Source organism: Peromyscus leucopus, chromosome 7 (assembly GCF_004664715.2).
Source record: "Peromyscus leucopus breed LL Stock chromosome 7, UCI_PerLeu_2.1, whole genome shotgun sequence".
Lineage (NCBI taxonomy): Eukaryota > Metazoa > Chordata > Mammalia > Rodentia > Cricetidae > Peromyscus > Peromyscus leucopus.
Window position 1 is genome coordinate 15,387,852 of NC_051069.1, and position 126,864 is coordinate 15,514,715.

At 50.8% G+C, this 126,864-nt stretch overlaps 8 protein-coding genes across 15 annotated transcripts; 4 read left to right on the plus strand and 4 right to left on the minus strand.

Annotated features, from left to right (window-relative positions):
- The first annotated feature begins 1,242 nt into the window (after positions 1-1,242).
- Positions 1,243-20,414, plus strand: Csk (C-terminal Src kinase). The gene is made up of 13 exons (XM_028865081.2): positions 1,243-1,905; positions 15,830-15,906; positions 16,247-16,360; positions 16,465-16,577; positions 16,877-17,096; positions 17,924-18,017; positions 18,156-18,221; positions 18,305-18,404; positions 18,499-18,589; positions 18,793-18,866; positions 18,964-19,159; positions 19,236-19,322; positions 19,547-20,414. The coding sequence occupies exons 2-13, from the start codon at positions 15,892-15,894 to the stop codon at positions 19,727-19,729; spliced, it is 1,353 nt and encodes a 450-aa protein (XP_028720914.1). The 5' UTR covers positions 1,243-1,905; positions 15,830-15,891; the 3' UTR covers positions 19,730-20,414.
- Positions 20,415-27,834: 7,420 nt separating this feature from the next.
- Positions 27,835-43,409, plus strand: Lman1l (lectin, mannose binding 1 like). The gene is made up of 13 exons (XM_037207477.1): positions 27,835-28,144; positions 32,320-32,474; positions 32,574-32,681; positions 32,782-32,840; positions 34,146-34,245; positions 37,262-37,382; positions 38,292-38,347; positions 39,002-39,134; positions 39,817-39,968; positions 40,972-41,039; positions 41,716-41,839; positions 42,061-42,188; positions 43,157-43,409. The coding sequence occupies exons 1-13, from the start codon at positions 27,970-27,972 to the stop codon at positions 43,284-43,286; spliced, it is 1,509 nt and encodes a 502-aa protein (XP_037063372.1). The 5' UTR covers positions 27,835-27,969; the 3' UTR covers positions 43,287-43,409.
- Positions 43,410-44,249: 840 nt separating this feature from the next.
- Cplx3 (complexin 3) lies at positions 44,250-49,520 on the plus strand. The gene is made up of 3 exons (XM_028865103.2): positions 44,250-44,435; positions 45,583-45,670; positions 47,967-49,520. The coding sequence occupies exons 1-3, from the start codon at positions 44,272-44,274 to the stop codon at positions 48,189-48,191; spliced, it is 477 nt and encodes a 158-aa protein (XP_028720936.1). The 5' UTR covers positions 44,250-44,271; the 3' UTR covers positions 48,192-49,520.
- A 4,735-nt stretch (positions 49,521-54,255) lies between these two features.
- Ulk3 (unc-51 like kinase 3) lies at positions 54,256-60,649 on the minus strand. 2 transcript variants are annotated; one of them, XM_028865080.2, is made up of 16 exons: positions 60,424-60,649; positions 59,692-59,832; positions 59,488-59,608; positions 58,898-59,002; positions 58,067-58,210; positions 57,782-57,864; positions 57,193-57,348; positions 56,913-57,018; positions 56,682-56,722; positions 56,375-56,477; positions 56,177-56,241; positions 56,013-56,091; positions 55,882-55,919; positions 55,516-55,563; positions 55,327-55,393; positions 54,256-55,233 (listed from the first exon to the last, which is right to left on the minus strand). In XM_028865080.2, exons 1-16 carry the CDS (start codon positions 60,523-60,525, stop codon positions 55,217-55,219), a joined length of 1,416 nt encoding a protein of 471 aa, XP_028720913.1. In that variant the 5' UTR covers positions 60,526-60,649; the 3' UTR covers positions 54,256-55,216. The 2 variants fall into 2 exon arrangements, with proteins under 2 accessions (XP_028720913.1, XP_028720912.1); XM_028865079.2 differs by having other exon boundaries at positions 55,882-55,922; positions 60,424-60,647.
- Positions 60,650-61,380: 731 nt separating this feature from the next.
- Scamp2 (secretory carrier membrane protein 2) lies at positions 61,381-89,957 on the minus strand. 2 transcript variants are annotated; one of them, XM_028865088.2, is made up of 10 exons: positions 89,774-89,957; positions 73,871-73,939; positions 73,340-73,438; positions 72,753-72,881; positions 71,539-71,656; positions 69,526-69,654; positions 68,759-68,918; positions 67,277-67,378; positions 62,971-63,091; positions 61,381-62,746 (listed from the first exon to the last, which is right to left on the minus strand). In XM_028865088.2, exons 1-10 carry the CDS (start codon positions 89,828-89,830, stop codon positions 62,612-62,614), a joined length of 1,119 nt encoding a protein of 372 aa, XP_028720921.1. In that variant the 5' UTR covers positions 89,831-89,957; the 3' UTR covers positions 61,381-62,611. The 2 variants fall into 2 exon arrangements, with proteins under 2 accessions (XP_028720921.1, XP_028720923.1); XM_028865090.2 differs by lacking the exon at positions 72,753-72,881.
- Positions 89,958-96,541: 6,584 nt separating this feature from the next.
- Mpi (mannose phosphate isomerase) lies at positions 96,542-105,799 on the plus strand. Its single transcript, XM_028865083.1, has 8 exons — positions 96,542-96,606; positions 97,047-97,174; positions 98,406-98,606; positions 100,061-100,202; positions 100,534-100,716; positions 102,761-102,934; positions 104,562-104,770; positions 105,029-105,799. Exons 1-8 carry the CDS (start codon positions 96,591-96,593, stop codon positions 105,245-105,247), a joined length of 1,272 nt encoding a protein of 423 aa, XP_028720916.1. The 5' UTR covers positions 96,542-96,590; the 3' UTR covers positions 105,248-105,799.
- Positions 105,800-107,333: 1,534 nt separating this feature from the next.
- Fam219b (family with sequence similarity 219 member B) lies at positions 107,334-113,733 on the minus strand. Of its 6 annotated transcripts, none has more exons than XM_028865100.2 (5): positions 112,972-113,733; positions 112,694-112,781; positions 111,922-111,999; positions 111,387-111,538; positions 107,334-109,724 (listed from the first exon to the last, which is right to left on the minus strand). In XM_028865100.2, exons 1-5 carry the CDS (start codon positions 113,183-113,185, stop codon positions 109,672-109,674), a joined length of 585 nt encoding a protein of 194 aa, XP_028720933.1. In that variant the 5' UTR covers positions 113,186-113,733; the 3' UTR covers positions 107,334-109,671. The 6 variants fall into 6 exon arrangements, with proteins under 6 accessions (XP_028720933.1, XP_028720930.1, XP_028720927.1 ...); XM_028865097.2 differs by having other exon boundaries at positions 111,490-111,538; positions 112,972-113,729; XM_028865094.2 differs by having other exon boundaries at positions 107,334-109,727; positions 111,490-111,538; positions 112,972-113,728.
- A 5,729-nt stretch (positions 113,734-119,462) lies between these two features.
- Ssr2 (signal sequence receptor subunit 2) lies at positions 119,463-120,420 on the minus strand. The gene is given in 4 exon segments (XM_028865102.2): positions 119,463-120,108; positions 120,111-120,296; positions 120,299-120,360; positions 120,362-120,420. Coding segments are annotated over 4 exon segments (492 nt in total). The 3' UTR covers positions 119,463-119,923.
- Positions 120,421-126,864: the final 6,444 nt, after the last annotated feature.

Genomic DNA, 126,864 nt, shown 5'->3' on the forward strand with positions numbered 1-126,864 from the left:
CAGCAACTCCATCCTTCACAGAACCCTTTACTGTCCTTCCTGACCCTTCAGTTCTGTTTTGTTTTGAGACAGGGTTTCTCTCTGTAGCCCTGGCTGTCCTGGAACTCACTCTGTAGACCAGGCTGGCCCTGAACTCAAAGAGATCCATCCACCTGCCTCTGCCTCCTGAGTGCTGGGATTAAAGGCGTGCGCCACCACCGCCCTGGCTGCCCCTTAGTTCTTAACAGTTCTGCTCCTTAGACACTGCTCTAACACCTAAAACCTCCAGCAGAGTTTCTGGGTTCTCTCTTGTCACCCTGCTTCTGTTCGGTGCCCCTCTCATGCCTGAGCACTCCTTGCTCTTGTAGCTAAGAGCAAACTGCTCAGGGAGGATCCTGACTCCTCATTAACAATGGTATATAATAACAGTCTGTGTTTAATTGAGGACTCACCACGTGCCACCTAGCACCAAGCACTTTAAACCTATTAACTCATTTCCTCTCCACAAAACCTTACAAAGTTGTTGGTATTACTTTTGCTCTTCTTTTCAAACAAAGATGCAACAGGGCAGGCAGACGGAGGTCAGGTAACTTGTCCAACGTTACACAGCCATTGACAACTTCCTTATTGCTTCCAAGCCAAAAACTAGTCCAAGGAAGTCCCAAGAGGCTCTTTGGATCTTTTGCCCCTCGTAGCTTTCAGGAACCCATCTCCCACCGCTCTCCTGAACCACAGTGTAAGTCGCAGCCTGCTGAGCTATTTATAGTCCCCAGAGGCCACCAAGCGCTCCCTGCCTTTGTGCATGCAGTTGTCAACGCGTGCACCCTTCTTTCCTGTTTCCTGTGGGCCTTGCACGCGACCTTTCCATTTTATCATCTGTTCTTTGCGAGAATCTATTTGCCCCAACCCCGACTGAGAAACTCCGCAGAAATAGAGGTCCTTATAAGAAGTGGACTCCAGAGCAGGGACCCTGGTCATTTCAGCCCCCAGGATATGTTTGTGAATGAATAAATGCATGTCTGCTGGCTGCCACAGTGGAGTCTAGCCCTAGCCTCTACCCTAACGGGGGAACTTCACCTAGGGAAGGTTGGGAGGTTGGCTCTAGTGAGCTGGTGTTCCTCCGGCAGGACCTTCGGGAGCCTTCGCGAAGGCCAGCAAGTGGGGGCAGGGCGTGAGCGCGGACACACCCCCCGCATTCCCTCCAAGGTCCAGCAGAGGGCGCCGACCCACGCCCCGCTGCGCGCCGGGCAGGCCCCCTCGCGCAGGCGCGCCGCAGCGGGCGGAGGATCCGGGCCGCGCTTCCTCTCGCCAGGCCTGCGAGCTTCCTCCCATCGGAGCCCGGGCGAGCTGAGGTTGGCCGCCGCCGCCGAGCCTGCCGCCTCCCTTGCGCTCCTGCGCCACCCCGCGCCCTGCCCCGGGGGGTCCCACCGGGGTGGGGTCCGAGCAGGGCCAACCCGGGCCGCGCCGCCGTCGGGGCCGTCCCCGGGCCAGCCGTCCCTCCCGCCCCGCCAGCCTCCGGCCGCCCAGCCTCCGGGGTGTGGGGCGCGGGCAAACCCCCGCGGCCGCGATCGAACGCCCGGGGCGGCCCCGGCGGCCGGCGCGACGTCCCCAAATCGAACCTCGCTGGCCGCGTTCGGAAGCGGAACTCTGCCCGGGCCGCGCCGGCTACATTGTTTCCTCCCCCCGGACTCCCTCCCGCCCCCTTCCCCCGCCTTTCTTCCCTCCCCGACCCGGGCTGCGCGGCCGTCCCCCCGCCTGTCTAGCCGTCCTTTCTCCCCCTATTTTCGCATCCATACACCTCTTTGTACCGCACCCCCTGGGGACCCCTGCGCCCCTCCCCTCCCCCTTGGCCTCATGGACTGTCCTGCAGGCCGCTAATGCCGCCCGCGGTGGTGAGGTGGCCTGGACCGCAGTGCCCGGAGAGAGGTGAGTGCTGGGCAGCCCCGGAGGAGGTGGGTGTCCGAGTGTCCCCTGGAAGGGAGGAGGTCGCTTGTCCCGCCTCTATGACCACCGCTGCCGCGTCCACACCCATCCCCCCCCCCCAACTGGGTTCGAATTCTCCCGGGAATCACTGTCAGAACACTTAGGAGGGAGCCACGAGGGAGGTACATAAGAGACTTGCTTAGGTCAGCTGAGGCTACCCCTCGAACCCGTGTGGGGCGCAGAGTGGGAAGTGGCTGGACCCCAGAGGAAGAGAATCAGTATAGACTGGGAAAATGGGCTGGACTCCGGGAGTTTGCCCTTTCCTGTTCAGGGCCTCCCTGAAGGTACCCTGACTTTCTTGGTTCTGACTGAGGTTTTGCTGGCTCCAAGCAGCCCAAGGCCGTACCACTTCCCTGGAGCCCTGCTGGAAGCCCGGGTCCTTGAGCTGAGCCTGTCACCCTTGGCCTGCCAGAGGACCAGGCTTAAAGCTAGGGACCTCTGGCCTTTGGGTGGAGAAACTGGGCAGAGCTTCCAGTCTGAGTGGAGGTGACACTGGACGTTAGTACTATGCCCCCACCTCCTGGCACTCTGGCCAGCCCATTTTCCCAGCTTCTCAGGACCTAGGCCAGTTGTTTGGAAGGGGTGTGTCCAGTCACTGGATCTTTGGAGCTTAAGTAGGAGCATTTTTTTTTTTAATCATTTTGCACACTAGGGAATGGAAGCCCAAGGGGCAGGTCATATTCCAGGCCTCTGGTGGAGGGAGACTAGCTGTCTTCATTCCTAGTCCTGCAGAGTGGATGGCTGTGGGTGGCGGGGAACCAGGCCCACTCCGCACCTCCCGGGGACACAGGCAGTCCCTGGCCTGGCCCAGGAGGGACCTTGTGGGGTGAGCACGTGTTCCCCTGCGCAGGGCTAAAGAAGGGGAGAGGGCTTCCGGCCCCAGGGTTGCCTCGTTAGGAGCTAAGACATCATGAGTACTGCTTGTGAGACTTCCCCTTGGTGCCTGGGACTGGGTCCTTCCTACTGGTGTGGGGACATGGTGAATGTGGGGTAGAGTGTAGGTCAGCCTGGGCAGAGTGGGAGACAGCCTTGGCGTGAATGTATGGGAGGAGGTGGACACTCTTGGGGGCTTGTTTCTGTCTCCTTGTACCCTGGACGTCATGGTGTCTTGGTATGGCCACGACAGGATGAGGCCAGAGGCAGAAGGGTAAGGTTGGCAGTGCAGCAGGATCCTCCAGATCCCTTCAGGATGCTGAGCGATGCCTAGGCCCCCTGGGAACCACAGGCAGTTTTGTCCTACTCAGACCCTTACCTTTGTTTAGGGTTTTTCCTCTTGCCCTAAGATGCACTGGGGAGGGGGGGATTACTCCCCGCCCGCCCGTGAAGCTATACTCACTTAGTCTCATGCCCAACCCGAACTTCCTGTCCAGCCTCAGGGGCTGTGGCTGGGCCTGACATGGCTGGGTGCTTCTTACTTAGCTGCAAGGGTGTGGCCAGGGTCCAGAGGCCTTTTAGAAGGCAGCTTAGCTTAGGCTAGCACACGTTCACAGCTGCAAGTTTCATTCGGTGATTTAGTTCCCCCCTCCCCCCCCATCAGAAGCAGCTATTCTTTCTATGTGGGGATGGGAACAAGGAAAGACCAGGGAAGCAAATGCCTCCCCCACTCCAGGAGCGCTGCCCCTCAGAGGCCAGCCCACATGGAGTGGTCCATAGCAGGCCTTGGTGAAGGGGTGGATGCCAGCTTCCTTCATACAGGAGGGGCTGGAAGCCATAGTGTAACTCAGCCTCTCCCGTAATCCTCCTGGATCCCCTCGAAGTGGTAGGACCGCCCACGTCCCTTTCTGGGGTTCATCTTTTGAAGGATTTCAAAGCTTTGACATGTAGCCCCCAAAGAACAGAGATGTTGTGTCTGGGAAGGAAGGTAGAGAAATCCTCTCGGGCCCGAGAGAGTGTCCCCGAGGGCAGTAGCTGCTCCATAGCTGAAAGGTCCTGAGAACCTGGGCCACAGCTGAAGGGCTGGTCGGACCTAGGAAAGCCGTTCTGAACTCCCATAAAAACTATATATGCATTGATTTTAGTATCTAGGAAGTAGTGCAGGCCATATGTGGTGGCAGGCACCTGTAATCCCCAGTACCAAGGAGGCTGAGGCAGGGGGATCCCAAGTTCAAGGCCAGCATGGGCTCCAGACTGAGATGCCATCTTTAAAGAAGAAGAAAGAGAGAAAACAAACTCGAGACATTTTAGAAAACAATACAAGATCACCCACTCAGCTGCTAGGCAGGGGCTGGCATGTCGGAGACCCGTTTTCCTGCTCTTCTTCCTCCGTGGCTGTCGCCATTCAAAGTGTGTGCCACAACCCTTTCCACTTACAACTGTGTCCCTGAGCGTGTCTTGAGCTACCTGTCATGGTGACTGCCTCCAAAAGGCTTCAGGGTGTTTTCAGGAGCTCTGCTCCAGCAGCGTCACTGAGCCCTCTCTCCGAGTGTGCATCGCTCCATCTGTCGCTGTCGTGGGCTGTTACTACATGCCCCACAAGCAGCTCGTAGAGAGCAGATAGCTTAGCAGCCACCCATGTGGATTCCAGGCCCAGCGCTACCATTGCCCCCTGAGCCGAGCTAACGGACAGAGGTCCTTATACCTCAGAGGACACTGAACTAACCGACCGACTGCCAAACTAGAAAGTGCCTGGGGCGGCAGTTCGTGTGGCTGCCCTAGCATGAGAGAAAGATCCCCGAGCCATGGGCCCCGGAATGGCTGGCCCCTCACCTGTCATTGCTGAGATGCCCCAGCCCCTCTGAAAGCCTCTGGCCCTGCGCTCGAGGCTGCCATGTCTATGCTCTGCTCCACTTCCTCCCCATCACCAAGTGATAGGCTGCCGCAGGGCCCTGGGCCGGCCTTGGGCAGATAAGCTGCCAGTTGCTGTCCAAGGCCTGACCCCACCCATTCCCCTCCATAGACTTGGAGTTGAGAGTAGCCACCTAGTACTGCAGCTTCCTAAAACACACACACACACACACACACACACACACACACACACACACACACACACACACACACTGGTTCTCACGTAGCCTTGAACTTGAGATCCTTCTGCTACAGTCCTGAGAACACAGGATCCTGAGATTACACGTGTGCGTACACCACCATACCCAGCCTGAAGAGTCCCCTAGATTGCCTCTGGATTCTCCTGGACTGTCCTAGGCTGCATGTTTCAGTGGAAAATAGAGGGTCCCCTAGGCTGAGCCAGAGCTAGTCAGGCCAGCCTCAGTTTTCTCCAGTGGCCAGGGAACGGGAAGGTTAGATTCTGGAGCCTTGCACCTGACAGAAAGTAGGCTTATGTGGCAGTGTCCTTCTCCTTAGCAAGTGTTCCTAAGCTGGAGGTGTACTCTGTGACATGCCTTGCTTTCCCTCGTTGTGACTGGAGTAACTGGAAGACCACACTATGGGCAGTCGGAAGAAACCAGTCTCTGCTTGGCACACCCTGAGCCCAAGAGACCGTGGCCTACAACTAACCTAGATGAGGAGTACCGATGTGGCCCTTTACATACAGAAGTCCCTCAGGCTTGTAGCTTGGTACCCTGGCTGTCAGACTTCCTCTCTCTCTCTGGTACTACTGGTGGTGTCAAAGTAGGCATTACTACTGCCCTCCTGTCCCATAGCTTCCGTGGGATGAGGTCACAGGGTTGGATCTTGCCCAAGATGCTGGACTGGCTGGGGTGAGCCCTTCGGGTGTTTCTCGGTTTCTCCCGCTCTTGGTTAGGGACAGGATGGGTGGAGGAGCAGGCTGCTCCCTAAACCCAGCAGGGAGCACAGCCTCCCTCCTCCCTTCTGGGTCCCTTCATCCTAGGGCTGGAAATAGAATCCGCTAAGTAATGATTAAAGTCAAATTCAGGCCTAAAAATAAAGAGCTGGAGAAGCAAGAGCCTGTGTGCTCCCTGCGTGGCTGAGGGAAGATTGTGAGCAGGGAGAGACTGTCTTTGGGTGGCTGAGCGCTAATTCCCAGCGTCAGGAGTGCTCCAGGAATCGGGGGATGCTCTCTTATTGGGCGTGATGCAGCGTGCAGCACCCATTGGTTGTAGACTAAACAAATGGGGTGCAGGATGAAAGAGAGAGAATCCCATTTTTCCCACGAGGAAACTGAGGCTCTCTGAGTGACGGACTTGCAGGGAGCTCCCCTGAGTCTAGGCCCCAGGGCTGGAGGGCCCCACGCAGCCCCGCCCACCCTGTTTTTGCTTGCTTTCTCTTCCTGGTTCTGTGAGAAGGGCAGCTTCTTCTAGCACACCCTCCAACCGCAGCTTCCCTCCGCCTCTCTTCCGTGGTCTGCAGTGAGCAGAAGAGAGCTGCTGGGCGCTCCCCTGGCTGCCCCGGGCTCTGCACGGTTCGAAGGCTTGTGGGCGGGTGAAACCTGGGTGTCATCCGACCCGTACATCCTGGCTGCTGCTTTTCAGCCCAGCCCAGCCTGGCACCTGGTCCTCACCCAGCCTCGGGCGCTGCAGCCTGTAATGTGCACACTACAGGGAAAGGGGCAGGAGGGTGAGCTCCTCTGAGAGGAGGCTGGGCTCAGGGAAGCCTGGCAGGACAAGCCTATGGTCCCACCTCCTGCAAGGCTGCTGGGATCTGCACGGGCTGGAGCAGCTTGGAGGACTTCCTGGAGGGAGAATAGGGCTTGTGAAAAGCACCTGAGGAGGAGACAGAGAGTCAGAGGTCCTTGTTCAGTGATTCTGTCCTCTCAAGGGCTGCTGCCTTCTCTGGGTGGCTGTGAGACTCTGCATGATGATCTGTCTGTGCAGAGGCGGGATAGGTAGCCAGCCGGGATAGGTAGCCAGCCGGGAGAGAGCTCCGATGGACCTCTGCTTGCCAGAGCAAGAGGGACATGGGAGTGGTTGCCCCTAGCGTTCCTGTTCTGTCCTTTCAGGATGTCATATGATCCTGCCAGGGAAAAGTTGGGGAGCAGGTCTGCTGGCCCAGGTTCCAGCATAACTAAGCCTAAGTTCCTGTTGTAGCCCTTGGAAGCTGGTGGCCCCTCGGTGGTGACCGTTGGCAATCTTGTTTCCTCCCCTGTCTAGCGGGGATCTCCCAGGGCTTGTCGCGGGGAGAGGGGAGGGGAGGGGAGGATTAGGTAGCTGGGGCAGACCCTCCAGCCTTGTTGGAGCAGCAGGCCGGCAGCCACACGCTTGCCCCATGCTCTCCCGTCACGTTGGCCTGCTGGGGTGGGGGTGTCGCTAGCCCCTTCGCCCGGGTCTGTCCCTGTCTCTGAGCCTCTGAGCTGTGTGGCTCTGCCTCTGCTTGTTCTCTTGCTCCCTTGGTTGCTTTTGTTTGTTTTTCTGAGGCAGGGTCTCACATAGACCATATGATGGCTTCAGATTCACCTGCCTCTGCCACAAGTGATGGAGACTGGGAATCCGCTACTGGATTTCTAGACCCTTGTCGTACTTCCCTGGACCTCAGTTTCCCCTCCTGTGACAAGGCTAGGAGACTGTGGAGGTGTGGAACAAAAGCCACTGGCTGACTTGAAAGGGTGGCTGGAGGTTAGTGAAGAGGCTGTATGTAGAAACGGGCAAAAGAGGATGCAGAGACCCGCAGCCTGCTCTGAGGGGCGGGGGGCAGAGGCCTGGGGTAGGACCCTGGGGAGACCTGAAGGCCTCGAGGCCCAGTACATGTGAGTAATTAGGCTCCTGAGTGGTAATTAGAAACCTTTCTGGGCCAGCAGTGGCAGCCTCAAGCCACAGTGTACCCTAGGGAGGAGGCTCCCCGTTAGCCTCCCCTTAACTCACCCTACCGCTCCTAAACTGCCAGACAGGATTTCCGGTCTCGCTGAGCCCCAGTGAGTTGCCATAAGTTGGTTCTTCAACATTTTTCAGTCATTAAACTCAGCCCTCCTCTTAGGTCAGAGGTGCTAAAGGCTGAGGGAGTCTGAGGGGGGAGGGGGGAGGGCAGCATGCCCAGAGCCCAAGCCAGGCATCTTTCTCGCCTCTCTTGCCCAGAGCTCTGAGCACCCCAAAGGTCTGTGCTTTCAGACCTCCTGGGGCTTCTGTGCAGTGGGGTGCTAAGGCCTGTCTGAACTCCTGGGAGCCCTCCAGCCCCTCTGCCTCGTGTGTGACTGTGACTGGGTGACAGGGCTGTCTGCCTGAGCCTCTGCAGCACCAGGGGTGGGGCTGGCCGTAGCTGCCAAACCAGCTCCGCTGCTGGCCGGCTGCCCTCCTCAGGTGCCCTGCCCACTGCAGGGGGTGTGCCCAAGTCTGCAACTTCACCTTTGCCCCCGCTGCCCTGTGACCTGTAGGAAACTTCCTCTGGCCAGCCTTAATTGAGTCCCTCAGGAATTCGATGTAGAGTCTTAACCCTGGCCTGTTCTAGGTACCCCTTTCCCGGTCCTTCCAGCTCCCCTCATCTTCTGGGTAACTCCGGCTCTCCTCAGTCTTTTTAAGGCACTGGGGGCGGAACCCATGGGGGTGGTGGGGGAACATGCTATGCACATGCTTGGCCACTAAGTTATACCCACAACCCTCGGTTTTTTGAGGCACAGGCACACCTGGCCGATTGAGGGGGACAGGAGCTTGGAGTGTATTTTGTTGGAATCCTCAGTACCCCAGCATAGACTCGGCACAGAGGAGAGACTGAGTTCTTAAACCTCCTCGGCCTCTCTTCACCTGCTCATCCTGACCACCAGGCATGGCATGAGGTACAACAGAAGAGTCCTGAAACCCCAGCGGAGTGAGAAGAGAAGGCAGAGGACCTCCCTGTTACCACCACTGGCTTTACCGCCCACCTACCCTGTGTGTGTGTGTGTGTGTGTGTGTGTGTGTGTGTGTGTGTGTGTGTGTGTGCGTGCGCGCCCAGACAGTCCAGCTGGGTCCTATAGCAGGACCAGAGTGTCTCTGTGGACCATAGCGCCAGTCCCCACAGGTCTCTGGTACACTTCCCTTTTCAGTGGGTATTTTTAGCTGCGTGTAAACAGTTTCTGAAGGCTCCCACGCCCCATTAAGCAGTGGAGTTTTGGTGAGGGGGCAGGGCTGGAATCTTTTGACCTCCCCTAACCCTCTGCACGTGCCTGGTTCTGGGGGTCTGCAGCTGCCTCTAGGGCGAAGAAAGGGCAGCCTGGGAGTGTCTGGGCTCCTGCTTTTCCCCCACCTCTTGCCCCCTCCTGGACAGCCTGGGCTCCCAAGAAAGGCCTGCCTGAGGCTGCAGCCACTGACCTCAGCGCTTGGGCACAATGCCCAGCCTGTTCCCGGGACCCCAGCACACGGGCTGCTGGGAGCAGGCTTTAGGGCAGGAAGTCAGAGAGAAGCATTGGCCCTGCCACAATCCCAAGCCCCTGTCCTCCAGCCTTGTGGGGGTGGGGGACAGCTGCTGACCCTTTGGGTTAAATATAGTCCTATTGGTTGCCGGACATAATGTGCTGTAGCTGGCCAGGCTTTTCCTTTTCTTTCTTTCTTTCATTCATTCAGTAGTCATTACTGAGCAACAGCTCTCAGCCCAGCCCATGCTGGGGATGCAGACGTGAGTCAGATCCTAGCTCCCCTTCCACCCTCAACCATAGGCTGCTGCTAGTGAGGTCCTTCACTGGAGCACTGTGGTATGAGAGACCCTGGAGGCAGGACCAGCCAGCACAGCTGGAGAACCAAAGGACTCCTGGTGGAAGTGGCCTTCAAAAGTGGTGTATTTGCCATTTTATTTTTAGGGGGAAAGTAATATAGATGTTTGTAGCTTTAAACAAACCCAGGGGCTGGGGATGTAGCTCAGTTGGTAGTGTTTGCCTGGCCTGCCTGAAGCCCTGGATAGATAGGAGGGTCAGAAATTGAAAGCCATCCTTGGCTACATAGTGAGTTAGAGGCTAACCTGGACTGCTTGAGTCTCAATGTATATCAAAAGAGGACAAAAATGGGAAACACAGAGTAAACAAGTTTTCCTTTAATTTGATCCCATCCCAGAAGCAACCTCTGTTATTCATCTGTTTGTCTCTCTTTCTCTTTAGATGTGTTTATTTATTTTATGTATGTAAGTGTTTTGCTTTCATGTATCTGTGTATATCATGAGCATGCCTGGTACCCATGGAGTTTAGAAGAGGGTGTCAGATTCCCTGGAAGTGGTGTTACAGACATTTAGGAGCTGTCATGTGGGTGCTGAGAACCGAACCCAGATCCCCTGCAAGAGCTGTGGTTGCTCTGAACTGCTGAGCCGTCTCTCCAGCCTTCTCTGTGTCTCTCGGAAACGTTTAGGTATCCCTAAGCTTAGGAATGTGTACTGTTTTCTATAAAACACAGCGTGTGAGGCAGGGAAATGGTTCTGGTAAAGATGCCTCTACCCAACGTGACCACCCAGGACCCACACAGTGGAAGGAGAGAACTAATTTCCACCAGTTACCCCTGACTTCCACATGTACGTGTGACACGTGCACCCGCATGCGTATAAAATAAATAAATAAAATGTAATAAAAAACTTAGAACACCACAGTTTATACCTGGGTGTGCTGGTGCGAGCCTGTGATCCTGTCCTGGAGACTGGGGCGAGAGGATCTCAGAATCTGACATCTGTCTGGACTACATAGCAAGAACCTATATCAGAAATCCAAGGGCAGCCGGGCGGTGGTGGCGCACGCCTTTAAACCAGCACTCGGGAGGCAGAGGCAGGAGAATCTCAGGAAGTTGAAGACCAGCCTGGTCTACATAGCAAATTGTAGGACAGCCAGGACGACATAGAAAGACCCTGTCTCAAAAAGCAAAAACCAACAAAAAATTTAAAAACAACAATAACAGCCGCAAAACAAAACAAAAACCCCGCCCACAACTTGTAGTACATTGTTGGTCATCTGTGTCTGCACTGCCTGATCTGGCTTCGAGTGTTTCGAAATCACCAAAAAGTGCAAATAATATATTGGATGCTCGTAGGTCCTTTGCCCATATTTACCTGTTCTTAACATTTTGCCACCTTTATGTTGCCTCTTTTGCATTTTTGTTTTAGTGTGTGTGTGTGTGTGTGTGTGTGTACATGTGTGTACATGTGTGTACATGAGTGCACACACAGCAAACATGCCACACTGTGTGTCCTGTGGGGGTCAGAGAACAACTGTGGGTTGGTTCTCTCCTGCCAGCCTGGAACTCAGGTTGGTAGGCTTGGCTGCGGGAGTCTACCCACTGAGCCATCCTTTGGCTTTACTATTGCATCGCGGGGAGATTGGAACCCAGGGCATCACGTGCGTCACAAGTTTGCTTTGCTAGCCTCTTATGTCTATAGATGGGTGCATAGAGGTTTTTGCTGGTTTACTAGGTGCAGGCATCATATCCCTTACTCCGGAGAGTTTGGTCTTTTAGTTTGTTTTCTTTTTTGTGTGTATATAGGGAGTTGTGTAAGTATGTGTGTATGTTCGTGTGTGAGTATACTTGTGTGCACATGCATGTGAAAGCCAGAGGTCAGCCTTGGGTTATTCCTCAGGAACTGTTCACCATGCTCTTGAGATAGGGTCTCTCACTGCTCCCTGGGACTCACTAGGTAGGTTAGAAGGACAAGCCAGTAAGTTCCTAGAATCCCTACCTCTGCCTTCTCAGCACTGGGATTACAAGCACATGCCACCAACACTCAGACTTAGTGGGTGCTTGGGACCAGACACGGTCTTCGCAGCAAGCATTTTCCCGCTGAGCTCTCTCTTTTAGTTCTTCTGTTTGGTTGGTTGGTTTTGGTTTGGTTTCATTTTGGTATTTTGAGACAGCGTTTCTCTGTGTAGCCCTGGCTGTCCTGGAACTCGCTCTGTTTGCCAGGCTGGCTTCAAACTCTGGGATCCGCCTGCCTCTACCTCCCGAGTGCTGGGAGTAAAAGTTGTTCTGTTTTTTTAAGACAGTCTCGCTGTGTAGCCCGGTCTGGCTTCCAATGTGTAATCTCTCCCTAGCTCTTGCCCCCACAAAGAGGGATTCCTGTTGTAGTTTGCTCTTTTGTTTGTACAGTAGTAGCAGCTCCCATTTGTACCTCAGGGCTGCACAAAAATCCCTGGGATGAAGCAAGAGAGAGGACAAGTAAGTGAGCAGAGTGCAGGTGTCTGGGAACAGACAAGGTGTTTAGAAGCCAGAAACTATGGAAACTTCTGTGACTTCCCAAAGGTCACACAGCAAGTCAGTTATAGGCCGGGGCCAGGACTCAGCATCCCGTACCCCCAGGGCACACTGGGGTCCCACACTGCCTTCCTAGAGCAACCTCGCCCTAAGTTCAAGTGACCCCACAAAGGACCATCTGCTGCGCCCACTCCCTGGCTCGTTGGAAGGGGGCTTGCAGTAAGCAGCCTCTTAACGCCATTCTGGCTGTCAAGCCCAGACCTTGCTGGAGAGGCCACAAGGCAAGGCCTAGCCAGGACACTGCAGCTGCTCAGCCATCCTGGCCTGGTGGCCGGCCTCTCCGTGACTGACAGGTTGGAGGATGTCTGGTAAGGCGTGCCGTGGTCCAGGTGCTGAGAGGATGGCAGTGCCAGATGTGACTGCATCCCTAGGAGCTGCTGGCTTCCTACCTAGCTGGTGTGTACACGGAGAAAGTCCCAAAAGGTGCTGCTCTGGACTTAGGGGTGGTGGCTGAGCAGCCTGCCTCTAGGCAGCGTCCCCTGACCACGGCTGCCTTGTCCCGTCCTCTTACCACATCCTTGCCTCTCATGGCTGCTCTTCACCGTATCTACCCCAGCTAGGGTAGTCCCAGATAGACAGCAGTTCCTAGGCGTATGGCGTGGCATGTGGGAGACGGGCTACCAGGACGGCAGGGAGTCCTGGACAAAGAGCTCAGGAGTCTGAATGGGAATCTTACTGGAGCTGTGACCTAAGGCAAGGTCTCTGGGCTTTCCTGGGGGCCTCATCTGTAAAATGGGGTTGGTAATGATAGCCCCTCTGCTTCTCAGTGTCATTAGGATGCGCTGTGAAGTGCCAAGGATATGGCCTGACACTGAGTAAGTGCTCAGAAAACAGGGCCTGTGATTATTTTTATTATTATCATCGAGGCGGCGGGGAGGCGGCGCGGCAGCTGCAGGCCAGGAAGGATTGTTTGCAAACTGGCAGCTGGAAGGATGACTAACCGAGCCCAGCCTCCGCTCCCTCCTGTGGTGGCAGCAGTGAGTTTTGAATCTGGGGAAGAAGGAGGAGGTGTGGAGAGCCGGGGAAGCTAATAGGAAGGGCCCTGAGGTTGGGAGTTCGGCCAACAGCAGTGAGACCCCAGCTCACGCTTAGGCTGTGTGGTCTTGGGCAACCTCTTGGACCTTAGTTTCCACTCCTGTGATACAGGGGAAGGAAGGCTCACAGATCCCCCCTAGTGTGTAGTCTACAAGGCCCCGGAGCTGGTTCTTACGCTTAGGCTGGCTCAGTCATGGAACTATGAGGTGTGAGGGGGTGGTTCCTAACACACTCTCCCTGGGCTTCAGGGCCAGTCTAGACATCAGGCTTGATGGGCTGGCCTCGCCTCTGGATGCAAGAAGGACTGTTTGTTCTGGAGGGGACAGGAAGCATGCCAGACACATCCAGTTCTGGGGTCTCATTCCATCCCTTCCACAGCCTCCTTGCAGGGCTTCACTATGCCCCCTTTCAGGATGAGGGGATATGAAGCTCAAAGGGTTGGTTCATTCTCTCCACGTTGGCATGTTGATAGAGCCAGATTGAAAGCCCAGGTCTGTCTAGCTTGGTAGTGCTGGTCAGTGTCCTCCGCACCCTCACCCTTGCTGCTGCTGCTGGACTCTGGGAGCTGTGCTCCCTAAGAAGTTCCCCAGGCTTAGCCCCCTCAGGGTCCAACCATAGTTCTTCACAGTGTCACGGGAAACTCCTCGCCTCCCTGCAAGGTTCACGCTGGGGCCTCTGGAACCCTTCTCATACAACAGACAGACAGGGTTCTCAGGATGGGCTCAGCAAGTTCAGGGTCACAGAGCCCCAAAGGGGCAGTCGGTTCTACTTGGCTTCACTAGCTTCCGCCTGGCAGTTCTTTTTAAATTTTATGTACATGTGTCTTCGAGAAGGATGTCAGATCCCCTGGAACTCTCAAGTTACAGTTTGAACTGTTCTTTGTTTCTGGGAGTTGAACCCAGGTCCTCTGGAAGAGCAACCAGTGCTCTTAACCACTGAGCCATCTCTCCAGCTCCCCAGGCCAGTTCCTGAGGCTCTGCCTACCTTCGGCTCCCAACACCTTGGCTAGGATTGGCTAATATACTAAGCTTTTCTGTGTTATTTTTTCTGACTTATCCTCTTTTAAAACAGGGTCATAAGCATGTATTTCAGGCTGACCTCCAACTAGCCATCCCTCTGCCTCACCCTCGGCCATCTCTTTTCTTTCTTTCTTTCTTTTTTTTTTTTTTTTTTGGTTTTTTGAGACAGGGTTTCTCTGTATAGCTTTGCGCCTTTCCTGGAACTCACTTGGTAGTTCAGGCTGGCCTCGAACTCACAGAGATCCACCTGCCTCTGCCTCCTGAGTGCTAGGATTAAAGGCGTGCACCACCACCGCCTGGCTTTTTTTTTTTTTTTTTTAAGATTTATTTATTATGTACACAGTGTCCTGCCTGCATGTACACCTGTGCACCAGAAGAGGACACCAGATCTCACTATAGATGGTTGTGAGCTACCCTGTGGTTGCTGGGAATAGAACTCAGGTCCTCTGGATGAGCAGCCAGTGAGTGCTCTTAACCTCTGAGCCATCTCTCCAGACCCACCATTGCCTTTCTAACAAATGTATTTTTTTTAATCCAATTTTATTCGCTTAATTGCTCATGAATTTGAAACATATACATACACACTTTGTGCTAGGGTTTTTTTGTTTTTTTGTTTTTGTTTTTGTTTTTTCAAGACAGCGTTTCTCTGCATAGCTTTTCTCCTTTTCCTGGAGCTCACTTGGTAGCCCAGGCTGGCCTCGAACTCACAGAGATCCACCTGGCTCTGCCTCCCAAGTGCTGGGATTAAAGGCGTGTGCCACCACCGCCCGGCTTGTGCTAGGGTTTAAACCCAGAGTCTTGAGCATTCAAAGCAACTACTGTCCTGCCCAGTAAGATCAGTCTCTAGCTCCCAGCCTGTACCTTTTGAAGTCTTCAGGGCTCAGTTCCCATGCTGGTGAATGCACACACACGTGTGCCAGCACTTGCACTGAAAGTCCTCTTCTAGTAGTGGTGTTCGTAGCCACAAATGCGTGGCTAGACCTCACCCCTCCCTCCCAAGCGAGTCTGTCGTCTGACCATGTGACCACAGAAGGGCCATTGGCTGCTTGCTCACCAGAAAGGGAGCAGGAGCCCACTCTCTGCATCCTTCTGGGGTTATCTGAGGCCTGGGACGGTGTTTGGACCGATAGTGGTGGTGACAGGCACGTGTGTGCAGACATGCTTGCTGCTCTGGGGGCATGTTCTGAGGAGTTACCTTCACAAAAGTGCGTCTGCCTCCGGAAGTGCCCCAGCTCCCAGGGTACAGCCCGCAAGTTACTATGGAGAGAACCCTGTCCTGCAAGGGGGCTCAGCAGTCCCCATAGCCAACACCTGGAAGTCCCTCACACCCTGGCCTGTTCTTCCCTCGGCAGAGATCCGTCCTGACAAGCCTGGGTTGGTTTGACCAGGTTTTGAACTTGATACAAAGGGAATCACAAAGCTTGTGCTTTTCTGTGCCTGGCTCCTTGGTTGAGAATCCGAGGCTGATGGGCAGCCAAAGTGTCAGTGTCTCTGGACTCCCTTTCCCTGAAAACCTGCAGGTCTCATTGGTCCTATCAGTCATTCTGTGGGACCTAGAAGGCCCTGAGGGACACAGGGTTGGTGGCCACCTCCCTGAGACTCTTGAGTCTGTGTGCTTCTGCCCGAGGCTAGATAGAACAGCCCTGGACCCTTGTCCTAATTCTCAGAAGCTTTGGCCCTGCGGCTTGCACTGCTTTGAAGGAGGTGATGATCGCCCTCAGTGGGTGGGGTCACCTCCTCTCAGCCTTCCTCAGCTTGACTCTTCTCCCGCAGCTCTAATGGTACCAAGTAACAGATCGGCCTTCCTGTAGCACGGGGACGCCAGATCGAAGAAGATGTCGGCAATACAGGTACTGGGGTACCACAGGTGGGGCGGATAAGGCAGTCCCACATCCCACCACCTCCAGTCTGGAGAGAGAGAGATGCTTAGACCAGCCTATCCCCCCATGTCCAACCCTCCATCCTAAACGAGACTTTGAAGTAACATTAATTCCAGCATACTCTATTGGGCACAGGGCCCCAGACCCGGCTACAGAGGAATCTGAGCCAAGGGACTCAGTATTCTCTGGAGAAGGGTACTTCCCCAGCTTCATGGAGGTCAACTAAGATGCTTTGGTCTCCAGGACATTTGGGCAGGTGGGTAGAGAAGGGCCCCAGGCTCCACCCACACACCTGTCCCTTACCCTGTAGGCCGCCTGGCCATCCGGTACAGAATGTATTGCCAAGTACAACTTCCACGGCACTGCCGAGCAAGACCTTCCCTTCTGCAAAGGAGACGTGCTCACCATTGTGGCAGTCACCAAGGTACGTGGGGACCTTAGATGCCTATCCCGTTCTTTCACCTCCTAGGTTTGGCTCCCCTGCAGAGGGAGTGGACCTGAGAGTGTGTCTGGTTGCCCTCTCTCCAGGACCCAAACTGGTACAAAGCCAAAAACAAGGTGGGCCGTGAGGGCATCATCCCAGCCAACTATGTCCAGAAGCGTGAAGGTGTAAAGGCAGGCACCAAACTCAGCCTTATGCCGTGAGTACCAGGAGGAGGGCTGGAGTCTCCTGGTTTGGGGAGAAGAGAGGAACTGGCTGTGGTCCTCCTGGAAAAGCATCAGAGGAGAACGGTCCTGAGTAAAGGCTGTTGTAGGAATGGGACCAGAGGTTGCACCTCACAGAGAGAGACTAGGAAGCCAGCAGAAGAAAAAAGGGGCGGTGGGGAGATGATGCCCTCAGATGCCTGGCTGATTGGGAGTTGTGGGAAGGTGTGTGTGTGAGGTTGACAGGGGACATCCGGGTCAGTACCATTGTGACCCCCAGCCTTGCCACCCCCAGCTGGTTCCATGGCAAAATCACACGGGAGCAGGCCGAGCGGCTTCTCTACCCACCAGAGACAGGCCTGTTCCTGGTGCGAGAGAGCACCAACTACCCTGGGGACTACACACTGTGTGTGAGCTGTGAAGGCAAGGTGGAACACTACCGCATCATGTACCATGCGAGCAAGCTGAGCATCGATGAGGAGGTGTACTTCGAGAACCTCATGCAGCTGGTGGAGGTGAGCGGGGAGCGTGCATGCCTGGGGTACTCCCCTTTCTTCCCCACAGTTAGACACACCTGAGTCCACCTGAGGACATTTGGCACACACCCAGTCCCAGCTCACCTGGCAGAGTGACCTGGACACACTGGCAGCTTCTGGGAGTCTTGAGTTCTGCACACCTCAGGGGAGCACCTGCTGTGTGTCAGGGCCCATAGTGTTCCGTCCCCATAGGGCCCCAAGAGGGGCCCCATTTTATAGATATGGACACAAAGCTTCAGATCAGTGAAGGTCTCCTCATCTGCGCGTTAGAGGGGCCACTAGACTTTGAGCCTACCTGATGCAGGACTCGCTGCCTCTACCACTCGGAACCTCATCTCTGGATGTGTACCTTGGCCATCAAGGTCCGTGAGGCCTCTCGATACCCACAGGCCTTTGCAGCTTCCAACACCAGCTCCGCCAGCTCTGACCAGGCCATACTTGGCATCAAAAACCTGTAGGTTCCCTCCGAGCTCACTCTCATCTGGTCTCTGGCTTGTGTTGGCTCTGAGCACACCTGGCTAGAGGCTGGTGTAGGGAGCGGGCCCGGCTTGGCTGTCTTAAGATGCTGGTGAGGCCCAAAGCAGTCGTGACAACCGGGAGTCTAGTAGCTGAGTGTGGGTGGGTGACACGGGAAATGGACAGGCCTTCCCACCCTTTTTAAAATGAGGAACCCTCTGCACACAAAGCCGCTGGAGGCTGTGTGAACTGGCCTCTGCTGCCCTCTGGTGGTCAGACCCGAGCAGTGGGAGCCCGTGACAGTGGGGCTCAGTGAGGGATCCGGCCTGCCTCCCTCCCTCCCTCTGCAGCACTACACCACCGATGCTGATGGACTCTGCACTCGCCTCATCAAACCAAAGGTCATGGAGGGCACAGTGGCGGCCCAAGATGAATTCTACCGCAGTGAGTGCACCCTACACGTCCCACTTGCTCCCTTCCCCCCACCCAAGGCCCTCTGCCCTACCCTGGCGGTTTGGAGACCTCGGACATCCCACATCTGTTCACCTCACTGACACACCGCCTCTCCGCCCCACCCCGCAGGTGGCTGGGCACTGAACATGAAGGAGCTGAAGCTGCTGCAGACGATCGGGAAGGGGGAATTTGGAGGTGAGTGGGGGGAGGAGCCCCGGGAGGGGCTGAGAAGCTTCCAGAGTCCGGGGAAACAGCACCCTCCCTCCTTCTTCCCCCAGATGTGATGCTGGGTGATTACCGGGGCAACAAAGTTGCAGTCAAGTGCATTAAGAACGATGCCACCGCCCAGGCCTTCCTGGCTGAAGCCTCAGTCATGACGTGAGTTGGGACGAGCATAGGGCAGGCTGCCCGGGGCCTGGGCGGAGCAGGGGAGACTGACTGAACTCTAACCACCCTGTCCTGCCTTGTCCAGGCAACTTCGGCACAGCAACCTAGTCCAGCTACTGGGTGTGATTGTGGAGGAGAAGGGCGGGCTCTATATTGTCACAGAGTACATGGCCAAGGTAGGTGCCCCTCAGCCTCACCCTGGCCCTCCTCCCAACCCCTCCACTCTGCCTCCACTGAGCTTTGAAGTTGCCAGTCCTGGCCAGTCACGTACTGACTAACTTTAAACAAGTTATGCCGCCTCTCCAAGCCACGGTATCCCAAGTGACTCTGGTCCTCCTCTGCCCCCCTCCCTCACGTCCCTCTCTGTCCTGCCCCTCAGGGGAGTTTGGTGGACTATCTTCGATCACGCGGTCGTTCGGTGCTAGGCGGAGACTGTCTCCTCAAATTCTCGCTGTGAGTGGTGCAGCCTGGGGAGGGGCTAAGAACTTGGAGACCCCTGCCCTGCTGTGACAGCCCCAGTCTGAGGGACATGTGGCTCTCCTGTCCACAGAGACGTCTGTGAGGCCATGGAATACCTGGAGGGTAACAATTTTGTGCACCGGGACTTGGCTGCCCGGAACGTGCTGGTGTCTGAGGACAACGTGGCCAAAGTCAGTGACTTTGGCCTCACCAAGGAAGCTTCCAGCACTCAGGACACAGGCAAACTGCCAGTCAAGTGGACAGCTCCTGAAGCCCTGAGAGAGAAGGTGAGCAAGGGCCCTGGAGTCAACCCCTCTCCCGAGCTTTCTAGGATCAGTGCTGATTTTCTTATCCACATGGCAGAAATTTTCCACCAAGTCCGATGTGTGGAGTTTCGGAATCCTTCTCTGGGAAATCTATTCCTTTGGGCGAGTGCCTTACCCAAGAATTGTGAGTATGGGTCTGGAAGCCAGGCATTGCTGAAGCTGTGGTGGGGTGGTGAGAACATCCCGTGGGACCTCCCTGTCTGGAGCCTAGGACCTCAGGTCTGTCCTGAGGAGCTCCCAGGCCATTCCCTGAGCTGGGCCCGAGGCAGGGCGGAAGGCCCTCTTTAGAGAGGGATTTGGGCTCCCTTCTGTTGTAAGGCACTGAACTCATATGCCACCTGCTCACAGCCCCTGAAGGACGTCGTCCCTCGGGTGGAAAAGGGCTACAAGATGGATGCCCCGGACGGCTGCCCGCCCGCAGTCTACGAGGTTATGAAGAACTGCTGGCATCTGGATGCTGCCACACGGCCCACCTTCCTGCAGCTTCGAGAGCAGCTAGAGCACATCAGAACCCATGAGCTGCACCTGTGACCTCTGCCTCCGCCTAGGCCACAGGCCTGCAGGGACAGGGCCTAGAAAAGATCACAGATCTGGTGCCCTGCTGCTCACTGGGCGTGAACTTGAACTGAGCCCCAGTGGGCTGGTAGGCCTCTTGCCTCTGCCCTGCCTGTCCCTTCTGGCCCCCCAGGGACCCCACCTAGGCCTGGCATCTTCTCTCATGGACCCACCTATAGGGCTTGGGGCGCCCACTGAAGGGGCTAAGAAGGGAGGAGGACGGGCGGGAGGCAGCGCCCCGCTGTGGTCGGCCTCCTCCTGGCCTCCATCCCTCGCCTTCTTAGAGTTTTATTCCTTTCCCTTTTTTTGAGATTTTTTCCGTGTGTTTATTTTTTATTATTTTTCAACATAAGGAGAAAGAAAGTACCCAGCAAATGGGCATTTTACAAGAAGTACGAATCTTATTTTTCCTGTCCTGCCCCTGGGGGTGGGGGAGGAGTCAGCCTCTCTCTAGGGACCGATCACCCCAGCCTGTTCCCCATCCCGTGTTCCATGTCCAGTGTTGCCTCGGTCGCCTATGTTTGCGCTTGACCATGTTGCACTGTTTGCATGTGCCCGAGGCAGGCGTCTGTCAGGGGCTTGGATTTCATGTGCTGTGGCCGCTCACCCACCGCCTTGTGAGATGGAATCGTAATAAACCACTCCCATGAGGACACCGCCACCCAGCCTCGGCGCTTTCTCCGCCGAGCCTGCCTGTCTGCCCAGTCGTCTTCCCATGCCATCTTGTCCATCCCCCTGTCTCTGTGAGTGGGGCTGAGAGGGAAGCATGGCCAGAAGATGTAGCCGCCTCTTTGTGTCAGCTGCACGAGCCCTGTCCTGTGTCTGCCCATAGGGAGCGTGTTCACCACCTGTCCATTCCTACCTGGGCTGCCTGGGGCTCTGGGACCAGTCCACGGGATGCTGCCTGGGGATTCTGGCTGCTTCTTCTGCCATGGTGCTCAGGCCTGAAGTACAAAGAATTGGAAGTCCAGGCCTGCCCTGATGGGATGTGGCCCTGGGTCAAGAGCCCAGATAAACAGGCCTCCGAAGATACTGACCTCAAGGGTGCTGGAAGGGAGACACTGTTCTCACATTTCATCTAACGTGACAGCTTTGCTTTTCCCCATCCCTACTGTGTGCCAAGCCCTGGCCTTCCTGGGCTTTGCATGGATTGAGGCACCTTCCTTCTGCCCCGACTGGGGTAGACAAATGGAGAATGAGGACCAGCCCTGGGCTTTTCTCCCCTCAGGTTGTCCAAGGGTGGTAGAGCCCCGGTGGGTAGGAGAGACTTGATTCATTTGACGTAAGTAGGGAGGTTCCCCTTGTCCCATCGTGGTCCTGGCCCTCCTCCTCCAGCCTACGGGATCTGAGACCCAGGAGTTTTGGCTCGAAGCGTGTCTTCCGTCTGCCCACTGTGTCCAGCCCCTCCCAGTCCAACAACTTTCCCCACCAAGCCGCCCTGTGCACACACTTCAGGCTGATTTTTGTGAAACAAGCAGACAGATCAGTCGTCCACCTGCAGATGTCCAAATACCTGCTGAGTGTAGACTACGCTGGCTGATTCCAGCAGGTAGCGGAGTGGACCCTGTGGAGTTCGTGGTTGTGAGGACAGTCACACACAGACTATGACAGACTCCTCTGGAAGGAGCACCCAGCACGAGGGTATCGTCCACAGATCAAGCAGCAGCGTCCGTGCTAAGTTCAGGAGGGTGTAGACGTGGGTGGGGTTCGCACCCCAGGGAGAGGAGACCCCAGGCAGGGAAGCTCGTCAGGGAGCTCTGAGAAGATGGCTGAAGACGATTCTTGGACAACCGACGGACAGCGCTGGGAGATGAGGAGGGTTGGGGAGTGAAGGATGGGGCCTGCGTGTGTTCCTTAGCAAGCCGAGAGTTGTTGGAATTCAGTGGCAGGTTTGGGGCGTCGGAGGGAGGCATGTCAAGTAATGCCATTTTAAAGTGGTCACCCCGGGACCCACTAGGGAAGTGGGAGACTAGAATAAGGACGATGTGGGGAGGCAGATGGAGTCAGGGAGATCTGAGAGGTCACATCAGTGAAACGGTGATGGGTGGGGTCAGCATTGCTCACAGAGAAGGGAAGGGAGAAGCCAGACGCCTCTGACTTCCCTGATGGCTGGGTTTGAGCAAAGTGGTAGCTAGGCACCTGCCGTTCAAGAGGACCAGAAGAGACCATGGCAGGTTCTGCTGAGGGCAATCTGAGTTGCATGCTTTGGAAACTGCCTAGAGGTAGGTGATGGATAAAATGCAGGCTGGAGAAGAAAGTTGAGAGTTGTCAGTGGGTGGGTTGGACCTGAAGGGTGAGGTCCATATGGTAGAAAAGGGCACAGGATGGAACCTGGGCGGGTCTGAGAGCAGGTCAGGAAAAGGCAGTTCATATGCCTGCAAACCTAGCACTCAAGGATAAGGCAGGGAGATTATGAGTTAGACAGAGGCCAGCCTGGGCTACTTACTGAGACCTGATCTTTAAAAGAATTAAAAATTGCTTATGCGCTGGGCGGTGGTGGCGCACACCTTTAATCCCAGCACTCGGGAGGCAGAGGCAGGCGGATCTCTGAGTTTGAGGCCAGCCTGGGCTACAGAGTGAGTTCCAGGATAGGCTCCAAAGCTACACAGAGAAACCCTGTCTCGAGAAAAAAAAAAAATGCCTATGCAAAGCAAAGAGGAGGACAGCTTGAGATTAGAAGGGGGGTGGTATCACAGGTCCAGGGGAGAGGCCCTCTATAGGGGGAGCCTCCCAGAAGGCGCAGAGATGGGTACTGACTGGGGCACTCACTGGGAAAGTAACTGGCCCAAGTAACATCTGTGTTTGGCCAGGCCCACACCAGGAGAATGTATCTGTGACTGGAAGGAGAGAGGATGGGCGCAGAGGAAGTTCAAAGGCTTGAGCGAATTTGACTGAGGGAAGAACATGGATGGGGTCATATCTAAGTTCTCAGGTGTGGTAGGTAGGGTTGGGGTAGAGCTTTCCTTGGAGTTGGTCTCTCTGAAACTGCAGAGGAGGCAGACTCACACACTGAGGTCCTGGTGAATGTTTAATGACCAAATTGGAACCAGATATACACAGCTGTAATCCCAGCACTTTCCGGTTGAGAGGGCAGGAGGATTAGGAGTTCAAAGCCACCTTGACTACATAGAGAGTTCTAGACCAGCCAGGTTACGAGGTGAGACCCTGTCTTTTAAAGGGGGAAAAAGAAAAAAGGAAGAGTAAAGTGGGTGAGAGCTGATTTGTAACATTCACTGATACCTAAATCATAAACACTGCAGCTGATTTCAGACCACCAGCTGGAGACTCCCAGCCATCTCCTGTGTAGAAACCAGCAGTAGAGCCTGGTGGAGGAGCAGGCCCAGCTCCCAGGACCCTGAGTCAAAGCAGGCACAGGTAGCTGAACCCTCCAGTCTCGATCACCTGAGGCTGTGGGTGTTCAGTTCCTCTCCTTATCCTGACCCTGCCTCTCGGCCTCCTCATTTCTTTCCCTTCCCCGTCTGTTTTGTGCTTTGGCAATGGTGGGATGGAGCTGCAGCCCACCAGCCCAGTTTTCCTTTTTTCCTTTTCATCCAGGGCTTCATGGAGCCCAGACTGGCCTCTAATGTGTATGTAGCTGATGGTGAACTCACATTACCGAGTCTCCTACCTCCATGGCCCAGGTGCTGGAGAAATCAGCCTGTGACTCCAGGCCCGGTGTGTGCAGTACTGGGAATCAAACCCGGGGCTCTGTGCTGCATGCTGGACAAGGCTCTGCCAGCTGAGCCCCAGCCCCAGCCCCAGCTTTGACTCTCTGTTTATGCTTGCATTCTCCTCTCCCCAGCCATCTGTGTGGCTGTTGGATTGCTGTCAATGAGCGTGACATAATTCCTAACCTAGAGGGTACCCCTAACATTGTGGACAGATGGGGGAACCCTCTCAGGGCTCAGCTTGCTACCCAGAAGTCCTTTGGGGTGTCACCTTCTGCCAGTAGCCAGCCAATAAGGCGGAGGCAGCAGGGGGTTCAGGCCACTTTCTGGGTTCTCAGTAAAGGGCAAGTATGGGGGGTGGGGGGGTTCCTTGTTAAAAAGGACACATGAGGAGCGGAGTTGGTGGGAGTCCTGAGGAGGACGAATTCAGAGCTGAGGAGTGGGGTTGGGGGCAAGGACAGCTGAGAAAGCAGGACCCAGACCTCACATGGCTCCACAGACCCAAAGCGAAGTCCAACTTGAAGCAGCCGTGACTAGTAGCTACCATTGGTCTGTGCAGGACAGAGGAGTGAGAGGGAGACCTGAAATTTAGAAAGGTGTTCTGGCCTGGGGTTCAGAAAGGGCACCAGGAGCTGTGGGAAGCTGCTGTCGACAGGGCGGGAGGTGACGGCTGTGACGGGTGGTACTTGAGCTGGGCAAGCAGAAGGAGCAGAGCCAAAGGTCAACCCAGGCGCTGTTTTGCTGGGCAGAGCACACTCAGTGTGTGCCAGGCCCTGGTCTAGGCACTTTACATACATTGTCATGTAACCCTCCAGACACCTCTTGGAGCTGTATACTATATATTTTATATACCATGTCACACGGTTATATGCAGTATCTATCTGTAGTACAGTACATTGCAGTTAAGAAAACCAAGGCCCAGGAAGACTGAGACCCAAGGTTACAAGAGCTTGTTAAAACTGACAAGAGCTCATTTCAAAGCTGGTGATGGCCAGGTGAAGGTGGTAGGGTATTTGGATACAAGGACACCCTCTGCCCCCCGGGGTGAGGAGCCCCCTGAAGGAGGCTGGGGAGGATGAGCTGGAGAAGAGAGATGCCATTTGAACAGGATGTCAGGAACTTGGGGACATGCAGTTAGAGGTGTTCTTTACAGAGATATCCATTCCTGTAGCTCCTGGGAGAGGCTGGGCTGGAAGAAGGGATTTGGGGATCACTTGTGGTGGAAACTAAGAGCAGAGATGAGCAATCCTAGGGGGAGGGACCCTGAGGACCCCAGCTTTGAGGCTGGGAAGGGACAACAGCTGACAGAGTAGGGAGCCATGTAGGGAGCAGAAGGGTAGGGGACAGAGGTGAGCACAGCAAAGGGAGATTCCAGTGAAGGCGAAGGGGGAGCAAGATCATGGGCAGTGCTTCATACCTTGTATGCTGTGAACAAATACCTGATTGATCCCAGTAGGAAACAGACCAAAGTCAGGATACTGCCATAGTCCAACTTGGTGAACCAATGAGTTTGCTGGGGTTCCTTGCAGGAGTATGGGTGAGGGGTCATTTACAGGGAGGAGGGAGAATGACTCAAAGGCAGCTGCATCAGTACGTGGATGGTGGCTCATGAAACTGGAGTCTCTGGAGCTTGATGCACAACCTGCAAGGAACTCCACAGGTCACAGTGTCTGCCAGGCAACTCCACCAGCCTGAACCTCCTCAGCAGTTCACCCATACACCTCTGGTCAGTTTCAGGGACTTCCTGAGAGTTCTGAATTGTGTATTTCTTGAGTCTTAATGAGCCTCCCTTTAGAACTTCTGGAGTCTAAAGGAACCTTCCCTCAGAATTTTCTGAGTCTTTAGAATTTACTAGATGTCGATGAACTTCCATCAGGGTGGTTTGTTAATAAACCTCCAAGGAAATGGCTACATAAAACCTAGCTTGGATAGAGGTGAGAGCCAGGAAGCAGGAGTGTAGGAGGGTCCATTTTCCCGAGCTTGGCTGGAAAGGTGGAGGTGGTGGAGCATGGTGCAGTGACTTCTGTTAGCATGTTCTAAATGTGTGTGTTCAGGGCCTGGGCCCCATCCACACAGCCCAGACACTGCAGCAATCAGAATTCTTAGATGGCTGCTCTGGAAAGCCAACCTTTATCTGGATGGAAAGATTTGGAAAATAGTGTTTCTTACCTTTCAAGAATATTTTCAGTCATATAAAGAGTAGGCTGAAGTGTAGCTCAGTGGTAGAGCTCCCTGGGTTGGATCTCCAGCATGGAAGAAAAGAAAGGAAGAATAGAAAGTAGGAGGCAGGCCTGAGGATATAGCTCAGGTGGTGGAGAGCTTGCTTGGAGTGAAGTCCTACGTTTGATCCCCCACACCACATAACACTGATGAAGAACCAGGCAAGAGAGACAGAAGGAAGAGATAGGTGGGGTCTCTGTGAGTTTGAGACCAGACTGGTCTAGATAGCACATTCTAGGCTAGCCAGGGCTGCAAAGTGAGATCTTGTCTCAGAACAACAAACAGACAAAAACCAATTGTAAGCTGGGCATAGTTTTAATTCCAGCACTCAGGAGGTAGAGTAGAGGCAGGTGGATCCCTGAATACAAAGCTAGCCTGGTCTATAGAGTGAGTTCCAGGATAGCCAGGGCTACACAAAAAAAAATGCTGTCTTAAATATAAAAATTAAGCCAGGAGGTGGTGTCACACGCCTTTAATCCCAGCATTCAGGAGACAGAGGCAGGTGGATCTCTTGAGTTTCAGGCCAGCCTGGTCTACAGAGTGAGTTCCAGGATAGCCAAGGCCACACACACACACACACACACACACATACACACACACACACACACACACACACACACACACACACACACACAAACTTGTTTTGTGAAAACCAAAATAAATAAACAATTTTTAAAAATTAAACAACAAAAACCCCAACTGTGATGACAGATGCTGTAACCTTAGCACTTGGGAATGCAAGCAGGAAGGAAAGACATTGAAGGTCATCTCCACCTACACAGCAAGTCCCAGGCCACCTTCAGTGACGTGAGCCCCATCTCAAACAAAACAAAACAAAACACCAGAATATAATGAACCCTCAAATCCCTACCATCCCAGGGCTGCCTTGCGTTGTCCATACCCCCTGGTTGTCCCAGGCTCTGGGATATTTGAGAGCAAATCCCAGACACATAAGTTCATCCATAAAGCTTTAGCATATTTCTCCTAGATATTGAAAAACATAACCCTGGTACCATATTACACCTAAAAATTTTCCTAAATACTGAAAAACCATAACCACCAATACCATATTATACCCCAAAATTTAATTGCAATTCTTTAATATCATTAAATATCCATTGTTCCAATTTCCCCAACTTTTATTACTTTTCCAGGGTACTGAGATCACTAGCATGAGCCACCACACCCAGCTCTACTTTGCATTTATTTGCTCTTTCTCTCTTTTTCTTTTTCTTTTTTTTTCTTTTTCTTTTCTCCTCCAAAGGCGGGGTCTCACTATGTGGCTGGCCTTAAACTCACAGTATAAATTAGGCTAGTCTTGAGCTAATAGAGACCCACCTGCTTCTGCTTTCTGAGGGCTAAAATTACAGGTGCCACTTCACCCAGCTTTGGTTTTGTTTTTTAAAGATTTATTTATTTATTGTGTACACAGTAGTCTGTCTGCATGTGTCCCTGCAGGCCAGAAAAGGGGACCAGATCTCATCACAGATGGTTGTGAGCCACCATGTGGTTGCTGGGAATTGAACTCAGGACCTCTGGAAGAGCAGTCGGCACTCTTAACCTCTGAGCCATCTCTCCAGACCCTCATTTTTGTTTTTAAGACAGAGTTGTACTATGTTGCCCTGGTACTTCCTATGTAACCCAAGCCAGTCTTCTCAAACTCACAGTGGTCCTCCTGCTTCAGCCTTCTGAGTGCTGAGATTACAGGCATGTGCTACCGCACCCAACTGCATGTCTTTTAAGACACACTTTTTTTATTCATGGAATTTATTTGTGGAGGACCCAGGGGCACTGGCAGAATGAGCTGTTGTGCATGCGGACCACAGAGGGTCACAGCTGAAAAGGTGGGTGACGGGATGCAGGACTCGGGGGAGAAGGGCCGGGTGGGTGGCCAGAGAGCAGGCTACGCATGTACTGTTAAAGGAGAGGATGCAAAGAACTGCCCCCCAGCAAGCAGGGAAGGCCGGGGCTGTGGAAGAGCAGGACCTGGCACTGAGCACCCCATCATCCTGTCACCAGCCACAGGAGCTGAGGGAGAACGGGAAGACAGCTTCAGCCAAAGAACAGGGGCAGAGCTCATGTTGGCAAGGAGCCCAGGGGACAGCCAGGGCTGCAGGGTGGAGGTGAGGGAGGGTGGGGCCTGAGATCAGACCTGCAAGAGAAACAGGATGTGTGTATAGGGGGTGGGGGGTGGGGAGGCCCCGCAGAGCCAAAAAACCAAGATCCTGGAAGGTCCGGGGATCTCCCTGCCTGACTGCGCATCCTGGATCCCGTCGTTGGCCTCACAGCCAGGATCAATTCTGGTGCCCAGGAACCCGCTCCTTTGCAATGCTGCGGGCCGGAGGTCCATCACCGTCCCTCTACCTTCTTTTCCCACTGCTGGCCCTGTACCGTGCTGAAAGGAGCCACCCTCCTCAACGCAGGTTTGAGTACAAGCTCAGCTTCAAGGGACCGAGGCTGGCAGTTCCCGGGGCTGGAATACCTTTCTGGAGCCACCACGGAGGTGAGGAAGAAAAGGGGACTGGCCACGCCCAGGGCCCTTCAGAGTGCCAGAGGGTCCTATAGCCAGATGGACAGTGAGTGTGAACAGCTCTCTGCAGGGAGAGGGGTAGCCCTGGGGTGACGGTGCCTGGCCAAGACCCCCTCAGACCTGTCTCCTGCTCCGCCATGCCCCATGACTTTGCCTTTCAAGACGTCCTTTCTTTGTTCATGGGACTTTTGTGCGGAGGACCCAGAGGCACTGGCAGGAAGAGCTATTGGGCATGCCGGACCACAGAGGGCCACAGCTAAAGAGGAGGTCGACGGGGTGCAGGGCTCGGGGGAGAGGGGCCGGGTGGGTGGCCAGAGAGCAGGCTGTGCACCACAGTTCCACCTCCCTACCAGCTTTGGTTTCTTCGGAGCTGCTCCTGTGCCCCAGGGCTTTTTGCCTTTTCTGTTTGCAGCCCCCACCCCACCCCTGTCCCCGTTCCTCTGCCTTCCGACTGTGAACACACAGGTGTGCACATGGACACTAATGCACACACCTGATATGCCTGATGCCCAGTAACAAGGCCTCTTGAACAGGGCTAAGCCTCCTCTCTGCTGTCCTCATCCTGCAGGGCTGGAGGTCTGCTGGAAGGGTGGCACTGAGTGTCCCGCCATTTTGTTACAGCGGCCACCAGGCCCTTCCCTGTGCGTAGGAGGTGGACGCAGACATGAGAGGATCTTAACCCACAGGTCTGTGCTCAGGGTCTTCCAAACCCAGACCTACAGTTTGTCTGATCTTGTTCATAAAAGGGTCTGTGATGATGTACTGAAAACTATACAATATGCAGGATCTTAAATTAAGAGTAAGAGAAAATTAAGAGTTGGAATAGGTCATGAAATAAGTCCAAGAACATGGCTCTAGGTCATGAAATAAGTCCGGGAACATAGCTCATTTCCAAAATATACCGTGAAGTTTGCCCAGCCATGAATTTCATCCAGAGCCTCCTAGCCGGCAAAGCAAAAAGAAAAAGAAGATTGGCTATGTATTTCTATCTGAGACACAAGTTCCGAACAATGGCATGATTCCTGACTAAGATGCTCCGAGATGGCAGGAACTTCAGTCCTCCTGCACAGGGGCCCGGGGGTAAATGAAGGATGGGCTCTTTCCAGCCAGGTGCTGCCTTAGGATAGGGTGGTAGAGCCGGTACAACACTCTCCGCTCAGAGCCTTGCCGTGTCTAAGGTGTCACAGAGCGTGTGGGGGAGTAGAGGTAGATCCTCCAAGATCACCAGGCAGTGTGATTATTATCTATCCATTCATCTCTCCTTTGATCAGAGCCCCACCCAGTGCTCCCTGGGCCCAGCATGGATACCCAGGACTGAGTCAGGCTCCGTCTGGGTGAGTCCCAGACACTCCACATAATGAGGAGTGTGTAATCTTACTCAGATAAGCCTTGCCTCCTGCAAGCCTCCCAGGACTGGGTGTGGTGGTAGAGGCCTGTAATTGCAGCACTCAGGAGGCTGAGGCAGGAGAATCAAGAGCTTGAGGCTAGCCTGGACTGCGTGGCAAAACCCTGTCTTTTTTATAAAAAGAGCTGAGAGAGCTCAGCTAGTAAAAGCATTTGCCATGCAAGCCAGACATCCTTCATTTGATTCCAGAGCCCACAGTGGAAGCAGTCTACCAGCTATTGAAAAACTATTGAAAGCTGTCCTCTGACCTCCATCTATGTCCCGGCTTGTGTGCTTACACACACACACACACACTCATGCACGCACGCACGCACGCACGCATGCACGCACATGTTTTAAAGTATGAAAACAGTGTTGGACTAGCAATGTTGCTCAGTTGCAGAGTGTTTGACACGCACAAGGCCCTGGGTTGAATCTAAGTCCCACACAAAACCAGGTAGGATGACAACCTGTTATCCCAGCACTCTGTGGAAATGGAGGCAGGAGGATCAGGAGTTTGGGGTCATCTTTGGCCATCTAGAGAGTTCTAGGCCAGCCTGGTCTATTTTATACAAACAAACGACAACAGCTCACTTCAGACAACAGTGGCTTCTGGGGACTCCGGGACTTCTGTTCTTCCCCACGTGCCACTGGCCTTTGCAGAGCAAACAGGCTGGATTAGCAACCTCCAGAACGTCTTGGCAGGGTCCGGGCCTTGGACCAGGTTCCAGGCTGGTAGATGAGAGGGTGGAGAACCAGCTGGAATGGAGCCTCTGATTCCTGCCTCCCTCCAGTTCCTGTCATGTCTGCCTCAGCTTCACACTGTCTTCTCCCACCACAGGGAGCTCCTTCTGACCTGCCCACAGCACCAGGGTCATTCATGCCCATGCTTTCCCAGCCTCACCCTTTTCTCAGCACCCTACAGAGCTTGCCTCAGTCCTTCTGCCATAAACCTTCCCTTTCTCGGGCCACCCTCGTCCCCTCCCCCAGGAGCCTCATCTAGTCACCCCAGGAGCCTCCCAATTTGTTTGTCCTCCTTGCTCTCCCATAGCTGTCTCTCAGGACTGGAAGCCTTAGTAGAAAGAGATGTGTTTGAACTTCTGTAAAATGGTACCTCCTTTCTTGGGGACAGAATCTGTGGTGATGATGTGTGTGTGTTCACGTGTGTGTGCATGCACACATGCACTAACTCATGCCTGCACATTTGGAGGCCAGAGTTGACATCAGGGCATATTCCTCAATTGCTTCTCTGCCTTTGCTGTTGTTGTATTTGGTTTTTTAAGACAGGGGTTCTCTGTGTAGCCCTGGCTGTCCTGGAACTGGCTGTCCTGATTGCTCCGTAGACCAGGCTGGCCTTGAACTCAGAGATCTGCCTGACTGCCTCCTTAGGGCTGGGTTTAAAGGCTGTGCCAACACTGCCTGACTGTTGTTATTTTTATTTTTATTTATTTATTGTTTTTTCCAGACGGGAATTGTTATTTTTTTTATGTGCTGCATGCATGTCTGTATGAGGGTGTTGGATCCCCTGGAACTGGAGTTACAGACCGTTGTGAGCTGCCATGTGGGTGCTGAGAATTGAACCTGGATCCTCTGAAAGAGTGACCAGTGCTCTAAACTGCTGAGCCAGCTCTCCAGCACCACCACCACCACCCTTTAAAAAAAAACAAAAACAAAAACCAAGATCTCTTACTTAACCCAGAACTCATAACTTCAGTTAGACTGGCTGGCCAGCAAGCCCTCCCCTGTCTCTGTCGCCCAGTACTGGGGTTACAAGCCAGGTTTGCATTGCAGTGCCCAGATTTTTTCCATTTTTTTTTTTTTTTTGGTTTTTTGAGACAGGGTTTCTCTGTGTAGCCCTGGCTGTCCTAGAACTCACCTTATAGACCAGGCTGGCCTCAAACTCACAGAGATCTGCCTGCCTCTGCCTCCCGAGTGCGGAGATCAAAGGTGTGCGCCACCACCACCCAGCTTATGCCCAGCTTTTACGAGGGTGTTGGGCATCAAAACTCAGATCCTCATTCTTCCGCAGCAAGTCCTTCACCCATTGAACCACCCACCCACCCACCCACCCCCACCCCTCCACCCACACCCACCCCCCACCCCACCCCGCCCACTCCTGCCACCCCCTCCCCCGGCCCCAGGACAGACTCTGATGTAGCCAAAGCTGGCCTCCAACTGACTACATAGCCAAGGACGACCTTGAATTGCTGATCCTCTTGCCTCCACCTCCTAAACGCTGGGATTACAGGTGTGTGCCACACTCCCAGTTTTATGGGGGTGCTGGAACTCGGAGCTTTGCGTTTACTATGCAAGTACTCTACCACCTGAGCTCCATCCCCAGCCCCATAAAATGGAATCTTGCATGCCAGTGGGTGGTGGTGCATGCCTTTAATCCCAGCACTTGGGAGGCATGAGACAGGTGGATCTCTGTGAGTTCGAGTCCAGCCTGGTCTACAGAGCGAGATCCAGGACAGACACCAAAACTACACAGAGAAACCCTGTCTTGAAACAACAAACAAACAAACAAACAAAAAATAGATGGCATGGATTTCCAGTGAGGCTGGAGTGGGACACAGCAAAGCTCTTGCAGCCTTGCCCGGGTAATGCCCACCTTTTCCCCAAAGGACTCTTGCCTCTCACCAGCCAGCCCCATATCAAATGACAAGATCTTGGTGTGAGCTCTTTCCCAGGGCTGGGCTTTCACCAATGAGACAGAGAGGTGGGAGAGGAGGGTCCAGTGGTCCCCAGCTGCCCTGCCCCACAGATGCCATCCCAGGCCTCGAGGAAGTGCGGCTGGCTCCATCTATGAAGAACCGGAGTGGTGCTGTGTGGAGCAAGATCTCTGTCTCCTTCCCTGCCTGGGAAGTGGAGATGCAGATGAGGGTGACTGGACCGGGGCGCCGGGGAGCCCTGGGTATGGTGAGTGGTCCTTACTCATCTCTGTTGGGGGGAGCAGGGGATAAGCCCCAGGCATCCGTGTCCTTCAGAGTCCCCAACCTGTGGGCTGGGAACTTGCAGGCCATGTGGTACATCCAGGACAAGGGTCAAGTCAGCTCTGTCCCAGAGGGGCTGGTCTCGTGGGATGGCATCAGAATCTTCTTTGATTCCTCCGCCAATGATGTCCAGGTGGGTAGCCATCTCCTGCCCATCCTCCCGTCTGTCTTAACTCTAACCCTCACCCTCCTGATGTGCCTGAGGCTCAGGCTGATTGTCACCTCCCATGCAGAACAGCCCTGCCATCCGAGTGCTGGCCAGTGATGGGCATGACCTCCAGGAGCAGTTTGGGTAAGGGCCCGAGGGAACTGACCCCCCACCCCGCCCCATCCCTGGCCTTAGCAACCACCTGTACTTCCTCCCCTAGAGAGCCTATCCCTCCTAGACCTGCCATCTTTGCCAAGCTCTCATAATGAGTCCTGCTGCCTCCTGGGACTCCTTCCCACTGGCCTGAGCTGTGCCTCAGGAGCCAGGGCCAGAGTGCGCTTGCTCTTCTGGGCAATAGCCCCATCTTTCTCCAGCCATTCAGCTTACGAGCCCCAGGTGAAGGGACCAAGGCTGAAACTACCACGAGGGTCTCACTCCAGACATCCTTACTAAGCGTGGGTTGCTAGGTGAGGACACTTAGGTCCAGAAAGGTTAATTGACCTGAGTGGTTAACACAGCAGTGGCCAGGGAGGATCTAGACACTAGCCGCACTGTTGTCTTTCTCCCAGATGAGGTGGCCTCCTGTCCTTCCCCTGCTGGCTGCCCTAAGTGGCTGGACTGGTTTGTCAGTGTGTCTCCGCAAACATCCCTTAGCCCATCACAATTAGGATAATTGCTGACATTTATGGAGTTGGGCTTTACTGTATACCAGGCACAGTGCCCAGACATTTGACATTGTCTTGTGAACCCTCATAACACTATTATGAGGTAGCTGCAATTATTACCCTCATTTTAAAGGCAACGATACTAGGCTCTGGGAGGGGGAAAGAACTTGCCCAAGGTTATACAGCCGGGCAATCACTGCCTTGAATCTGGCTTCTCCCTGCTGTCTGCTACCCAACTCATGGCTGAAGGTGATAGCATAGGTCCCACAGTGTGCACCCATGGGTCTGAGAAACTCAGGCTCAGCTCTCTGCTCCTAATTCCCTGGGCCTGCTGAGCCTCCCTTGGGGAAAGGTGAGCTAGCCATGGTGTCCTTGGCCTTTGGGACAGGTCCCTTAGTGTCTGCCTCAGTCTGAGCCTTGTCACTTGGGGAAAGGGACAGGCCTTGGAGCTTACGGGAAGTGAAGGGAGGGAGGGGCAGTGGGACTAGGGGATAGACATTGGAAATCCCATGGTTAGCCTGGCCTCTGTCCCTTTGCAGACACCCCAGCTCCTGCGAACTCTTCAGTTCCAGTCAACACTGCCACGCAGAGCTTTCTCTCTTCTTCCTCCTCCTCCTGCCAAGAAAGCAAACTATAGCAAGGGAGCCTCAAGCTAGACAACAGGGACTTGTCCCAGGCCAGGCCACCCCAAGGGGACAGTGACAGTTCAGGCTTGGACAGAGCTGCTCCTGGGACTGTCCCCTGTTGGTCTTGTGTGGTCTGGCTGCATTCCAAGTGTCCTTAGGGATGGCAGTGTCTGGGAACTGGGCTCCTGTCTCCGGGACTTCAGGAACTGGCCACACCCCTTCCGAGCCCGGGTCACCTACTGGAGGCAGAGGCTGCAAGTGAGTCACCCCTCCTGGTTCCGTGGGAGCCTCTGGTGGGATGTAGAGCTGTGGTTTTGGGGTGCCTAGCGTTCCAACAGCCACATGCATGTGACCGATGTATAACTCTCACACTCGTCTTCACACCCATGTGAGGGCTCTGGTATGCTCAGACCAATAAACACTCGTGGTCTTCCACTCAAACAAAGAATTTTTTTTTTAACAATATTACATTTTATTTGATTTTTATTTTGGGGGGGAGGGTGGGGTGGGGAAGGTGTTTTTTTTTTCTTTCTCTTTTTTTTTTAACATCCTGACTACAGTTTCCCCTCCTTCCTATCCTCTTAGTCCCCCCCCCCCCCCCCCCGCATTCACTCCTCCTCCATTTCTATTTAGAAAAGGGCAGGCCTCCATGGCTATCAACCAAACATGGCATCTCAAGTTGCAGTAAGACTAGGCACCTCCCCTCATAGTGAGGATCGCTGGATGAGGCAACCTAGTATGAGGGAAAGGGTGCCAGAAGCTGGCAAAGAGTCAGAGACATGCCCCTGCTCCCGCTGTTAGGAGTCCCACAAGAAGACCAAGCTACACAACTGTCACACATGTGCAGAGGGCCTAGGTCAGTCCCATGCAGGCTCTCTAACTGTCGGTTCAGTCTCTGTGAGCCCCTGTGAGCCCAGGTGAGTTGATTCTGTGGGGTTCTTGTGATGTCCTTGACCCTCTGGTTCCTACAGTCCTTCCTTCCCCTCTTCTGCAGGGTTCCCCAAGATCCACTTAATGTTTGGCTGTTTCCATCAGTTGCTAGATGAAGTCTCTCTGATGATGATTGGGCTAGGCACCGATCTATAAATGTAACAGAATATCATTAGGAATCATTTCACTTTTTTTTCCCTCCAGTCTTGTTTGGTTCTATCCTAGGTCTCTGGGCCGTCCAGCCTCTGGGTCCTGGTGCTCTAGGCAGTGTCAGGGGTGGGTTTCCTCTTGTGGCCTGGGTCTCAGGCTGGACCAGTCATTGATTGGCCACTCCCACAATCTCTGTGCCACCTTTACCCCAGCGTATCCTGTAGGCAGGACAGACTGTAGATCAACGGTTCTGTGGCTGGATTGGTGTCCCGATCCCTCCACTGGAAGTCCTGTCTGGTTACAGGAAATGGGCAGTTTAGGCTCTGCATCCCCGTTGTTAGGAGTCTTAGTTATGGTCACCCGCATAGAAGCCTTGGAATTTCCATTGCACTAGGTTTCTAGCTCATCACCAAGATGCCCCCCCCCACTCAATTCCAGTTGTCTCTCCCAGTACTCTCTCCCTCCATCCTCCCCTGCCCCGACCTGATCCCTCCTCTTCCTGTCTCCCCGACCACCACCTCCCTCCACCCTTGCTGTGTCTTCTATTTCCCCTTCCCGGGGTGGGGGGGGGGATCCATGCAGTCCCCCCTTGAGCCCTCCTCATAACTTAACTTTTCTGGGCCTGTGGATTGTAGCATGGTTATCCTTTACTTTATAGCTAATGTCCACTTATAAGTGAGTACACACCATGTTTGTCTTTCTGGATCTGGGTTACCTCACTCAGGGTGATTGTTTCTAGTTCTATCCATTTGCCTGAAAATTTCATGATGTCATTTTTTTTAATAGCCGATTAACACTCCATTGTATAAATATACTACAATTTCTTTATCCATTCTTTAGTTGAAGGACATCTAGGTTGTTTCTACTTTCTGGCTATTATGAATAAAGCTGCTATGAACATAGTCAAGCAAGTGTCCTGTGGTAGGATGGAGCATCCTTTGGGTATATTCCCAGGAGTGGTATAGCTGGGTATTGAGGTAGATTGATTGCCAATTTTCTGAGAAACTGCTATATTGATTTCCAAAGTGCAAGTTTGCACTCCCACCAGCAATGGAGGAGTGTTCCCTTGCTCCACATCCTTGCCAGCATGAGCTGTCACTTGTGTTTTTGATCTTAGCCATTCTGACAGGTGTAAGATGGAATCTCAAAGTAGTTTTGATTTGCATTTCCCTGATGGCTAAGGAGGTGAACGTAAGTGTTTCTCAGCCATTTGAGATTCCTCTGTTGAGAATTCTCTGTTTAAATCTGTACCTCCATTTTTTGATCGGATTATTTGGTTTTTTGATGTCTAGTTTCTTGAGTCCTTTATATATTTTGGAAATCAGCCCTCTGTCAGATATGGTGTTGGTGAAGATCTTTTCCCATTCCGTAGGCTGCTGTTTTGTCTTATTGGCAGTGTCCTTTGCCTTACAGAAGCTCCTCAGTTTCAGGAGGTCACACTTATTAATTACCTATCTTAGTGCCTGCACTATGGTGTTCTGTTCAGGAAGCTGTTTGCTGTACCAGTGCATTCAAGGATAACCCTTCCCCCCCCTCCCCGCCCTTCTCTGGATTTATGTTGAGGTCTTTGATCCATGTGGGCTTGAGTTTCATACAAAGAATCTTTTTTTCTCTTCTTTTTTTTTGTTTTTTGTTTTGTTTTGTTTTGTTTGTTTGTTTTGTTTTTTCGAGGCAAGGTTTCTCTGTGTAATTTTGGTGTCTGTCCTGGATCTCACTCTGTAGACCAGGCTGGCCTCAAACTCACAGAGATCCGCCTGGCTTTGCCTCCCAAGTGCTGGGGTTAAAGGCATGTGCCACCACTGCCCTGCTCATACAAAGAATCTTAACAGATCTTTACTTTTTAAATTTATTTTATGTGCATTGGTGTTTTGTCATGGGTGTTGGGTCTCCTGAAACTGGAGTTACAGACAGTTGTAAGCTGCCATGTGGGTGCTGGGAATTGAACCCAGGTCCTCTGGAAGAGCAGTCAGTACTCTTAACCGCTGACGCCCCTCATACAAAGAATCTCATCAGACCCAGAACATACAAGGATCACATGAAACCAGCCTCCCCGTCATTTTCATGCCATTCTGATCCCAGGCCATGTAGTTTCTATCTTACCGAAGGTCTGGGGAGCCAGTGAATCAGAGTAGGGGTCAGTCCCTTATCCTGGGACCAGGCAGAGGCAGGTGCTCACTCTCTCCATATCCCTCAGGTGTCCTTGAGTGGAGGCCTTATTCCCAATGATCCTGAAGAGGTCTGTGTCAGTGTGGAGCCCCTGCTTTTGGCCCCTGGAGGCTTCTTTGGGGTCTCGGCAGCCACCAGCATCCTAGCAGGTGAGGACCTTACCAGGTAGGTAAGAGCAGAGGGCTGTGTTTGATGATGAAAAGATCTTATTGCAGCTTCTAAAACACTTTTGTATGGGGTCAACTACTTCATCAGGCGGGCTGGGCTGGTCACACTCCCTCCCTGGCTTCTCAGTCAGGCGGTCACATTGGCCTTGAAGAGCTATTGAAAGTCTCAAATGGGACACTGGGAATGTCACTGTGTTGGTGAGTGCTCAAGCTAAATTCAGATCCCAGGTGTGGTGGTGCTTGCCTGCAATCACAACACTTGGGAGACAGAGGTGGGCAGATCAGTTCAAAGTTATCCTCTGCTACACAGCAAATTCAGAGGTCAACCTGGGCTACACGAAACCCTGTCTCAAGAAACAAAAAGGTCTCAAATGAGATAACACAAAGGAATTTGGTATTCTAGTATCAATATTCACAAACCCACTTTACTGGATACTGTAGGATGATAAAAAGGGGGACGGCACGAGCTACAGTATGGAACTGGAACAGCGGATGTCGTGCAGTGGAGAGCCTGTGGAGGGTCCTGCAGCTGAAAAGCAGGCTGCAGCCAGAGTATGGGAGTCTCGAATGCCAGGACTTTAGTCTTTCGACCCTGGGTACTGGGGAGCCATGGAAAGTTCCTAAGGAGAGAAGAGTGACCTGGTTACAGGCTGGGGAAGCAGCTCTCTGTGGTCTGCTGCATGGCTGTTGGGCCCCACTCTGGCTGTGTGTGGTGCAACCCACACATCCCACACACTTGTGTATTTGACCTCATACCTTCCCCATGAGACAAAGGTCAGAGTTGCCCAGAGTCACACAAGCCTCTTGTTTTCCTGGCAGATAGTAGAGTCTGGATGGATGGGCTGCTGGGTGAAAAGCTCCTTATCTCCCCTTCATCTGTCCCTCTTCCAGATGACCACGATGTCCTGTCCTTCTTGACCTTCAGTTTGAGGGAACCAGGTCCAGAGGTAATACCAGCTATTTGTGCCTGGGAGAGGTAGCTCTGAGATGTGGCTCTCCTCAGGTGACTCCACTCACAACAGGGCATCCTTAGACCTGCCATTCAAGTTCTCATCCCAGCTAGCTCTCTGAGCTCTGCTAGTCAGGCCTTGGGCTGGATAATGTAGGGGCCAGGGTTCATCCTCTAGGCTTCCTAGGTGGCATTCACCTTTAAGTCCAGCACTCAGGAGGCAGAGGTGGGTGGATTTCTGTAAGTGCCAGGCCAGGGATGGATGTACAGTTAGGACCTTGTCTCAACAACAACAAAACAAAACCACAAAAGCCCAGGGTGGGGGTTGGGAGGGGGAAGAGAAGGAACGCTAAAGAGGGGTCTGAGCCAGCAAGGAAGGGGGAGGATGCCTGGAGGAGATGAGCTTCATTCAATGAGCACCATACCTAAAGGCTTCAAATGTCCGAAGACCTGAGCTCACAGTGGGTCGAGAAGGATGTGAGGATGTGGTAGATATGGCTGCAGGGCTCTATGGGGGCCTGGTGGTTGAGCTGTGGGTTCCTCCTTGGTCCCAGTGAGTATGTGGTCAGGGAGGAAGACTGGGCTCCCAGGGGCCCTGCCCCCCACAGGACTCCCATGCATTTGGGTTTGACTTTTTATCTTTCTTTTCCAGGTGGCCCCCCAGACATTCATTGAGAAGGAGCAGTTCCGCCTGGCTAGGAAGCTGGAAGGGCTGCAGGCAAGGCTGGCCCTGGGCACCAGCCAGGACAGCATTCCACCACTGGACTCCGAAGTCCAGGAAGAAGGTAAGGACCCAGGGAGTAGGCAGGTGGGGCCATAGCACAGTGGAGGGCCACAGGAACCTTAGAACCCGAAGTCCATTAACCAGTGGAGAAGTGGAGGCCTAAGGAGGTTGTATCTAACCTGGGCCAAGTATTCTGACCTGTCCCCACAAGACCTGCCCCCAAGACACATTTTCTTTTCCAGTGTGTGTGTGTGTGTGTGTGTGTGTGTGTGTGTGTGTGTGTGTGTGTATGTATGTGTGTGTGTGTATGTGTGTATGTGTGCGTGTGTGTGTATGTGTGTGTGTGCATGTGTGTGCATGTGTGTGTATGTGTGTGTGTGTATGTGTGTGTATGTGTGCGTGTGTGCATGTGTGTGTATGTGTGTGTGTGTATGTGTGTGTGTGTGTGTGTTTGTGTGTGCGCGCGCGCACAGCATTTGTGTAGCAGTCAGAGGACACCTTTGTGAAAGCTATTCTCTCCTTCCACCTTTACATGGGTTCTGGGGGCCTGGAGATCAAACTTACATTGTCCGGTTTTCCTGGCAAACATTTTTCTGTTGCTCACCCTGCTTGCCAGCCCCCAGACCCATTTTCCAGGGGAGAGTCTTAAAAGCAGAATCTATACCCCCTCATGCACCACTCCAAAGCAGATCTACTGCCGCACCCCATTGGCCTTTCCATCTCGGCTCTGCCCCAATCTCCAGGGGAAAGGTTCCTTGACCTGGAGAAAACACTGGGCAGACAAAGCCAGATCCTGCAGGCTCTCCAGGCTCTCTCCAGGCAGTTGGACCAGGCTGAGAGGCAGTGGAAGCAGCAGCTGAGGTCTACAGTCCAAGTCAGGCCTGAGGGAGGCTGGGTGAGTGACCTTGGGGCATACTAGTTTCCACCCACAGCTTGAAAGAATAGGGGCTATCCAGAGCTAGCCTGTCAAAGCTTGGAGGGAAAGGAGAGCAGGTCACAGGATGCAACAGGGTGATAAGTGAGAGGACATTAACACATAGCAATTGTCCTGGAGCCACAGGGCTGGGCTGCAGAGAAGAGATGCCAGGTATTTGGAATCGGGTCTATAGACGAATGGCAGAAATAGACTAGGCGCTAATTTGCATATGGCTTCACGTGTGATTTGCATAAGACTTGCTTAAATGCTCAGTTGCACCAGAATCCTCATTTCATCTCTGCTGCCACCCTGGCTCCACCCCCAGGTGTCATTCCCTAGGACATACTCTGACTTGGGGAGCAAAAGCTAAACCCAGGCAAAGTGCTGGCTAGTGGACAGAGGGAGCCAGCCGCTCACACAGGCTTTGCTGGGCTCTGGCAGTCCAAGGCTTTAATCTTTTGTCCTCAGCCCAGAACAGTTTAGGCTAGGCTGCTGGAGTGACACAGAGGGAAGACCCACCCACATTCCAGGTATCTCTGAGCCTACCTTCATGTCCTGGACTCCACTTGCATGATTCCACTCATCCTCAGAAGTGTCAGCTGTCTTTCCAGGTCACTCTGCCAGACCTGGACCCATGTACTGGCCCTCAGTTTGGATCACAGCCTAAGAGAAAGACACAGAGAGGATTGGGTTGGGCTTCTGCCTCAGTAAGGGGGCAGGGACACTTTTTAAAAGGAGAAGGATTTGTGGAAAGCCTAGAGGGCCCTTTGGGGAGAAACACCACATCTTTGGTGTAGAAGGAGGGTCCTCCAGAAGCCCCAATGGGTAAGTTCTATGGGAGATTCAGTGTGCCTCAAGAGAGGAGAACCATGGCCATTTAGTAAGGCTTCAGGAAGAAGAGTGAAGTGTCCCTGGGGAAGATGGACTCTGAGGAGAGAGGCACTGTCCTCTGGACTCGACATAAGAGCTGGCCCTCCTGTAGGACACTGCCAAGGTCAGCACCCTGCTCTATGGACAGCGGACTCTGCTCCAGGCCCTGCAAGAGGCGAGGTAAGGGATAGAGTGAGGAGGGGGATTGAGGGAAGAAAGTCTCCTCTGTCAAATGCCGGCCCCCAGTGTGGGGCTACAACCCTAGCTGGCTTTTCCCCTGCCTGCTGGGACTGTGGACTCAGGACCTTACCCACTGACCCATCTCCTCAGTCCCTGAGGGCATATAGTTGGACAGAGGTTCTTGGAGGAAGCATAGCCAAGATGAGGCCCTCTGGAGGAAGTGATATGAGCTCATCTCGCCGCCGGTGTCCTAGAATCTCCCTCTGGCTCACCCTTGCCTGTGGAGCTGCCCATAGAGCTCTGGGGGTGGAGAGAGCCCTTGCACGTTATGGTTTCTGTGGCTGTATACCCTCCATCTAGATGCCTGGGGGTGGCAGAGGGCAAGAGCCGGAGAGGAGTTAGTTCCCCTGGGCTAGACGTGAAAAGCAGAGCCCAGAGAGCCTGTCCATAGCGACACTTTTAGAGAATTCTTTGCACATGCTAAAGTTGTCTCAGGATCTAGGGAGAAGTTTTTTAGAGTGAAAAGACCAGCCCCAAAGACAAGACTATCCATTGTATCTATGCTTTACCATGTGCTAGCCCTGGGGGATTATGGGAAAAGATTGGGTAATTTGGGTACAACCAAAGAGGGTAGTGGATCAGCTTTCTTGATTTCCATGCCCCACCACACCACCAGGAAAGCAGCTGCCCAGATGGCTTCAGGAGCCCAGGTCGTCTACCTGCCTGTGGGCACTAAGCATCACTTTTTTGAGCTGGACCAGATCCTCAGCCTCCTGCAGAAGGACCTCCGGGATCTGGTGGTAAGAAGTAGTGGATCGTACAAGGGCCTCATCCTTGAGGTCTGGTCTCTGCCACCCTTCTCCCAATGCTTCTACAGAGCATCTGTCCAGTACCCTAACGGTCATATCTGTATGTGCCTACACATAGACATGAAGGGACACAGATCTCATCTTTGTTCTCTCTCTCTCTCTCTCTCTCTCTCTCTCTCTCTCTCTCTCTCTCTCATACTCTCCTCTTTCAGAAAATGACAGCCAAGGCTCCCCGCCCATCTGGCTGGCTCTTAGGAACGTCGGCATGTCTTCGGACCAGCATCTTCCTGTTTTTCCTCCTCATCCAGACTGTAGGCTTCTTCTGCTACATGAACTTCAGGTGGGCCTTCCCATGGGCAGGACTTCCCATACCACCTATATATCTTGGTTCTGGTCTACAACCACTGAACTTGAAATAGGGGACCCCGAAGCTCAGACGGGAACTACCCAGTTCACCAGAGGGCTGGAAGCAGAATATAGACCAAGGACACCTCACTTACCAAGCACAGTCACCTACTCAGACCCCAGTCCCATCTGGTCCTGCCCCACAGCGCTCACTCTAGAGCGAACATCTGAAAACTAACTGGTAGCCAGACCTTATGTTGCCAGTGCTGTGATGACTGGAAGCTTGGAGACTTGGGAAAAGGCAACTGAATCATTTTGGGGGTGGGGTTTGTGGAGTGGGATCAGGGAATTGACCTGGAAAGAATATTTGATTTGGGTCATCAAAGTGACTAAGAGTTTTTCAATCTGACAAAATAGGTAAAGGCATTGATGCAGAGGGAACAGCATCAGAAAAAGCATGGAGGCATGAAAAAAGCATCTTTAGGGGAAAGAAAAAGGCAGCAATCTAATACTGTTGAAGTAAAGGGCAGGACCAATTTACTAGATTGGGCAAGGAATCTGGGTGTTCTGGGTTAGAAATGAATGCCTTTAATCTCAGCACTTGGAAGGCTGGGGCAGAGTGATGCTGAAATCTGGGCCAGCCTGGACTGCATAGTAAGCTCTTGTCAAAAGAAGAAGAAGAAGAAGAAGAAGAAGAAGAAGAAGAAGAAGAAGAAGAAGAAGAAGAAGAAGAAGAAGAAGAAGAAGAAGAAGAAGAAAATGTATGCATAAGAGTGCAATTTTGGCACTGAGCCACCCAGAAAGACTTCAAATGCCAGGGTGAAATGCGAACGTATTTGGCATGTCAAGGAAGCCATAGAAGGTCCCAGAATATGGGAGGCTGTGGTACATTGAGTATTGAGAGGCAAGTGTGAGTCTTGGTTTCAGAAGGGAGACTCAGTAACCTTTCCTTTCTGGCAGCAGACAGGAGCTGGACAAGAGGTTTCAGAAGTACCTGTCCACGGGAAGCCTTCCTCTAGAACCTGCATTGCCCACCCCTAGGACACTAGGGGCTCTGAGGAGACAGCCTGTCCCCCTGAGCATGCAAGCTTGACCCCTCAAAACCATGTCTTACGGGGAGACAAATAAGGGATGGAGGATTTGGCCAGTGTCCTTCCTGAGTGCCCACATCTTAGCTTTCGGCAAGTTCATCATATTAAAGGTGAAGTTCCTCTCACTGTGCTCATCCCCTCATTTACCTTCCAGACTCACATAATCTCTGCTAGCTTCCACCTACTCTGGGTAGGTAGCAAGAATAGGGTCCAAGCAGGCAAGAAGGCCAAGGGCAGATACCCCTCAGCCTTTTCCTCTGGACTACTGAAGCAAAGGGAGGCAACTGTGCAAAATTCTGTCCCTAAACTCACCAAGGACAAAGAGAGGTCCCTGGGTTCCCTCTGGCTCATCTTTTCAGTACCCCCAAACAACTCTCCCCTTGCCTACTCCCCGAGGCTCTAGGGACAGCAGGGCAGACACGTGACAGAGGAACTGAGTGCAAACTCACCGAACCTTATAACCGGGATTCCTGCTCACGCTCTTGAGGTCTCCTCACTTCTCAGCCCTGAGTGCTTTCAGGTAGCTGCTAGGGTCAGCAGATTGGAGGTAGGATGGAATGGGACCCAAGGCTGGGGGTGTTTGCCCTTGATGCTACCGGGCGCTCCAAGCTGAAGTCCTGGTTCTCGATGACCCAGGAGTAGAGGATGTTGCAGGGACCAAGGAACACACATCAGCGCAGCCCCTTCTCCCAGGGCAGCGACCCCACCACCGCAAACCCTGATCAGCTGTCAGCAGTAGCCAGCAGAGCTTGGCTGGCGCTAAAGGAGGCACGTGGGAAAGGCGGGAGTGAGGAGCGGGCACGTGGTCCAGGCTTCTCAGCCCCGTGCATGCCCCCCGCCACCCCTCCCCCCGTGAGGAGGGGTTTGGGAAGGTAGGGGCGGTGCGCAAAGCGTGGGGTGCGAGCGCGCAGCCGGAGCTGTCCCTGGACTTAGTGCTGAAGTAGGCGCTGACGAACCAGGCGCCTGGTGCGGTGGCCAGAGAAGACCATGGCGTTCATGGTGAAGTCCATGGTGGGTGGCCAGCTGAAGAACCTCACCGGGAGCCTGGGGGGCGGCGAGGACAAGGGGGACGGAGACAAGTCTGCAGCGGAAGCACAGGGCATGAGCCGAGAAGAGTATGAGGAGTATCAGAAGCAACTGGTGGAGGAGAAGTAAGTGGAATTCCTTCTTCGCTCCTCTGACCCACACACAAACACACGAAGGCTGCTCTGCCCACCCCTGGGTCAGAGCTCCCCTTTACATCCCCTAAACATAGTAAGAGGGCGGGAGGTGCCCTCTAGGCTACTTTCACAACCGTCCCATTTCAAAGCCAGGACCCTGTTCCAGCTTCATCCTCTGGCCCAGAGGGAGTTGGGGGAAGGGCGATGACTGCCTTGGGGGGAGGGTGCACGTGCATCTCTGATGAAATAGGTAATCCCTTAATCCGATCTGGTCTTAACCGCCTGTCTTCCAACTGGGGCTCCTCTGAGCCTGAGGCTGTAAGAAAAGTGCTTTTCATCTGGCAGGGCACAGAGTCATGGGGACAGATCCACCATGGGGATATTCATAGATACTGAGCCTACTGTGTGCCATAGTTCTAGGGCAGAGCAGAGGTAGAGTGAGCTAGGATCTGAACTTTGGGGTGAGGTTGCTCAGTTCAGAGCCTCGTTTTGCTTACTAGCTGAGTAACTTTAGGAAAGTCACTTAACATTTCCGTGACTCCTTTCCCCTTCTGGAAAACGGGAGTGGTGATCACAACAAGTGCTTTACATATCTGTGAGAGCTGAATGACTTCACTCATGTTAACCCTCCAGTACAGCGCCTGGCACATGGCACATCTTCATGAAATGCCCTTATTGCCATTTTATTTAGTCCTGGTTGTTTTGTGAATTGCCAAGTTTCATCCCCACTTTACAGAAGGAGAAGATAAATGATTTACTGAAGGGCATACCCAAAGGAGCAGTGGAGCCATGGGTCCAGAGTACACCCCCCCACACACACACCCTTGCACACATATTTTCACTGCTCCTTTCACACAGCTTGTCAGAAAAGGAACGACAGACCCCAGTCAGCGATTGCAAAGGACAACTCTCTCTTGGCAGGAATGGAGAGTACAGAGGAAGGACTCTGAGATGGTTTGGTGGCAGAAGCTGAGTCGGCCAGTCTGAGGTGACTGGGCACAGGCCAGCTGGGGATTGGAGAACCCATACGGCCTCCTCCCAGGGCTTCCAGACCATCTCAGTCCTTCCCTTGCAGACTGCCCACACCTTCCCTCAACCCCTGAGGGGACTTCACAACTGGTGTCCTTTTCCCACGCAGGATGGAGCGAGATGCACAGTTCACGCAGAGGAAGGCAGAACGGGCCACACTACGGAGTCACTTCAGAGACAAATACCGTCTGCCCAAGGTATCCAGGGTCTAAATTGTGAGGTGCTACTGGGAGCTGGACTTGGGAGCTGGGCTTCCTCGGGGTCCCTCAGCTCTCAGCCCATAAAGACTCACAAAGTGCTTGATTACGTTTTTTCCTTTTCTTATTCATTTACTCACTCACTCATTCATTCACATACTCAGAGCGGAGACGGACCCTGGGCCTTGGGAAGCTTACAGGTTTGTGTTTCTGGAGTCAGTCCTTCTTTTCTTCCCTTCCACCTCTCCAACCTGGGTCAAGCCTGGCCCATGACGTCACAGAGGAGTCAGAAAGAAGACCTTATAAGGGGGTGGGGGGAGCTCTTGTGAGGCTGTTGAATACGTGTGGAGAGCTGGCAGGAAGAGAGAACATGACTCTTCTTTCCTGTGCACCAGGCACTTAACCTTCATGTCCTCACCTGACCCTCTCCATAAAGCTGCTAGATAGTTGTCACTGCATGTATGAAAAGGGAACCTGAGCTCAGGGAGATGAAGGGACACCTTCGGTCATACAGCCAGTGGGTGAGAGTTCAAGCTGTGACCGTTGGGCTTCTGCTTAGTCCAGCCCTCAGGCTACTTTCCAGGATGAGGGAGTCTACCCACAAAGAACAAAACACCCCCTTAGCCTTTGTCTCAGAAGCCCCTCCCCCATGCTTCCCATGATGCTGCAGCACTACATTAGCATACAAATGTGCCACTCCCACGTGGGACAAGCCACTTCCCAGAATATCACCCTTGTGATATTGCCCAGAGCCTTGGCCTTGATTCTCTGCTGGAGTTCAGAGATGAAATATGTTGTATCACATTTCCTCATCCAACACGTGTTTACTGAGCCCCTGGCCGCTCTTGACTCCCCACAAGTCTCTCAAAGGCAAACTTTCTGGTTCAGAAAGTCTGCATTATTGAAAATCCAGGTAGCAATGGGGTCATGGCTCAAATGCTTACACTACACATGTAAGAGACCTTACTCTGCTATGCGGGAATTCTGAGTCTAGCAAAGAAGGCAAGACTTGGGTGTGACTGTGTAGGACACAGGAAAAGACACCAAACACACCTCCAGAGACCTCGGGGAGCGTGGCTGCTCTCAGGAGGTGCAAAAGGAGTCCAAATGTTGGAATAAGTGACATAGGTCTGAATCTAGCTTACCACTTCCTTTCCTAACTGTATGATCTTAGGCAAATTGTTTAAAATCTCTGAGCTCCTTTTTTTTTTTTTTTTTTTTTTTTTTTTTAATTTGTGAAGTAGAGTAGGTCCCATATTCCTGAGGATGGCTTTGAACTACTGAGCCTTCTGATTCTACTCCAGAGTACTGAGATCACAGCTGTGGCCACTTCTCATTTTTTTTAACTAGTTTTTGTTTGTTTGTTTTGAGACAGGTCCTATTATGTATCCCTGGCTGGCCTGGAACTTGTGGTAGCAGATCAGACTGGCTTTGAACTCACAGAGATCCGGACTCTGTCTCCCAAGTACTGGGATTAAAGGCGTGTGCCACCACTCTGGCTTTGCCTAGTTTTATTTTTGTTTGTTTGTTTTGTTTTTGAGACAGGGTTTCTTTGTGTAGCCCTGGATGCCCTGGAACTTGCTTTGTAGCTCTGTAGACCAGGTTGGCCTCAAATTCAGAGATCCACCTGCCTCTGCCTGCTGGGATTAAAGGTGTACGTCACCATGGCTGACATTTTCCTAGATATTTTTAGTTGCAAAAAAATAAAAGCATTCTTGGTGTTAGAGAGATGGCTCAGTGGTTAAAACCACTTGATGTTCTTGCAGAAGACTGGAGTTTAGTTCCCAGCATGTACATCAGAAGCTCACAATTGCCTGTAACTCCAGATCCAGGGGTCTAATGCCCTCTTCAGGCCTCCATGGGCACCCACACACGTGCACATACACATCAAAATAATAAAATAAATCTAAAAAAGAAACATTAAAAGCACCTAGATCATTGTCAATGATAGACTAGGTATTGATAAATGGTACTGTCTTTCTTGCCATTCAGTGTAGTTAGCCATGGTCAACACATGACTCAGCCTACTATGACAGAGTGACATTTTCCTTTTGATCTAGTCTCTCTGCTAGTCCTTCAGTATCTCAGGTGAGTTAGGCAGTGCAAAAGCTGCAAGGTTTGAAAGTGCAAAGTCTCCATGTCCACCCATGGAAGGCTGAACTCAGATGTGGGGGCGGATGCTCACCTCAAGGGAATACGGCCTCCATGAATCCAGGGCCCCAGAGCCCAGCCTAGACCTCCTAGGGTCTAGGGTCCTCCTAGACCTCCACCCTTGTCTCATCTCTCTTCCCTTCAGAACGAGACAGATGAAAGCCAGATCCAGCTGGCAGGTGGAGACGTGGAGCTGCCTCGGGAGCTAGCCAAGATGATCGAGGAGGACACGGAGGAAGAGGAGGATAAGGCCTCTGTGCTGGGGCAGCTGGCCAGCCTCCCTGGCTTGGACCTGGGCTCACTCAAGGACAAGGCCCAGACTACACTCGGGGACCTCAAGCAATCAGCTGAGAAGTGCCACATCATGTGACCACTTCCCCTGGGGTTGTCTCTGGGATGGCCAGAGGGCTGGTCCCACATGAGGGCTAAGAGAGTGTCTCAACTTCCAGATACCTCCACTCCATCTTGGGCTTTTTCCCCCCCTGCCCTGGCCTAGCCCCAGAGCCTTCTCATCCATGTCCAGCCTCTCCCTCTCTATTGCCAGCAGAGTTCCCATCCTTCCCTCTCTTTCTCCCTCTTCTGCCTGGAAAGTTTCCCAAGCTGGTAGGATTAGCCCAGCCCTCTCTGGGTACAGCCCCTTGTTCTTTCACACAAGAGCACTCACAGAAGGACACAGAAGCCCTGGCTCATTTGCCACAGATGCACCCTGGCACACATAGACACACTCCCCTTGGGCTCCCAGCCCCTCCAGGTACCAGCGCTTGGATGCTCAGAGGGACTCTGCGCACCCAGAAGGCCTGTTCCTACCCCCACCTTTGTCATCCTAGAAGCTGTTCCTTCCGGGTTTTATCTTGTCATCTGTGAAATGGGGCTGGACTGAGTGATTTCTAAAATTCCCTCCTGCTTGGCATCGCTGGCCACTCGGAGCAGAGCTCACATCCCTTCTTGGGCAGGGCAGCAGCTGCAGCCACAGCACCACACAGCTGCCACTGTGGGCTCTGGGAACGGAGCAAGGCTGTGTGAGGGGCTGAGTGCCAAGGAGGGAGCTGGCACTGAACAGTAGCTCAAGCAGCTCCAGACCTTCTCTGGGCCCGGGGCCCAGCCAAAATTTGTTCTGTTCCTGTAGAATTCTCTGGATTCCATAGTTGGAATTTCCTCTTCTCGTTCAGTGGAAATAAAAATTCCAAATGGCATGGCTATCTTCCTGCTGACTGGGAGTTCACAGGCCCCAATCCTGCCCTCGGAGGGGTATCCTCTACCTCTTCCCCTGCAGCTTCAGAGGGTCCTAGGAGAGGAATGGGAAAAGGGGGCTCCTGTGGGACTCTTCAGTGTCAGTCCCTTTAAGAATGCCCTCTCAGGGTCGACTGTGAGGGTAGGGGCTTCCCTGAGGGAGCAGATGCACTGTGGGGTGGATGAAGTAGGTCTAAGCACCAGGAGTCAGAGGAGGGGGTGGCAGCCAGCTGGATGGAGGGGAGCATGGGAAGGTGTTTCCTGAGGTTAGAGAGAGGGCTGTCTCTGACACCTGTCCTGTAGCGTCCCCTCACCTAAGAGATGGACAACGAAACAGCAAAAAGGGTCACCGTGTGCCAGCCTGGCTCTGCTGTGTGTCCTTAAGTAGGTCCTTTGCTCCTCTGAGCCTGTGCTGCCCTAGTAAAATGAAGAGTTCTCTTCCCCAAGCATAATAAATGTGTTTCAAAGAGTGGCCATTGGTTTTTCATTCTTTTCTTGGTGCTGCTGGGGGCCCAGGGCCTCATACACTGCATACTAAGGCAAGTGTGTTCTACCACTGAGCCCCACCCACGCCCTTAAGAATGCCCTCTATCAGTCATGGTAACAGTTTTTAGCAGAGGTGGAGGGACCAACAGCCACACTACACGGAGTGAGACCTGCTAGGGAGGGCAGCGTTAGTCCCTGGCACCTGGCGGGGAGGTGGCCTGAGACTGGAAGCTAGTGCCCTCAAAGAGCTTAGGCAGTGAATTATTGTTTCTGCTGGGTTTCTTCTTTCTCTCTCTCCCGCCCTCTCTCTGTGTTGGTTGGTTGGTATTAATGTTATTTTGTTTTGTTTGAGACAGAGTCTCACGTAGTTCAGACTGGCCTCAAACTTCTGTGTAGGCAGTGATGATCTTGGACCTCTGATCATCTTGCCTCTACTTCCCGAGTACCTTGATTACAGGAATGGGTCACCACACCCAGTTTAGGCTGTGCTTGGAATCTAACTGAGGGCTTTGTGCACGTTAGGCAAGCACTTTTACCAACTGGGCTGTATCCTCACCTTCTGTGTTCCATGTTTTTAAATTTATCATTTTATGTGTATGAATGTTTGTCTGAATGTATCTGTGCACCACGGGTGTGCCTGGTGACCAAGGAGGCCAGAAGAGGGCGTCAGATATCCCTGGAACTGGAGCTGTAGATGGTTTTGAGTTGCCATGGGGTGCTGGGAATTGAATCTGATCTGGCAGGGCAGCCAGTGCTCTTAACCACTGAGCCATCTCTCCAGGCCCTTTGTATTTGAGAGGAGATCTCACTATCTAGCCGAGGCTAGTCTGGAACTTTAATCCTCCTGATTTAGCCTCCCAAGTGCTAGGATTGCAGATGTGCAGCAACACTACGTAAGACTTTAGTGAAGAATCAAAAGAGAAAAATGTTTCTCTTAAAGGAAGACTCCAAATGTCATCACACTCTGGTGGCTGGCAGGCAGGGTGGGGATGGCGTTCTGGAAGTTCCAAATAGCTGCTCCAGTGGGTCATCCCAGGGGCTTGTCAGGCAGAAGGAAAGCGCTACAGGCACCTGGTACCTCCTGGCCTCTCCAGCTAAGTGCAGACCTGTGCGGAAGCCATCACTATTACAGACAGGAAAGACAGTTTGTTTTCAAAAGTTCCCATTGGGTCTCCTGTAAAATAAGCAAGAGTAGGTAATGTTGAGGTAGAAGAGCTGAGAGAAAGAGGCAGGAAAAATTAAGGGGGTGAGGACAGAAGGGATCTATGCCCCCAAAATAAGGGAGGGAAACACTGGGGACTGCTTGGGGCTATCACACCGGGCATCCTTTGAGCATCCTAAGGAGGCATCTGAGCCTCTGAGATGTTCCTGGTCCACTCCCTGGGGAAGTGCTTAGCAGCCACTGGACAAAACCCTCTCTGACCTTCCCAGAGGAGCCCCAAGCTGGGGGTGGGAGGGAGCATGGGCTGCCTGGGCAGCATCAACAGCAGGGTCCACGTCAGCCCTCCACCCTCAGGGGCCTTCTGCCTAATGGGATTGGACAGCCCTTCCCCCTCAGTGCTTTGCTGGCTGAGAAGGAGGCCAGCCTGGCAGGTCAGGTGGTAGGGATGCTTGGGGACACTCACTGAACCCTGTCAAAGCAGGGCTGTTTGGTGCCTGAGGTCAGGAAGTGGGAGGGGACTCTGCCTCCTCACTGATTCCCCACTCACATCCCAGGAACTCCGTGAGGCCCTGACCTGTCTGTCTGTTGTGTCCCGGGAATGGGGGGCTCTAGGCAAAAGAACCAGTCTGGAGCTCAGGCAAAGATGGGTAAGGGAGGAAGGCCGAGCCCCACCCCATCTCTGTCAGCTGAGCTACTGGATTTTTCTGTCCATCCATGTGCTCCTCTGCATCCCCCAATACCATCCTCATTCTTGGTTCCATGCCCTTCACAGGGAGCGGCTAATTCAGCCAAACTGGAGCTGTCTTCTGCACAGGCCCTAGAGGTAGGCACTCAAGCTCCAGCTCTCCCATTCTGTTTCCACTCTTATTTTATATATAATATATAATATATAATATAATATAATATAATATAATATAATATAATATAATATAATATAATATAAATATATTATATATAAATCACATGCTCCAGGACTGGCGCACCCATCTGATAGGAAACGAAGACCACAAAGGGAGCCATTTGCCTCCAACATTTCCCTTGTAACGGAGCCTAACCACCTCCTCTCCAAATAGGCCATCCTCCTGCTCCTTCTCCCTCTCTCCTTCCTTCCTTCCCTTGCAGGACATAGGAAATGCACAAAGGTGATGAAAAAGAGTTTTTCTGGCCCCAATTCTTCTTACTCCCTGACCCCACCCCGAGCAAGTGTAGATTTAAGGAAAAATGAGAAGAATCCCCAGAATTGAGGAGGGATTCTGAGGGAAGAATATCCCAGGACAGGGGAGATCAAAATACACAGCCTGTTCCTCCTGCCCCATAGCATACACATCAAGTTCTCTGGCTCTACAAGGCACAGGGTTCCAGAAAAATTAGTGGCACCTCTGGACCCCACCTCAGGAGCCTCCAGTCTGCTTTTCCTGCCTCCCACCCACCCAGGCAGCTCAGGCCCAGCTCCCAGTGGGAAGAGGAACGCAGAAATAACAAGTGGCTTTCTAAGGCCAGCTGTTTCCCAGGGCGGGGGTGGGGAGGGTGGCCAGGGTTTGGAATGTGCAGGATCTCCCTTTCTCCCAACAGCCAGATGGTCCCTCCTCAGACACTGGAAGCCCTAGGCAGGCCCTGGGGACATCTGGGGCATATTCACTTGTCCAGCTGAGCTCCTGACAGTGCCTATTGACCCAGCTGACGCTCAGCTCAGCACTGGGGGCGGGGGAGGGGGGGGAGCTTCTGTCCTCTGTCCCTCAGAGCTGAGGTTGCGACAGGGCTGGGGAGCTGGGGGGCCTACAGTCCTGCCTCTAATCCCGTGACTGCAAGGCATTGCTATTCCCAGAGTTTGTGTGAGGTGTGGGGAGGCCACTGGCCCGGGTCCAGGAGTGTAGCACTGCTGAGGCTGCCTCTGCCTCCCTCAGCAAGACCTGCGCCTGCATTTCTGGAACCATGGATGTAGGTCTGCATGTGAGCTCAGCCATAGCTTTGTTTCTGTCTCTGTGTGTTTGGCATTTCAAATGATAGCGAGGTACTATGAATTGATACTATGAATTCCTATGGAGAAAGGTGGCCATTGATGTGCCTCACCCTCCTGTCTCAGCTTCAGAGTGGGGGCCACATCCCTCTGAGAAGCCTGGGGCAGCAACTTGGCCTCTGGAGCTAGAGTCCTTCCAGATCTCCTTCATGAACTAAGACTGTATATCCTTTCCCATATATCCTGAGGCTTATACACTGCTCCAAGGGCCGGCCTTTGGGAAAATGGGAGGTCAGGTCCCAGGCGGTGTCCTTGGCTCAGTATGGTACTGGGTGAGTAGAGATGGGAGGACACGGACATAGAGCTCCAGGATAGACATTTTTGAATGCCCTGAAGGTACAAAGTGGCAGCAATTCTCTCTCTCTCAGATGAAAGTATTTGAAAAGCTGATCTTGAGCTTCCTTTAGGCCTGTGTCACTAGAAAAGCTCTCCGGAGCCCCATCCCCGCCTGCTCCAGCTCCCAGACTAGTCCGCTGCTTCACAGGCATCTTGGCAACAGGATGTCCTGGGGGACATCAATTCAACGCTTGGGAGAAGCCCTTCCCAGAGCCTCAGACTCCCATGCCCTTCCTGTACTGGGTGTCCCATGCGGGCCTACTCCTCAGACACCTGTGTAAGAATTTCAGGCCCCTGTTTCAGACAGCTGGCCAATATAGCTATCACAGTAAACTGTCTAAAGACATGATGCCCCCTTTCCTTGTCCTTTCCTAAGCTTCACCCATCCTGTCAGCCTGTCTTCTCCACTCATCCCTCCTCCTTTTCCTTAATTCTTCTTACTGAAACTTTTCATCTGCTCCATTTCCAGAGAAAATGATTTTCTCCCTACATTTGAAAACAACATTTTATTGTACTCAGGCTATATGTCAGGCCTATATACACTGCCTTATCACCAACAGACTAACTGTGCAGTCCAAGCACTGGGCCAAGGAACAGAACCATGGCTTCAGCAGTTCCCTCTGTCCTACAGGACACTGTTCCACACTGGCCCACAATGGCTAGGCCAAAGGCTTCAGAAAATTCATTCTTTCTGACTTGGCTCCTCCTGTATCAGACCCACGGTAATAGGCCCGAGAATCATTAAGGCAAGAGACTGCTGGAAATCACCTCAGTCTAGGGACCTTTGGGGGACTAGGTATGAGGAGAAGAAACCCTCAAAGATCCCCCTTTCCTGAAACCCAGCTTGCTGCTCAGTCACGGGCCAGAGTGAGAAGGAAGGAGAGGCTTGGGACACTGGATGGACATGGAGTGTGCAGTGTGGGATGGTGGAGAGGAGTGTTCTAAAGGGCTTGCCACTTGCCACTAAGCTGAGGTATGCAGAGCAAGAGCCTGGCTGGGCTCCCAGGTCTGTCCAGCCTTGCTCCTCCCCAACACACACTAGGGCGGGAATGGTGGCAGTCAGTGGGACTCTTGGATCCCCAGAGACTAAAGGCAGATGTACATCTGTCATCTCCCTCTGGGACTAACCTCCTCAGCTTCCCCAGCTTTTCCTGGGTTATGAGCAGGGCCACTTCACCTATTTTTCCAAGGCAAGAAGAGATGTATGAGTATGGAAAATAATTTAATAAAGAACAATGAACTGCATTCTTTATATACACCCAGCCTCCGGCAAGGTTCCACTTTGTCCTAAGGAGGCAGAATGATTAGAAATCACCAACATTCTCTGACTTTAGAAATAATGCCTGCCAGGCCGATCTCTGTGAGTTCGAGGCCAGCCTGGTCTACAAAGTGAGTTCCAGGAAAGGTGTAAAACTATACAGAGAAACCCATCTTGAAAAACAAAAAAACAAAAAACAAAAAAAAAAAAAAGAAAAGAAAAGAAAAGAAAAGAAAGAAAGAAAGAAAGAAAGAAAGAAAGAAAGAAAGAAAGAAAGAAAGAAAGAAAGAAAGAACGCCTGTGCAGGGTGGGGGGTCCTGGAATTCTCACATGTACCCCACCCCTACAAAGGATATGACATTCATGCATGAAGGATTGTCTTAAAGTACTGGAAAGGATGGCAGGTGTGCACTCCCAGAAGACTAGAGAATTCTGGAGGGCTGAGTGCATCCTGTAGGGTAGGTAGTCCCTGAGGGGTACTGGAGTGTCCCATTCCAGTGCAAGAAGGGAGTAGGTTGGAATAGAGGCTCCCAGGAAGGGTTGGCCAAGGTACAGCAGCTGCCTGGTAGCAGGGAAGGAACAGAGGTGCCCTGAAGAGGCGTGGTGTCCTCTTTGCAGAGCAATATACACACAGTGTGATGATGTCCTGAAGCCGACAGGCTTAGGCCAGCAGTCACCTCCTAACGAAGTCATAGTAAAGTAGTTCTCCCAGAGTTCAGTACACCTGGCACAGTACATGGGCCCCCAGAGCCTCCAGGGGTGGAGAACATTCAGAGGAACACTGGGAACTAGGATGTGGACATCTTGCGGGGTTCGTCCAGGAAGGCCCCAGGTGCACAGGTGTGAACCTGGGTTGGTACACAGCTTCTCTCTAGACTTGTGTTCTATCCACTAGGCCTTCTGCTGTCACTGTAGTGTGCAAGCTAGGAGAGATGAAAGGGAAAAGTCAGGCTTGGGTCTTCGGCAAGAGAGGCAGAACCCCGTTATGGGCTGTCAGACCCCAGGGCAGGACTCACAGCTCCGAACAGACTCCGACAGCCCCTCTTTGTCCAGAGTCTCTGCTTCCCAGTGAGATTCCCTTATCTGTGGGATGGAAAGGAGGCCAAGGGGTAAGGCAGACAGCTCGACTCGGAAGCCACAGTGCATCCACAACCACGAGGAGGAAGGACCCACAACTCTGCCCAGGGTGGTCCACGTATGCCCACCTTGATCTGCTCTTTCAGGTACTCAGCTCGAGCCATGAGGTTCTGAACCTGCCAAGAGAAGGCATGCCTAGCAGTGTGTGGGCTTCAAACCGAGTGCCCCCTCACCCCTGACGCTCAGAGAGCCCTCCGCCCTGTCTCTGACCCTCTGTTTGCTCCCCGGGCTGCAGGAGCCCAGCAGGCTTTTGGTGTATCCAGTGACCTGAAGTCCTGCCTCACTGACTTCACAATTCTGAGGCTGGCCTCTGGTCTTGGAATACCCAAGAGCAGGGGAACTCCATATGTAATCTAAAGAGGTCCCAGAGAAGAGACATGAACTGTGTAAAAGGAGCGGACCACACGCACTCTGACTCCCATCGCATTGAGTACCTCAGTGTGAAGGAGCTCCCGCCTTCGGCCTGGGGCTTCTGCTGTAGAGAGAGGGGAGTTGGTGAGGACAGGACAGCGGGGGGTGGGGGTGGGGTGGGGTGTGTGTGTTTGCAGGGGTGCTGCAGCCTTACCTGCCAACAGCAGTAGGAGCTCCCCGAGGCTGTGCTGGTACAGGTCCAGGGCATCCTGCTCCTTGCCAGCTTCCTCCTCCTACGGCCAGAGGGGCAACGCATTATTCCACGTTGTGCCTTGGTTCCCTTCCGGTCCCACCTGGCTCCTCCCAGTGAGCACAAACCTTGGCCATGGCAGCTGAGGCCACTTCCAGGGCAGCAAGGAGGCGAGGCTTGTCCCGGGCCATCTCTGATGGGAGAGGAAAGGCTCACAGTGAGGGGGGCAGCCTGTTGTTTTGTTCACCGAAAGCCCACCTCAGTCTCCCTGTCAAGACAAAGTGGGGTCACCAGGACTCGTACATGGACCAGGAACTGCAGCCTACCTCGCAGCAGGCCTTGGACAGATGTGTCCTGCCTTAGCAGGGCCTGATTGGAGGAGGAGACGATGGCTTTGAGCTCCTCCGCCCGGGACACATACTGCCCTACCTGTAAGGGAATAAGGGGCTGAGGGTTGTCCCGCTGGCCAGCACCCCCCCTCCAAGTTTGCCTCCGGTCCTCAGTGACTGCCTGGCACAAACCAGGTCAGACATTAAACAAGCCCTATGCTGTGAGAGAGGAGTTTCTACATCTGTCAGAGGCTTGTCCTCTCCCTCCATGTCCATCCACTTCCTCCTGGGGAGACCACCCTACCTTGGCCTTAATTGCCTCCTTCCGCTGGGCATCCACTTCGTCTGCGGGAGGGGAAGAGCTCCTATGAGGGGTCTGTATGGGAACCCCTGGCCCACAGTCAGCCCTCTGCACTCCTCAGACACGAGCCCCAGGTTTATCTTCTGCACTGTCTCCCCTAAGGTGCTGAATGGGGAGCACGACCCCATTCCTGCCCCTTCTGTACCCAGGTTAGAGGAAGGGTCTGGGCCTCACAGTGCAGGGCAGGTACAAAGAAGTCCAGAGCCTTGCAGTAGAGGGACAGGGCTGCAGCAGGGTCCCCCTCCTGGTCCTTCTTCACAGCCTCCACCACAAGGGCTGTCTGGGGGGACAGGAGGAGCAGCAGTCAGACCCAACTTCCTAATGCCACACCAACCAGCATCATCACTCAGAACTCCACCTGCCTCGTGGCCACCGGCTCAGCTCCCGTGGGCCGGCTCCCCACCAGCGCGGGCAAGTGAGACCCAGCTCACCCCATCCCCACTGGTCTGCTTACTGCTCTCGCCAGGCTTTCCCCACTGGGCATGTGCTCCAGATCCACCCAGGGGTGGGCGAAGAAGTCCTGGAAGGAGATCCGACGGCTGGGATCCCGTTCTAGGAGTCGCTGCAGCAGGTCACGGCAGTCTAGGGAGAGCTGGGGCCGAAGGGGGAGCTGCAGAGGAACAGAGCAGGGCCACATCCCACTGGGCTCCAGCATCTGAGTCCAAAGCCCGAGGCCCTTTAGGAACTCCCATAAGGGGCACACATTTGTCGGTGGGTTATCTGAGACCTGGGGAGCATGTGGCAGGTCCTGGTGATGAACAGGAAGACAGCCAAACATCCTGGGAATTTGCCTCCAGCCCTGGACTATGGGAAGACTGGGCCTGGCTCCATCATGGCCTTTTCCCCATAGGTCATTTATTGCCTGCATGGCTGATCTGGATCCCCAGGAACGGACCAGAGTCTAGGCTCCCACTGCAGAGCATGCCCCAGGACCATGAAAGGCCTGGAGCCTAGACTGCAGTCTGTAGTGGTGTAATAAAAACCTTAGGGCCTTGAACCCCTCATTCCCCAGTGGATGCCAAGACCCTCCCTGCGAGACGCACCTCAATAACTCGATTGCTGCGGATCTTTTCTTCCAGCTCTGAGAACGATCTGGAGGCAAAGGGGGGCTTCCCAAAGAGGGCTTCTGCAGGAGAAGGCGGGGGGAGAGGGGGGCTGGAAGGAAACAGGGTTAAGTCTTGCCTCGCCCACCCCTGGGACGGGAACCAAAATTCCTCAGAGTAGAGCCCTGGGTCCCTCAGTTCTCATTAGAACCCAGGAGGGGCCGGGAGAAGCCTTGCCCAAATGCAGAACAATCGGGGTGGAGAGCAAGGGGACAAAGGTCTCACCATACAGGATGACCCCCACGGACCAGAGGTCCACACGGGCGTCGTACTGCCGCCGGCACACCATCTCGGGAGCCATGTAGAGTGGGGAGCCCCGAAGCACGTGTTTCTCGTCCCACGGAGACATGTGCTGTGCAAAGCCAAAGTCTGCAGGCAAGAGGCCAGGCACAGGGTTCAAATCCCAGCTGCTACTGAGACTCCAGTCAGAGCTCCTCCCAACCCTAGGCTCCCCTGGATTGCTCCTGCCTCCTCCCCTGGGCCACTGGCCCACAGCACTCGGCCTCTATCACCCTCTGGGGTGGAAACCCCCTCGTGGCACACAGCCCCTCAAGCACCTTCTCCTAAGAAGCCTGTCTCAAAACACAATGTGCATTGCGAGCCCCCCTGCCTCTCCCCCCAGGATTAAGCTATGTCATGTGCTCTGGCCTCCAAACTCAACCCATTCTTTTTCAAATCTTATCAGAGGCCACAACCACCCTTCCACTGCCATATTCTCCTCAGCTGTCCAGACTGAGCCCCAATCCTAATGACAGATTAAGTTGGGTCCCTGCTCACAGACTGATGCTGGATGCTGGTCACATACTGGCATTATTTCCAGACTGAGCCCCAACTCTGACCCAGCGTGATCCCTAACTCCACCCACAACACTACAGGACTCAAGTGTGTGCAGCCTGAGAACGGGAGCTACCTTTTGGTGATGGGCTCAGCCCTGTATCCCCTGACCTGTCACCAATGACTTCACAGAGAGCCCCCTGGGGACTAGGGTGCTGAGGGAGCCCAGCAAGGAGCCCTTTACCCCTTCTGAACCATCGCCCTGCCGTCCCAGACCCAGACCTGCCAGTTTCAGATGGGGCTTCTCCAAAGAGCTTAGCAGAATGTTCTGTGGCTTCAGATCCAGATGAGAGATGTTTCGTTCATGCAGGAACTTCAGGGCACTAGCTGGGGAGCCCACCCCATGAAAATGAATCAGAGCCTAGTTCCCACCTGCCTCTGCCCGCCCCAGGCTCCCATCTACCCTCCCCCAGCTGCATTACTGCAGTTTTGTCCTGGCTGGTCTACAGAATACACAGAAGCACCAGACTCCTGTCACTTTTAAAGACACGTGCCACCACCACCACCACCTGGAACTCTGCCACTTCTGAGAGTTTCCCCAAATGCCTGCTCTTTGCACCCTTCCTAAGACCCCGCCCCCTTCCTTCCAGGAGCCTCCGGAAAAGCCCAAGCCCTTTAGGATTTTTGCATTCTTCCTCACGAAAGCACTTGGGTTCCACCTACTGGGCCCTGGAAGATTCTACAAGGTTCTTACATCATGCTCCACATGTGGAAGCCGAACTCCCCCACAGATGCTAGGGACACAAACACGGGAGACTGCAAAGCGTTAGGGTAGGGGAGAAAAGAACACGGGGTGTGCCGTTGGCTTTTACCCAGCTGCTGCAGGAAAACTCGAGCCACCTTCTCAGGCAGGATCCTGCGGGTGTGGATGAAGCGAGACAGGTCGCCCCCTGCGCAGAACTCCATGATGAGGTAGATATTGTCATTGTCCCACTGTGGTTGGAAGTAAAGAGGCAGCTGTAGGCAGCACCCCTTCTCCAGCCTCCTTTGGAGGGAGCCCCGCCCCAGGCTCACACCTGGAAGTCTTTCAGCTGCACAATATGGGGGTGCCGAATGCCCTTGAGGATCTCAATCTCAGTCAGGAGGTTTTCCACAGATGCCTTGTTGAGACTTTTCTTGGCCACGCATTTTATGGCTACCACCTCCCGAGTATCCTTCTGTGGGACAGGAAATTTGGGTCTCTATCTTGAGGGGACCTGCCCCATGGGCTCGAGGGGGCTCTGGATCCCTCTGCAACCTCCCCCCTGCCTGGGTCTATCCACTCTTCACAAGCCTCCAAGTCTCCCAGCTTCCCCTTATCAAATCAATGAGGCATCCGTATTCTGGAATCCTGGCTTCCCAACCCAGCAAGTGTTCTCTAAACCACAGCAGTACATTCTAGAGTGGCCAGAAAACGGCACGTCACTGGCCACTGTGCCTTCTAACTAACTGGTCCTGCCTCCTGGGAGTCTGGTCTCAGACTCCTCCCAGCCCCGAAGGCGACTTCCAAGGGGAGCCGGTTCTTCAGCCACTGACACCGAGGTTCCCTCAGGTCTTCGCCCACCCTTCCAGAGCAAACTGGCGTGTGTTTGTTTTTAAACCTAAGAGGGGCAGTCGGCTCCAGCCTCTTCCACCCGCCTGAGGCCAGGCGGCCGCCTCGCTCCTGCTCCGGCCGGCCTGTCACCCAGCCGGGCTTGCTGGGGGTTGGCTGGCACAGGAGCCGGGTGCCCGGCGCCAGGACACCTCGGGCACGGCCCGCCCACACCCACCTTGGCGTAGGCCTTGTACACCGTGGCGTACGTGCCACTGCCCAGGCGCTCGGTAAGGATGAAACCGTCCAGCCGAGGAAGCCCCCAGCCGGGCCCAGCCATCCCTCGCCCGCCGCCAGGTGCTTCCTGGATCGGGGCGCAGGTTCCGGCCAGAAGCGAAAGTGGGGGCGCTCGAGGGGCGGCGGGGCGGGACTTCGCACGGCCCGAGCGCCGCCCGCCGGAAGCGGAGCCCGACCCCGCCCCTCCGAAGCTCCTCCCCGCCTGCCGCGCGGGCATGGTGACACCTTCTGCCAAGGACTGCCAGGGCTGCTTTCAGACACCGAGGCTTCAGTGGGCGTAGCGGAAGTGGGTCGAGGACTGAGGACACTATCACATGGGGAACCCTCTCTCGGCACACCGCATCCTAGAGACCACCCACGTCGGGGGCGGGATGAAGAGCCTGGCGTTCTGCTAAGACCAGAAACAGTGGGATGGGGAGAGATCCCTGGGTCCCACTGGGTGAAGGAGAACCGACTCCGGCAAGTTGTTCTCTGATCACCACACACACTCTGGCACACACACAATAGGATATAAAAAAAAAAAATACTGGTTTTCGAGACAAGGGTTTCTCTGTGTAGCCCTGGCTGTCCTGGAACTCACTCTGTGGACCAGGTTGGCCGGGAACTCAGAGATCTGCCTGCCTTTGCCTCCGAGTGGCTGGAACTAAAGGTGCACCACCATGCCTGGCTAAGAATAATTTTTTAAAATGCCTATGGAAGAGCCAAGTTACCATTGGCAGAGTCCTCCCTTCTGCCTTTCTTGAAGAGGTTCCTCCTCGGAGCTGAGTGGCTTAACATTCTCTCACAGTCCAGCTGCCAAGGATCTTAATTGTCACCTCACCTATCTTAGTAGGCCCTCAGCCCAAACTTCAGTAGGCCACAGTCCTCCCAAGTCCACCAGAGACATCAGGACCAGCGCTGTCCGAAAATCTTATTTTTATTTAAGCACAAAAATCGAGACATGACATATACATTTGTACATGGAGGAAAATACCAGAAAGTTTACAAAACCCTGGTGGCTGTCATCACCATTCAGTGGCTCTAGGGATAAATGGGCTGACAGCATGAGGGTAGCCTCAGGAGGGCCCAGTTCCCGGAGGCAGGAGGCTGGCCATCTTGGTGATCTCCTGCAGCACTGGCACAACACTGGGTCCAGGTTTCAATAGTGACCCAAGTGCCACGGCAGTGACACACCTGTGGAGTCCCCAGGACAAGTGGGAAGGGCCTTGAGTCCACTGTGAGTGTGGGAGGAACCCTCCGGAAGATGGCTCAGCAGTCCTGCCTGCAGGACCCAGCTCTGGACTCACTTCCTCCAGCCACCCTAAGAGTTGTAAGAGGTGAGCATTGCTGAAGATGGGGCAGGAGAAAGGCTGAGGCAGAGGGGCAGAGTCAAAACAAACAGATCAAATGACACCTACCCTCTCAGAAGACTGCCAGAGGCTGGGCAGGACAAGGACTGTCTTCAGTCCCTGGCAATCCCCAAGTCCCAACCAGCCCCACTCAGAAGTCTGAAGAGAAGGGCTCATGAAGGCCCCCAGAGGGCACAGGGTGCTATTATACCGTGGGACAGAGCAGGCATGGAGGGTCATGACTACTGTGAGGAACACCCAGAGACCACGTGAAGGCAACGTGAGGAGCATCTGCACACCCACCAGAACACAGCTCACCCAAGTGGAGCCCTGGGAAGGCTTATGAAGCCTAAGCATGAAAGGTGAGCCCGTGGAGGCCCAGTACAGGTCGAGCCTGCAGAGGGAGGAGTGGAGTCCAGGATGCCTATGGAAAATTCCTGGTCCAGTGAGCCCAGGCCTGCCAAGGATCCTGAGTGGGGGACGTGAATCCACACGCACGTGAGTGCGTTTGTTTTCAAGGCAATCGGCCCCACTGCTTCCAGACAAAATCCTACCGTCAGAAAATCCACCGTCAGAAAAGAAAAGACAGCTTTGTTATTTTTCCTTTTCCCTTGTCCCTGTCCCTTCCTCCCTTCCCTTACGTGGAAGGGAAAGCTGACTACTGAGGAAGGAGCAGGGACAAGACAAAATCCCTGCCACGTCTGTGCTGGGCAGAACCACTGTGTAAGGCACCCACGGAAAGTGCAGCTCAGAAGGCAGGTGACAGAAGAGGCTGGGGTGAGGGAAGGAGAGTCGGGAAGACTAGTTCCCCTGGAAGGTTCCTCGGGCGGCGGACGAAGCAGCACTGCGGAAGGTCCTGTTGCTGAAGATGCCCTGGGAAAACTCTTCCTGAGCCTGCTGGAAGCTGGCTCCTGTTCGGCGGTAGAAGGCATGAACCTAGGGAACAAGGCCGGGGTGAGAAGAGCCCAGAGCAATCCGAGCCATCAGGGTATGCTCCCAAAAGGGCCCCCAAGAGTTGCAACCCTGCCTGGCTGCTCACCCGGAGCCTCAGACAAAGATGTTAGGCTACTGAGGACTTCAGGGACAAGGAATGTTTAGACATCCACTCAAGAGAGATGGACCTCTTCCTTGTGTTTGTTGTTGGTTCATGTCCTACTTACCCGCTGCAGGAGGAAGAGTGAGAGCCCAGCACAGAGGGTAAAGAAGCCAGCCACTACCATCATGATGATGGACACAGCTAAGGGCCCATCGTGCAGTGTAGACAGGGCTGCAAGCCAACCACTGCGAAGGGAGAAACCAGAGGTGAGAGTGAGACTCCGAAGTCATAAGGGCACTTTCCCAGATGGCTGTGTCCTGGCCACCACCTGGGCATCTCCCTGCAGCGCAGGCGCCTTGTGGTTTAATGACCTTCCTCTGAAAGACCAGGCTGTGAGCACGGATAGGCCCACACTGCTCCAGTGTGACCTCCCCTGAAGTCTCAGAGGTGGAGTCACATGGAAATCTGCTGGCCCAGTGAGGTCTAGAAAGGAGGTATGGCAGCTGCCTGGTCAGGGTCACCCGAAGGCTCGGTGTTTGTTGCTGATTGAGGGTGGGGACAGGAAAGACATTGGCTCTGCGGAGAGGACTCTGGGGAGAAGAGTACTGGCCAGCCTGCGGCCTTTACCTTGTCGCCTCAGCTTCCACCATCAGGCCCTCTGCCTTTAGTGATGATGTCATCCCCCCCGGCCTCAGTGTCCTTAGCTGCCTGACTTCAAAACTTACAACAAAGCTACAATCATCAAAAGCAGTGTGGGAACAGCATGAAGACAGTAACACCATAGGCTTCAGAGTCCAGATACACCGAATGGTTTATTTTTTTTCTGTGCATCATTGTGTCTATGTGAGGCTGTCAGATCCTCTGAAACTGGAGTTATAGACAGTTGTGAGCTGCCATGTGGCTGTTGGGAATTGAACCCGGGTCCTCTGGAAAAGCAGCCAGTGCTCTTAACCACTGAGCCATCTCAGCCCTAGTCTCCCCCCCCACCCTTTTTTTTTAATCATTGGACCTTCATACCATGTCCTGGCATATGTGTCCCCTAACCCAATAAATAAATAAATGGAACAAAAAAATTTTTAACACCCCAAAGGGGAACTGATAGTCTCTTTACAAATGGTACTGGGACAACTGGTCCTTACTTCAATCATATATTAAAATTCACTCAAAATAGGGCAAAGATTTAATTGTAAGAGCTGAGGCTATAAAACTCTTTAAAAAGCTGGGCACGGTGGCACACACTTTTAGTCCCAGTACTCAGGGGGCAGAGGCAGGAGAATATAAGTCCTACAACAGCCTGGTCTACATAGTGAGCTCCATGACAGCAAGGAACCATAGAGAGACCTTGTCTCAAAATAACAAAAACTCTTAGAAGAAAAACAGAAGTAACTTCATGACCTTGAATTCGCTGGTGGTTTAAGTGTGACGCTAAACGCACACACAACAAAAGAAAATCACAGCACCAGAGAAACCCGGCTCACCCAGGAAAGGGACTTGCCAGTAAGCCTGACAACCTGAGTTTGGTCCCCAGAACCCACATGGTGGAAGGAGAGAACCCACTCTCAAATGCGGGTCCCCACATACATATACATGCACACTAAATAAAGGAAAATTTTTGTGTATTAAGGCTGAGTGCTGGGGCTTATAGCTGTAATCTTATCAATTGGGAGGAAGAGGCAGGAAGATCAGCAGCCTTGTTTCCAAAAAAAAAAAGGGGGGGGGAGACTCAGTCTGTAAAGTACTTGCAGCACAAGCATGAGGACTTGAATTCAGAACCCCAGAACCCATATAAAAAGGCCTGTGCTGCTAATCCCGGCCAGCACCAGGAAGGCAGAGACAGGCAGACCCCTGACGTTTCCTGGTTTAGCTAGTCTTCTCAGCAAACTCCAGGCTAAGGAGAGATCCTGTATCAAAAAACAAAGTGGGGGGGGGGGGGGCAAAATGGCTCAGCAGGTACTTGCTGCCAAGTCTGATGACCCGAGTTCAGTTCATGGAACTCAAGTGGTAGATAAAGAACCAATTCCTGCAAGTTGTTCTCTGATCTCCATCTGGATGCATGCATGCAACACACACACACACAGTAGAAACAAGGTGGATAGTGCTTGAAGAATGACCCGCTGGCCTCCTCACAGAGGCGTACATACACACCTCCACATGAATAGTCATGCACACACGCACACAGACAAAGAGAAAACAAAATGGTCACAGAAGGTCTACGGGAAGGCAAGAACAGGCAGGAGCCAGCAGAGCTCACTGAGTGCAAGGCAGTGAGGGCAGGACCAGGACAGACATCAAATACCAAGGGTCCCAGTCCAGAGTACAAACAGCAGTTATTAATCATGGCACGCCCCACCCACCACCACTGTCTTTATTATTTATTTGAGATACCATCTCACTATGTAACCCTGGCTGGCCTAGATCTTGTTATGTAAATCAAGATGGCCTCAAACTCACAGATCCACTCGCCTCTGCCTCCTGAGTGCTGGGATTAAATGCATGTGCCACCAGGCCCAGCTCATTGTTTTTTTGAGACAGGGTTTTTCCACGTATTCCAGGCTGTCCAAGAATGCACTACATAGCTTAGGCTGACCTTAAACTTTCAATCTTGCTGCCTCAACTCCCAAGTGCTGGATTACAGACATGGGCCACCCACACTTGGCCGATCCAGCTTTCCTAGCAACATCTAGCTAAAAGTAATAAGCAACGAAGTAATAATTGGCCCATCCATCAAAAGGGTCCAATTAGAACAGGAGACCGAGACAGCAGGGTGGCTGGCGGGAGGTCAGTGCTCAGGCTCCGAATGCTAGTGCAGCCAGCCCTCTCCTCACACCCTGGACTTGCTAACTGCTGCAGGGAGGGGGCCAACATAGTGCCACCCTTCCAGGCCCATGCTCTCAGCCCCATGACAGCTTGACCTTTGTGCAGTGTCCCCTGTGCACTGGGGTAGATAGGAAAATGTCAGCCATCGGCTTTTCTTTTGGAAATTAATTCTGAGCTGAGACTGAGTTAACCAGGAAACTCGAGCCAGCTACATGCTCCAGAATGGCAAGACACCTCTCCAAGGAGGCAGGCCTCATCTCCCGAAGTCACAAGGCCCTGAGAGAAAAAGTAAGATGGAAGCTGGCAATGTAGCTCCATTGGTAGAATGCTTGGCTAGCATGTATGAGGCCCTGGATTCCATTCCAAGTGCTACATAAAAAAAAAGAAAGAAAGAAAAGAAAAAAGAGAAAAGGAAAAGGAGGGAGGGAGGGAGGGAGGGAGGGAGGGAGGGAGGGAGGAAGGAAGGAAGGAAGGAAGGAAGGACAGCCTGGAGGCAGAATGACAAGAGGTTCAAGGTCATTTTGGGCTAACAGCAGTTTGAGAGAGGTAGGTGTAACTCAGGGGCTTCAAAGGCCAGGGCATCCATCAGCCCGGGGGATTGCTGTAGGAGAAAAGCAAGAAGTTGCCATGCAGCGCCAGACACAGCCAGACATGGACTTAGGCCAAACTGGCATGGTGGCTCACTCCTGAAACCTCAGCTCTCTGGACGCAGGCAAGGGGATCGCCATGAATTTGAGGCCACCCTGGGCTATATAGTACAAGTCCCAGGCCAGAGTGAGACTCATCTACACACTATAGAACGTAGAGAACAAGGAAAGACGGGTAGCCACTATAAAATAATGGGAAGCTAGAGTGTGGCTCAGGAACAGAGCATTTCCTGAGTCTGGGTCTGACCCCTAGAACCACAAAAAAGAAAAAGATGACCAGGAAAGAGGTGTTGTATAGAATCTCCTCAGCGATTGAAACATTCTATCCTCTAGAAAGCTCAAGCAGGAAGGTAAACAATCCAAAATAGCTTTAGGAAGTCCCTGAAACTGACTAGATTCATTAAGCCCCTCCCTGCCAGAGTAAACAATAAAAGCGAAGAGACAGCCTTTGCTGAAGGAAGCTGAGCTGAAAAGAAGCCTCTGAGACCAGACCAGATGCCTGGAAGTGATTTAGACAGTCACCCGGAAAGGACACTCTCCACCCTGTGGAGCTGCCTGCAGGCTGTACAGGGTGCTCCAGTTTTCCAGTTTCCCATGCTGGGGTGGGCTTTGGTGATGTGGCTGTCTGTGAGTCATTTCTGCTCCTGTAAGTACCCCGCACCTATATCCTTGTAAGTAACCCTAATAAAACTTAACTGGTCCACCAAGGTAGGCTTTGGTGGTATCAGTACTTTGTTCTGCCATGGGTTCCCTATCTGGGGTGAGTAGTCAGTACTTTGTTCTGCCATGGGTTCCCTATCTGGGGTGAGTAGATGTGTGTGTCGCACCTTCCCTGGAGATGTTTCATCACACAACAGAGAACTAAGGCCGATCGTAGAGTACCCTCCACCCTTTCTCCACCATGGTTGGACTAGGAGCTAGGAAATGGCCAGGAAGTTGAGCCCTCTATGATACCTCGGGTCTTACCTGGTCCCCAGGTTAGGCAAGCCAATCAACTGGATGAAGTAGATCCCTATTTGACAAAAAAATACAAAGAAGAACACGAAGAAGCTGAAAGAGTTGTCAGACCTGTGGAGAGAGAGAGAAGTGAATCACAAGAGGGCTGGGGCCAGTGAGATGGCTCAGGGGGAACCATACTTGCTACCAAGCCTGACGCTCTGAGTTCAATCCTGGAGCCCAAAGGATGGATGGAAGGAGAGAACTGTCACAAGCTGTCCTTGACATACTTACGTGCACTGTGGCATGTCCGTATATGTGAATGTATACACACATACCAAAACCAAAACCAAAACCACACAACCACACAAACCTGGGCTGGAGAGATGGCTCAATAGTTTAGAGCACTGGTTGCTCTTCCAGAGGACCTGGGTTTGCTTCCCAGGATCCACATGGGAACTGTCTCTAACTCCAGTCTCAAGGGATCCAACACCCTCTTCTGGCTCTGAGGACACTGCACACACATGGTACACAGACATTCACACAGGCAATGCACTCATACAATCTTAAAGTCCATGAGTTCAATGCCCTAGACCACCTCCAACACACACACACACACACACACCCTGCGGACTTTGTTGGAAGAAAATCTATCTGTGGAGTAGCAAACTGGTTAAAACTCCTCAAGAATTAAGTACTTCCATCACTGTTATGTTTTGTTTTAGACACAGACAAGGATCTCCTGAAGCCCAGGCTGGTCTGGTCTCTTAATTCCTTCTGTAACCTTGAACTTCTGACCCTCTTTTCTACACCTCCCAAATGTTGGGAGTACAGGCCTGTGCCACTAAATCTAGTTTTATGTGGGGTTGTAATAGAAGCCAGGCTTTGCACACGCTAGGCAAGCACCCTATCAACTGGGCCATATCCCTGGTTTGACCACTGCATCCTTGAGAATCAGAATACTGTGGAAATGCAGGATGTGCCCTGCTGATACTCCCAGCTCTTCTTCCCGAGATCTGGAGGACTCCCAGCCCTAAAAGCATCAAGCATGAAGTATAATTCCAAATCCCCAGGGGGTCTTACAGATACATCCATTTATGCTCACGGGAGCTAGCTTACATATTGGCAACAGATGCCTAAGACCATAAAGATGAAACACAGACGGCATCTGACATCTAAAGGGCAGCAGCACCTCAAGCCTCAGAAAGGTACTCCCTCTTCACAGCAACTAAATCCCTGCCTGGCATCAAGTCTGTCCAGGAACAGTACAGCAGCGGAGGCTCCCAGTCCCCCTCATCCACCTATGTTCACTCATGGGCAGGCCTCTAGCAGACCTCACTAGGCTGAGGTAAACGGCTCTTAATCTCTCTGCTCTGACTCAGTGAGAAAAGGAACGCAATCTCCTCACCACGCTGTTCTGAGCTAGGGCTGTGACTGGGCCCCGGGCTTAGCTCTACCGGCTGCTCCTGGGATGCCAGCCACCCCCTCATCCCTTGTCCCAGCTCCACTCACCTGAAAGCCTTGTAGATTGGTCGGTACCAACAAAGGAAGGCACACGGGGTGAAGATCACAAACCAGAGGATGGAGAGGCCAAAGGCTGTCCCGTTCGCTGCGTTGCTTGTGAACCAGGCCAGGCAAGCCAGCAGGTTCAGAAACAGAGTCACTGAATGCACTGGGAAGGGACAAGGAGACAGAGGTGGCTTGACCCAAGGTGGCTGGAGGACTGGCTGCCCACAGAGCAAGCCACTCCCTAGGAAAGGCCGGGTGTGAGGGAGGCTGCGAAAATAGTGGGGGACTTCAGTCTATACTCAGGCAAGATTAGCTGCAGATCCTGGTTCTCTAGGACCTCACACCAGGGACCAAGCTTTCTTAGGAGGCGACAGGGAGACCTAGGTTTCAGGGATAGGCATGGTGAGGTGCAGACGCAGGGCTGATCCTTGGGGAATGAAATAACCCTTTCTCAAAGGCCCGCAATGGAGCTGCAGCCTTTTTCCTCACTGCTGGAACCTAGAGGCCTGTGGGAAGGGAGGCCTTCACCAAGTTGAGCCTTTCGGTACGGTGAGCGCTACAGAACACAGAAGTCTCTGGCTAGTCCACTCTCCCTTTCAAAGTGGTCTCGCTGGCCCTCTTGAGCAGGTTCCCAGACAGGACCTAAAGAACCTCCCCATGCCAGCCCAAATCCTGGGAAGGACAGTCTGTGAGAGGTCTTGACCCCAGGGAGCAAGGCCCGAAGTAAACATGGGGATCTCAAGACGCTGCCAGTGCCCCCTGGAACTCACACATCCAGAGATAGTAAAGCATCTTGCATATCCGCTGGTAGTCGGCAGGGATCTCTGTGGAGAAGTCCTGATAGAAGCAGGGCTTGACGGGGCACCACGCGGGGAGGGGCGGCCAGTTGTTGTCCCTCACTGTGGAAAAGGATGCAGCCTCGTCAGAGGCCTGGAGGAGAGCGCACACTGGCCCTCGTACAGGCAAAGCAGAGCTTGCAGAGGTGACCCCATAAGCGGGGTTCAGGAGTTCAGGGGGTTCCATGGAACATGAAGTGAGATCACAGAGGGACCCAGAGAGAGAGCCACAAGTTTACTCCAAGATAATTTAGAGAGACCTAAATGTCCTAAGTCAGTGCTTCTCAACCTTCCTAATGCTGCAACTCTTTAATACAGTTCCTCAGGTTGTGGTGACCCCCAACCATAAAATTATTGTATTTTATTTTTTATTTTATTTTATTTTTTTGTTTTGTTTTTTTTCGAGACAGGGTTTCTCTGTGTAGTTTTGATGCCTGTCCTGGATCTCGCTCTGTAGACCAGGCTTGCCTCGAATTCACAGAGATCCCGCCTGGCTCTGCCTCCCACGTGCTGGGATTAAAGGTGTGTGTCACCGCCGCCCAGCAAGGGTTTTTTTTTTTTTTTTTTTTTTTTTTTTAAGATTTATTTATTTATTATGTGTACAGCATGTTTGTCTGCAGGCCAGAAGAGGGCGCCAGATCTCATTACAGAGGGTTGTGAGCCACCATGTGGTTGCTGGGAATTGAACTCAGGACCTCTGGAAGAGCAGCCAGTGCTCTTAACCTCTGAGCCATCTCTCCAGCCCTTAATTTTTTTTTGTTTGTTTGTTTTTATAAAATTATTTTTTGTTGCTACTTTATAATTGTAATTTTGCTACTGTTATGAGTCATAATGTAAATATCTGTGTTTTCCGATGGTCTTAGGTGACCCCTGTTAAAGTCTTTTGACCCAAAGGGTCATGACCCACAGGTTTAGAACCACTGTCCTAAATGATGTGTTTGTTTCTTTTGAGACAGTGATGTAGCCTTGGCTGACCTCCAATGTAGACCAGGCTGGTCTCAAACTCACAGAGATCTGCCTGCTTTTACCTCTTGAATGCTGGGATTAGAAGCGTAAGCTAGCACACGCCTTTTAAACTACTCTTACTAGGTATTTTGTTTATTAAGCAGGACAGCCAGGGTCGTCGTCATAAGCATTATAGGGTGACTATCCTCCAAGTCAAGCAGCTCCATCTTGGGGCGTTCAGCTTCACCCTCCAGCAAAAGGATTGTCCCAGCTGGGCTTGTTGACCATTTACCTCCCCTCACGGAGAGCGGTGGCTCAGGAGACCCTCATCTGACGATCCAGACGCTACCATATGCTGTATGCAATTCTGCCTTCATTGCACATGGCCTCGGGGAGGGGCTAGAGTCTACAGGGAAGGGAGCTGCACCTACTCCCTACAGGGAAGTCTTCATCCCTGCTGGTAAGGCGTTCCAGGGACAGCCTGTTGGAGGACACCCACACTCCTGTAAGCAACCCCTCACCTAGGCTCTGTAAGGAAGCCCATAAACTCCTTGGTTCCACAGAGTGAACTTTGTCATTGGGACCTTGTTTATGTCTCCTGCTGGGAAAGAATTTTAGCAATAAAATGGAACTCTGGGCCTAGGGAATCAAAGAATTTCAGAACCGGGAAGGAGTGCAAAAATAGCCCACATCTGTCAGGCCTGTTCTGCTGCTCTCCTGACTTCTGCCTTATTGCTTTCTACCCCAGAACCAACACCCTCCCTTCCTTCCTTTTTTTGTGAATGCAGTCTTACTCTATTATAGCCTTGACTGGCCTGGAACTTGGAGTGATCCTCCTGCCTCTGCCTCCCTCATGCTAGGGTTACAGTTACTGCCACTATGCTGAGCTCCTCAAACCAATATGCTTCCAAAATCGAAAGCTCTGCAAGATCTCCCATGAAGACAGATCAGAGTACCGATTGTGCCAGGTAGAGCAGGCTAGACCCCAACAGTCTCCTTTACCATGTAAGTTCGCCGCGGTGTTCTGCAACTCGCGCTCCTTGCGTTCCAGCTCAGCCGCTTTCCTGTCTAGTTCCTCCTGCTGCCGAAGCAGGCCAGCCTGGGCTGCAGCTGCAACAGCCTAGAGAGAAGAGGAGCAGGGAACGGCCAGAAATGAGAAAGGAACGGTGTCAGCCCAGGTGGGCCAGCAGAGGCGCTTCACCCAGGCAGGAAGAGCTAGCAGGTGGTTGCAGAGGCAGTCCTGCCCAATAAAGTGTCTTGGGTACTGCGGAATACCATGCAAGTGCCTAGGTGACCCAGTACCCATATACCACCTTGGACTCCTCAGTCCTCTCCAAGACTCTCCACTTCCTCCCCCTCACCCACGGCTCGTCTAGTCCCCCATATGGAGTCCAGGCTAAACTGAACTGTACTGTCCTTTGGGTAATGGTAAAGGGGACAGACCCCACAAGAACTCAACCTGAAGCCAGAAACTGAGACCAGAAGCTGAAGGGAAGAACCCAAAGCTGGGTGCAAAGTGGACACAATGCTAAGCTGCCAGCAGAAGCTCAGAGGGAGGCTGGGAGGCTGGCCACGGGTACCAGAGCCTCAGGAACCCACACCGAAGCAGCTTCCCCCTACTCTGTCCAAGGAGCTGCCTCCCAGGCCCACCTGAACTACGTGTGGCCATGCTCTGGGGGCAGTCCATGATGTATGGCCCTTCTCGGCCTGACTTTCATGGCATGCAGGGGCCAAGCTTTATCCCCTCTGCAAGCAGAGCAGAGCCTTCTAATGAGGCAGCTCAGGGACTCTCGGCTGAGTAGAACTGGGCCCAGGGTCCGGCTCCTGCAGCTGCCACCACTGTCTGGCCCCAATCTCCTCCTGAAGAATGAGACTGTGGTCCTCTCTGAGGGAGCAGGCAGTACACTGGCCATCTCACAGGGTGACAACTAGGCATGCGTGTACGCACACCTTCGCTGAAGCAGTTCTCCAGAGGGCGAAGGCTGCCTCTGGGAGGTGGACTGCAGACATCTGGATGAGGTTGACCGTACAGTGTCATACTGAGGGTGCTAGGCTCATCTGCCTGCGCTGTCACCGCTGTCACTCCAACAGAGGCGGGGTCTCCGCACCCCATCACCCTGCACGCAGGGCTTGTCTCACTGCACAGGGTTCTAGGACCCAGCCTGCAGGCTCCAGGGGCCCAGCCCCCCCCTCCTGCTCATCTACACTAGGCCTACCTTCGGAAGCTTTCGAATGTAGCTGTCCCTGGGGATACTATCTCCTCCTAGTAGCATCTGCCTCTCTGAGGGCTCACCCGCTGCCAGGAATCGGGAAGGCAGAAACTTGCTGGCCTGCCTAAGCAGGAGCTGCAACACACAACTCCACTGTGGGCCATGCTCACCAGGGCAGTGAGAAGCCTGGGGTGGGGGTGGGGGCGGGGAGGTGACCGAGGTCAGCGTCAGGCACAAGCAGACAAGGTTTACCAGACTCAGTGAGAAGACAAAGGCAAACAGAAGGCAGGAATTGGTGAGGTTGAAAAAGAGAGGGGCCAGGGATGTAGCTTGGTGACAGAGCATTTGGAAGGCCCTGGTTTGATTCCCACTACCACAAACTAAAAAAAAAAAAGAGGCAGATCCTGGGTCCTAAGGAGGACCTGCAGTGTGAGTAGTGCTTACTTCAGGGGTGGGCAGTGGGAGGGGGGAGGCCAGTGGTTGGCTTCACCCAGGGATGAAGGCCCTTTGCCTGCCCCCAACCCTATGGGTTCAACTATGGACCTGGGTGATCCCACTCACACAGGAGAGACCAAAGGACTCTCGACCTGTACCTGGGGCGTTGGCTGTGCTGGCTCCACTGAGGGCTGGAGAACTGCCGGCTGGGAGGGCCCAGGAAGTTGTGTGACAGGAACCGTTGTTGCTGCATTTGTCTGTGTGGGGCAAAGGAGGGAAATGAGTGGGTTCTTCTACTATGTCAGACCACAGTGAGGGACCTCATCTGGGCTCTCTCCTGCAGGGTTTTGGCCAACGAGGCTTAGGCTTAGGGAACAGTGACCTCTAACCCAGACCCCCTAACCCATACTCTTGGCCTTGCTGGATACAAGGCTTTCCAACATTGCCCTGTCCCACCTTCTAAGAGAGGCCCACGTCAAGGAACCGACAGGAGAACTTCAGTGACTTCTGGTGATGTCTCCATTCTTACCTTACCCCAAGTCCATCCAGACTGTCCCTTCCCCAGAGCTGTTCTTTCTCTGCCAGGCCCCTTGCCCCAGACACCTTGGCACCTCCTCTCACTAACCTAGCACACATGCCACCACCTCTCAGAAGACCGCACAACTCAGAGAAAAAGCATAGTCACTGACCTCTGAGAAGGGATTGAATTCAGCCAGGCCACCCTGGGGAGCACTGGTCAGCTGGGTCACAGAGGGGTCCTGGGAAGGAGAAAAAGAGGCATTGATATTGACAAGCAGAAACATCCCCGACCAGGAGTCAGCAATCCCGTGTCCCAAATATGCAAGGCTCTGGACTGTTCTGCAACAAGTCTCTTCATCCGAATCCCTTTCCCTTTTCTGGAAACAATCGGCCCCACGTAGGCGTTCTCAGTGCCCAGATCCAGAGGGGGTCACAGCACTTAACCCTGGTAGTTTTTTCACTTTGGTGGGGAAGGGATAAAGTGTGTGGCGAGGGAGAGACCTTCCTGTACTGTTTTATTTATTTATTAATTTAAATTTATTTGATTTTATTTTATGTGCATTGGTGTGCAGTTGTTGGATCCCCTGGAACTGTACTTACAGACAGTTGTTAGCTGCTATGTGGGTGCTGGGAATTGAACCCAGGTCCTCTAGAAGAGCAAACAGTACTTGTAATAGTTGAGCCATTTATCCAGCCCACTTTACTTAATTTTTTATTCTTTTTTCTGGTGCTGAAGATAGAACCCAGGGCCTTGTGCTTGTGAGACAAGAGCTCAACCACCAAACTAAATACCCAACCCTGTTTTTTCTTAGTCCACAGAAAGCATTTTATTCCTCTTGCTTTTTGGAGGCTAGCTGAAGGTTCTGGGATGGAAACATGCTACTGGCTGCCAGCACTGACTGTTAATCAGGCACACTTGCTAGGAGGGAAAAGGTCTCAGATGAAAGGCCAGGAAAGTGTTTTCTTTTCTTTTTCATCCTTTAAAAAAAAAAAAAATCTGCTGGGCGGCGGTGGCGCACGCCTTTAATCCCGGCACTCCGGAGGCAGAGCCAGATGGATCTCTGTGAGTTCGAGGCCAGCCAGGTCTACAGAGTGAGATCCAGGACAGTCCCCAAAACTACACAGAGAAACCCTGTCTCGAAAAAAATAAAATAAAATCCTATACCAGGTATGGTGGCACACGCCTTTAGTCCCGGCACTCAGGAGGCGAAGGCAAGTGGACCTCTGAATTCAAGGCCAGTCTGGTCTAGAAAGAGAGTGCCAGGACAGCCAGGCTACACAGAGAAACCCTGCCCCCGCCCCCAACCCCCAAAAAAAGGAAGAAGAAGAAGAAGAAAGAAGAGAAAAGAAAACAAAATTCCTTATAGCTCAGTGTGGTAGCGTATGTCTGTGATCTCAGCACTCTGGAGGCTGAGGCAGGAGGATTAGAATCCAAAGAGTTCTAGGCCAGCCTGGGCTTACATAGTGAGTTCCACACTGGGCAGGGCTATAGAATGAGAAAATGAGATCTTGTCTCAAAAAAACAGAAATGGAAGTCATCATCAGAACACAGTGTGTCCTGTGTGTCCATCCTCTTGGTCCGCCCTCCTCTGTGCTTATGTGGCCCTTTGGTGGCAAGGGCAGTTTGTGTTCATCCTTCCTCTCCAAGGCAGGCACCCCCACCCCTATCCTGGCCATGGGTATGGATGGGGTTCAGGTCTTGCTCCACAGCCATGCAGGAACTCTGGGAGGAACAGTTAGGAGAGGCCGGAGTGTCACTGGCTGGGGTCTACAGTTCCTGCTCAGACCTGCACCTCTTTGTGTTGTTTTTCAAGACAGGAGTTTCATATACCTCAGGTCAGCCTCAAATTGTAAAGACCAGGATGGCCTTGATCTCCTGATCCTAATGACTACATCTCCCAAATGCTGGGATTACAGGTATGTACCCCCACCCCTTGCTCTACAGACCCAATTCTTAAACACAGTGTCTGTCACAGACACTGAGAGCAAGCCCCTCAGTTCATAGGTTTGGAAAAGACACTGGTCATGGTGGTGTCAGGAGCTGGCTTCCTATTCTGAAACTGAACAGAGCTAAGTATAGTACCGAAATGTTCTCTGGCTTTTCTATACGGTGGTTCTATCTTCCCTGGAACCACCAGCTCCTAGGGTAAAGCTGTGCCTGACCACCCACAGTGCCACACCCTGAGTGGAGCACCAGCTCAAAATCACTGGCTCTCTAGACAGCCTCATCTTAGGGATCCTGCACCTCCTTCCAACATCCTCCATCAGACTGCGTCCTGTCTGTTGGGGACCCACCTCTGCTCTGGTGACTCCTGCAACTCGGAGAAAGTGACCAAGTGAGGTTCTGGTGGTAAAGACATGGGAATTGGTCCTGAGGTTATTCCCACTCTTCCCTCAGAACCAGCTGGCCTGCAGGGAGGCTCTGGCTCAGGGTCTGCCCCCCTTTCAAAGCCAGCAGATACCTGCCAGTGCAAGCAAGCCCGAGTCACCGAAACCAGACCCACCGGCCAAGGGACTGGCTGCTGCAGTCTGCCTCCACACGACATAGGAACCAAGCGGCAGCTCAGGTAGCAGTTTCAGGAGCTGGCGCATACACACCTGGCTAAGGTGTGCATGTTTAATAGGCAGCTTGAAGCTCAAGACAAGGTTCCATTTCTATCACAGTAACAGTCGGGTAGCAGATTCTTGAGGTAGGATGGAGAGGAGAGGGGTGTGACTACCCTGTCCAAACTGATTCTCCCCTCCCCTTCCTTTTCTAATGTCTGCACAGTGGCCCTGGGCCCTAACCAGGCTCCTCCTAACTGGCCTGCCCCACCAGTGAGCTGAGAGTACTCTGCAGCTGGGGGATCTAGGTCTGGTCCGTCCTTCAGGCTCCTTGGGGTTTGGTGAGGGGCCTGTGGCAGAGCAGCATCACAGGAAAGGTTGGGGATCAAATGCCACACTGTAGCGCTTCTTTGTCCCCAAAGCACAGCCTCAGGCTAAGGGACCTGCAGCACAACAGTGGCCTAAGGACTTGGAGGCGTCTTGCCGGGGACTAGATGAGCCTAAAATACTGTGACATATGGGTACTTCTCCTATAAGGAAACCTGGGCTCTCCCTGGAAGCTGTGGGCAGCTTCAAGAGAGGCTGAGGTTAGCTGAGGACAGGGAGGGGGTAAGGACCAAGGGAGGGTGACATTTTCTGAGTGTCTAGTACGTGCCAGGCTCACCACATAATGACGTTACTGTGACTTCTATTCACCCAGAATTGGTCACTGTGCCACATCACCAGAAGGTTCTATCAGCCTTTCTCACCTTGTTTTTAGTTCTGTTATTTATTTTTGAGAAACTTACTCCATATTGCCTTACAGAATCCACTATTTACAGACCCCTCAACCCCACCCTGAGACAAGAGTCCCTCTGTGTAGCTCAGGCTGTCCTGGACCTCAGTACTGCTTACTAGACTGGCTGTGAACACAAACCTTCCTCTATGGCCTCTCCAGAGCAGGGATTACAGGTGTGTACAACCCCACCCAGCTCTAGGGTGACTTAGCCTCTCTCCTTTGTGTCGATGCTGACGGGAGACAAGATGGCTCAGTGGGCAAAGGCGACTGTCACCAAGCCTGAGTTGGACCCTTGAAACCTACATGGTAGAAGGAGAGAACGAACTCTCTGCAAGTTGTCCTCTGACCCCCACACATGCAGATACACACACGTGAAAGGAGGAGGAAGAGAAGCAGGGAAGAAGGGAAGGAGGGATAAAATATGAAAAAGATACTCTGGTCAGCTTTGTGTTTTACGGCTCTACCAAAAAAGGCAACCACAAACTTCCTCCCTTAGCCTTCCCCACAGCCATGTGAGAGACAAGCACTCCCGATGTAGACAGGAAAGTCCAAGCTCAGGCTGGAGATGGCTCAGAGTTTGGGAGCACCTGATGCTCTTCCAGAGGACCCACATTTGATTCCCAGCACTCACATGGTGGCTCACAGCCATCTGTAACTCTGGTTCCAGAGGATTAGATGTCATATACACATGGTACATGGGCAGGCACACACACAGGCAAAACACCCATGTACGTTTAAAAAAAAACAAATCTCAGAGCAGTGTCTGAGCTAGACTCTGAGTCCAGGTCTGACTCTAGGACAGGACAGTAACCCTGAGGCTGCAATGCTTCAGGACAAATAGAAGATTATCGATTACTATGTGGCTAAAGAAAATGACCCCTAGCCCCAAAAGGCACGTGCAAGGGCTTCCTTACTGAACTTCAAAGGGCTGGATGTTGGGAATACCTTTAGTAAGGAACAGGTAGAGTCTTTTCCTGTAAGGATAACTCCCGATGAGGACCATGAGCTTCCACTCCAAGTCACAGAAATGAAGTTACCAGCATCATCTTTTCCCACTCATGGGGCACCCATTGCTTTTAAGTGGGTCAAGCAGTTATTTCAAAGGATGGTGATGTCCAAGTTCCACCTACAAAGAAGAAGTAGCCTAAAAGCCCCTCAGCTGCTCAGACTGGAACAATGCCTTTTACTGAATTGATAAGAGAGAGAGAAAAGCTCCTAAAGTTAGTTCTTTACATTCAGTCAACAGCCACAGTGTGAGGAACACGCTAAGAGAAGCAGGACACAGCTCCTTCCCTCTTTAAGTTCACAGTCTGGTGGACTAGTAACTGAGACAAGCAGACACATGCCAAGAGTGTGCTGGGGTGAGGTACAGAGTGATTGACAGGAGGGAAGGGAGATGCCTCAGAGGGCTGGGAGGAAGGTGGGTGGGGGAGTTAGCTTTAATTGTGAATTTGCTTCAACCTTATAATCACCTGGGAAAAGAGTCTCAATTAGATTGTCCACACTGGGTTGGTTTGTGGGTTTGTGTCTGTGGGAAGGTTATCTTAAGTAAATTGATATGGGAAGCCCCAAACAACTGTGGGTGGCTCCATTCCCTAGGGTGCCGGGGGAGGGAGGGGGTCCTGAACTATGTAAGAGTGGTGAAATCCAGCTGAGCACAAGCGAGCGAGCATATATGCATCATATGCTCTTCGCTCTTAGCTACAGAAGTGAAGCCTAGCTGTTTGAAGTTCCCGTGTTAACTTCCCCATAATGTTGGACTGTGACGTGGAATTAAAAGTTGAAATAAACCCCATTCTCTCCTAAGCTGCTCTTTGCCAGGGTATTTTTATCACAACAACAGAAATGAAACTGGAGTAGTGGGGTTCCCAAAAGAAAGGAGGGGGTAAGCAAAGGCCCAGGGCAGCGGCAGCGGCGGCAGCAGCAGCAGCAGCAGCAGCAGCAGCAGCAGCAGCAGATAAATGAGTATTTCCATGCAGGTAGGGGTGAGGGCCCTGGGAGAAGCATGGCTGGGCTGGGGCTTACAAGGGCCCCTTTTCCTGGTTTGGAGGGAAATCTCTTTTCGTGTGTTTCATATTTCCTGGTTAGCTCTGAGCCCCATTGACTGCCCTGCTCTCCCGTTACATTCCGTCCTCAAGCTCCCGGTGTGGGACTGTCGCAAGCTCCAAAGAGGCGCTCTAAACACCTCGGTCTGGCATGGTAGTGTGCACCTGTAATCCTGGCATCACGAGGCTGGCAGGAGCAATACTGTAAGCCACCCTGGGCTACCTACATGGTGAGTTTTAAGCCAGTCTAGGCTACACAGCAAGACCCTGTCTCAAAACAACAAAACAAAATATCCTGAAGTCATACAAAAAGGTTTCATTGTGTAAGTGCCAAGTTAGTTTTGTTGGGCTGGCAGGAAAACACACCAAAAGAACAATGCAACAAGACGGTGGGAACTGTGGGTGACCTCTCTTCTGTCTTCCAATTTCATATACTGTGATAATGACACTTTCACCTTAAAACACAAGGGCTAGAGGAGGGGCGTGATGCCAAAAAAGTGAGGGACGCAGCTCCCATGTGTAACAAAGTGAGGGACGCAGCTCCCATCTGTAAAAAAGTGAGGGACGCAGCTCCCATGTGTAAAAAAGTGAGGGACGCAGCTCCCATCTGTAAAAGAGTGAGGGACGCAGCTCCCATCTGTAAAAGTGAGGGTCGCAGCTCCCATCTGTAAAAAAGTGAGGGACGCAGCTCCCATCTGTAACAAAGTGAGGGATGCAGCTCCCCCCATCTGTAGAACACCTTGCTTAGTGAGCACGAAACCCTCGTTTGCTCTTCAGCATGGCATAAACTGGGCAGGATGGCCACATCTGTAATCTCACACTCTAGTGGAAGCAGGATGGTCAGAAGTTCAAGGTACACACCATTAATCCTAGATGGCGCTCTAGGAACATGAGGCCAGCCTGGTTCATACAGTGAGTTCTAGGCCAGCCAAGATCACAGTGAGACCCTGTCTCAAAAAGTAAACACACACACAGGCCCATCATGGTGTCACATGCCTGTAATCCCAGCACTTGGGAGACTGAAGCAGGGGGATTTGCCTCGAATTCGAGGCCAGCTTTGGCTACATGATGGTAACCAAACCCTATCTCAAAGAAGGGAGTGGGGGAAACGAGCATTTGAGAACCTGTCTGAACGGCGAGGCATACTCTGGGACTTCTTCCCTGCTACTGGTAGTGATGTCCAGAGTAGTTCAGCCAAGCACACAAGAACTCCTCGGCCTGTGTCTGAGGGCCTTTTAGGTCCTGAAACACCCGCTCTGGGCGTGGTCTAGCTTTAAATTGTGCTACCTGCTTCCTCCTCCCACTTCCTGTCCGTTCCCTACACAGACTAATCCATGAGATGCTGAGGAGGGACAACCAAGAAAAGGCTTTGTTCTGACCCCTGAAGGAAACAGTGCAGAGCATCAAACCCGATCAACGCTGAGCCCAGGTGAGAGGAAAAGCAGCAGTGTCTCATGGGACTCAAGAGAGGCATTCCTTAACTGGCATCAGACCACCTAAGCTTGAAGAAGAACATGCTTGTGTTCTGCGAAGGATAAGGCTGGACCTAGGTATTTTGCTTGGTTAGTTTTCTTTTTTAGAGATGAGGTCTCACTGTTTTTTTGTTTTGTTTTGTTTTGTTTTTTGTTTTGTTTTGTTTTTTTGAGCTGAGGATCGAACCCAGGGCCTTTCTACCACTGAGCTAAATCCCCAACCTGACAAGGTCTCACTGTGCAGCTCTGCTGGCCTCCAAATCACAGGATTTGCCTGCCTCTGCCTTTTGACTGCTGGGATTAAAGGTGTGTGCCATGACATCTGGCTTAGTTTTCAGTTTTGCATTGTTTACTCATTAATTTTCTCTCTCTCTCTCTCTCTCTCTCTCTCTCTCTCTCTCTCTCTCTCTCTCTCTCTCCCCCCCCCCCACCCCCTTTTCCTTCTTTCTAGTTTGAGGATGACTCTGGTCTCCTGATTCTCCTGCCTCTACCGCCCAAGTGTTGAATTATAAGCTTGTGCTACCACACCCAGCCTGGAAGGTCATGGAGGCTTTAGAGGCGAAAGGGTAAAGAGAGAACAGCCAGGAGATTCAGGAAACCGGCCTGACAAGGGGAAGGCCAGACTGGCGCAGTTAGGACTTGACCTCAGTGACAGGGGGACACAGCCACAGGAGTCTGAGCAGGGTATATATATATATATACCATGACCATTCTAGTCATCGTGAGGGGCATGCAGTGTTCAGGAAGGACAATGTCAGGTCATGACAGCTGGCATGAATGGGTTAAATTAAGGGGCAGCAGCTTGGGAAGGAGAAGTCAGGGACCCTAGAGACCTGGGCTGGGGTAGATGTCATAGGCTCAGCAATTCAATCCAGTAGTTAAAATGGAAAGGTTACCAGGAGACGCTTTTCTCAGACTGTGTGGGAAGGGAGAGGACCTCTGCAGATTCTGGACCACACTGGGAGGTGTCTGTTGCGCAGATCTGGCTGGCATGTCTAGAAAGGTGTGGATGGAAGCTGGAAACGTTTGTCAGAGCTTAGGAGTCAGCTGAGGACTAGAGCTACAGAGCTAGGATCTTTGTGAGGATGCTATTCTGAGGCTACTGACGTGGAGACAGAGGAGTGAAAACCAGCCCGAGGCAGCACTCAGAAATACTCCTAAATGGAGGAGACGGGAATAAAAACAGCCTGAGATAAGCCAAAGTTACCAGTCAGAGAGATCCTGGGGAGTCAAGCCAGGCCAGTGTGTATCACACAAGCAGCAGACACTCCACAGGCTCACAGAGGGGTCAGGTACGGGGTGTGGTTGTATTGTCTGCACTCAGGAGGTGGAGGCAGAAGGATCAGGAGTTCAAGGTCGTCTCTGGCTTCAAGTTGAGGTCCAGGCCAGCACGGTCTAATTGAGACATTGTCTTATGGAAAAACCACCACCACCACCAACAACAACACCAACACCAACACCAACACCAACAAAAGCCAGGCATGGTGGCACATGCATTAGCTGTTGGGAGGCAGATGGATTTCTGTAAGTCCTAGGGCAGCCTGGTCTACACTGAGATCCGGACCAGCTAGGAATACATGGTGAGATCCTGTCTCAAAACAAAGAACAATTGCTTTGGAGCCTTGGCCATGCAGCCGTCCAATCTGTCCACTTTTCTGAGCCCTAATGCAGAAAACCCTAACTCCCTTTTTCTTCTTTTCTCTTTCTTTCAAATACTGGCCAAAACCTGAGCATGTCATCTCACAGCGAAACACCAACTCCAGACAGCTGCCCAGATGGAGGTGTCCTGCCTTTATGCATTCAGCCCACTTTGGGCTTTCTCAGACTTTCTTTGAAGCATCCCGCTTTCACCACATGGCTGCTTGCTGACCTCCCTTGAAGAGCATTCCAGTTTAACCAAAAAGGCCTGGCTAGCTTCCTCTTCTCCACGTCCCTCTTACTGGTGGCTGCCACGGTTTACAGCTCACTTGCCCTGTTATTTTCTTTCACACTCCAATACAATTGTGTGTGTGAGAGACAACAAGATCCAAGACTGAAGCGGTCCCTGGGTGACAGAATACAGGAATACAGAGGTGACATCTTAAAGAAGTGACTTTTGGTTCCATACAGTACTGTCCTTGGCCATGAGCATTAGCTCTCAGCTCTGCCAACCACAGGCCACATGCTTATTTACTTTGCTCTCTGGCACCAGCAGGGCTTCTGGTGTGCATAAAGGTGTGAGCAACTCAAGGGGGCACTTGATGGCCCCGGGCACACCTTGCAATGTGGATAGCACCCTTCTCTGAGTGAGTTTGTCCTGGTTAAGTATTACCATCCTCTGAACAAACGATAACCCTATGCAGAGTGACTCTTAAATTTCTTTAATTTAACAAGTGTAGAGTCCAAGTTCATCTGAGCCTCTACTTAAGTTCTAACACCCCACCTGGCTCCAGGTGCTAAGCATAAAGGCAGGAATGCCTCCATCTGGGAACCTGTCTGGACTTGGCATTAAGCTGTGAGACACTTGCCATTTTCAATTTTTTTTCTTAAAAATTTTTAAAGATTTATTTTTATTTCACGTGTACAGGTATTTTGCCTGTATGTATGTCTGTGCACCATGTGCAAACCTGATCCCTTTGAAGGTCAAAAGAGGGTGCTGGATTCCCTGGAATTAGAGTTGGAAATAGATGCTGGGAATCAAACCAAGGTCGTCTGGAAGAGCAGCCAGTGCTTTTAACCACTGAGCCATTGCTCCAGAGCCACTTTCAAATTTCTTAAGACAATGCTCCTGTTCTACAGTAAGTTCTACCAGGTCCTTAAATGTGGTGGCACACACCTAGAAGCCCAAAACTCTGGAAATAGAGGCAGGAAGATTAGGAGTTCAAGGACAGCCTCAGTTCCACAGCAAGTTTGAGGCCAGCCTGAGGTACATGACACCCTTACTCAAAAAGAAGAAGAAGAAGAAGAAAGAGAAAGAAAAGAAAAAGAAAGAAAGAAAGAAAGAAAGAGAGAGAGAGAGAGAGAGAGAAAGAAAGGAGGGAGGGAGGGAGGGAGGGAGGGAGGGAGGGAGGAGGGAGGGAGGGAGGGAGGGAGAAGAGAGAGGGAGAAAGAAACAAAGAAAGAAAGAAAGGAAGGAAGGAAGGAAGGAAGGAAGGAAGGAAGGAAGGAAGGAAGGAAGGAAAAGAAAATTCTATGAGGTCTATCTGTAATTTTGAGAATTCCCAAATCTGACAAGCTGGAGCTGACCCTCTCTGGGAAGTGGCACAGGCCTTAATCTCTATAGACTTAGTGTCATGTAACTTCACACAAATCACATTTCTGCCGTCATCTCCCACAGGAGAGAAATGTTTTGCATCCCTGGGAAGCAACCACGGCACTGAGATTATCTTTAAACTGCCAGGAGGCAATGTGTGAAATCGAGATTGTGTGAACTGGCAACTCCAAGCCCTGAAAGACTTCCTCTGTTCAGCATCACCTCCCCTTCCACACCCCCTCCTGAGACCAGCCTGCTCTGCTGTAGTCTGGCAGGACGCTCGCTCCGCTCGGAGGAAAGCAGCCCTGGCATTTGCTTGGGTGGTCTGATTTTTAGTGGACTGCGGGGGCGGGGGCGGGGAGGGGAGAAAAGGACAGTACAATGACGCCTCTTCTTAGTTTTCCACCTCTGCATCACTTGACAAGACTTGTGAGAAACATCTGTGAACAGACAGCCTGGAATCATTCCAATGCAGGGATCCACATATCCAGAATTCACAGAGGAACCAGAGTGTGATGACGGAGGTTGTGAAATCACTAAGGCTTGGCTTGCAGCTTCCTGCTTCCTCCTAGGAGTTTGGTAAGCCTCTGCCACACTGTGGGGACTTCACTTTCCACTCAAAACTCTTTCTTGGCAGGACATTTTTCTAATGGTTTCAACTATACCTATATGCAAGGAAAGGGTTCATGGAAACCTATGATTATACTTTGAGGCAGAGGAAACAGGGGCTTCATAAAAATCCTGGCTAAGGGGTTGGGAAGATAGTTACCAGTAAATGGTTGTCTTTGCAAGTGTGAAAACCTGAGCTGGATACCCAGAACTCCCTTTCTGTTTCAAGTGGGAAGGCCTACTTTTTTTTTTTTTTTAAATGTGCATTGGTGTTTTGTCTGCATGAAGGTGCCGGGTACCCTGGAACTGGAGTTACTAACAGTTATGAGCTGCCATGTGGATGCTAGGAATTGAACCTGGGTCCTGCGGAAGAACAGCTAGTGCTCTTAACTACTGAGCCATCTCTCCAGCCTTCAGAACTCCCTTTTTAAAACTTTTTTTGAGAGAGGGTCTCACTGAGTATCCCTAGCTAGCCTGACACTCGCTCTGTAGACCTAGCTGGCCTTGAACTCCCAGAAACTGCTTGCTTCTGCCTCCACAGTTATAGGATTAAAGGCATGATAGCACACCTGGACAGAACTCACACTTTTAAAAAACCAAACAAAAAGCCAGAAGCAGAGGCTGGAGTGGTTAAGAGTGCTTGCTATTCTTCCAATGCCCAGCCTCCTCATCTGATGGCTCACGCCTACCTGTTAACTCCAGCTCCAGGGGATCTAAGGCCTACTTCTGTGCCCTCCTCTCTTGGGCACCAGCATGTACATGACTTACATGTACACAAACCCAGGACTAGGTACTCCCAAGACAGGCAGATTTCTGGGCTCACTGGCCTGGACAGTCAAGTTCTACACCAGTAAGAGACCATCTCAAAAAAAAAAAAAAAAAAAAAAAAAAGAGCGGGGAGGTGGTTCTCTGTGTAGCCCTGGCTGTCCTGGAACTTCCTCTGTAGACCAAGCTGGCCTTGAACTCAGAGATCCGCCTGCCTCTGCCTCCTGAGTGCTGGGATTAAAGGCATGCACCATCATGCCCCCCCAACACACAAAAAAAACCCCAACTTTTTTTAAAACAAAGAAAAAAGTGAAGAGTGCCTGAGGAATGGCAATAAAAAATCATAATAAAAAAATGTCCTCTGACCTCTACACACCTGCATACACATGAACATACACACAGGGAAAAAAAAAAAACAAAACAAAACAAAAAAAACACCTGGGTAAGGAAATCAACTTCACAGCTTTTTTGGGTGTGAGCAAAAACAAGATTCCGTGGTTAAGTAACTTTAAGAATGCTGAATCAAATGCTTTCATTGTACAGTTTCTCAGGGCCTAAACCAAGCTGGCAAGCCTTGTCAATCTTCCAGAAAAATGTAATAGGAAAAGATTTCTCAAACCTACCTGAACACAGAACACAAGAGCACTTGAGAACGTTCAAAACATATGGCCTTAAAGGATTGCCTTAAAAACCCTATAAAGGGAGAGGCTGGAGGGATGGCTCAGCAGTTAAGAACAATGGCTGCTCTCCAGCCATGTGGGATGAATTCCCAGCACCCACAGCGCAGATCACAACTGTCTGTAATCCATTTCCAGTGGATCTGACACCCTCACACAGAAATACATGCAGGCCAAACACAAACGCACATTAAACAAATAAACAAACAACAACAAGCTAGGTGGTGGCAGCCCACACCTTTAGTCCCAGCACTTGGGAGGCAGAGGCAGGTGGATCTCTGAGAGTTCCAGGCCAGCCTGGGCTACAGAGCGAGATCCAAGAGAGCCAAGGCTGTTACATAGTGAAACCCTGTCTCAAAAAACCAAACAAACAAACAAAACAAAACAAAATAAGAGCTAGTTCCAAGATAGCCAGGGCTTCACAGAAAAACCCTGTCTCAAAACAAAACTTTACACAAAGGGGTCAAGTGTGGTGTCAAATACCTTTAACCCAGCAATTGGGAGGTAGAGGCAGGATGATCCATGTGAGTTGCAGGTCAGCCTGAGCTGCACTATCTAAAACACACACACACACACACACACACACACACACACACTCAAAATCTGTACGGGGCTGCCCCAAGGTGGAGCGCATGCTTAGCATGCTCAAGACCCTGAGTTCAATCCCCAGCAACCACAAAACCAAACATCAATAAAAATCTGTCCTACCACCCCATCCCTTCACACCAAGGGATGACGAGATGGCTCAGTAGGTGATTCCTGAGACTCATGTGGCAGCAAAAGACTTAACTCCTGAAAGTTGTCCTCTGACCTCCACCCTGCAACACAGCATGAGCATGTACAATAAATAAATAAATGTTTTGTTTTGCTTTGTTTTGTTTTCCGAGACAGAGTTTCTCTGTGTAGGCTTGGCTGTCCTGGAACTCACTCTGTAGACCAGGCTGGCCTGACCTCACAAAGATCCGCCTGCCTCTGCTTCCTGACTTCTAGGATTAAATGCATGAACCACCACCGTCTGGCAATATAAAACATTTTTAAAAGTGCAAAAGTTTAGCTAATGCTGATTTGATGACCACTTTCAGGAAAGATAAGACTACTCTGGCAAGGTGACCCATGTCTGACCAGCCCAACACTTGGGAGGCACAGGCAAGAAGATTACTGTGCCTGCAAGTTCCAGGCCAGCCAGGGCTAAACAGTGAAACCCTGTCTCAAAAGAAAGAAAGAAAAAACAAAGTCAAAAGGTGACAAGAGTGACAGTCGAGTACTAGAGCCTTCCCTTAGCTGACCTAAAGTAACCCTGAGACAGAAAGGGATGAGATTGGAAACTCTAACAGCACCCTCCGTGCAGTGAGACCCAGGTCTAGATTTCCTTGTGATGCTAATTCTGGCACGGGGCTGCTGGCCCTAGCATGTCCCAGCCTCACTGGAGTCTTGGCTTCTGTAAAGCTAAACTGAAGATGTTAGAATAGACTTCTAAGAACATTTACAGTCCCTTAACTGTCAGCCATGGACTCCAAATAGTAAGTATATTTTTGCATTCCACCATTATATAGTATGACAAAAAAAAAAAAAAAAAAAAAAAAAAAAAAGGCTGTTCTCCAGACTGACTAGGTGTGACAATTTGAGTCTGTCACCTCTCCACCTGCTGGCTCCTGAGCTATGAGTCAACACCCTGAGTAAATGAAACTGGGTTCACACCCAGTCTATCCAAGGACTACACCCTCCCAGTGCCCCAGCCCTGGCAATACATCACACACCATCCTACAGGAAGAGAGGGCAGCTCTGACTGGAAGGAGCTCCAGGTATCAGAAGCAAGGCTGCTTTCCCTCACACCACTGTGCCATGAGTGGAAAGTCATTCCAGTCCGAAGAGGAGCAGATCACCGTCAGCCAAGCTCTCTTTTTCACCCCAGGATTCCCCTCAGATGTTGCCGGTTTGCTGGCCAACAGCTGCTTCCTGCCGCACCATATCCTGAGGCTGCCTGGACAAACTGTCTTACTTGAACGCAATGCAGAAGTTACTTCTAAAGTTACTCTCACATTTTGCCCAGTCATTTCCACCAGAGATGAGCTTTAAGACTTTCAAGGAGCTACTATTAATACAGGGCAAAAGAATCCTGCCCACTGCTGACCCTGGGGAAGATCCTGCTGCAGTGCTGGGCAGCTGACTGGCCCTGATAGCAGCAGAAAATGTATTATTCTGACAGAATAAAACTGAACAAAGGGACATCACTGCATACCACATACTCCAAAAGGCTATTGGATCCTTGCTATGTATAACCCAACCCCAGTATTATAGAGCAGTTCACCATGAAACCAAAGGAGTTCGCACAAGACATTAACAGGAAAAATGCAAATATTCTTTCTTCACTCAACTAAGAGCGGCAACTGTTTGCCTTACATAAGAGACAAGGCCCTGCGAAGGCTCTGTCAAAAACCATTAAGCTAAAAGAGGAATATTCTAAATCCCCCGTGTAACAAGGAATGAACTACCAAAATCTGCCTGAGGGTTCCTATCAGCTAGGTCACCTTGACAAAGAAGCAGAAATTTTCCACTCTCAGCCTGGCTGGATGCAGTGGCACATTCTGGTTATGGTGGCACCTGGGAGGCAGAGGAAGGACTCCAAGTTCAAGACAGCATGTGACACATAAGGAGCTCAGAGCCCGTCTGTGCTACATAAAGAGAACCTGTTGGAAATAAACCAAGGGCCAGGCATGAAGCTTGGTGCCACCCAATATGTCCAGTGGTAGAGGATTTGCCTAGCATGTGCAAAGTTGCGGTTCAATTCCCACCACTGCAAAACTTCAAAACCACAACAATCAATTCTACTCTCCTGGCCTCATAACCATCTAGTTCAGGGCGCCTTTGCCTTTGCTTCCGCCCTTGGAAGGCTCCACAGCAGAAAAGCTCGAGTGACTTCTCCAACGTCTGCAGGAAACTTAGAAGTTGCAGATGACCAAAATAACACGGCAGCAGGATGAGCTGCGTGTGCTTGGTGACACACTGACACAGGAGACAGCTGGGCTCGTAAATCACCAGTCAGCACAAGCATCCTTCCCTCAAACTGGTTTCGGGCAGACAGGAAAGAAGAAGCATGAAGTGCCTTGGCGCTGACGAGAGTCCCCGTGCCTCGGCATAGACAAGGGGGCATCCCTGAGCTCTCCACTCAAAGGTTTTTGGCTTTGAGTCTGAAGACTGTTGAATGTTCCAAAGGTCAAGCCAGCAACCACCCATGCAGATTTGCCAAACTAGTGTACCTTGTGCTCCAAGCTCCTTCACCACCACCCCACCCTACCACACCCCACTCCCGGCAACTCTCTCTCTCTCGTGTAGCCCAAATTCACTCCAAATAAAGCCCTTGGCCAACATGTAGAATTTTGACCCCGGCCACTTTCTGGCTTGGGCTCTCTTCCTACCCTCCCTCAGCCTTCTTTTCTCGATAAACACCAGGGAGTCTCCTGTACGTTAGGTACTTGCTTGGCTACTGCGGTTGCTGATGGGGTGCTGGGTTGTCCCCACCCTGTTAGACTTCTACTTCCTCATTATGTTTCAATGACCCTTTCTCCTAAGATGACTCAAGACAGGTGGATCCCCGAGACTGTAGCAATGTCACAGGCACATTTTGCTTCCCCTCCTGACTCTAGGGCATCTCCCCAAGGATAAGAACGTGCCCGCTAGCCCTTTCTCCAGCAGTATCCGGGCAGAGTGGCTACATCCCGGGGTGCTGTAAGAGCCCACTTCTTTCCGTGCTGCGGCGCCCCGCCCCCTTGCCGCAATTCCACCTGTTGCAAACTCCCGCCCCCATACAGACTATGATAGGCCAGTCTTCATATCCCACTCTCCCATTGGACAGGCCATCCGTCCCTCCTACGCCACGTCTCCCCGCTTTGGCGAAAGAGGCCCAGGCCGCGGCCTTTGGCCCTAGAGAGATCTGAGAGTTGGGGGTTCTACCTGGAAGGGGTTTACATCCACTGGGTCCGCGAAGGGGTTAGTGTCGAAGGCCGACATGGTGATCGGGGGCCAGCGGGCGATCTCCGCGAGCGCTACTGCGTTCGGTCACTCAGACCCAGCAGCACTCAGTGTAGACCCTCCACTTCCGGGAGCGAGGCAGCCGTTCTGGCGCAGGCGTAGGGCCCTCTGTGGGGGCGTGGCTCTGGGACGTCACAGAGGTCCGCTCCGCCCCTGCCCAGCCCACTAGAAAGCAATGGATAAGCGTTCTGTTTCCCTCCACTTAGTACTTTTTTTCCTGCCAAGGTGCTGGAGGTAGAACCCAGGGCCTCACGAATGATAGACAAGCGCTGTATCCCTGAGCTACATCCAGAGCCCTTCAATTCACTTCCTCCTCCTGTGCAGGATGTCTTCTGATACCTTCGTTCCAATTTGTGCTCATTCTGAGTTTCCAAGTGAGGGACCCAGCAGTAAACTCCTTGCATTCTTAGAGAGCAAAATTGGGAAATTCGGGCAAGCCCCTGAGCAAAATGACGAGGTGACGTGTCAATCAGAGGAGTTCTTTGAAGAACTGTGCTCGAGGACAAAGTTGGAAGACAGTGCGTCAGCCCCTGCCCTAGATGAGGCCCCTATCCTTTTAGGCTCCACCCTCCTTGTCCAAGTTCTGTGGTTTCAGGGATTTCCTGGAGGAGGTAGCTAATCCACTCACAAACTCACCTTATTTATCCACGTCTTTTGGGCTGCTGTGAAATCCAGCTCTTGCCATCTCTAACCCTGGAATGGAACAGCGCTACTAATTGGTCTATTATTTGTGTTGTAAACAGATATGATTTTGCTTTTGTTTTGTTGGTAATTGTTGGTTTCCAGGGGTTTTGGTTGGTTGGTTGGTTTGCTGTTTTTTTTTTTTTGTTTTGTTGTTTTAATTGTTGTTTATATATTTGAAACAGGGACTTACTGTATAGGTCAGGATGGCTTTGAACTTGTGATCTTAAGGTGGTATCAGTATCAAAACACAGGGAAATTATGGAGATTTGAAAAGGGAAAGGAGGCCAGGCGGTAGTGGCTCATGACTTTGATCTCAGCACTCAGAAGGCAGAGGCAGGCGGATCTCTGTGAGTTCAAGACCAGCCTGGTCTACAGAGTGAGTTCCAGGACAGCCAGAGCTGTTATACAGAGAATCCCTGTCTCAAAAAAACAAAACGAAACAAAAGGAGGCTGGAGAGGTGGCTGCTCTTCCAGAGGACCCAGGTTCAATTCCCAGCTTCTACATGGCAGCTCACAACTGTCTATAACTCCAGTTCCAGGAGACTGAGCACCCTCACACAGACATACATATAGGTAAAATGCCAATACACATAAAATGAAAATAAATAAATTATTTGAAAACAAAACAAAAAAGTAGTAATAGTGGTTATTGTTATATCTCCACGAGCAGTGGATGGATGTGAGTACATGTGTCAGAAGATAATTTGGTGGAGTTGGTCCTCTCCTTCCACCTTTATGTGTTTTTCAGGGATTGAACTAAGGTCATTAGGCTTAGTGGCAAGCACCCTTTACCTTCTGAGCAATTTCATTGGCCCCATTTGCTGCTGTTTGCTTGTTTTTAGAGAGGGTCTCATGTAGCTTAGGCTTGGACTCCTGATCCTCCTGCTCCCACCTCCAAAGTGCTGGGATTATAGACCTCTGAAAGACATCCAGCTTTAAAAAAATTATCACTAACAGACTCCGAGGAGCTATGGGCCAAGAAAGAGAGATGTATGTTTTTTCAATATTGCTGTCAGACTCAGATCCATTTGCTTACCAATTAAAAGCCAGTATTCCTGGAACAGGAGAGATGACTTTATTGCTAATAGCATTGTCTGCTGATCCAGAATATCTGGATTTCATTCCCGGCAACTCACAAACATCTGTAACTCCAGTCGTAGGGAATGATCCAATGCCCTCTTCTGGCTTCCTCTGGCACACATGTGGTTCATGGACATACATGCAAGCAAACCACCCATACCCAGGAAGGAGGATCAGAAGTTCAAGATTATCCTCAATTACATGTGGAGTTCAAGGGCAGTCTGAGCTACATAAGAACCTGTCTCATAGATAGACAAACAGGTTATAAGAAGAAGGGACTGGGGAGAAGGCCCAGTTGGTAAAGTGCTTTCTATATAAACATGAAGACTTGAGTTCAGAGACACAGCACCCATGTAAGAAGTTGGACAAGGCCCGGGCAGTGGTGGCGCACGCCTTTAATCCCAGCACTGGGGAGGCAGAGCTAGGCAGATCTCTGTGAGTTCGAGGCCAGCCTGGGCTACCAAGTGAGTTCCAGGAAAGTAGCAAAACTACACAGAGAAACCCTGTCTCGGAAAAAAAAAAAAAAAAAAAAAAAAAAAAAAAAAGAAGTTGGACAGGAGGTGTGTCTGTAATCCTAGTGCTGGGAAAGCAGAAACAGGAAGATTCTGGGAACTCTTTGGCCAGCTAGCCTTGGTAAGCTCCAGGTTCAGTGAGAGACACTGCCTTGAAAAATAAGGTGGAGAGTGATAGAGGAAGACATCTTATTTTTAACACCAACCTCTGCCCTCCACACTTGCATCAACTACCATGTGCTTACAAACAATAAATTAAAAAAATATGATAAATTAAACAAGAAAGCCATGGCTTTGCACATGGTGAACAAGCCCTCTCCCAATGATGCCTTATGACTCTTAGACAAACATACTATTTCCTTGTAAATGAAACATTCCACTTTTAATTTAATTTAAAAAAATTTGAGACAGGGTTTCACATAGCCCAGGCTGGCCCCAAACTAACTCTCATGCTGAGGATGCCCTTCAATGCCTGATGCTCCTGCCCCTACCTCCCAAATACTCGAATTACAGGCAGGTATCATCCCAAATGGCTCTACTTGTAATCAAAGAACAAGATCAGCAAATCCTTGGCCAGTGGTTAATTGTTATGCGAAGCCCAGCAGAGGCCCTGTGTTCTAGAAATCTAAAGAAGACTTACTGATCTCTTTTTTTGTCGGGGTGGTGGTGGGGGTGGTGGTTTCAAGACAGGGTTTCTCTGTGTAGCTTTGCGCCTTTCCTGGAATTCACTTTGTAGACCAGGCTGGCCTTGAACTCACAGAGATCCACCTGCCTCTGCCTCCCGAGTGCTGGGATTAAAGGAGTGTGTCACCACCACCCAAGTGACTTACTGAACTCTTAGATGTCTTAGTTTTTTTTTTTTTTTCTTCTAGTTCCTTTTCTTGGGAATACCTAGCTTTGCAGTTTAAGATGGGGAAAGAGAACCGAAAGCAACTTTTGCCAAAGAACATTCTTAACCCATTAGGGGATTTTAGTCAAAGGTGATGGAGAAGTTTATAGCAAAGCTGGGGGGAGACTAGTAATACATTGCTCAGCTGTATGCCTTACAGATTAATTATATACTTTTTCAGTAGTGGGAATGGAACCCAGGTTCTTGGGTATATTGGACAAGAGCTCTACCATTGAGTTACACTGCTAACTGATTTAAAAACAAACTTTTATTTCATAGGGTCTGGTGCCTTACACCTGTAATCCCAGCACATCATAAACTGAGGCAGAAAAATTACTGCTACCTCAAGGCCAGCCTGAGTTTCAGGCCTTCCTGAGCTACAGAGTCAGACCCTGTTGAAAGAAAGAAGGAAGGGAGGGAGGGAGAGAGGGAGGGAGGGAGGGAGGGAGGGAGGGAGGAAGGAAGGAAGGAAGGAAGGAAGGAAGGAAGGAAGGAAGAAAGAAAGAAAGAAAGAAAGAAAGAAAGAAAGAAAGAAAGAAAGAAAGAAAGAAAGAAAAGAAGGGAAAAGGGAAGAAAAGAAGGGGAAAAGGAAGGAAGAGGTTGGATAGATAAAAAGAAAATTATCTTGAAACAAGAGTCTCACTAAGTTGCCTAGGCTAGCCTTGAACTCTTGAGTAGTTAGCTTTTTTCTTTTTCTTCTTTTTTCCTTTCTTTTTTTTTTGAGAGATGAGGCCTCATATAGGCCCAATTAGCCTCCAGTATGTAGGCCAAGGATGACCTTGAGCACCTGATCCTCTTGCTTCTGTAAGAGGGCCCCAGACCTTAGCATAACTGACTCCATGATGGAGGTACCATTCTGGCTGTAAAACTCAGCATGTAGATGGCACCGCCTGCCAAAAGGAAGACAAAGACCTAATCCATCAAAGTCATCATTCTGGGAAAGTCTCTAAATGTGCTAACCTTCCTTTTTGGCTTCTGTAGTTCTGCTTCTGAAACTCTTCTTGTTAACTGAAGTATGTCAACCCAGAGTATGGTTTTTGTGCTTAAAGCTCACCTGAGAGAGGCTTGGGGCTACACTGGGAACCTGAACACCCTGTGTAGTCACCATCCAGCCAGCTAAAAAAGACTTTCTGTTGTCTGAGCGGTCTTCTCTGGTGGGTATCCCACAACATCTCTACTTCCAGAGTTCTGCTGTTATAGGTATGTACCACTAAACCCAGTTCAAATGAGCCTTTTTTTTTAAATTGACACAGTAGGGATTGTCTAGGGTGTTAAACATGTTAGGCAAGTGCTCTGATACTGAGCTAAATCCCCAGTCCCTACCCCTCTCTCTTTCTTTCAAGATAAGGTCTCATTGTAGCCCAGGTTAGTCTAGAACTTACTATGTATCTCAGGTTGGCCTTAAAATTTCAATCCTCCTGCATCAGCCTCTTGAGTTAAGATTACAGGTCTGTGTCAAGACTTTCGAATCAGTACTTGTTAAAGTCAATTAAAAGCAAGTGAGGGTGCTGAAGAGATGGCTCATTAATTAAAAGCAAGGACTGCTCTTGCAGAGAACTCATGTTGGGTGGCTTATAATGGCCTGTACCTCCAGCTCCATGGAGATCTGATACCTTCGGTCCACTGTGGACACCTGCACTCATGTGTACAGATCCATACACAGGCACAAATACAAACATAATAAAAAATATTTTTTTCTTTTTTTAAATTATTTATTTATTATGTATACAGTGTTCTGTTTGCATGTATCCCTGCAGGCCAGAAGAGGGCACCAGATCTCATTACAGACGGTTGTGAGCCACCATGTGGTTGCTGGGAATTGAACTCAGGACCTCTGGAAGAGCAGCCAGTGCTCTTAACCTCTGAGCCATCTCTCCAGCCCCAATAAAAAATATTTAAAAGCAAGGATGCTAAAAGATTTATTGGCTACAGTATCTCAATCATAAAAGGAGAGAATTCTTAGAAAGGGTATAACACAGTATGTAGCTTAACAAGAATGACAGCTAGCTGCTATCTCAGTTCGAACTCTTGGCAGGGCACTGGCAGAAATGTGAAGCAGAGCTGAGTGTGGTGGCACACACCTTTAATCCCAGCCCCCAGGAGGCAGAGGCAGACAGATCTCTGTGAGTTCGAGGCCAGCCTCAAAATTAAAAACCAACAAGAAAAATCCTACAAAGAAATGTGAAGTAGAGTTAGACTTAGACATGCTCTAGAAGGAGAGAGAGAGAGAGAGAGAGAGAGAGAGAGAGAGAGAGAGAGAGAGAGAGAGAGAGAGAGAGAGAGAGAGAGAGAGAGAGAGGAAATCCCTGAATAACATAGTGTAAGCTGTCCTTCAAGAGGCAGACCAGCAAGAGGGAGTGGTAGAAAATTCTAGGTTCTCCAGGTACTCTGGTTTCCCTTACAGATGATTGTGTTTCTGATGTCCGGGGTGGGTAGCATATTCTGTCTCAACAATCAAAATGTTTCCTTTCTTATGCAAAGGATATTCTGCGTAAAGTGATTCTGATTCTGCGACAACGGATGGCCTCTTGAACTCCTGTCTAACTTTTTAGATTACTCCACAGCAGAAGTCCATCCCCAGCCTCCCCTGTGCAGGGTTCCTGGTGACTCCCCTCCTGTCACAGCTTGTGAGCAGCTCAGACTGAAGGAGGGCTGGCTTCTGGAGACACCTAGGATGGGAGGGTCAGAGGACTGCTTTACAATCTCCACAGACCCTACAATAAATCTGACAGATCTCTATTACTATCCTCATTCTACAGAGTAAGAAACAGAAGTTCGCAGGCGTGAAGGGGGTGCAAGAGACATCTGCCATCATCATAGTTACATTACACCAATAACCTTCTACCCACCGGGTACTCAGGAACCCCTGAAATCCTCATGATAGCATATGAACCGCTACTCATCGCCTTTCCATTTTACTGACTCCTTTCCCCTCAGTGTGTGTGTGTGTGTCCCTTTGTCCTGCAGTGTTGACCTCTTTGCTATTTAGTTGTGTAAAATATAGGCACAAGTTACAGCACTAGAGGATTCTTGCTAGCTCTTTCTTCTACTGGGAACACTTTTCAGTCTTCCTCAACTCTCTCCTTCTTATTGGGGCTTATCCAGATGGCCTGTTTGTGACAAGGTCTCACTATGTGCCTCAGGCTGATCCTGAACTCAAGACAATCCTCCTGTCTCAGCTCCCCAAGTGCTGGAATTACAGGGGTGTGCTACTATGCCTGGTTTGTTGCCTTTAGACACACTGTTAAAATTTATTTAATTACTTCCCTTCTCTAGACCAGAAACCCTGAAAAAGTACACAAGTAATGTTATCTTGTTCTCTGTTGTATACTTGGATCATTCTGTGGTACTTAGTGAGTCCTCAGTACTCACATAAGGGTAAAAGGAATTGGAAGGCAGGAGTGTTCAGAACAAGAATTAGGGGGAATACTTTTGGGCAGCAGGGGCTCCTGATTGTAGAGGTTAAGAGGCAGTGGACTCGGTGAACTACATTTCCCGTGAAGCTCTGCGCGCAGAGCTGCGGAGGCTGCTGGGAAGGGCTTACGTGCCTGAAGCCGGGTCTCCGGCTGCAAGGATGGCGAGTCAGCGAGGTGAGCCGTTGCCCTGTTCTAGTAACCTTGGTGGTGGTCGCGTCCTGGGGACTAATCCTGTCAGGACTTGGCAGGTCGCGACCATTCCCATGGACTCCGGGCAAAGGAGGGGATCTGGAGTGGGGATTGCTACGGGGGGTCCAAGAGACTAGTGCTCCTGGGTGCGCTTGGGTCACTACGGGACCGACCGAGTGCCGAGACGTGAGTAGTTAGTTCCTTTTCCCTTACCATCACCTGAACTCAGTTCTTCCCCGTGGCAGACAAGATTCGTATCTGCCAATCTTACAGATGGGAACATCGAGAACTGCGGAAGAGACGGGTGTCATTCCACAGCTCCTAGACTTGTGTGTCTCTGCCCCTTCTCGTTCCTGGTTTACCCGCATTAGGGCCAGGTCTGAAGAGTCGGGTGGAAGCTGACCTTCTTCTGTCTCTGTCCCCAGTGTTCCCACTTTCCTGTGTGGTGCAGCAATATGCCTGGGGGAAGATGGGATCCAACAGCGAGGTGGCATGCTTGCTGGCTAGCAGTGACCCACTGGCCCAGATCTCAGAGGACAAGCCTTATGCAGAGGTAAGACTCTGTCTGCACATCAGTCCGGTTTACCGTAAGTGAGACCAAAGGACTTGAGACTAGCCGTTATGGAACAGTTGGGACGAATCTCTGCAGCCTGTAGATGTTCTCTTGGTCTTCGGACCAGTCTGCACAAAGAGAGCTGTAATCAGAGCACTGTAATCACAGAAGTGGGGGAGGCTGAGGCAGGAGGATCTGCCTGGTCACTGTATCAAGCAAGATGCAGTCTCATACAAAGGAAGATAAAACGTCTGGGATTTTTTTTTTTTTTTCCCTCCTGAGACAGCGTTTCTCTGTGTAGTCCTGGCTTCCTGGAAAGCGCTCTGTAGACCAAGCTGGCCTTGAACTCAGAGATCACCTGCCTCTGTCTGTGTGCCTCTGCCTCCCTAGTGCTGGGACAAAAGGTGTGCACCACCATGTCCAGCACCTGGGAGTTTTTTGAACCCTAGTGCCACCCTTCTTTCCAGGACAGATGTCAGCACTTACTGAGTCTTTTCATTTGTTTTGATTCTTCTGAGACTGTTTCATGGTGCCTAAGCTGGCCTCAGACTTGCTGTGGAGTTGAGAATGACCTCAACCTCCCAATCTCCCTGCCTTTATGTCCTAAGTGTTAGGATTACAGGCATGCAACACCACTCCTAGCCAAAAATAAATGTTTAATTTTGATTAACGTTTCTCTTTAAGATTTACTTTTATAAAAAGTATTTTTATTATTTTTAACTGTGTATACGTGTTTATGTCTGCGTGCGAGTATGTGCATGTGAGTGCAGGTGCCTGTGAAGGCTAGAAGCAATGGATTCCCTGGGGCTGCAGTTGTAGGAAGTTGTGAGCCCTACTTGATGTGGGTTCTGGAAACCGATGGGTGGGTGCTTTGGAAGAGCAGCAAGAGCTCTTAACCATTGAGCCATTTCTCCAGGTCTTTAATTTTTCATTTTTATTAACCCCAAATTCATTCCTTCTGTTGAGAAGGGAAAAGTCAAAGCATAAGGAAGTTTTGTCTTTTGAGACTGAAACATATGAATGTTAACCCCTCACAGAGCTGTCATTGAGACTCATGCCTTCAGAGATACCCCAGTGTCATTCTCCCCATGGGACAGACGATGGTAGAGTGCTTACTTTCCATCTGTGTGCCCTGGGCTTGATCCCTAGTACCCATAAACCAGTGTACGGATGCATGCCTCCTACATACAGGATGTCAGCTGCTTCCTTCTTACCTTTCCTGTCCTTCCAGCTGTGGATGGGGACACACCCCCGGGGAGATGCCAGGATCCTCGACAACCGTATTTCCCAGAAGACCTTAGGCCAGTGGATTGCTGACAACCAGGACTGCTTAGGCCCAAAGGTCAAAGACACCTTTAACGGCAAGCTGCCCTTCCTCTTCAAAGTGCTCTCGGTGGAAACAGCCCTGTCTATCCAGGCACACCCCAACAAGGTAGAGGATCAGAGGGTGCAGAGGTCAGGGTAGGGAAGGGATTTTGGTGGGCCTACCCATAGATTTTACTGCTGACCTCACCCTGCCCATACGAGGCTCTAGCTCAGGGCTAAATGCAAGTCTTACTAATCCCAGTTTGGATGCTCAGGGGCAGATGCTGGTGACACACACAGAAGCTAATTCTAAGGGGACAACTGATTCGCCTGTGCCAAGAGAGCTTCTCCAAGCTCATCCTTGGCTCCCCCTCCCGCGGCCTAGGTCTATTCATATCTGCCCTTTCCCCAGCTGCCTCTCTTGGACAGTTCAGAACCAGAGTTCCAGGACAGGGCAGGCACCCCAGCTTTGCTTCAGCTACATCCTGCTGTGTAATTTTCTTGAAGATGACCCAACCTAGCTCAAGCAGTCTATCTAAGCTCCTCTTTTAAAAATGTTTAACATTTATTTTTATTTGATGTTTAGGAGTGTTTTGCCTGTATGTAGGCCTGTGCATTACCTGAGTATAGTGTGCAGGAAGGCCGGAGGAGGGCATTGGGTCCTCTGAGATTGGAGTTACAGACAGTCATGAACTACCATGTGGGTGCTGGGCATTGAACCCAGGTCTTCTGGAAGAGCAACCAGTGTTCTTAACCACTGAGCTATAGCTCCAGCACAACCCCTTTTAAAAAAGAAAAATATGCTGGGCGGTGGTGGTGCACACCTTTAATCCCAACACTTGGAAGGCAGTTTGTTTGTTTTGGAGACAGGGGTTCTCTGTGTAGCCCTCGCTATCCTGGAACTCACTCTGAAGACTGGGCTGGCCTTGAACTCAAAGACCCTCCTGGCTCTGCCTCCTGAGTGCTGGGATAAAAGGCATTTGCTGCCATCACCTGGCTTTTTTTTTAATTTTTAAAGATTATTATTATTTTTTGTTTGTTTGTTTTTTCGAGACAGGGTTTCTCTGTGTAGCTTTGCGCCTTTCCTGGAACTCGCTTTGGAGACCAGGCTGGCCTCGAACTCACAGAGATCCGCCTGCCTCTGCCTCCCGAGTGCTGGGATTAAAGGCGTGCACCACCACCGCCCGGCTAATTTTGGGGTTTTTAAAGACGGGTTTTGCAAAGTCCAAGCTGGCCTTAAGCTCATTATGTAGTTGAGGCTGACCTAACACTCTAGACATTCCTAACTCACCTCCCCAAATCATTCACCCAAGTCACGCAGCTTAGGCCTGTTGTTTGGAGTTCCTGAGCCACAGGCCAGGTCTCTTCAGTCTGTCCCAGCTCTCCCCTAGATTTGGCCCATTTCTCTGCCCTGGGCTGGCTGAACCCCAGGTTTCTGCATGATGCCTTGACTGGCGTCACTGTCAGAGGTAAGAAGCCGCTGTCATCTGACAACTGGGGTGGGCAGCAGGGGCTGCAGGGGCTGCAGGGACCAGTAATCCTGCTGTATCCCAACTGCCGTCCTCCACCGCCCACCCACAGGAGCTGGCGGAGAAGCTGCACCTCCAGGCTCCACAGCACTACCCTGATGCCAACCACAAGCCAGAAATGGCCATTGCCCTCACTCCCTTCCAGGGCTTGTGTGGTTTCCGGCCAGTGGAGGAGATTGTGACCTTCCTGAAGAGTAAGGTTGGACAGAAATGCTGAGGGCATACGTACTGGCCCTGGGACGCATGCGGAACCTGGGCTAAAAGAGCAACAGAGGCAGCAGAGGCCGTGCCGTTTATATCATCGCATATATGATATGAATATGATATATGTATTACATCATCTGTGTATACTAAAGAGATCTTGGCCTTATGAGGTAGTTTTGGGGGGCAGTGGGCTAGGTAGTGAGACCAGGCTCAGGTGTGGTTGCTGAGTGCTTGGGGAGGAAGGGCTGGTGGGAGGTCCTCACTTCTCGGTGTTCTGTCTTGCCATCTGTTTTACATCTCCTTGGCCTGGCCATCCTGCAGAGGTACCTGAGTTCCAGTCCCTGATTGGAGAGGAGGCCACAGCCCAGCTGCAGCAGAGCGTGAGCGGGGATCCTAGGGCTGTGGCCTCCGCTCTGAGGAACTGCTTCTCCCATCTGATGAAGAGCGAGAAGAAGGTGGTGGTGGAGCAGCTCAACCTGTTGGTGAAACGGATCTCCCAGCAAGGTGGGTGTGGCGGCAGCGGCCTGGGTGGATGGATGCAGGGCCCTAGCCTGGACTCCTGACACAGGCACAGACGAGGCCATGGGCACAGGGTTCCCAGCCCCTTTCCCCCACTGGAACCTAAGAGGGGCCAAACTTAGAGGAACGCCAAGATCAGCTGCTACCATTTCTCTCCCAGCCTTGATGGAGTGAGGCCCGGGTTGATGCCGCCTCCTCACTGGTTTTCTCCAGGTGGCTGAAAGCAGACTGGCCTAGAGGATTCTACCAATGCTCTCCACCCAGGCCTTTCCAGATTCTTCCCAGTCCTCCAGCTGCTTCCTATGGGACAGACTTGGCATTTGGGGGACTGGGGAGCAGGAAAGGACCAAGGAGCTCACTCGTCTCGAGAGGACTTCAAGCTTTGTGCTCTGATCCATTCATCCTTCCTTAGAGACCGCCTAGGTGCCTAACCTGTGCTAACAGAGTTCAGGAAATGACCCTGGTGGCTGTGGTTGTGTCACTGTTGGCCCGAGAGTCAACACAGACAGTGAGAAGCGAGGCTGAGAGACTCAGGAGCTTCCATGGCAGTGGATGGTCTTGGCTCCCCTGCTGATATGCCAGCTGCTTCTCCAGGCAGCCCCAGAACCCCCTTCTGGTTCAGGCTTTTCCCAAGTCCCTGCTGTGTTCCCTTTGCACCACAGCCATTTTCTCTCACCTGAGCATAGCCTCTTGTCTTGTGGTTTTGAGTGTCTTCCATGTTTGCACACTCTGGGAGAACCCTGACCTTAGCTCTGTTCTGATATCCAGGTATACAGTGATCCCTTAGCGTCATGTACTCATGTTAAAACTGGGATTCTCTTTTTTTTAGGGGGGGGGGGGAAGGGTTCGAGACAGTGTTTCTCTGTGTAGCTTTGCTCCTTTCCTGAAACTCACTTGGTAGCCCAGGCTGGCCTCGAACTCACAGAGATCCGCCTGGCTCTGCCTCCCGAGTGCTGGGATTAAAGGCGTGCGCCACCACTGCCCGGCCGGAACACTGCTTTCTTTATTGTGGTTCCCATATATTCTGAATACACTCCTCCCTTCTCTGCATGCTCCAGGAAACTCAGCTCACCCTGTCCCTGCACCCGTCTCCAGCCCAGGCTGAGCTCATCTTCTCTTGGTCAGTTTCCAGGGTACATTTTGGCCCACAGCACATTATACCTTGTGCTCTCTGGGGTAGACAACCATCCCAGGTTGCCAAAGATGGACTGACCTCCTGAGGCATGGGAGTTTCAGTGCTAACAAAGGGGAAGTCCTTGGCTAATAGGGAATTTGGCATTCTTCATGAAGCTTTCGGGTTTTCTACCTATCCATAATAGATTTTGAGCTCCAGAGCACTGAGTGATCCCTAACCATGAGACTTTTTGGGCAATTGTCTGGACATGTTTTTGTCAAAATCTGAACTGGGGATGCTAGTGGTGTCTGTGTTTTAAATATTTCTCACACAATGTTATCCCCACTTCTCTTTGAGACAAGGTTTCTCATAACCAGGGGTGGCCTCAGACTCACTAGATAGCTAAAATCTGATAGTCCTGCCTCTACTTCCCGGGTGCTGGGATTACAAGGCATGTGTCACCGTGCCTGTGTCTTTGTGGAGCTAGGACCAAACTTAGGTTTGGTCATGCATGCTGGGCAGGCACTCTACCAACGGAGCTGCATCCCTAGCCTGTATCATTGGAGACAGGGTCCTACTCTGCAGTCCAGGTTATATCAGAACTCAGTGTATAGCCCAGTCTACCCTTTACTCATGGCGATTCTTCTGCTTTGGGGCTAGGATGCTAGCTGTGCACCAGAGTGCCCAGCTGCTAGAGCCAGGCCAGGTATGCAGATGGCTAAGGTGAGAGGTGGCACTATTGCGAGAGAAAGACCAAGGGTGACTGGCCATCAAAGATGAGGGATGTTTAAGAGAGGCCCAGCATAGCAACTGCATTCCTAGGGGCGGGGACTGTTCCCTAAGACCCCCTCGTCAGGGTGAAGCTGTGAATACCACGTGTGTCTTAGCGGCCTTGGGATGCTCTGTGACCCCCAGTGTCTGCCGGAAACAGCATGGACGACATTTGTGGGAAGCTCCTGCTGCAGCTACACCAGCAGTACCCGGGTGATATTGGATGCTTCGCCATTTACTTCCTGAACCTGCTCACCTTAAAGCCGGGGGAAGCCATGTTTCTGGAGGCCAACGTGCCCCATGCCTACCTGAAAGGAGGTGAGCCCCATTTCAGTAGTGTGCTCCACTTACCATACCCTGCAGACCTTGTTTCTTTTTTTTTTTTTGGTTTTTTGAGACAGGGTTTCTCTGTATAGCTTTGCGCCTTTCCTGGATCTCGCTCTGTAGACCAGGCTGGCCTCGAACTCACAGAGATCCGCCTGCCTCTGCCTCCCGAGTGCTGGGATTAAAGGCGTGCGCCACCAACGCCCGGCCAGACCTTGTTTCTTGGTGCGGATGAAAGAGGGAGGATGGTTGAGGAGGCCTCTGTCAGCACCGTTCGGCTTTTGACCCCGGAGGGTGACTGAGCCAGTATGGACCGTAGCTGCCAGCTGGGTGGCAGACGTAGCTTAAAGTCTGCTGTCAGCCACAGGTTCTGATGTTAAGCCCTTTTGATGAGTGTGGAATCAGTTTGAGTCAAGCCACACTGGACAGAGCTGCTGTTCTCGGTCCTCTCGCTTGTGTTTGCACACCAGCTGAACCTGCCTGGAGATGTTTTTTGTGGGTTTTTTTTTTTTTTTTTTTTTTTTTTTTTCCCCGAGACAGGGTTTCTCTGTGTAGCTTTGGAGCCTGTCCTGGAACTCCCTCTGTAGCTCAGGCTGGCCTGGAACTCACAGAGATCCACCCGCCTCTGCCTCCCAAGTGCTGGGATTAAAGGTGTGCACCACCACAGTCTGGCCTGTGGAGATTTTTTTTTTTTTTTTTTTTTTTTTTAAATTTATTTAGTTATTGTGTATATAGTGTTCTGGCTGCTTGTTTCCCTGCAGACCAGAAGAGGGTGCCAGATCTCATTACAGATGGTTGTGAGCCACCATGTGGTTGCTGGGAATTGAACTCAGGACCTCTGGAAGAGCAGCCAGTGCTCCTAGCCGCTGAGCCATCTCTCCAGCCCCAGAGATTTTTACACTCCATATAGGTGATGCAACAGAGGCTGTCACTTGTCTGTGAATGCAGGTGCACATGGACCATAGGATACATGTGGAATTCAGAGGACCACCTGGGGCTAGGGGCTGATCCTCGTTCTGTTTTGTTTGAGGGTCTCTCTCTCTCTCTTTTTTTTTTTTTTGCCACATACTCCAATCTAGCTGGCTTGCAAACTTCCAGGGATTCTTCTATCTCCCCATGGGAATGCTGGGATTGCAGTTATGTGTACCGCACAGCAGTTTTAGTATGTGTTTTTGGCATTTGAACTCAGGCCCTCATGCTTGCGTGGCAAGTGGTTTTACCCACCTCGACGGCCTCTTTGTTGCTGTTCTTGTCCTGAGACGAGATCTCACTCTGTAGCCCAGCCTGGCCTCAAACTCATGGCAGCCCTCCTACCTCAGCCTCGTGACTGCTGTGATTATAGGCGTGAGCCACCAGGTCTGGCTGGTGCCCCATCTGACTGTTGACAGCTTATCCACTCACAGGATTCTATTGTGGAAGTGTAAGATGAGTCATATTAGCATAGCGGTTAATATCATTTTGATGCCTAGCACCCTCACCATGTCCTCCCACAATCCTGTTCACACATTTTTACCTAATTTATAGGGCATGCATATGGCCTACGTTAGGAGGTCCAGGCCTAGCGAGCCAAACCCCATGGCTTACTTTACCATCTTAGCTCATGACATTTATCTGTCCTCAGACTGTGTGGAATGCATGGCATGTTCAGACAATACTGTGCGTGCTGGCCTGACACCCAAATTCATTGATGTGCCAACTCTGTGTGAAATGCTCAACTACACACCTAGCCCCAGCAAGGACAGGCTGTTTACCCCAACACGGAGTCAAGATGACCCCTATCTCTCTATCTATGACCCCCCTGTACCAGACTTCACTGTTATGAAGATGGAGGTAAGTATATGGGCCAGGTGGGTATCCTTTGTGTAGCGTGTCAAACCTACAGGGCTATACCTAGGGCTGGATTTCCTACCAAGCCCACCTAGTATGGATAGCCACAGAGCCCATCTACTTCTCTGCCAGGGACCAGATGTGGGTCTCCATAGTGCCAAGAGCCTGAACAGTGGGGAAGGAGGCAACAGGGCCCTTGAGATGTTCTAGAACCCAGGAGCAGAGTGTAAACTATACTATCCTATTACTTCTTTCTCCCAGGTCCCTGGCTCTGTCACTGAATACAAGGTCTTGGCACTAGACTCTGCCAGCATCCTTCTGATGGTCCAGGGGACGGTGACAGCTACCACACCCACAGTCCAAGCAGAAATCCCTCTGCAGCGTGGTGGCGTACTCTTCATTGGGGCTAATGAGAGTGTCTCACTGAAGCTTACTGCGCCCAAGGATCTGCTGATATTCCGGGCCTGTTGTCTGCTGTAGAGATCAGTCTCCCTGCCCTCCCTGCCTGTCACCTATATCCTGGCCAGCTCCACCTTTCAGGTCCAGCCTGATCCCTGTCCCTGTTGTGCACTCTTTGGTGCATGCTGGGATAGTAGAGTAGTGAGCTTGGCATTATTGACTCCAGAGCATGCCCCGGTTGGACCCTCTTCAGGATGAGGGGTGTGCGTGTGTGAACTCAGGCCCTGTCACTCCACTGTTCTGTCTCAATGCTCCGTGCTACCTCTGAGCCAGATGTGTCCATTCAGGAGGCAACAACTGCCCCAGCTAAGGCATTAGGCTGACAAAACACGCATGACCCAGCATCAGGTCAGCATCTGAGTGACAGGCCAAGTGATGTCTGAGAGCAGGGTTCTTGCCCTGGGACTGCCCACTCTCTCAGCTGCAGAGAAGGGAAGGGCAGGGCAGGCCAGTGGGCTAATGAAGCTTACTCCCTCTAGCTCTGTCAAAGTAATTAAAGATGATTTGTGTTGAGGATACAGATTAAAGAGCAGTCAGACTTTGGTATTCCTGCCCCTGATGTGGGCAGAAAGAGCTCTCTGGTGTCCAATTTTGGTTTTGATTCTGCTTCATACAGCTTCCCGGGGGTGGGCAGGCTGGATTCCAGAAGCCTTTTATAGGAAGGGGTGGTAGAGGAAACCAGCCTCAGCCTCAGATGCACAGCTTGCAGGCAGGGCTTGGCTGTTCTTACAGCTTTTTTTTTTTTTTTTTTTTTTTTTTTTGTTTTGAGACTATCTTGCCATGTTCCAAAGGTTGGCTTTGAAGTTGTGCTTCTGTCTCTGCTTTATTGTGACTTCTGGTGTTTGCACAGGTTTATGTGTGTGCACATGATGCACATGTTCCTCAAGAGCCACCCACCTTTTTTTTTTTCCCTTGAGACGAGTCTTTCATTGGAACTCACCAATTCAGCTAGGCTGACTGGCTTACAAAGCCTCACTGAGCCTCCTGGCCCAGCCTTCCCAGAACTAGGATTACAGGTATGTGCCACTACCTTTAGCTTCTTATTTGGGGTAGAGGGGTCAGGGATCCGAACTCAGGTTCTCATGCTTGAACAGTAATCTTTTTACCAACTGAGCCATCCCCCAGTTCCTCTTAGGTATTTTTGAGGTTCTCATATAGCTCAGGCTGGTGTTCTGTATTGGGGACAAGAGAGATGACTCAGCAGTTCAAAGTACTTCAGAGAACCCAGGTTTGGTTCCCAGCTCCCATGTGGTGGCTCACAACTGTCTAACTCCAGTTATAAGAGACTGGATGCTTCTGACCTCCACAGGCTCCTGCATCTGCAGACACAGGGCGCACAAACATACACTTAAGTGCACACACACAAGATAAAAATTAAAAAAACAAACCAAGAAATCCCTACGTATTGGGGGTTGACCTGAACTCCTCATCTCCCTGCCTTCACCTCCCAGGTGCTAGGATTATAGGGATTCACCACCATCCCTAGCATTTATTACAGAATTTCTTTGGCTTAAAAAAGAGCTGAGGCCATAGTAAAGGAGTAAAATGGAGCTTGCCACCAGGCCCTAAGACCTAACTTCAGCCCCTGGGATCCACATGGTGGAAGGAGAACCCACTCCTGAAAGTTGTTCCCTGATTGCCACACATTTGCCACATTACACCCACATGTGTACACACACACACACACACACACACACACACACACACACACACACACACACAAACACACAGAAACAATAGTAAGTCTGAAGAGGGTCTGCTAAAGGCTTATCCATTCTAAAGCCAAAGGTCCATTCTACTCACAGCCTCCAAAATAATATCCTTGGGGAACAGCAGAAAAGGTTTTCAGGAGGCATTGCCACAGTTGGACTAAGCTATTTCTTCAGGATACCCAGGCCTTTCTTAAAATTCCCAAAGCAAGTTGGGTGTGGTGGCACTTGTTAATCCCAGCACTTGGGAGGCAGAGGCAAGTGGATTTCTATGAGTTCGTGGCCAGCCTGGTCTACAGAGTGAGTTCCAAGACAGCCAAGGCTACACAGAAAAACCCTATCTCAAAAAGCTCCCCCACTAAAAAGAAAAAGACAAAAAACAGTGCAATGCAATGCAATACAGATCAACTACCATGATTGCATTTATTATAAGAGACCGTGGAAGTACAAGCCAAGAGGTCTGTAGAACAGTGGTCTGTAAACGTCCAGTGGAACCACTCCTGAGGAAGCTCAGATGTCCTCCTTCCCAGGGACGGCTTCCTGCAGAATACCCAGCACTCTGAATTGAGGCCATTAGAATCTGGGCACCCTTGTGCCTTTATTGGTGTTATTTTCGTCTAGCCCCTAACTGACCATTTCTACTGGAACCTCCTAAGTGGACATTACCACCTGCTCTACATCCCTGAGCTTTCTCCAAAGCAATGCTTTCCCACAGAAGGCCACCCAGCTCTAGAACCTCCCTTCCAGGGTCTGTTCCAGCCAAGTACCTCAGTGTTGATTACAGCAACAACCACCCCAGAGGGTGTGGTTTGGAGGTTACTGCACCCCTGCCCCCAGCTGCTGAATGCACAAACTACTCTGTTTTAACCAAATCCCAACAGGAAGAGGGTTCCACACTGAAGTTCCACCACCACTCTGGCCCTCATGAGCCACACCAGCAAGTCTTCCTCAACACTGTACTACATCCATTCCCTTTCCCCATGTGCTTTGCCTCTGCAGATCTCTAGAAGCCCTAGGTATGGTCTGTGCTCCTCCCCTGCAGGCTTTACACAGGTGCTGAGAATGGGAGATACCCGCACCACTGCAGAGTCCCACTGCAGAGCACGATTAGCATCTATAACCCAGCCCCAAGAACCAAGGACGACCACAGGGGCACAGCATTCCTAAGCCTCTAGTAGTCACTGACTGTGACAGTCACATGTGGTGCCCCAACCCCTAATTCTCTTGTGCCCTTTATGCTGAGAACCCTGTCCACTCCAAATCTCACCACACACCTGGGTAAGACAAAGGTGTGGGGGAGAGGGTCCTGGAAAACTAAATTCCAGAAAGAGGCTTAGTATTGCAGAGAAATTTTCCCTATGTTTGCTGTGTTCAGGTCGGGGGTTGAGAAAGGCTTTGCTCACCACAGGTTTGCTTTGTTCTAGTGTGGGAACAAAGTCCCCCAGTGTGGGACTCAAACCCAGAGCATGGCATATGCTAGGCAATTGCTCTACTAGACCTAGGCATCCAGCCTGTGAGCCCTGTGCGGAGGTGGGGGGGGGAATGTGCCATAGGAATAAATCTTGTTAGAAGAGGGAAATCCCCTTGCATTGGAATTATCTGTCTCAAGTGGCGTCCAGGAGCTGGCTTAGGTCTCTCCCCCATCCTGGCTGAACATGTAGGCCAAAGCCACACAGCTACACCAGGACATCCACTCTCACTCAAGGTTTTAAAAGCTAAACACAGGAAGGCACTGACTGCCCAGCAGCTCCCTCTGCTGGTAATCACAAAAAAAACAAACAAAAAACTGCAGGTTTCTGGTGCCAGTCCCAGGAGCCAATCCAACTATTAGCAAAACAAAACAAAACAAAAACAAACAAACAAAAACAAACAGATGGAAAAACTAGCAAAGGCCAAGGAACTGCAGATAATTGAACAGATACATGACAGAACAGTTTCCTTTTAACCAGGGAAGGGCTGACCAGTTACTAGGCCCATCCAGACAGGAGGACTAGTAGAATGAATGCCCCAAGTCCAGAGGTTTGGAAAGTCCCAACCCTACATCATCATTAAGTTCTATTCCTTGCCATAACTAGACAGATGTAACCTGAAGTAGCAACCCGCTTTGTGCTTTCTTGAAGGTCAAACCTGTTAACTGACCTTAGAGCTGGAGCAAGAAAAACACAGAATTTTTTGAATTGGTCTCAGTTACAGTCTTTTAGATTCTTACTGCAAGCCATAAAGTGCTGTTTTCTGCCTCCCATCACACCACCCGGCACAGCCTGGGCAGAGGAGCTCTTTCTTTCCTTTCCTCAGAACACCCCGACAAAACACCAGTCAGAATGTCTGCAAATGGTTTTCTTAGCAATCCTTGTCAGCAGCATAAGAACCGCAAAGTCTCTTCTCCTACCCTTATTAGATTGGCTTCCTGAAACTGAGAAGTGCAGACTTTGACCTATCGATAGCCTGTGACCCAGACAGGGGCTTCTGATAGGAGAAGCACCAGGTGCCGGCTGCCTGGAGGTCAGTGGCCTGCCCAGAAGGTCAGTGTTTCCAGTGATTCTAGGCTGGCAAGAGTGCCCAGTACACTGAGCTGTGAAGAGCCATCAGGGCTCACGATGAACAGGGCCCATCCTGGAGGGTTATGGCTACTGGAGGGTGCAGGAAGAATCCCCAAGACAGCACCAGCAGCAAGAGCATGCGGAAGAGGCAATAGGCTTAGGGGGAATGAGGTCCAGGTCCTCATCATCTGGAATCTCATCCAGGTGATAGCCATCTTGCAGCAGCTGCCGACTCACATCCTGGTTCACCTGCTAAAGGAAGAGGAGAGAACTATAAACCAGGATGCAAAGCATGCAGAGCTGCTGCCCAAAGGCAGGTCCCTGTCACCACACCCCAGTTTCCTGTCCCTGCTCTACCTAGCCCCAGGTCAACTCCACATCCTGGATTACAGAAGGAAGCATCACCATTTCCCAGCTGTGCCTTTCCAGCAGTGAGGAACTCCACAGAGGCTTATTAAAAACTATCCAGGCTTCATGCCTTTAATCCCAGCAAGGGATGCAGAGGCACGTGGATCTCGGTGAATTCAAGGCCAGCCTGGTCTACACAGAAAAATCCTGTCTCCAAAAACGAAACAAAACACCCCAAAATCACCATACTAACTTTTCCCATTGGAAACCCAGATATCCCTGTCAAAATTAAAGAATACAGTGCTGTCATGTGAGGTGGCTCACACCTTTAATTCCACCTCAGAAGACAGCGGCAGGCAGATCTCTGTGAGTTCAAGGCCAGCCTGATCTACACAGTAAATTCCAGGGCAGCCATGGCAATATCGAGGAAACGGTCTCAAAAAATAACTAAAAATAAAGAGAAAGGAAAAATAAATATAGGGCTAACAACAGAAAAATGGTCTTGACTATTAAAGGTTCATTCGGTACAGCGGAAAGGGGTAGGGAACAGCTTTGTCTGCACTGCCAGTTCCTGTTACCTTCTCTGCTGGCAGGGCTCGGCTCCTGCAAAGTCCAACAGCCCGATTTCATCAGGGTACTGACAGACAGAAAGTCAATAGGGCTAGGAAAATGTAAAACTTGAGATTCTTGGCAGTTTTCTTAGGTCTGCCCCCCCCCCTTCTTTTTTGAGATAAGGTTTATCTGTGTAGCTCTGGATCTCCTGAATGGAACTCACTCTATAGACCAGGCTGGCCTCCAATTCACAGAGATCCACCTGCCTCTGCCTCCCAAGTGCTGGGATTAAAGGTGTGCGCCACCACCTCTCAGCAAGTTTTCTTAGTTTTGACGATTTTAGTGTCTTAGACATATGAGGAGGGTGCCCCATGCAAGCTATTTTCTCCTTTGCAAAAATTGAGACTAGCCAAAGATTCCTTGGAAAACAAGGAAGGAAGATCTAGTGCAGTCATGCTCCCACTTCCGCTTCTTTGCATTTGAACTCGTACATGCTGTTATGCCCTGGCTGAGCCTTTTCTGTCCCGGTGTTTCTCCCTGGGACAATCATTCTGGAAAGATGTCTGAAAGACCAGCCCAGGAGTGCTGTGCTCAGACAGAACTGCCCAGAGACCGAACTGAAGAAAGCAGGCTCAGTGGAGGATGCTGACTCAGAAAGGGCAACTGGAGTTACTGTGACACTGGAAGGCAGGCCTATGACCAGTGGGTCCAGGTTGCAAGAAACAGGAAGACCGGCAAACTACCCTAAGAAGGAGCTGTATGTTTGCTGGGGGAGGGCAGCAAGCAATGCTGCTTGGAATGTAGTGAGTGCCCAGTCCCAGGAAGCGTCCCAGCACGTAAAGGCTAGCAGACACTTAGCTGGAATTTATCAAGAGGACTCCTGGATTATTTGAGATCATTTCTGGCCCTGAGGATATACAGTCTCCTGAATTTTCAACAGCCTTCCTAAGACACCTGGTATCTCTGCTAAGGGAAGAGGGCCTAGTGGAAGACTAGGGAACAGACCAGAACCTGGCGCAGTGCTGTGCTCACAGCAGGCACCAGACAGGCATCTGGCAGTGGTGGCGATGCCGCCTGCAGCCTGGCACTGCACACACAGGCGCTCTGGACTTGCCTCTGCAGAGGAATACCCGGAGGAGTATCTGGATTCCAGCTCCCCATCACTAGGAGAAGAGGAAGACAATCAGTTCAGGGGCCATCTATGGAGCACAGCTGCAAATGGCAAGGAGGAGAACATGCAAGAGGGTCTGAAGGCCTTGTGAAGCAAAGACCGCACACCACAGAGCTCAAGCCCAGAGTCTCCAGTGAGTACCAGGGGCTCCCTCAGTTGACCTCAGCAGAAACAGACATTCTCACTGAAAGTGCAGGCCAAATAGGACAGGATGACCCTTCCAGCCACGCCATCCCCGGAAGGGACAGCACTCAGAAGAGAACACCCCTGGAATGTGCATGAAAGGCCCTGGAGAAGACAGGCAACAGGCAGGGGCGCCAAGCAGTCTGCAGCGCTAGCCAAGCCACTCCCGACTGTTTCCAAGGGAAGACTCACCTGTCAGAGTCAAGGGACACCAGGTTTTCATCTGGACTCTGGCTAAGAGCAGTATAGCCCTTGTTAAACTTCACTGACCTGAGGAGAGATGGGGAGGGGAAGAAAGCACAGGCATTTCACGGGGAAGGGCAGAGTGCTGGTCCCCATACAGAAAGAACTAATTGGACCGTTCCAGACTTCCCTTCTACCCTGTCATAGCCACCACAACCTAATGCTCTATACAGGTGTCTCTGGCTCCTCAAATTATGTTCTAGCCCACTCTACTCCATGTGATAGCTCCTAGGAAAAATACATCTTTCGAACCGGGTAAAGCAGCTTCTCTCCACCTTATTTAACCAGAGGATCTCAGGCAAATCCCTTCACATTTGAGTTTCAACATTCAGCTGTAAACAGCCATACTATGTGAGGTCTTATTCAACTCTGAGAGTTTCCCATTCTATGAAAGGAAGGAAGGAAGGAAAAGAAAAGTGCAAACACTGCCCAGGTCATTCTCATGGGGCTCTCCATCTTGATTCCTGGGACTCCAGCCACCATCTCTCCCCTTAATGCATTATCTTGTCTATGCACTGATGGAACTCTCCTATTCCAGAGCCTATTTCTTGATATTAGCACAGCCTCAAAGGAAGAGTAGAGGTAGTTCCAGTTCCCATTCTTAAGGTGAACCTGTCAACAGACTAGCTAGCTAGCTCAACCTTAAACTTCAGCGCCCTGTTTCCCAGGCTAAAGGCCTTCCTTGGAAGCTGCTGACAGAGGAGGTGAAGCCCATTGAGACCTTTTCCCTGAAGAATCGGGGCGGTTCGGCAAGGCCCCCAGCATGCCCTTTCTCCGTAGAACGGCCTTGGCCAGGTCCCGGTGCTTCTCTGGAAGTCAAAAGGTTCTGTGTCAGCCAGGTCTTCCTCGTCCCGCTGCTTCCCAGGCTCTCAGCGGCGGGAGATGGCTGCACCTAAAACCCCTTCCCCTCTGGGGACAAGATTATGGGACTCCGGGGCCCAAACCCTGGCCACAACAGCCCGCTCCAGCAGAGACCCTCATGCAAACTGCTGCACTCACGAAGCTTAGCCTGAATGGAAGGTGCGCGCGTCACCATGTACGGTCCCCGCTTCTCCACAGCAGCGGGCGGGCGTTCCCCGAGACGGAGGGCTGCGCCGCCGCCCCGTCCGGAAGGCAGTCCCGCAGCTTCTGCTGTGCCATCGGGGGCCGCGCCAGGCTGGGTCCCCTGGGTGGACATCTGCACCGCGTGCCCCCGGAGCTCCGCGGTCGCCATGCCCCGCCCCGCCCCGCCAGAGGCCAGCCCAGCGCGGGGAAGAACGAACGGCGGGGCTTGCACTCCTTTAGTAAGACGGTGGCGCAGGGCTTCGGCTTCCCTCCGCGGCCTGCAGTGGGGCGAGCATCAAGGTTCCGCCCGGACTGTCAGGAGTCGGGCAGCCCAGGTCCTGCTTTCCAGTTACTCTGAAACCTGAAGTCTATTTAAGCCTGATGATGTGGAGGATATCAGTTCAGTCTATAGTTTAAGTAAAATGACATTTATGCGGGGTGGCGGGAGTGTGCCTCCCCAAGGAGTCTCTGTGTGCCTTGAGTGTCTCTTTCGCCTCAGCCGGAGCTCCTTTAGGGGTGTTAATACAGAAAGAGTCAGGCTGAAATGAAGAGGCGATGTCACCCTTTTCTAGAAAAGGGAACAGGTCCGGGAGGATCAGGATCTGTTGCAGGATGTCTGATCACATTGTGAACCCCGAATTTGCATTAATTAAATGAAACCTTGGGTCAAGAGGTGGAGCTAGCAATTACCTGACAGGAAGTAGTCATAGAGAGTTAGAGGGAGTCCGGAAAAGGATAGAGAAACACACAGGAAGTAGGAGGGAGGGACGTTGAGTCTGACGGGTTTTTTTAGTTTGACCAGTGGGAAGGAAGTTCCTTTTGTTGGTCGCCAGCTAAGGAGGAAGGTCTGCTAGGTTTTCACCCCAGCCTCTGACTTCCGAGTCTTTACTGGTAAAATAGAACGGTAGAAACTTAGTTAACAACTACATTGGGCTGCAGTGGCAGAGGTGGGTCTCGCGGGACGCAGAAGTCCCGCTAGGCCTCAGCCTGAGCCTCGGGCCAGTGACTGTGGAACCACAGTCAGTCGGTGAAACAGCAGTAGAATCAGGTGCAGCCGCTGTACTGACAATAGAACAACATTTGGTGCTCCAGCGCGTGGCACAACCACACGACAGAGAAATCACACCAGCAGTGGACAAACTGAGAAGTCACCAGATCTGGTAAGACACCTGAGAAGTCCTTAAGGAGAGAGTTAAATAATATTAAAAAGAACAATCTTTCCCACGTTAAGGATGGGAAATATCACAATGCAGGGAGTTAAGACCCTGTATAATGCTACTAAGGATGACTTGAAAATGAAAGCAGTAAGTGAGGCGTTAAACGACTTAGCTGGGATTGACGTAATGCCGACTGTAAATACCTTGAGTCTGGTAATTCGTATTTTATCCATAATAGCTACAGTGTATTTTTGTGCCAAATATAAAAGGTGGTTTGATAATCGTGCCAAATATGAAGAGTTGATTGATAAGATACAAGCCTTAGAAAGACTTATCAATGAAAATAAGCAAGCTACTCAGGTACAGACAGAGGAACGGCGACCCAAGGTTATTAGAAAACCAACCTTATGTTATGGAGAAGTTCCATGTAATCCTTTGGAAGTATTAGATTTGAGGAGATTTAAGGAAGATGTTGTTTCATATGGTATGCATTCACCCTTTGTGAAGTGGATATTAAACTCATGGGCAACTCAGAACAGAATTATCCCCCAAGAATGGAAAGATTTGGTAGCAGCAACATTGGAAGCTGGTCCTCAGTTACAATGGCAAATATGGTGGAAAGAGGAAGCTAGGGCCATAGAAGAACAAAATAGGGCTAGAGGTATTAATATTTCCCAAGATCAATTGCTAGGTGAAGGCCAGTATGCTAACTTGCAAAGGCAACTTGAATTTGATGACTCCATCTTGGTGCTGTGTCAGTTAGCAGCCTTGAATGCTTGGGACAAAGTTAAAGAACCAGGAAAGAGTTCTGAGTCATTAAGTACAATTATACAAGGCCCAAAAGAAGCCTTCACTGATTTTTTACAAAGATTGACCCCAGCTGTAAATAGAATAGCATCAGATCCAGAAATCAGACAACTAATAATTGAAGTTTTGGCTTTTGAAAATGCTAATTCTGAATGCAAAAGGGTGATCAGGCCTCTAAAGGCAAGATCAGCACCAATAGCAGAATGGATTAGAAATACGGCTGATATTGGATCTCATACTTCTGATGAAACTTCAATAGAAGAAGTTATCGCTAAAGGTTTGAGGAAAAGACAAACCGTCAAATGTCTTGGCTGTGGCAAGCAAGGTCATTTCAAGAGGGATTGTAGGCAAAGTGTTACTAGAAACAATGTTTTTTTCTAGAGATAATTCACAAAGAAGGTCCCTGCCCTCTGGAGTATTCAGAAGGTATGGTAAAGGCTAACATTAAATTAATGAATGCAGATGAACAAGGGAAAAATCAAACAGGTTTTTGCATATTACAATGTAAAGCATATTCTGGGTATACCACACAATCCTACAGAATAAACAGTTATAGAAAGATCCAATCATACTTTAAAAATATATGCTAACTAGCCGGCGGCGGCGGCGGCGGCGGCGGCAGCGGCGGCAGCAGCAGCAGCAGCAGCAGCAGCAGCAGCAGCAGCGCACGCCTTTAATCCCAGCACTCGGGAGGCAGAGGCAGGCGGATCTCTGTGAGTTCCAGGCAAGCCTGGTCTACAAAGCGAATTCCAGGAAAAGACCCAAAGCTACACAGAGAAACCCTGTCTTGAAAAACAAAAACAAAGCTACACAGAGAAACCCTGTCTTGAAAAACAAAAACAAACAGACAAACAAACAAACAAAAAAAAATATATATATATATATATATATATATATATATATATATATATATATTGTACTAACTAAACAGAAAGGAGTAACAGAGAGCCCCAGAGATAGATTACATAGTGCTTTATTAACTTTAATTTTTTTTTTGTTTTTTTGTTTTTTTGTTTTTTTTCAAGACAGGGTTTCTCTGTGTAGCTTTGCCTGGAGCTCACTTGGTAGCCCAGGCTGGCCTCGAACCCACAAAGATCCACCTGGCTCTGCCTCCCAAGTGCTGGGATTAAAGGCGTGTGCTACCACTGCCCCTAAATTTTTTAAATGCTAATGAGCAAAAAACAACAGCTGTTGAGAGATAATGGGTTGTGGAAAAAACTGCTGAATTAAACCAGCATATATTTTAAGGATGTCTTAACTTCAGAATGGAAGTCAGGAAATGTGTTGCTTGGGGGAGAGGTTATGCCTTTGTTTCCACAGGAAACGAAAAGCTATGGATTCCTTCAAAATTAGTAAAGATCATATTTGACCGGGAAAGACCTTCTGAAAATCTTGGCTGCAGACATGAAGGAAGAAACCAAGAAAAATTATAAAACAGGTGACGTATATGCTGATCCCTAGACATGGGGACAGCTCTTAGGTTGGATGGGACATAATAAACCTCGCCAGTCGGTGGTGGCGCACGCCTTTAATCCCAGCACTCGGCAGGCAGTACCAGGTGGATCTCTGTGAGTTCAAGGCCAGCCTGGGCTACCAAGTGAGTTCCAGTAAAGGCACAAAGCTACACAGAGAAACCCTGTCTCGAAAAACCAAATAAATAAATAAACAAACAAACCTTGTTGGTTACAGAGTCCTCATGACTTATTATTACATGCCATCCTTTCATATGGCATGGATAGAGGTTTATAGTACAGTGTGATTATACAGTCCAAATGGACTTATAAAATTGATAGATGCCTTTTACCTGCTCAAACATAGAGAAGGGAATCATATTTAGCTGATTTGTGCATACCATGATTTCCGTACTTGTGTTGATGCAAATATGAATGTTACCTTTAAAAGTTTGTGTTTTTAGAACAAAAGGACCAAACACCAATGAAGAGAAGACAAGTAGTAACCCAAGTGATCCAGCCTCTGAGAGTGCCTCCATTGTTATATCCTCAAAAATCTTCATCCAGGACAACTTCAAAGCTGCTAGCTGAGATGGTCTAGCCTCACAGACTACTCCAGCCAGGACTTCAGTTAGCCCTGCACCTTCCCATCACACAGAGACTGGGCAATAAATGATATAGCTAGCTCTCCAAGGGCTTGACCATTATCTCAATTGTCTCGGGTCCCCTAAAGATGCCATCGCCCCCAGACAGCAGGAAGCAATTTTAAGAACACAACGACCACATTCCCGAGAGGTGGGGTGGGTGGTTTTGTTTTGTCAGTGGGTTATGCATATTTGTCATCATTTGGGGGGTTGGTTACAATTGGTCATGGTCAGGGAGGAAACTAAGCAAAGGAGGTTAGGTTCAGGGATTTCTTTTTCTTTCCTCTTTCTTTCTCCTATCTAGTGTTGAAAGGGGGGTGGGGGATAAGGGATAAAAAGAAAAGGGGGGGATAAGGGATGAAAAGAAAAAAAGGGATAAGGGATGAAAAGAAAAAGGGGGGAATAAGGGATGAAAAGAAAAAGGGGGGATATAGCAATTATAGGATAAAATGGTAGATTATTGAATCTATTTTTAAACTAAAAAGCAACTACTAGTCTCAAATATTTCACATTGGTATAAATTGTATATTGATACAAATTTAAGGTTATTTTTGTTACAACATACTGTATATATGTTTCTACTCTTGTTTAAGGTATTGTACCTATGCAACTCATTTAAAAATGTAATGTAAAGTTCTAGTCTTTGAAAGCTACTATTACAAACTGTTTAGGATAATTAAGAAATGCAGGCTATGCTGGGTGGTGGTGGCACGTGCCTTTAATCCCAGCACTCGGGAGGCAGAGGCAGGCGGATCTCTTGAGTTCAAGGCCACCCTGATGAGTGAGTTCCAGGAGAGCTAGGGCTGTTACACAGAAAACTTGTCTCAAAAGAAAAAGAAATGCAGGTTAGTAGTTAGTCGCCTATAACAAACTTGTGGTCATGTTAGGTATGTTTTCAAGGTCAAACAGATATATTTTAGATGGATAGGTGGTCTTCAAACACTTCAGAGATCTACAGAATATGGCATTTAAGATGTTTTCGTAACATAAGACTTTTCATGATGGTGAGATATGTCTGCTCCTGGCAGCACCAGTCTACTTCAAAGAAGATGATGGGCATTGAAGAACCTCCATATGGAGTTTGCTTTAAATGTGGCAAACCTAGCCACTGGCAAGAAACTGCCTTTGCCTCAACTGCTGACAGTGTGCTGTCCAAATTGGATAAGCAGGACAGAAAGGAAGCTAACTGCCGAACTTTGCCAAGACAAGGTAGGCCAGTCTTCAAAATTCCTGCTTCACAGTAAAGTCTGTCAGATATTCTAGGCCTATAGGCCAAAGATGGATGCCCCAACGGTGCAGAGGAACCTTGGATGACTGTCCAGGCAGCCAGCTATCTCTGTCATTTGTATAATTTTGGAAGTTGCTTGCTCTGCACTTCCTGTTTATTCAGGTAATATTTTATCCTTCTCAAATCTCTGATGGGGTTGAAGACTAGATAGTTATAGTTTCACAGTTTTCCTTGTTACCAATTTAAAAAAAGAAACTCAGAAAAGAGATGTACAGTTTATAAAGGTTGAGAAACAAAAGCTTAAGTTTATCTAAGGAAATGTTTAAGGTCTAAAAGGATATTTTTAACTGGTAATACAAGTTATGATAGAAAATGATTAAGGTAATCGTTTTGGACTCACCAAGATAGGATAAATAATAAAGTACTTTCTCTAAAGTTGCCAAATACAAAAGGACTCATTGTGAATATAATTCTTACCTGATAATTGTTCTTATTGTATATAGTCTTACTGTATTAAAGTTAAAACCTGGTTGGGGATTTAGCTCAGTGGTAGAGTGCTTGCCTAGCATGTGCAAGACCCTGGGTTTGATCCTCAGCTAAAATAAATAAATAAATAAAAATTAAAACCTTTCTTTTTTTTTTTTTTTTCTTCAGACAAAAAGGGGAAATGTGGGATATTTGATCACACTGTGAACCCTGAATTTGCATTAATTAAGTAAAACCTTGGGTCAAGAGGTAGAGCCAGCAACTAGTTGACAGGAAGTAGTCAGGAAAATGAATGGAGAACACTGGAAGTAGTAGGGAATAACTTTGAGTGTGGTGATCATTTTTGGTTTGGGATGGTTGAAAAAGAGTCCCTCATGGTTGGTCACTAGCTAAGAAGGAAGGTCAGGTGGTTGCTTCTTGGCCTCTCTGAGCTAGCAGGTTTTCACCCCAGCATCTGACTCCCAAGTCTTTATGGGTAAAACATAAAGATAGAGACTTAGTTAAAACTACATTGGGCTGCAGTGGTAGAGGTGGTTCTGGCGGGACACAGAAGTCCTGCTGGGCCTTTGCCTGAGCCACAGTCAGTAGCCGAAACAGCAGTAGATTCAGGTGCAGCTGCTATACCAATGGTAAACAAGGATCTACCATGGCATCCTACCCAAAGTCCACCTTTTTTTTTTTTTTTTTTTTTTTTTTTTTTTTTTGCGTGGCATTTGTTTTTATTAGAAAATCCATTTGCTAAGTGCCCCTAATGCAGGCAGAGCCTGTTTAGGACACACAGCTTCCATTTGGTCTTCTGCCCTCTTGAGAGGAGCTGCCAGGGGATGGAGGTGTCAGACAGAGTACAAGGGGCCCCACCTAGACCCCCAAGAGTTCACATTGCCAGTAACATACCAACAGCACCTTGGTGGGACCCTCAAGCCCCAAAGCTGTGGCAAAAGGCAGTCCTGTTTGCCTTCAGGGAGGACAGGGAGGCTCGCACAAACTCCCAGGCCTGCCTTTGCATTCTGGTTGAGTTCAGGGTAGAATCCAGGACAAGATGGCCATGGACCAAGGGCCAAGAGAACACACTTGATAGCCTATGTAGTCTGGAAAACACCTGGTTTCTTGGGAGAGAGGGCTGAGGAACTGCATTCAGTTCTTGGGTTTAGGAGTATCGTATTTCCTCTTGCTTGAATATCACAGGAGCAGAGGGATGCCTATGGAGGGCAAGGTCATGACTCCAAAGGCTGCCCAGTCCAGAAAATGGGGGGAGAATCTCCTGTCAAACTCCCGCTGGGTGAGGATTCTTCCCTGTCCAGGTGCACTGGTGGAGTCTACACAACAAGCCCATCCTCGGCCAAATAGGTAATAGTTGCGGAGGTGAAGTTGAAGTAACCAGCTTTGAGAGGATGCAGGACCACTGTGTGGGAGACATTGCTAGCACGGGCAATCTGGTCCCACTCAACGTTGAGTGTACCAGAGACGATGCCAAAGCCTTCTGGAGGGAAGGAACCATCAGATAATTAATTCCACATCTAGAGCTGACATTGTAGATGTTATACTGCAGGATTGGGTCCCACCCTTCCATAGCCTCCTTCTGCTTGACTGACAGCTAATAGAGCCAACTCTACAAATGCCAGCGGCCTCATCGTGAGTACCCCAAAAGCCTCTCTGGGCCACAGACCAGTCCCCCATTTTTTGCAACGCTTTGCTTGCCTTTGCTCTTCAGGCATGTTTCCACACTTAAATACAACCTCGGGCCTGGCCGTATGGCAGGCGGTAAAGTCCTTGCCTGGAATGCTTGAGGCTTTTATTTTGGGAGGGGTGCTGATCTCTTAACAACAAAGATAAAATGGGAAGCCGGACATGATGGCACACACCTAAAAGCCCAGGACTGGGGAAGTGGAGGCCAGAGTTCAAGACAAACCTGTCCTGTAAGTCCTTGTCTTTTAACAAGAATGAAGGTCCTGCAGTAACAAAAATGAATTAGATGCTAGAAAGCAGGGTGGAAGTGCATGTGAGTCTGTGTGTGGCAGGAACAAGGCTGTGTCAAAACTTGACTTTTCTAGCCCCCAAGGGATGTGCTTGTGTCTGGCTGGAAATGAGCTCCAGATCCTTGTAGAAACTGCCAAATATTCAGCTGTTCCACAGCTAACATTGTCACAGAGTAGGTCAATATTGTGCGGCCTAGATCACCAGGGACAAACAAGCAAGCAAAAAATGCTGGGAAGGAGGAAATAAAAGAATTTGGGGCTAGAGTTTTTGAAAAAAAGAAAATCAAACACAGTGGAGTCTGCGTTACTTTGGTGAATTCCACCCATACACTATTTGTTGGACTTGTTCTCTTTTTAGGCAGAGTCTCGATATGTAGCCCAGACTGACGGACCTTGCACTCACAATCCTCCATCCTTGGTTTCCCGGGTACTGGAATTACAAGTTTGTACCACCATTTCTGGCTGTTGGAATAGTTTCCCTCCAGAAACACATGACTTGGTTTTAATGTTCAGTTTTCATGTTGAAAAGAAGCTATGGTTGTTTCTTTTATACAAATGACATTGCTATAATTAATCTAACAGAAAACTGTGTTGATTTACATCATTGTTCTGTTCTTATGTCTGTTACCACATTTGAACATGGGATTTGGAGTGACCTAAATTTGTGTTCCTGGGTCATGGTCACTATTTGGCTCCCAAACAAACTACCTTTACTTCCCTTTCACGTGAGAACTCTTGTTTCTTTTTTTACATAAGTAGCAATCTAAGAAAATTACCTCCTTCTTCTCAAAGCAGCAGTAAAACTTAGGAAGAGACTCCAGGCAAGAAGTGCCACAAGACACAGGTCGCAAAGCCCTTCTGCCTCACCCAGGCTACTCAGACCCAAGTCACAGGGCCTGTGCTGGCTCCCCTTAGCTCTTCCATTCAGCAACAGCTCTTCAATCCCTGTGGTGTGGCGGGTGTTACAACAGGCACTGGAGACCACGAGAAAGACACTTGGTCCCCAGTTCATTTTCTTTTCTTTGCTGGTGGGAATGGGGAGGGTCTTGACAGAGTCTTAGCTGTTAGGATCAAAAACTTCCATCCCGGCTTCTTAAGCCCTCTTGTCCTTTTTATACCAGCCAGTTGTGTTTTTAGTATTTCCCATGTGTTCACAAGGAAATGTACAGAATCTGCTTCCAAAAGGCAATACTTGCTCTAATTAAGATGCTTTTAGAGTCAGGTTTGGTGGCACAGGCCTGCCAATTCCAGCATTGGGGAGTTAGAGGCACGAGAATCAAGAGTTCAAGGTCTTCAGCTACACAGCAAGTTAGATGCCAACCTAATTAGATGTGACCTTGTCATTCATATGTATATCTGCATACATGTATATTTCAGATATAACTAATCACGTGCAGAAGCAGGTCCAGTTTTGGAAAGCCAAGCACAGAACAGAATTATTTCATTTTTGCTATTGAACCAAACTTAGTCAATGTAAGAAAGTGGCTAACGGAACCGTGCTTCTGCGGAATAGGAGGCCTTGTATCAAGGAAAAGGCCCCTGGTATACAACTGAATAGGTTTGAAGTGTTAGCTTATGAAACTTAGGGGAGAAGGTCTAGGTGTAAGGCATCTTCCCAACATACCTGTCACATAAGTGACTGTAATGAGATACAAGCTCACTAATCTTCTGTTCACATTGCCGTCCTGTGAAGCACTTCCCATCTTGAGAAAAAAGCACAGCACAAGAATGGTAACCACCCAGTTATATGGGTTCTGTTACAGATCCTGGAGAGGGGAATACAGCTCAGTTGTTGAATGTCACCTAACACATGAAGTCCTGAGTCCATTCCTAGTCCTGAGAATACACAAGACAATTTTGCTGGAGTAAGACCAGTACTCACAAGATCAGGCTAATCCATAAAAATTCCAAGTCACCGGACTGAAACTGACCCAAGAACTCAAGATTAGAGAAATAACCAAATTCGCTAAACCAGTTTCATTGGTGTGATAGCAAAGTGTTCTATGCCCCCCTCCCCTCCCCCCACCGAGACAGGGTTTCTCTTTAACAGCCCTGGCTGTCTTGGAAGTTGCTTTGTAGACCAGGCTGGCCTTGAACTCGCTGAGATCCACCTGCCTCTGCTTCCTGAGTGCTGGGATTAAAGGCGTGCACCACCACCACCACCACCACCACCACCACCACTGCCCAGTTTTATACCCCAATTCTTTCACAGAAAAACAAAAACAAAAACCTGAAGTTACTTGTATTTGCCAGTTTTGTTTCTTTAGTCTCTGTCCTAGGTTTGTACAGAAAGCAATTTAAATGCCCCATCCATTCTTTCATTTGTTTCTAAGGCCTTTGGCCACTGGGAACTGTGAAAACAAAGTTGCCTAATTTAGGTGGTGGAGGGGCTGAGGACGCACTTGCCTTGGAGGCAATCTCCTCAAAAGTTACAATTTTTGTTTGAGAAAGTGCTATTTGGCATTTGAGTTTGAACACAGGTCTGAATCTAAATCCGATTTCCTACTTTATTGCTAAATTCTGCTGCTTGCCATAATCTGGTAGGAAGATTTAAAAAGCTAGAACAAGATGGTTTAGCCAGTAAAGGCATTGGCCACTATGTCTGACAAACCTGAGTTTGATCCACACAGTGAGGAGAACTGAATCTTACAAGTTGTCCCGGAACTCCACATAGACACAGACACAAATGGAAAAAACAAAAACAAAACTTAAAAAAAAAAAAGCTAAGTCTGGTGTGGTTACAACCCCCCAACCACCACTACCACTGCGCGCGCGCGCGCGCACACACACACACACACACACACACACACACACACACACACACACGATTTCTCTGTGTAGCCCTGGCTGTCCTGGAACTTGCTCTGTAGACCAGGCTGGCCTTGAACTTAGAGATCTACTTGCCTCTGCCTCCCAAGTGCTGGTATTAAAAGCGTGTACCACCAAGCCCAGCTTGGGACTTAATTCCAGCACTCAGGAGGCAGAGGCAGGCAGTTATCTGAGTTTGAGGATACCCTGGTCTACAAAGTAAGTTCTGTACACAGCCAGGATCACACAGAAAAACTGTCTTGAAAAACAAAAAGCTAGGGTAAAATGACATGTCACACAGAGACTCCACGTCCCTCCTGAGAGGGACACAACTAATATTTCACATAGCACAGAGGGTTTTTTTGTAGCTCTGTCTGGCCTGGAACTCACTATAGAGACAACACTGACTTTGAACTCAGTGATTCACGTCTCTCTACCTCTCGAGTGTGGGACTAAAGATGTTCCATCATGTCCAAAATAGCATAGCATTTTTTGCCAAAAATGTCTAGTTGGATTTTAATAAGTGAACTGTCAGGTAGATTGTGGGATATTCTACAATGGACTGAATTCTGCAAAGATATGAACTGTATTTTATGCTTTTTTTTGGGGGGGGGTGGATACTAAGGATTGAACTGAAATATGCTAGAAAAGTACTCTATCGTATACTAAAAAAATTTTAAAAGAAAAATATTTATGTGTGTGTGTGTGTACTGTGTGGAAGTCAGAGAGTAACTTTTCGGATCTGTGCTCTCCTTCCAGTATGTGGGCTGTGGGGACCAAACTCAGATCATTCATGCTTCACAGCAAGCACCCTTGCCCAGAGTCACCTTGCTGGCCTAAAAAGCACGTTTTTCAAAGCTGATTCTTGACTTAGGGGTTGTGACCTGTGAATTGTTGAACAGCCCCCTTTCACAGGGGTTGCCTAAGACTATCAGAAAACTCAGATATTTACATTACAATTCCTAACAGTAGCACATTTAGTTACAAAGTAGGAACAAAAGTAATTTTATGGTTGAGAGTCACCACAATATGAGGAATTGTATTGGGATGGCAGTGTTAGGAGGGTTGAGAACCCTACTCTGTAGTATAAAAGACACCTTCTTCCTTTCACACCAAGTCAACTTTCAGCCTAATTTATACCCCAAGGACCCACCATGGAAATCTCTCTGCGGCTTCAAACTTGAAATCCTTCTCATTAGTTTCACTCTTCAGAGCATAAGACTCCTGTCGTCCACACAGCACTTTCTCGACTTCACATCAAGCTCCTCTTTTGCCGACAGCACCATTATTTCCCTCCATGTTTTCCCAGAATCCACTCTTCCTCTATCTACTGTAGCCGATATGACTTACAATGCTCTCCTTCTGTACTGCTATCACCCCGACCCAACATCCTCCTCGTTCCTGGGCAGTCAGCCTCCTCGCTGCCTCCTTCCTTCCCCTCGCCTGCTTCTGTCTACGGTCGGTGCTGGTACAGTTTAGTTCAGTAGGCACTCAATGTTTGCAGCATGAAGATGGTTACGGCACTACCTTAGAAACAAGAATACTGTACACCCTGGCTGACAGTGTGAACTTTGCTCCTTCCTTGGCTCCCTTCCATGGCCACGAGGAAACAGACCATTTTAATAACTCTGCATTCTTCTATTTTTAAGAACCTGGATGGGTGTGGTGGTGTACACCTGTGATTTTATTATTTGGGAGGAAGAAGCAGGAGGATCACAACTTTTGAGGGAAAAAAAAAATCCTTCCTTCCCACTCCAGTGGTGAAAAGGTCAAACATAAGACATTAAGTAAAATTACCTTTAGGGTCTAGGATTAACAACACCCTATCCCAGTTCTCAAGGCTTTAATATCACATCCTCATAGTACCTGAATGTATGTTCACAGAGCTTTTACATTTGCTGTGTTAGGGAGTTATTCTAATCTGTCTCTCACCACATCCACAGGATCCTCAAAGGACAGGACATTAGCGTGAGTATCGGGGACTATGGGGGTCCAGCCCCTCGATAGTCCCCTCCCAGGGTCCGGGAAGAATCTACAACCAGCTAATAATTAATCTTTGATGAAATGAAATGAATCTATGTACACGAAACTCCTAGTCCATATACTTTATTATTCTGTGACAGTTACAAGCTTATATTCTGCTCTCATATTTAGGTCATCTTTAGCCTGATTTCTCTCTACACTTGTCTGCGATCCCCTCTATGTTCTATCTTAATTCCTTCATCTAGTTCTGCCCCTTCTAGGTTCTCATCTATCCAGTTCTTTCCCCTATCAGCTCCTCTCCCGTCTCCTCTCTCATCTGGCTCTTCCTCATCTTCCATCTTGTTCCTCAAGTCCTCTCTTTAGCTCTTCAATCTAGTTCTTCCCCATCTCAGTTCGTTCCTCTCAAGTTCTTACCCATCTAGTTCTTCCATTCTCTTTTCTCTTCTCCTCCTGTGCCCTGAAGTCCCGGTATATAAAAGGGAGGGTCCGAGCTAAATTGTGTAAAGCTATTACTTAACGTCCACCTCTCCTAGGCGGTGTCCCCTTGTGGAATTTACCGTAAGTCAGGAGACTTGCACGTGGGCTGTTACCATTGTTAGTCCACCTGGGACTAACAATGGGCGCCCACCTGGGTGGTGTTTCCTGTAGTCCTTGAAAGTGGCCAAGGGAGATAGATAATCTGATTCCAGAGAAAGCCTTTCCTGAGGCTGTTCTCCAAATACCTGGAATGTGTATGTCCAGAGAGTGATCAGTCTACACTGTTAGTCCTTCTTAGGGGAAAGTCAATTGGAAAAACTATGAAGGCACACATGATTTTCATAACAGAAGACAGCTGATATATAACAAGCCAAGTAACACCAAAAACTCCTTGGGATTTGGCTTCCTCTGGAGGAATTCCCTGATCCCTCCAGGTAGTGACTTTGCCATAACCAGCTGAGTTCTTATGATATATTCCTGCGGCCCGCAGCACATGAGTGCCTGGGAGGAGTCATGTAAATGATATCTGGAGGATCGCATGAATAGTTTCTGGAGGAGGACTAAGAAAGCAATGATGGGGTGTGGCTAGGAGACGGGGCCTGTGGAAAGAGCTGGTTCCCACAGGAAGCAGTTTTGAGAAAAAGGGCCACTAGCTGTCCACCAAATAAATGCACTCAGTGCTTTGGTTTATTTTACAATTCTGCTTCTTGAGGGGATGAGAGGTTCTCAGGTAAGGGATCAAGTTTTATCAAAGGTGATATTAAAACCTTCTAAAGTGGGTTTAGTGATTAATGTACATCTTAAAAAACAACAAAAAACAAACTTGGTAAA

Bases quoted from the DNA above. Each gene is read 5' to 3' on its own strand.
- Scamp2 (XM_028865088.2), bottom strand. From the start codon at position 89,830: ATGTCGGCCTTCGACACTAACCCCTTCGCGGACCCAGTGGATGTAAAC. The intron at 73,940-89,773 runs GTAGAACCCCCA...TCTCCTTCCCAG, and splicing joins TGGATGTAAACCCCTTCCAG to GACCCCTCTGTGACCCAGCT. The intron at 67,379-68,758 runs GTGAGTGGAGCT...CTCTCTCCACAG, and splicing joins CCAATCTACAAGGCTTTCAG to GTCTGACAACTCTTTCAGCT.
- Mpi (XM_028865083.1), top strand. The intron at 97,175-98,405 runs GTAAGACTCTGT...CTGTCCTTCCAG, and splicing joins AGGACAAGCCTTATGCAGAG to CTGTGGATGGGGACACACCC. The intron at 100,717-102,760 runs GTGGGTGTGGCG...TGTGACCCCCAG, and splicing joins GAAACGGATCTCCCAGCAAG to TGTCTGCCGGAAACAGCATG.
- Fam219b (XM_028865094.2), bottom strand. From the start codon at position 113,185: ATGGCGACCGCGGAGCTCCGGGGGCACGCGGTGCAGATGTCCACCCAG. The intron at 112,000-112,693 runs GTCTCAATGGGC...ATCTCTCCTCAG, and splicing joins CCCGATTCTTCAGGGAAAAG to GTCAGTGAAGTTTAACAAGG. The intron at 109,728-111,489 runs GCAAGTCCAGAG...CTCTTCCTTTAG, and splicing joins CCGGGTATTCCTCTGCAGAG to CAGGTGAACCAGGATGTGAG.
- Cplx3 (XM_028865103.2), top strand. From the start codon at position 44,272: ATGGCGTTCATGGTGAAGTCCATGGTGGGTGGCCAGCTGAAGAACCTC. The intron at 44,436-45,582 runs GTAAGTGGAATT...TTTCCCACGCAG, and splicing joins AAGCAACTGGTGGAGGAGAA to GATGGAGCGAGATGCACAGT. The intron at 45,671-47,966 runs GTATCCAGGGTC...TCTTCCCTTCAG, and splicing joins ACAAATACCGTCTGCCCAAG to AACGAGACAGATGAAAGCCA.
- Lman1l (XM_037207477.1), top strand. From the start codon at position 27,970: ATGCTGCGGGCCGGAGGTCCATCACCGTCCCTCTACCTTCTTTTCCCA. The intron at 39,135-39,816 runs GTAAGGACCCAG...CCCAATCTCCAG, and splicing joins CTCCGAAGTCCAGGAAGAAG to GGGAAAGGTTCCTTGACCTG. The intron at 42,189-43,156 runs GTGGGCCTTCCC...TTCTGGCAGCAG, and splicing joins TTCTGCTACATGAACTTCAG to ACAGGAGCTGGACAAGAGGT.
- Csk (XM_028865081.2), top strand. The intron at 18,222-18,304 runs GTGAGTGGGGGG...TTCTTCCCCCAG, and splicing joins CGGGAAGGGGGAATTTGGAG to ATGTGATGCTGGGTGATTAC. The intron at 18,405-18,498 runs GTGAGTTGGGAC...TGCCTTGTCCAG, and splicing joins GCTGAAGCCTCAGTCATGAC to GCAACTTCGGCACAGCAACC.
- Ulk3 (XM_028865079.2), bottom strand. From the start codon at position 60,525: ATGGCTGGGCCCGGCTGGGGGCTTCCTCGGCTGGACGGTTTCATCCTT. The intron at 58,211-58,897 runs GTCTGGGTCTGG...TCTTGCCTGCAG, and splicing joins GCCCCATCTGAAACTGGCAG to ACTTTGGCTTTGCACAGCAC. The intron at 55,394-55,515 runs GTGGGCATACGT...TCCATCCCACAG, and splicing joins ACCTGAAAGAGCAGATCAAG to ATAAGGGAATCTCACTGGGA.